This window comes from Vigna angularis, chromosome 10 (genome assembly GCF_016808095.1).
Source record: "Vigna angularis cultivar LongXiaoDou No.4 chromosome 10, ASM1680809v1, whole genome shotgun sequence".
Lineage (NCBI taxonomy): Eukaryota > Viridiplantae > Streptophyta > Magnoliopsida > Fabales > Fabaceae > Vigna > Vigna angularis.
The window spans coordinates 3,796,323-3,927,579 of NC_068979.1; the positions used below are offsets into that span (position 1 = coordinate 3,796,323).

At 32.6% G+C, this 131,257-nt stretch overlaps 13 protein-coding genes, 1 long non-coding RNA gene and 1 other non-coding gene across 23 annotated transcripts; 10 read left to right on the top strand and 5 right to left on the bottom strand.

Moving 5' to 3' along the window:
• Window positions 1-351: 351 nt before the first annotated feature.
• Window positions 352-3,496, top strand: LOC108334762 (cationic amino acid transporter 6, chloroplastic; the record flags this gene model as incomplete). Its single annotated transcript, XM_017570700.2, has 5 exons — window positions 352-742; window positions 841-1,063; window positions 1,417-1,747; window positions 1,863-2,091; window positions 2,549-3,496. Coding segments are annotated over 5 exons (1,740 nt in total), but the record flags the coding sequence as incomplete, so codon positions are not given.
• Window positions 3,497-4,165: 669 nt separating this feature from the next.
• LOC108334579 (DNA repair endonuclease UVH1) lies at window positions 4,166-10,043 on the bottom strand. 3 transcript variants are annotated; one of them, XM_017570440.2, is made up of 9 exons: window positions 9,118-10,042; window positions 8,309-8,532; window positions 8,034-8,119; window positions 7,622-7,786; window positions 6,284-7,081; window positions 6,045-6,155; window positions 5,708-5,968; window positions 5,129-5,352; window positions 4,166-4,653 (listed from the first exon to the last, which is right to left on the bottom strand). In XM_017570440.2, exons 1-9 carry the CDS (start codon window positions 9,984-9,986, stop codon window positions 4,443-4,445), a joined length of 2,949 nt encoding a protein of 982 aa, XP_017425929.1. In that variant the 5' UTR covers window positions 9,987-10,042; the 3' UTR covers window positions 4,166-4,442. The 3 variants fall into 3 exon arrangements, 2 of the variants coding, with proteins under 2 accessions (XP_017425929.1, XP_017425928.1); XM_017570439.2 differs by having other exon boundaries at window positions 8,034-8,122; XR_008245761.1 differs by having other exon boundaries at window positions 4,515-4,653; window positions 5,129-5,272; window positions 8,034-8,122; window positions 9,118-10,043.
• A 2,834-nt stretch (window positions 10,044-12,877) lies between these two features.
• On the top strand, window positions 12,878-14,303 carry LOC108335315 (protein TIFY 10B). Its single transcript, XM_017571305.2, has 4 exons — window positions 12,878-13,080; window positions 13,169-13,446; window positions 13,549-13,606; window positions 13,884-14,303. The coding sequence occupies exons 1-4, from the start codon at window positions 12,980-12,982 to the stop codon at window positions 14,029-14,031; spliced, it is 585 nt and encodes a 194-aa protein (XP_017426794.1). The 5' UTR covers window positions 12,878-12,979; the 3' UTR covers window positions 14,032-14,303.
• Window positions 14,304-24,807: 10,504 nt separating this feature from the next.
• On the bottom strand, window positions 24,808-28,957 carry LOC108335852 (uncharacterized). The gene is made up of 5 exons (XM_017572033.2): window positions 28,246-28,957; window positions 27,515-27,622; window positions 26,778-26,822; window positions 25,906-26,043; window positions 24,808-25,276 (listed from the first exon to the last, which is right to left on the bottom strand). Exons 1-5 carry the CDS (start codon window positions 28,621-28,623, stop codon window positions 24,932-24,934), a joined length of 1,014 nt encoding a protein of 337 aa, XP_017427522.1. The 5' UTR covers window positions 28,624-28,957; the 3' UTR covers window positions 24,808-24,931.
• Window positions 28,958-31,181: 2,224 nt separating this feature from the next.
• Window positions 31,182-34,447, bottom strand: LOC108335853 (serine/threonine-protein kinase SRK2A). 4 transcript variants are annotated; one of them, XM_017572036.2, is made up of 10 exons: window positions 34,430-34,447; window positions 33,763-33,923; window positions 33,396-33,470; window positions 33,019-33,120; window positions 32,888-32,941; window positions 32,720-32,812; window positions 32,546-32,638; window positions 32,323-32,427; window positions 32,133-32,231; window positions 31,182-31,674 (listed from the first exon to the last, which is right to left on the bottom strand). In XM_017572036.2, the coding sequence occupies exons 2-10, from the start codon at window positions 33,886-33,888 to the stop codon at window positions 31,411-31,413; spliced, it is 1,011 nt and encodes a 336-aa protein (XP_017427525.1). In that variant the 5' UTR covers window positions 33,889-33,923; window positions 34,430-34,447; the 3' UTR covers window positions 31,182-31,410. The 4 variants fall into 4 exon arrangements, with proteins under 4 accessions (XP_017427525.1, XP_017427524.1, XP_017427523.1 ...); XM_017572035.2 differs by lacking the exon at window positions 34,430-34,447 and adding an exon at window positions 34,143-34,320; XM_017572034.2 differs by lacking the exon at window positions 34,430-34,447 and adding an exon at window positions 34,143-34,320 and having other exon boundaries at window positions 33,763-33,984.
• Window positions 34,448-36,870: 2,423 nt separating this feature from the next.
• On the top strand, window positions 36,871-39,762 carry LOC108335367 (calcineurin B-like protein 1). The gene is made up of 9 exons (XM_017571377.2): window positions 36,871-36,943; window positions 37,623-37,775; window positions 38,056-38,138; window positions 38,521-38,580; window positions 38,829-38,937; window positions 39,034-39,086; window positions 39,199-39,279; window positions 39,408-39,520; window positions 39,620-39,762. Exons 2-9 carry the CDS (start codon window positions 37,703-37,705, stop codon window positions 39,684-39,686), a joined length of 639 nt encoding a protein of 212 aa, XP_017426866.1. The 5' UTR covers window positions 36,871-36,943; window positions 37,623-37,702; the 3' UTR covers window positions 39,687-39,762.
• An 8,741-nt stretch (window positions 39,763-48,503) lies between these two features.
• LOC108334590 (NAD-capped RNA hydrolase DXO1) lies at window positions 48,504-52,956 on the top strand. Its single transcript, XM_017570455.2, has 13 exons — window positions 48,504-48,899; window positions 49,500-49,747; window positions 50,076-50,141; window positions 50,254-50,332; window positions 50,489-50,568; window positions 50,663-50,686; window positions 50,897-51,021; window positions 51,345-51,561; window positions 51,675-51,728; window positions 51,837-51,883; window positions 52,099-52,183; window positions 52,479-52,542; window positions 52,625-52,956. The coding sequence occupies exons 1-13, from the start codon at window positions 48,560-48,562 to the stop codon at window positions 52,726-52,728; spliced, it is 1,533 nt and encodes a 510-aa protein (XP_017425944.1). The 5' UTR covers window positions 48,504-48,559; the 3' UTR covers window positions 52,729-52,956.
• Window positions 52,957-56,077: 3,121 nt separating this feature from the next.
• LOC108335156 (NAD-capped RNA hydrolase DXO1) lies at window positions 56,078-61,529 on the top strand. Of its 2 annotated transcripts, none has more exons than XM_052869763.1 (13): window positions 56,078-56,474; window positions 57,777-58,024; window positions 58,335-58,400; window positions 58,518-58,596; window positions 58,753-58,832; window positions 58,927-58,950; window positions 59,191-59,315; window positions 59,978-60,194; window positions 60,310-60,363; window positions 60,468-60,514; window positions 60,730-60,814; window positions 61,087-61,150; window positions 61,203-61,529. In XM_052869763.1, exons 1-13 carry the CDS (start codon window positions 56,243-56,245, stop codon window positions 61,304-61,306), a joined length of 1,425 nt encoding a protein of 474 aa, XP_052725723.1. In that variant the 5' UTR covers window positions 56,078-56,242; the 3' UTR covers window positions 61,307-61,529. The 2 variants fall into 2 exon arrangements, with proteins under 2 accessions (XP_052725723.1, XP_017426589.1); XM_017571100.2 differs by having other exon boundaries at window positions 56,079-56,474; window positions 61,087-61,116; window positions 61,203-61,528.
• A 4,642-nt stretch (window positions 61,530-66,171) lies between these two features.
• LOC108335975 (casein kinase II subunit beta-1) lies at window positions 66,172-69,410 on the top strand. 3 transcript variants are annotated; one of them, XM_017572227.2, is made up of 6 exons: window positions 66,172-66,650; window positions 66,979-67,197; window positions 67,651-67,760; window positions 67,848-68,013; window positions 68,917-69,073; window positions 69,178-69,410. In XM_017572227.2, exons 1-5 carry the CDS (start codon window positions 66,416-66,418, stop codon window positions 69,045-69,047), a joined length of 861 nt encoding a protein of 286 aa, XP_017427716.1. In that variant the 5' UTR covers window positions 66,172-66,415; the 3' UTR covers window positions 69,048-69,073; window positions 69,178-69,410. The 3 variants fall into 3 exon arrangements, with proteins under 3 accessions (XP_017427716.1, XP_052725724.1, XP_017427717.1); XM_052869764.1 differs by having other exon boundaries at window positions 66,175-66,650; window positions 67,848-68,010; XM_017572228.2 differs by having other exon boundaries at window positions 66,179-66,650; window positions 69,158-69,410.
• Window positions 69,411-71,643: 2,233 nt separating this feature from the next.
• Window positions 71,644-71,716, top strand: TRNAE-CUC (transfer RNA glutamic acid (anticodon CUC)). The gene has a single exon. It is a non-coding gene; the product is annotated as a tRNA-Glu (tRNA).
• A 4,644-nt stretch (window positions 71,717-76,360) lies between these two features.
• Window positions 76,361-78,795, top strand: LOC108335272 (probable serine/threonine-protein kinase PBL19). The gene is made up of 4 exons (XM_017571251.2): window positions 76,361-76,956; window positions 77,442-77,702; window positions 77,816-77,938; window positions 78,161-78,795. Exons 1-4 carry the CDS (start codon window positions 76,627-76,629, stop codon window positions 78,584-78,586), a joined length of 1,140 nt encoding a protein of 379 aa, XP_017426740.1. The 5' UTR covers window positions 76,361-76,626; the 3' UTR covers window positions 78,587-78,795.
• Window positions 78,796-80,379: 1,584 nt separating this feature from the next.
• On the bottom strand, window positions 80,380-83,113 carry LOC108334681 (beta-amylase 3, chloroplastic). The gene is made up of 4 exons (XM_017570587.2): window positions 82,520-83,113; window positions 82,086-82,296; window positions 81,647-81,757; window positions 80,380-81,462 (listed from the first exon to the last, which is right to left on the bottom strand). The coding sequence occupies exons 1-4, from the start codon at window positions 83,071-83,073 to the stop codon at window positions 80,671-80,673; spliced, it is 1,668 nt and encodes a 555-aa protein (XP_017426076.1). The 5' UTR covers window positions 83,074-83,113; the 3' UTR covers window positions 80,380-80,670.
• Window positions 83,114-84,855: 1,742 nt separating this feature from the next.
• Window positions 84,856-87,048, bottom strand: LOC128194338 (uncharacterized). Its single transcript, XR_008245762.1, has 3 exons — window positions 86,909-87,048; window positions 86,681-86,781; window positions 84,856-85,123 (listed from the first exon to the last, which is right to left on the bottom strand). It is a non-coding gene; the product is annotated as an uncharacterized LOC128194338 (long non-coding RNA).
• Window positions 87,049-101,396: 14,348 nt separating this feature from the next.
• LOC108335168 (BOI-related E3 ubiquitin-protein ligase 1) lies at window positions 101,397-103,436 on the top strand. Its single transcript, XM_017571119.2, has 4 exons — window positions 101,397-102,009; window positions 102,123-102,205; window positions 102,307-102,617; window positions 102,698-103,436. Exons 1-4 carry the CDS (start codon window positions 101,960-101,962, stop codon window positions 103,196-103,198), a joined length of 945 nt encoding a protein of 314 aa, XP_017426608.1. The 5' UTR covers window positions 101,397-101,959; the 3' UTR covers window positions 103,199-103,436.
• A 22,079-nt stretch (window positions 103,437-125,515) lies between these two features.
• On the top strand, window positions 125,516-127,088 carry LOC108335219 (FCS-Like Zinc finger 2). Its single transcript, XM_017571185.2, has 2 exons — window positions 125,516-126,045; window positions 126,582-127,088. Exons 1-2 carry the CDS (start codon window positions 125,762-125,764, stop codon window positions 126,763-126,765), a joined length of 468 nt encoding a protein of 155 aa, XP_017426674.1. The 5' UTR covers window positions 125,516-125,761; the 3' UTR covers window positions 126,766-127,088.
• The last annotated feature ends 4,169 nt before the right edge of the window (window positions 127,089-131,257 follow it).

The following is a 131,257-nucleotide window of genomic DNA, read 5'->3' on the forward strand; positions in this document are numbered from 1 at the left end:
GATCTTCAGGACAGTTTGGAGTACTTTGAGTAAAGGACATCAACCCCATACCCGAAACACCTGTAAACCTCCTCTTCCCCCACTTTGGATATGAAAGTATTAATCTACTTTTTGCTATATTTGTACCATTCCATTTACTTCTTAGATAACATGATGAAACCTTTATCCTATTTCATTTTCATTATAAAATACCAAATATGATTCTTATTTCATCCAATTGATTTATCATTCAATTTCTAAAAAGTGAAGAGGATAAGTATGTATACTTTCAAGAAAGCAGGGTTCCCCTCCCAAATGCATATTTAAAACCTTCAAGCCACCCACTGAAGCAAAGAAACTCGGTGCTAATACATATCAATGGCTAACACTGCAACCAATAAGAAGACAACTTTGTCAAGTTATTTCCATTCTCTTTCTCAAACTCCTCAAAGACTGAAAAAGAGAATGCTAGCCACTTGGACCCCTGATCAGGAACTGAACCAAGGGAGACAAAGGTCTGGAGCAGACATGAAAAGGAGTCTCGAGTGGTATGATCTTGTAGCTCTTGGACTTGGTGGAATGCTAGGTGTTGGTATTTTTGTTACAACTGGTTCTGTTGCCCATCATCAATCTGGTCCTTCAGTTTTCATATCCTATATTATAGCTGGATTATCAGCTCTTCTCTCCTCCTTGTGCTACACTGAATTTGCTGTTCAAGTCCCAGTAGCAGGAGGAGCTTTCAGCTATTTAAGATTAACCTTTGGTATAATATAAAGAACCTTTTTATTGAAGTTTTTTCACTTGATTCTCTTCCTTGTCATTGATTGAACTTCCTTGTCTTTTGTGTGGTTGTTGGTGTAGGAGAATTTGTGGGGTATTTTGCTGGGGCAAATATACTAATGGAGTATGTGCTTTCTAATGCTGCTGTATCAAGGAGTTTCACAGAGTATTTGAGCTTTGCATTTGGCCAAAATGATCCAAACGTGTGGAGAGTGAAACTGCATGGATTGCCAAAGGACTATAACATGTTGGATCTCCCAGCTGTTTCTCTTATTATTCTTCTCACTCTCTGCTTGTGCTATAGGTGATTTTTCTCACTTTTTCCTCCACCGTGTCTGCCACTTTTCTCTTGTCACTTTTCTTAGCTTGGTGATCAAGTTTTCCTTACATAAACTACTCAATATTTTAACACGTTATCCTGTCTTGTGAAAGAGATTAACTCCTTTTGTATCTACTTTCTAGTTTTTTCTCTTTAAAGTTCTTTTTCTCAAACAGTTGAGCTGTGACTAGATTTAGTTCCCAGGTAGATATAAATCTCTTTATAAATACTTGAAAATAAAATGTATCAATTAAAATTGACTTGTTCCCTTTTTTTTCTTGATTATTAGAAAATTGCCCAAAGAATATGATTATAAAAGGAGTTTTGGTTGATTGCAGTACCAAGGAAAGTTCCATGTTGAACCTCATCATGACAATCTTCCATGTGATTTTCTTTGGATTCATCATTGTGAGTGGTTATTGCACTGGAAGTGTGAAAAACTTGGTCAGTCCAAAAGGGCTAGCCCCTTTTGGTGTGAGAGGTGTTGTAAACGGAGCAGCTAAAGTCTACTTCAGCTACATAGGCTATGACTCGGCTTCAACATTGGCAGAGGAAATCAAAGATCCTTCTAAGAACCTACCTATTGGAATTGTTGGTTCAGTTCTCATAACCACAGTGCTCTATTGCCTTATGTCTCTATCTTTGTGCATGATGGCTCCTTATAACAAGGTCGGTGTATGAACTCAATCAACAGTTATCTATGTTGCATTGATACACTTACAAGTATAAAAAATGATGGTTTTTGATGAGTGTGATAAGGCAATTATTGGTGTTACTTAAACAGATATCAGATAAATCATCATTTGCATTCGCTTTTGCTAAGATTGGAGGAATGTGGGAGAGCAACCTTGTTGGGGCAGGAGCAAGTTTGGGAATAGTGGCTTCTCTCTTGGTTGCGATGTTAGGCCAGGCTAGATACCTTTGTGTTATAGGAAGAGCACGTTTGGTGCCATCTTGGTTAGCTAAAGTTCATCCTTCTACAGCCACCCCATTGAATGCCACACTCTTTTTGGGTAAACTTCTTTTTATTCTTTATTTCTTCTAATTAATTAATCATTATCCTCTCACTGTACTCCCATTTTTCGAAAAGATTGAACGTCAACAACTTTAATCTGACCTTCTTTTGTTATTGTTAAGGTTATTTCAATGTACTTTCAAAGCAACTTTTTAAGAAAACATACGGAACACTATTTTCATTTGAAAAACGTGAATTCTAAATAGTACTCGAGGTTACGGTAATGACAATTTTGGGCATTATTGTAAGCTTAAGTTGAGTTTAATATAAGGAATTAGTGGTTCGGTTTACACGTATAAAGTTGAAATTATGTTAGAAGAAAATCTTGAAAATGAAAGGAGGAAATGTGGTTTATATAAAAAGCACAGGAATAGGAAAAGGGAAGAAAGAAAGAGCAACAGTTAAAAAAGAAACGTGAAGGAACGCATAATCTTGATTTATTTTGGTTGATGTAGGAGTTTGCACCGCATGTATTGCTCTGTTCACTGATCTTGAAATTATAATGGAGTTGATCAACATAGGCACGCTGGTGGTGTTCTACTTGGTGGCCAATGCTCTGATATACCGTCGATACGTAATCACTGGTCACACCCCTCCTTTCTACACTCTCCTTTTCCTCTTTCTCTTTTCACTCAGTGCTCTGGGCTTCTCCCTTTCGTGGAAATTCAATCAACTATGGTGGGGTCTTCCACTCTTTGGTGGGGTCATGATCACTATCACAGCTTTTTACCACCACCAGGTGCCTCAGTCCCATGCCCAACATGCTGCTACTGATTGGTGTGTGCCATTCATGCCCTGGCCACCTGCCCTCTCCATCTTTCTCAATGTTTTCCTCATTACCACTTTAAAGGTTCTGTCTTTCCAAAGGTTTGCTATGTGGGCATGCTTCATTACCCTCTTCTATCTACTCTATGGTGTTCACTCCACTTACCAAGCGGAAGAGATTGAGATTGCTGCTAATCAAGTCAATTCAAGCTCAACCAACGCACAAACCAATAAGGTGGAAGTTCAAGTGCTATAGTTACTGAAGCTTAGTTTGTGTGGCTTTTAAGTTTAATTTAACTCTTCTCCCTTTTCCCGGCCTTCAAACAACATTAATATCAGTTCAGTTTGTTAAAAAATTACTCTTAAAAATTGCATTGGATTAATCTTCTGTATATATGTAACTGGTGTGATATAGAAAAAAAAAAGAAAGAATCAATTTTCTAAAGAAATGTTGCATATGCCATTTCCTGATTTGATGATAATTATGATATAAAGACGGAAGCTCTTGATAAAATTAACAATAGCATTCCTTAGAAGTGGGGATCAACTCCGAAAAGGATGGGAATGACCAATGGAGGGGACAATATTGTGAGGAGTGCTGAAAGACTTTTTTCATTGTATCTTTTCGGCGGCACAAATCACATATATGGGTGATGGGTCTGTATTTGGGTTAAAACAACTTGGATATGCCAATGCTCAGTGTACACATCCACATCAATGTCACTTTAGCTCCTATGATGCCAAATTGGTCATGCACCGTGGCTAATGAACACTCAACTGTCGCTCTCCGATTTAATATTTAGCCTTTAAAATCTAACATGTTGTGCTTAAACAATTTAAAAAGTAATAATTGAAAGATTAGGTTATACACTGGTTTACTGCTCTGCGACTAGTTCTGTTCAATCAATTTTAAATTTCAATCTATGCCAGGTTAGACTGAAATTTATACTTGAATTCTTTTAAATTGTGTGTCGTACTTTACCAAATGATATCAAAGAATTGAAATAGAATGCATAATAATACCTCCCGTATAAACAGGAAATGTAAAATTAATTCATGTGGATACTATATTAAAATAATGATACATCAAATTACTAGATCACACAAAAGGTTATTTAACTTGTATTTAAGTACGCAAAAGGTCTCAGAAGATTATTAAGTCCGTTACGCACTTCATTACTATGGCATTACCCATGATCTATCTCTAGACTCGTCCCGGATTGACTTCAATATAATTAACTGTTCAAGTGAATAACTTAAAAATTCGATTAAATTAAAGAAGTAGAAAAAACAGAGAAATGGTAATATAAGAGAACAAAACTTAAAACATATACAACATTCCAGACTGAACGAACTCACATAGTGTTAAGTAATAGTATTGAAATATTACAACAGAATGAACCAGGAGAAAGGGAATTTTTTTATCATAAAAATTACAATAGACTTAACCACGGAGGGAAATATTAAATAACTGAATGGCCTACTATGGATTGCCCTCGTAACCAATGATGTAGAATCGAAATAATAGACTACTTGAATAAATTGATAGTACCTTTTTGTACTCATGAATTATTCTAATTAGCCTCACAACAAAGTTGGGTATTTAGCATCTAGAAAGTCTCTAAGAGTCCGAGCAGCTTTATGCCCACCCATTAATTCCGCTAGCCTCTCCACAGGAAGAAGTGCAAGTTCTGCCAAGCTCTTACACCCATCCATTATGGCCCTGTAGTTTGAGTCCGTAACACCTGGAAGTCGTCTTAGAAACTCCATAGCCGATGTATTGTAATTTTCAGCCCTGTGACGGCAGTAAAATATAATATATATTGTGAGGAACAAATTAACAACTGCATAAAAACTCACTAATGATGACGCAAATTGATACCAAAACACTGAATTTGTGCCCTTCCGCTTTCAAATTAATATAGTAATAATGCATAGAGTCTGTGCATATTTATAAGCAAATACAGGAGCAAGTTGAGCCCTGACAATGCTTAGTAGTTAATATCAATTCTAATTGAAGTCAAAATGTGTTATAAATATATGCCCACGAATCTGCGATTAACAATGTCATAAATCCATAGCATTTTACATTTTAGACTTGAAGGCTGGAGGTGCGCCAGCATGCCTTTAAAACTATGGAAGAAAACAACTCGTTAAAGTTTTGTACAGTTACAGCACCTTGCGATCCACTACCTAAGAAACACATGTTTTCACTTAAACCGTTGGAAGCACAAAGTTATTCGAGTTTAAACTATGAAAAAGAAACTTACCTCACATCATTTTCCACAATTCCTTCTTCTGAGGGAACACCCACTCTGATTGCTTTTGTTTCATCTGGCTCGTCTTGATTTGCCTTAAGTGAAGCAAATATTTCAGCAGTAGCATGCAAACTTCGAGACCAGATTATCCGCAGCCTGGGGAAGTGTAAAGCAAGCAGAGATAACTTTGATATAATGCTATTTGGTGTCACATCATCACCAATATCACTAGCAGACTGCAAAATATATCCATCAAAGGTTTAATGCCACTGACAATTTCATAAAAATATTTTATATTGGATTAAGCACTTTAATCAAATCCGAAAAAAAAATACTTTCTATCAGTATGGCCACGCGGTATTAAATGTGAAACCCAGGAATTAATATACATATTTGGACAGAAATATTAATGGCAATCCTTCCCAGAAATGGGCTGCCAGTCTCCCATCCTCATCTACACATGACAGTGCGATTAAATAATACTAACAATACGGGTAGTTTCTCAGACATGGCCACGGCAGGGATAAGGAGGAGAAGAAGTAGAAGTAGAAGATAAGAAGAGAGATAGTACAAGTGTTGCAGTCAACAAACCTGGAATGAAAAGCTCTTATCCTGTGAAAACTCAATCAACAGTACAGGTATTCTGTAATACCGTACCATTGTCTCGACCTGGTGGTATAGACGACCTGATGTGAAGCTCATAAAGAGATCTTGAATACTTTTTCTTTCCACACAAATTAACGGTGATAAGATATAGTCACCAACTTCTAGGGTCACTGGGATGATGCGCATTCCCTTCTGATGAAGAACATTTGGAAGGCTGCTCATGAACTCCCGCATGTCCACAATAACCTGAGATGTTGAAATTCCTAAATTATAAATTCCGTCACGGGTATATGACCATCATGCATAAAAAATTATCACAAACCTGCATTTCTTTATCAGCCTCCTTTCTCCCACCTGCTTTTCTGGTTACTGAGTTTTGAGGAGTATTTAAATCTGATTCTAAAGTAGAATTCAATCCTAAAGAGTGCCCACTCTGATTCACAGCAGAATAAATGCACCATAATAAGAATAAAATAAGGAAAATTGAATCAGTAAAACAATGGACACAAGAAGCAAACAAAAAGAGAAACAAGAGGTAAAGATGAAAATGATCCAACAAACCTGGTCAACTGGAATCATCATCATAGATTTTTGCCTAATCAAAGATTCAAATGCTCCGTTCTCTCTACGTATACTTGCCTCAAACTTCTGAACCTCAGTTGAAGCTTCATAGAAAAGAAAATACACTTTCAACCTTTTTGAGGAATTCTCAGCTTTGTAGACTTCGATTTCCCTGACAAAGGCCATGTCTGGATGGTAAACAATTACTATTGAGGGCTTTAATATATCCAGTATAGGCTGATCACTTTCTAGTGCATAAAAGTGCACTGGTGGAAGTGGCTTCCCAGTTCTTGCTGCAACATTAGGATTAGAATGCTTCCGAAGAACTATGTTTTCCACAGATGTCCCTTCAGAAGAAAATCTACCAGCACTGACAGTATTAGTTTCATCTTCGTTGACTTCATTTTTTGAATCAGACATCCCAATTTTATCACTCACTGATTCCTCTTTATCATTGTTCTGAACTCCCACGCCATCAAGAACAACCGGGACCTTTCTAATCCCCACTTTTCTCTTTCTTTTACCACTTCCCTGTCCACCAATATTAGGCTGTGGAGCATCCTTAGCATTGTCATTTTCAGAAACATTTCTTAGTTTTGAGGCAGCTGCCAAAAGCGCATCATGTTCCTGCTTACTAATGCTGGTGGTTTCTGCATTCTGAGCAGGTGTTATGGGAGTAACTCCATCAAGAATCCCAAAACCTTTGGGTTTGGGATCCTTAGGCTTCTTTTTCTTGTTCACTATGTCACGCAGCTGTACTTTGTTTAGTAAGTACTTCTTCCATTCTTCACGCATGACCTTCACAAATACCAAACAATAAAGAGGATACAAAACTCAGTTTCTTCAAATCTTGTTCATTATCAACCAACAGAAGCTACAGAAGGAAATTTAATCCAGCAAAACCCCATCGTAATTACGAAAACAATGTTCCAAGCTACATACAACATAGACATAACATGCATGATAAAGTAATTTCTAATAGCAACCTATTACAAGAATAACTAAAATCATCGAAACCAACAAAAAATCACATCAAAGATAAATACACCGCGACTGCTTCATTGGTCTTATCTAAGTATTAAAGTCAATAAAAGCTACACAGAGTTGAGTATTATCACGGAAAAAAAATTGATTTAGTTTCCCAACCCACAATATCTTGTAGTAACTTAGTTCTGATTCTGGCTGTATTTGGTAGCGTGCAGTGAATCTAATGAGCTAGCAGATCATAAATTTTATTGCTATACCTCTTAAACAATGTGAAGAACAAAGTTCAAATATGGACATTCAGATTACACTTTATAAGACAACCTATCACAGGACAAGTGGGGAGACAAAAACCTTTTCTGGACTGCCGGTGATGCATTCTTCAAGTTGCAAGCATGACATTTCATCTTTACATGCCACTAGTACAATGCCATTATCGGTGTCTTCACCTTCAGTGAATATTTCTTCCCCCAACATACCGGCCTTTTGTCTTTCCTCTTCTACTTCCTCAAGAACCTCCTATAAAGGTATAATCAAATCACCCCTCAGTCTAAAATATCAAACAATCATGATTAAATTCACCGTTTTTCTGCTTTTTTTAAAAAAGAAAAAACTCTCTTCAGGGCACTATATGTTGAAGGAACAAGTAGACTTTAAACACATAAATTGAAACAAATGCCAAATTAATGTTTTTCAGTCTCACATATCAAATCTCATAAATTGAACATGACCCAAAGACTTTCTAGAATTGGGACTCACAACTCACACGTAAGACCTTCCACTTTGGTGCTTCTTCCAAGACTTCCTCCAAAACTAAGCCGGAATTCAAAGTAGAGTGCGAAGTACCATCAACTGCTACACAAGCATATTCGAAATAAAATTAAGCTGACATAAATGCCATGCCTACACTTGGCATTCGAAATCTCATTTACTCTCTCCCTATATTGTTTACACTAATAATATATTGAACTAATCAACACAACAGATCAACATATATATGCCAGAATAAGAACACCAAACATCATAAAAATAATATCTTACCTTCTTCAATGTCTTTTCCATCACCCTTACTTTTTCTCTTTTTGTTCTTGACACCCTTACTCAACTCATTAAATTTCAAGCCATCTGATCTCACAAGATGAAAAACACGCTTCTTTGCATAATCAAATATCTTATAGCTTGCCTCTGCGAATATCCAAACAGAGCGAAAACTCTCTGACACTCTCAATGTATCCAGATATTTCAAGTAAGTTACTGCATCATACCTGTCAAGAGGAAGTCGCACAATCAGTCCCTACTACAACAAAGACATTACATTTTTAGATGATTATTTTAAAGCTAAATCCAACAAACTACCAAGGTTAATATATGAGAAACTAATAAAGATACTACATTTCGCAATTAAAATCTCACATGTATATACCCAAAAATCAAGGCATTTTATTCTCACAACTATAAACATACACCTACTTTTTCTTCCATCTCCTATCAACCATATTTTCTTCCTATCTCTTTTCTCATCACATCACTTGTTGCATCTGCCAGCCTCCCCTTTTCTTTTCTTTTTTTCTTTCCATTTCTCACTTCCTTTTACATTGAAGCAACCCCAACATGAGATGCAAATACTCGTAGGAGTAAATAGTTTATGTGATTTATAAGCTGTCATCCAGTTAAAATTTGCCATGTATAATAATTTTCTTGACTTTTAGAAAAACTAGTTTATAAATCATATCATCCATATTTCTGATTAACTGAAAGTGTAAATTATACTGACGATGATTGGAAATTAAACTCTTATCATAACGCTACTATTATAGCTTATTAAAGTCCAAAAACATGCAAGGAAAGACCTGACTAGATAATCCAACAGTTTCCTCAATGTCTTAAGGTCTGAGACAAGCTGCTTGGTCTTCTTCCCTAAAGTGTGCCAAATTGGATCCAACTGTCGCCTCACAATCTCATCAAAAGACTTAAACAACCCATTTTCCACCGTCAAATCCTCCACGTCGACCTTGTTCGTCTTCCTCATCTCTTTCAAACAAGCATCCATGACCTCAATAATGGCCTTCTGAATCCCCACCATGTACTTGCTCATCGGCACCCTTATGTCCACCACCTCTGGCGGGCCACTCTCCAACTCCTGCGACACGTAAACCTGAAACCGCGGCCACAGGTGAAGCTTCCGCACGTGCAGACACTTCATCGTCCGCTCCGCCTTCGCGAACCCCGACACCATCGCGTGCGGCTTATCGGAGAACGCGCGCACATACGCGCTGCGGTTGAGCGAACGGAAAATGCGAACAATGAATGCTTCGGTGGAGGTCTCGGAGAGCGAGTGCGCGTTAAGGAGGAGGATCCCGGCGATTTTGGAGGTCGGTAACTTGTTGGTCAAGAGGTCGACGATTAGGATGCGCGGCGTGATGAAGAATGCATTGCCGGAGGAGTAGAGCGCGTGGCGGTGGTGCGCGGGGAGGTCGGCGGTGACTTCGGCGGGGATTTGGTTGAATTGTGGGTTTAGGGTTTTGAGGTGGAAGGTGATTTTGGATTTGAGTGAAGTGGAGGAAGGAGAGAGAAGAAGGAGCGTTCCCTCGGATGAGGAGTGTAGAATAAGGAGAGACGAGACGAGTTTAGAGAGAGAGAGGCCGGACGAGAGAACCACGAGACCGCCATTGGAATCTTCTAGAAGCTCTGTGATGATGTGTTCGTGAAATTGAACCATCGATTGCAGAGAAGGTTTGCGCGCCAGGAAGTTCAACTCTCAACCGTCTCTTTTCTCACCAATCAACCGCCTACAAGTAACGACACTGAGAATGTTAATTTGGGCTAACCCGGCCTATTAATTTCGGGCTTTTACTTCCTGCATTCTAAAACTTTCTTTGCATACCCCCTCAAGTTTTCAAGATGATATTTTACTCTTTATAAAAGTACTTCTGAGTTATATATTTCAGAGATTTTCTTGAACAAAATTTTCAGAACAAGATTTTCAAAACAGAATTTAAAAAATAAAATTAAAATAAAATTTTCAGAACAAAATTAAAAAAAAAAACTTGGAATAAATGTTTTGAAATGTTTGGAACAAGTTCTCTAGATCACTATTAAACGAAAGATGTTTTACAAAGAGTTGTCCATAATATATGAAATAAATTTAAAAAAAAAATTTCCTAAAGAAGTTTTTTTATTTCGACATTTTTTTGTCTTCATGCAACATTTTCCCTCTCTTCTTCAACATTCTTCTTCTCTTTTCTTTGTCTGTAGCAGCAGTGCGACAATACAGTGACGGCGGTCAAAGCGATGATATGGTGCGATGTGGTGTAGAGGTGAAGGATGGTCTTTTCCTAATATTATATAGGTGCATATAGTAATTATGGAGTGTAAGAAGTAATAAACTTAATTCAGATATTTAGTTGGCCCAATTTATATAGGCCCATAACATATCCTTGCGGTTTCATTTCTCATCTGGCTGATACTTTCTACACCTCAATTTATTTCTTCCTATACCTCCCTAATTTTGGAAATTCCTCTTTTACCCCTTAGTCAAAGTAAAAACCCTCCGTCAAAGTTTTTTTTCTATTCCATCTTTCACCAAAAACTCTACCTCATATTCTCCATTCTCTTGAAACCATCAAACTCCACCACCTCCTTTTAGGATTAAAAAGACAAAAGAATGAATTGATGACATGATAAAAGTACAAATAAGTATTAACTGAAAAAATATTAATTTTAAGATAAAAGGCGTGCTTTCTTTGTCGGCCTTAATCATAGTGCTGCGACCTCAGCTATGTCTAATTTTATATGGCTTGCATCTTCATCCAAATATTCAATCAAACTCTTTCTAAAGTTTATTTTCATCAGACCCACTTAAAGTATCTTCTCATCTCTCCTGATGTAACTCACTATCACAATAAATTAGGTTAAATTGGACTTAATTATATTTTATATAACTTCTGGAATATTTAATATTGATTACCTATAAAAATTCCATTGTATTCATCTTGAGAATTTATTTATTTGATCTTCCTTGTATCTTTTCTTTTTCAACTCTCAGGTCAATTCTTTTTTTCATTTTCAATTACTCATTTAATTTTTTATATAAAAAAAAGTGATTAGAGAATTTGAGATAAAGTAAAAAGAAATAAAAATTACATTATCTCATTGATAATAAAATTAAATGATAAAAAATCACACAATAAAATAACTAATTTAAAGTTACGAATTAGAGGTTAATTACACATAAAACAAATTATTTTTTATTTTTTACTCACCTAATGTTTCGATATATATATATATAGATTGAACTTGTAATTAGTATCTAACACTAAATATTATCGATTTTGGAATTATTTGTCGTTGTTTGAGTATTCATGTTACATTTTTTAAACTAATAAGTGTTGGGTCGAGTCTTCTATTTTGATCAAATGTGCAAAAGATATTTAGATGTTCGAGTTAATAAATAACGAATTAGTATAATATTAATTTAATGATGCTTGTGTCTAATATCTATATTTAGAAATCATACCTTAAAATTTTATAATAATTATTATGAATATTTATTTATTTTTAATCTAATCACAATATAATCATACATTTTGTTAATATGATATTTTTTAACCATTTAGTAACGTCGTTCAGATACACAAGTTATATGTCTAGGAGGTTGATTGAAAGTAATATAATAATCTAAAATGATTGACCAGAATAATCAATATATAATCAATCTTAGAATTAACTGTTTAATTTATGATTCACCATTCCAACGGACGAACATACGGTAAATCTATCATTAAATTTTAGCCCCAAACTTTTGTACTACCCATGGCATGTTCGGAACTAATCTTCGTTAAACATATCAAACTTTAGTTAAAAGAACATTAACTCTAATGTTTTATTTGTGAATCCCGTACACAATTTTCTGAATACGAACTCTCCGACAAAATCGTCTAGCAGAGCAAAATTACAAAAAATAGATTAAAGTCTTTTCTTCTTTTCTTTTACATTTTGCAAACTTTTTAATGATTACATTTTCAACTAGTTTTTTTTTGGAAGGATAACGATACTTTTGATAAAAAAAAATTTATAATATTTTAACACATTTATACGTATAATTAATTTATATTATTGTTTATAATTATTATTATTGACTGTGAAGTAACTTTAAATCAATTACAAAATTATATAATATTTAAAATATCATCAAAAAATATTATCAAAAAATATTATCAAAATATTATTATCAAAATATCGTCATCTATTTTAAGCACACGGTATATTTGGTAAGATTAAGGGGTTAAGCAACGTGCGAGGAGCTGAAAAAGCACGTGAAAAACAACAGCATATTGGGAGGAAAGAAGGGTTTTTCGGGTATTTCAAAGAGACGCAAATAACACGTTGTGGAATTTTCAAAGGAAAAGAAAACAGACATCAAATAAATGACGAACCAAACGATGTACCATGCAAGTTGACCTGACGACACCCCATGACCTGTCTCTATTGCACCAGATGCATGCAGCTGTCCTTCAAAAGCTAAACCACAAAAATAAACACAAAATTACACCCATGTATTCCTCGTGCCTAAATTCCACCACCCCTTTATAAATTAAAGAATCAAGATAAGGTTCACTCTCATCACAAATTAAGTATTATCTGCTTCTTCACCCTCTCACACCTACCTTCTCCATTGAAAACTCAAGATTTAATACCACTCTGTATCTCAAGATGGATCCATGGAACCTTTCATCTTCCAAGTTTCTCTCTAAACAACTTCCTTACCCTTCTCATCTCTACGCAGAAGAGATTCCCAACATGGGAAATTCCAGGTACCATTCTTTTGCTTCTTCAATTCATGACTCTATGGCTGCTTTTGATTGAGTAATTGATGTGTATGATTTTCCATCATGTGTGCAGTGGTTTGATCAAGGATCTCAGAGGTTCGCAGTTGACAATCTTCTATGATGGCCAAGTTGTTGTCTTTGATGATATTCAAGCTGACAAAGCCAAGGATATCATATCTTTTGCCAACACAGGAATGTCCCAAAACCAGAACGGCTATGCTTGCTCGTATCCTGCTGCAATTTCTGCTACTTCCAGCAGACCGTTTCCTTTTCTTATGAATATCATCCCTACCACTGCCAACAATTCGGTTCAGGAGCACCCTCAAACACCGTCTAAATCTGTTATATGCGGTAACTTTCTTTTAATCTCTGTTTTTTTTTTTTCTGACATGGGTGATTTTTGTGTCGGTTTATGTGTTTCTGATCCTTTGCTTTGTGCTTCTTTTTATTCAGATCTACCTTTGGCTAGAAAAGCTTCACTTCATCGGTTCTTGGAGAAAAGAAAGGATAGGTAAGTGGGCTGAGTCACAGAAATTAATCCTTCAACATAAGTAGAGCCTTCAATTTTGTTTGAAATGGGTTTTAATCTTTACATTTTAAAACAGGCTTACTGGTATTTGTATATTCTAAGATGTGGTAAATTTAGTGTGGGTTAAAATGGTGAATTTTAAAACAGCAGCAAATTTTGATCAAATCTTGGGGCGAAAAACAGATTTTTATCTCTTCTTTTTAAAGAAAAACAGCGAAATTTTCGATCAATTGATTTACATATCATTAATGTTTTGCAGAATTGCTGCCAGAGCACCATATCAAACAAGCAATCACATGGAAGCCCTTAGTAAGCCAGGTGAATCCACGCCATGGCTCACCTTGGCATCTAAATCGCTACAAGACGAATCTGATTCTGATAGCAGCTCCAGCTTTGTGTTATTTTAAGTGCTTTTCTTGGACAACCTGAAGAAGATTTCACTATCATACTGCCATGGATACGGGCCTCGTGAAAAAGAGGACTTCATGGGTTTTCTATAAGCTTAGCCAAGAGTTATAAGGGCTTCTCTGTAGCCCTGTGCTGATTTTTTGGAAGCCTATGATCAATGTTGTTGCTCATGGCTACTATTATCGTAATTAAAAGTTTAATTTTAGACAAGAACTGTAAATTGAATTGGGATAGCATAGTTTTGGTATAATATTGAATTCAATTCTTCTCAGTTCTCATTGTCACATATATTGTATCTAAGGATTATCTATCTCTTTATGAGCATAATCAGTTTGTTATAGTTCAATTGGTTTCCTACAAGTATGTAAGCTACATGAAATCACATCCCATCTTTTCAGTATATATTTTACTTTTCCGCTCAGACTCTTGCACATCTTCTCTCAAATTATCTTAGTTCCTGCCATGAAACAGAAAATGAGGTGTAGTGAGCTGCAATACGAACAACAGTCGAAAAAATGAAATTTGAAATAGTATGTGTGCATTTATCATTTAACGTCACGATATCATCATTGTTCTTCCTAAGATTTCTTCCAGCGATATAAAAGCTTTCCATTCCCTCTTTTATAGCTGTTTCGGATGTGTAGAGCTGTGTTGTTCCAAACCTCCCAATTTCTCCTGCGATCTTGTCTCAGTGGCAGATCCTCTTCTCGAGCTTCGACTCTCCTCTTGATCCGGAGGGGTGGAGACCTACAAAAGATTCTCCGATGCCAAAGTCAGTTTCAGAGCAATGGCTTTTCTCAGGGAATAGTAATAAATGTGCATTCAATGTAACCTATCTACCACTCACCGTGAACCTGTATTTATAGTTTTCGCTATGGGCTTGGGATTAGTGAAAAGTTAATCACCGCCCAACAGCCCAATAGCTTCTAATTTCAACTTACCTCTAAACCAGGTTAATTTACTTAAGCCACAATGATTGGTGATTTGGCCGGTCAGTGTGATATGGGCGTCCGCCCAAGTGATACAGGCGTCCGCCTTACCAAAGGATGACTCGGGCACAAAATTGGGCGGACGACCTTCTGCGCGGGCGTCCGGCACTTCCTGGTACCAGACGTTTCGTCTCTCAGCATTTTCCTGTAGAACACTTTTTGTGAGTGTAGAGTGCGGGGCTGTCCCGTGGTGATGGGACTCCATGTGAGTTCTTCAAAGTTTCTCTTACAAACAGAGGTTCTGCCCATTTGGGCGGACGGGCCCTTATCCCTTTGGGCGTCGTGGGCACCGAGACGGGCGGACGGTCTTATTCTTGGGCGTCCTTATGTACGACGTCCGGCACTTGCTAGTGTAGGAGAGTTTATACGGAGTCTAGGTTCAATCCGTATCTATTTGGGCGGACGGCCTTTCTCATGGGCGTCCTTTGTACGGCGCCCGGCACTCCCTGGTACACAAGCCCCCCAAGTCCTAGTGCACATAGTGAACGTAGGATTTTGGATACGGCGTGCGTTGGGTCAAGAACCCGCAATTGGGCTTTATCCAGTGGGCTTTTTGAGTTTGGATTTTAGGCGGGAAAACACGTGGCGCGTTCCCATTGACGGAAGGTGAAGCGTCGCCAAATCCGGAGCGTTGGTCGTGCTAAATCTAGACGGCCAGGATACACTCAACGGTTACTAACTTTTTCCTATAAATAGCGGATTAGACGAGGTCATTTTCACTTATCTTCATTACTCAAGAGTTCAAGATTCTTTTTCCCTCAGGTAATAAATGGCATCTGTATCCATTGAGTCAGGTTCTGGGTCGTCGGGCGGAGTCCGGGAGGGGTCGGCGCGGGGCGACAGCAGTGATTCTCTTAGCTCAGTTTCTTCTCATTTTTTGGAGGAGGCGGTTGGGTCTTCCGGGGCGGACCCTGAGTCACCGGTCTCGACGGACGACCGGATCTTCCACGGCGTGCCTCTATTCCTGCTCAAAGGCGGTGTTCGTGTAGTCGGGTCCCCCTTCGAGCCGGACGGTCAAGGGGCGGTGGTGTCTGAGTTGGCTCCCCCTGTTCCTAGCCGATATGCTTCCTGCTATGCTTTCCGCAAGGAGTTAGAATGGAGGGTCCGCCATACCCATATTGTCCGGGATGTGGAAGACTCGAGGTTAATTCGTGTCGGGGTGACTTTGTTAAACGAAAGGGTCTTTCATGATGGGCGGTCTAGTCCGTATGATTTCTTCTTCATGTACATGACCTTCTTCACCCATCTTTTTATCCGGGTGCCTTTTACTAAGTTTCAAACGGCCGTTCTTCGGGAAGTTAATGTGGCTCCCACGCAGCTGCACCCCAATTCATGGGCGGCCGTGCAGGCGTTTCTGGCGATGTGTTTAGCTGTAGGTGTCACTCCCACCATCCCGGTCTTCTTTTATTATTTCGAAGTCCGCCCTTCTTCTTCTGGCGGTTGGGTATCTTTTACGTCGGTGCGGGACAGGACCCTTTTCTGCCCCTTCTCTGATTCCTTCAAAAATTTTAAGCAACATTACTTTAAAGTAATCATTGACAAAGCCGGCCTCCACGAATTTTCTGATGGTGAAGGGAGGCCGCTGTTCCCATTCTATTGGACGAGAGATCCTCGACGAATAAGGGCGACTTCTATAGGGGCCTTGACAGCACCCGACCTAGAGGCCGTACGCACCACTAACACCCTCCCCCGCCGGATCTCCGCCCGTCACTTGGTCGAATGCCTTAGTCTCGAGGATTGTGGACCAAAGGCGTTCGGTATGGTCTTGTCACATTGGGTGTGTTTGTTTTTCGCATACTGACGTTAATTTTTCTGAATTTTTTTGTTTTTTGCAGAACTAATGACGACCCCGGGCCCCCGCAAATCCAACTTCTTCGCCATCAGGAAAAAGTCTGGGGCTAGCTCGTCGACCGCCCGGCCGACTAGTGTTCCAAATGTGCCCCCTCCTCCTCCTTCGGGCGGCCGCCAGACGACTGTTCGTGTAACTCCTAAGGTAGGAGTCTCCCCTGCTGACAAGACTGGGGGTTCCAACATCAAGGTGCCGCCTCCCAATCCTCAACCAGAATTGGTGGCCGTCCATGTGGACCCATTGTCTGAGGCGGCCACTGTTTCTGCTGATCCCTTAAAGCGCAAGAGGAAAGATCCCGCTGCGGAGGGGCGTAGAGACAAGGAGGGCTCGTCGTCTCGTTCAGCTTCGAAGAAGGCCCGGAAGGGCAAAGACAAGGAGAAAGATCGGGGGAAGGCCCCGGCCGTCCCTCTACTGGGCGGCATTTTTAGCCCCGCCTTTAGCATGAGCGACCGGGCTAAGTTTCACATGAGCTCCTCCCAACGGGCGCTCATCGAGCCTCTTTCTGAGTTGGAACTGACTAATGCTATGCTGGAGATGTCTACCCGGACGTCCGCCTTGGCCTGGTATCTTAGGGAGTTCGCTGACCGCCCCGGAGTGGCGGAGGTTCGTGCCGAACTCGATATAGAGAAGAAAAACTCGGCCTCCCTTCAGCAGACCTTGGAAGAGATGGTCCTTAACCAAGATGAATATGACAAGAAGATCGAGCAGTTGGAAGCCGATCTAGAGAAGACCAGGAGGGAGGCCACCGAAGGTTTGGCAGCCGCCCGGGGCGAACAGGAGCGCTTGGCGGAGGAAGGTCGCCAGCTGAAGGCGGAGGTAGCCCGCCTAAAAGAGGCCGAATCGGATCGTGCCAAGGCTAATGAGGAGCTCACTCTTGAAGTTGCTAAGGCCAAGGAGCAAATTGCTGAGTTGGAGTCGACAATCTTGTTTGAACATGAGGAAGGCTTCAACAAAGCCCTTCGTCAAGTAACTCTACTGGCGGGCGTCCCGGATCCGTTTTCTCTTGGCGTGGATATAGAGAAGGACGTTTTCGACGGCGTCCTAGTGGATCTGAATGCCGCCGAGGAAGACGAGCCGACTGTGGAGGCCGCTGCCGGGGGAAACAATTAGGATTTCCTTTTCTTTTGATTTTTTGATGTGTATCATTTGGCCGTCCGTCTAGCGTCTCGAATTGCCCAGATGTTGGCCGGGCGGTCTTTTTGTAAATCTGGGCGCCTTTTAGCGCGAATGATTAATACACAGTTATCTTTTCTAATTTTGCATGTCTCTTTTTATGCGCCTTTACTCTTATCAAGTTTTAATAATGGTCCGGCCAGGGTGGGGATTGCCCTTACTTTTCCCGGGCGGACGTTAACGCTTTAGCTTTTGGATTTTTAGCCTTTCGCTCCATTACTCAAACGAATTGGGAGTGGTCCCCGTAGGAACCCTTCCTCACCGGTCTGATCTTAATGGGACGGTCGGTCCCTAGTTTCCTTGCCCGGCCAAGCTGAGAGTTGTTCTCGTTGGAACATTCTTTCACCAACTTGGTCTTACTGGGACAGACGGTCCTTTGCTCTCTTACCCGGCCAAGCTGAGAGTTGTTCTCGTTGGAACACTCTTTTTCACCAGCTTGGTCTTACTGGGATGGACGGTCCTTCGCTTTCTTGCCCGGCCAAGCTGAGAGTTGTTCTCGTTGGAACACTCTTTCTTGATTAGATGTCTACAAAATGAAGTTAGCTTCATAGGAGAAAATGGATATCTTGATTCATTAATCGTGGGGGTACATTACATCAAGTCATGGAAATTAACTGAAGTAAAACTTTAAATGTGTGGCGTTCCAAGTGTTGGGGATGGGATGTCCGTCCATGCGTTCCAGCCTGTAGGCCCCGTTTCCTAGGGTCTCCACTATACGGAATGGCCCTTCCCACTTGGCCGCAAACTTCCCATGTGCTGGGTTTCGGCGGGCGTCGCCCGCTTTTCTCCACACTAGATCACCCTCCTGGAAGCTTCTTGGCCGGACCTTGGAGTTGTATTTTCTTTCAACCATGCGCTTGCATGCTTCGGCCCTCAATGCCGCCCGGTCTCGTTGTTCATCTAGGGAATCCAACTCGATTCTCAGCTCTTGGTCGTTGAGGTTCAGGTCTTCGACTTGCCGCCTTAGGGACGGTTCCCCCAGTTCTACCGGTAACATGGCATCAGTACCATAAGTTAGGTTGAAAGGGGTTTCGCCTATGGTTCCATGAGGCGTGCATCTGTACGCCCATAGGACCTCGGGTAGCTCGTCCACCCACGCTCCCTTCTTTTCTCCCAAGCGCCGCTTAAGCTCCGAGACTATGGTCTTATTCATTGCTTCCGCTTGTCCGTTCGTCTGGGGGTGTTCTACCGAGCTAGTGACGTGCTTAATCCCCAACCCTTTGAAGAATTCGGCCAGTTTCTTGTCAATAAACTGCCGGCCGTTATCTGTGATGATCGATCGAGGGAGGCTGAAGCGACATATCAATTTCCAGCAGAACTTCTGAACTTGGGCGGCCGTGATGGTTGCCAGTGGTTCGGCCTCTACCCATTTGGTAAAGTAATCCACCGCTACCAAGAGGAATTTCTTTTGTGCATGTCCTACCGGGAACGGTCCTACGATGTCCATACCCCATTGGGCGAACGACCACGGGGATAACATTGAGTTGGAGGGCGTGCGGCGGTAGGTGGGAGTTGTTGGAATGCTCTTGGCAGCGAACGCATCTTTGGACGAACGCCCTTGTGTCCGCTTCCACAGTAGGCCAGTAATATCCGGCTCTCAGTAGCCGGGCTTTTAGCGTTCGCCAACCTGTGTGAAGGCCGCAAATACCATTATGGAGCTCGTCCATAACGTAATGGGCCTCTGCCTCTCCCAAGCATTTAAGGAGAGGGGAGGAGAATCCTCTGCGATATAGGTCGTCCCCCACCACAAGATACCGGGCGACCTTCTTGGCTTCGCTCGGTCCTACCGTCCGCCCTTCATCTTGGCGAGTCATGATTTCTCTGATTTCTGTTCGCCAATCCTTTCCCCCGTCGGATACCGCCGAACATTCTACTGAAGGCTGAAGTAGAACCTGCCGCACGACAGTAATTAACTGTCCCTTTTCTTTTCCCGAACTAAGCTTAGACAGTACGTCCGCCCTCGTGTTTTGTTCCCTGGGAATGTGCTGTATGTCCACTTTATCGAACGCTTTTGCGAGGTCCGTTGCTCGTTGGAAATATCGCAATAAACGTTCCTCTCGGACTTGGAAGTTGCCATTCATTTGACCCACCACCAGCTCTGAGTCCGTCCGGCAGGTGATTCTTCTTGCTCCCATGTCTTTTGCCAGCTCGAGGCCGGCCACCAGGGCCTCATACTCGGCCTGATATTTGGATACCTTGAACTTGAAGATCAAGGAATGTTCCAGCAAGAATCCGTTGGGGCCCTCGAGCACGATGCCGGCCCCGCTGATCGATCGTCCGGACGCTCCATCCACATACAAGCTCCACTCGTCCTGGCCGGACGGTGGTAACTCGGCCGCGAAATCTGCTAAGTGTTGGCCTTTGACCGATCCTCTCGGCTCATACCGTAAACCGAACTCTGAAAGCTCAACCGCCCAGGCCACCATCCGTCCGGCTAAGTCCGGCTTCCTGAGGATCTTGGAGATAGGGAAATCGGTCCTGACTATCACCTGATGGCTTTGGAAGTAAGGGCGAAGCCTTCGGGAGGCGTGCAACAAAGCTAAGGCCACCTTCTCTACCCGTTGGTATCGGGTTTCGGCGTCTAGGAGCGTGCGACTCACAAAATAAATTAACCTCGGCTGAGGCCGTTCTTGCATTAGCACGGCACTAATGGCCGTCTCTGACACTCCGAGGAAAATACGCAGATCTCCTCCAGGGACCGGGCGGTTCATGACCGGTGGGTTAACAAGGATGCTTTTTACGTCCTGAAACGCTCGTTCGCATTCGTCGTCCCAAGGCGGGCCGACCCCTTTTTTCAATTTTCGCAGGACCGGCCTCATCCTATCCGCCAGGTTGGGGATAAAGCGGGACAAAGCGGTGAGGCGTCCGACCAGTCTTTGGATTTCCTTAAGGGTGGTCGGACTTTGCATTTGTAGTATCGCTTCACACTTGTCCGGGTTGGCCTCGATCCCCCTGGACGTCAACATGAAGCCCAAGAACTTTCCGGCAGCTACCCCGAATGTACATTTGGCGGGGTTTAAGCGCATGCCGAACTTCCTCACTTGTCGAAACACCTCCTCAAGGTCTCTAAGGTGCCCATCTCCATCCGCGGACCGGACTACCATGTCGTCCACATATACGTCCATGCACCGGCCTATTTGTTCCCGGAAAATCCTGTCCATTAAGCGCTGGTACGTCGCCCCGACATTCTTCAGGCCGAATGGCATGACCTCATAACAGAAGTTGGACTTCTCCGTTATGAATTTCGTCTTCTCGACGTCCGGCCCATACATGGGTATCTGGTTGTATCCGGAGTAGGCATCCAAAAAGCTTAATACTCGATGCCCAGAAGCGCCGTCCACCAGGGCGTCTATACTGGGTAGGGGGTGCGAATCTTTCGGGCAGGCTTTGTTCAGGTCCGTGTAGTCAGTGCACATGCGCCATTTTCCACTAGCCTTTTTCACCATAACCACGTTAGCTAGCCACGTGGTGTACGTGACTTCCCGAACAAAACCAGCTTTCTTCAGCTTCCCCACTTCCTCCTCCACAGCTTGTCGTTTCTCCTCGCCCATTCTTCGCTTTTTCTGGGCGACTGGGCGGGCGTTTTGGAAAAGCGAGAGCTTATGGCACATCGCTGCGGGATGGATGCCCGGCATATCAGCTGCCGTCCACGCAAATAGATCCCGGTTCTTCCATAGGAGTGCCCTCAGCTCCTTTTCCACCTCAGGGTTCAGCTCCCTGGCGATGAGGGTGGTCTGAGCGGGCTCCCTTCCTATCAAGATAGGTTGGGTTTCTCCAATAGGCTTCAGACGGTCCTCGGTATTCGTCCTTGGGTCGAGGTCTGCCATGGCCACCTCAGAGCCGGCCGCCCGCCTCTTTACAGGTCGAACGTGCAGCTTCAACCCCGCCGCGTAGCATTCCCGGGCCGTCTTCTGGTCCGCCCGGACCGTGCAAACAGTTCCCTTTCCGGAGGGGTACTTCATCGTGAGGTGAGGGGTAGAGACAATTGCCCCAAACGCGTTTAGGCACGGCCTTCCGAGCAGTACGTTGTACGACGTGTTAGCCTCTATCAGCAGATACCGGACCCTCTTCTCTTCGCTAGAACGTCCGGTTCCCAACCTTGTTCTCAACTCTACGTACCCCCTAGTGTCTACCCTTTCTCCTGCAAAGCCTACTATCTGCCCATCATAAGGAACGATGAGGTCCTCTGAGATATCCATCTGCAGGAAGGTCTTCCAGTAGAGGATGTTGACCGAACTTCCCTGGTCCACTAGAACTTTGCTGATTCCGTACCGCGCTATCTCTGCCGTTATGACCATTGGGTCGTCCTGGTCAGGATCAGGGGCGTGAAAGTCTTCATCCGAAAAGGTGATGGGCGGCATGGAGCGGCGTGGCTTGTCCACTAAATGCACGGACTGGAGGGCTCGAACATGGCGTTTACGGGCGGAGGAGGACGATCCTCCCCCCGCGAATCCTCCAAAAATAGTGTTGATATGTCCTCTCAAGGGGCGTTCCCGGCTGCGGCTTCGACTTCGGCTCGGTCGCCTCTCTGAGCGGGGTCGCTCCGCTCTCGCGCTCCTCGGCTTATCTTTTCGGTACGCCGACCTCTGAGCAGGCCGATCGGTTGATTGCGGCGGGCGCTCATCACGGACGTATTTCTTAAGCTTTCCTGCCCGGATGAGCTCCTCTATTTTATCCCTAAGGGTCCAACACTCCTCGGTGGTATGACCCATATTTTTATGGTATGCACAGTGCTTGCTCCAATCAGCATTCTTCGGAGTCGGGTGCTCTTCCCGCTCCGGTATCAATTCTGCACTCAGGGCCTCTCGGAGAATTTTCTCCCTCGAGGCGTTTAGAGGTGTATACTGTGGGAAGCGAGGTCCCTTTCTCTGCTCTCTGGGCCTAGGACCAGACGTTTTTCCCGTCGACGAGCCGGGCTTATTACCGTCCGTCCTTGCTTCCCTGGCTTCTTGATTTTCTTTTTTGTAGGAGAGCTTCATCTCCTCCACCCTTATCTCATCTGCCGCTCGTTCCCTCAACTCTTCCATTGTTTTGGGCGCTCGTCTGCAGACGCTATCCTTAAACGGCCTCGGCTTTAGAGCCGGCAGGATATAGTGAAGGGCGAGCTTTGGCGTCAGGCTTTTCACGCGCCGGACGGTCTTTTAATACCTGTCCATAAACGTCCGTAGCGCTTCATCCTTCCCCTGCTTGAGGGTCATTAATTCGAATACGGTCAAGTCTTGGGTACCACTGGCCGCGAATTGTTTAATGAATAGCTGCTTTAACCCGGTAAAGTTTTCTATTGAATTAGGGGGCAGGGTATTGAACCATTCTAATGCTTCGTCCTCCAATGAGAGCGAGAACGCTCGGCACCAAATGGCATCATTGCTCGTTCGGAACGCCATTGCGTTCGAGAACGTCTGGATATGGGACGCAGGATCCGTTGTCCCGCTATACATTTTGAACTGCGGAGCCACAAATTGCTCCGAGATTTGGACATTCATTATGTTCTGGGTGAATGGAAGCAATAAGGCGGATGAAGGCTCCGACTTGACTACCATCCGCCCGTCCTCGGCAGCGCTCTCCGCATGCACCGATTTAGCCTTGCTTCCTTCTGCTTCAGATCCGGTGGGCCTCCAAGTCCTATCACACTCGGTATCTGGGGGCGGGCGCTCTCCCGCCACCTCCTTTCCTTTATCCTTTACTCGCTCTCCCCCGTCTATCCGTCCAACCTCCCGGGCTATCCGGGCTTCGCAGTCGGCCTTTACGGCCGCCATCTCGTCCTCGTGGCGCTGCTGCATCTCGTCCATTTTCTGCTGCAATGCGCGAATCATCTCAACGGGGTCGTCCATGCTCATGTTTCTCGTGGTCACCATTGGGTTTTTGAAATCACACGGCCCCACGGTGGGCGCCAAATGTTTCGGATGTGTAGAGCTGTGCTGTTCCAAACCTCCCAATTTCTCCTGCGATCTTGTCTCAGTGGCGGATCCTCTTCTCGAGCTTCGACTCTCCTCTTGATCCGGAGGGGTGGAGACCTACAAAAGATTCTCCGATGCCAAAGTCAGTTTCAGAGCAATGGCTTTTCTCAGGGAATAGTAATAAATGTGCATTCAATGTAACCTATCTACCACTCACCGTGAACCTGTATTTATAGTTTTCGCTATGGGCTTGGGATTAGTGAAAAGTTAATCACCGCCCAACAGCCCAATAGCTTCTAATTTCAACTTACCTCTAAACCAGGTTAATTTACTTAAGCCACAATGATTGGTGATTTGGCCGGTCAGTGTGATATGGGCGTCCGCCCAAGTGATACAGGCGTCCGCCTTACCAAAGGATGACTCGGGCACAAAATTGGGCGGACGGCCTTCTGCGCGGGCGTCCGGCACTTCCTGGTACCAGACGTTTCGTCTCTCAGCATTTTCCTGTAGAACACTTTTTGTGAGTGTAGAGTGCGGGGCTGTCCCGTGGTGATGGGACTCCATGTGAGTTCTTCAAAGTTTCTCTTACAAACAGAGATTCTGCCCATTTGGGCGGACGGGCCCTTATCCCTTTGGGCGTCGTGGGCACCGAGACGGGCAGACGGTCTTATTCTTGGGCGTCCTTATGTACGACGCCCGGCACTTGCTAGTGTAGGAGAGTTTATACGGAGTCTAGGTTCAATCCGTATCTATTTGGGCGGACGGCCTTTCTCATGGGCGTCCTTTGTACGGCGCCCGACACTCCCTGGTACAATAGCCTTTCTCAAATTAAAATTTCATTACCTTACATTACAGCGACCAATGATCTAAAAAAAGGAGTAATAATGATAAGATGAAGAAAAAGTTTAGACAGAACAAAAGTTAATGCAAACTTTAACTATAAGCTTTGGAACAAAAAAGAATTGCAATCTACATTGATGCACAGCTTGTTTCAAATTTCATCTACGTGGCTTTTCTGGATTCTACGGACCAACAGAGGAACAGGATTTTTCAAAACCGTCACGTTGACATTGTTCCACACATCAGCTATTGTGGGGAGTGTAGAGATTTTCTCTGCAATATGCATGTCTTCTGGAAGAACAGAACCAAATACAGTGTATTCATGTTTCCACTCTGAATGATCAGCAAGGCTAACGAAGAATTCAGGACCAGAACCAATCCAAGCAACAGAACCCCTTCTAAGGGTTGGACAATCTTCCACAGGAAGTTTATTGAAAGCTGTGCCTTGTGCTTCTAGTGTCCCTTGAATTAATGCATAAGGTGGACCAAAGCCAGCCTGCAAATGAGGACCATAACCATTAATTGTTACTGCAATCCAACATTACGAACATTATTGCTTGCACTTACAACGGTACTCTGAACATGCAAAATCTTTCTCTCCTTGGGAATAACAGGTCAATGGCCTCAGATTGACACGGTAATCTTTTCTAACCTCATTTTTGTTTGGAAAAAAAAAAGTTAAAAACAAGTCTTTCAATATGAATTGAAAAGTTTACATAAAGTTTGGGTCTTTGAAAATACAATGTATTTTAATTTAATCCTTAAAAATTGTAAAAAATATGTGCAATAGGAACTCGCATATTCTGGAATGTCAAAGGTTCACTTCTAGAAGTTGTGGTCAGCAAAGTGGCTTAATTCTTCATTATGGGTAGTTCAGCTTTTTAGGCACAGTTTCTCACGTAATAAATGTGCTTTTAAGTTTCTAGTAAGTAGCGAGGGGTTCAAAATATACAATTTTGTTAATTTGTAGAAACTAGAAACTAAAGAAAAATTTGTCAATGCTTGAGAATAAGATTTTAATGCAGAAATTCATAGCAAAATTTGCAGATGACTGCATATTGAAGTAGATGTGTGTGTGTGTGCATCCAATCATCCATCAGATTCAGATGGGAAAATCAGTCTTACATTTTCTATATGGTTTCCTTCTGAATCCCATGATTGACCTCGGCTCTCTGCACGGTAAAATTGGCAGCCAGCACAATGGTGCAAAGACAACAATTCCAGAATGTAGGCAACGGAGTGTGGAGCACAGTCAGGTAAAAGCTGCAGTGAATAAAGAATTTCCTTCAGTTAATAAACATATTCCTCACTCGTGACTAGGCAATTTCAAAATACAATACAACAGGGATTCTTAGAGTAAGCTGAATCAAGATCCAATCAAGATACATGATGTATTAACAGAAAAATAAGATGCAATAAGAAGAGTTAACATCAAGGATTGACAGAATGTCAAGAAGCATGAGCATCCCGTTTCATAGTCAATGAACTCTGTGTAATTATTAATATCAACAAATACAGATAATTTTCCGACTTTACTAGAAATACTCCATCTAGTTTATCATGTATTAAAATGGTGAGCTTCTCCATAATTATCCAGCAAAGGTCCAGCAACTGATCTATCATATTTTCTTAAACAAGGAAGTACGAGCCACACAAAGAATTATCATAACCAACAAAACTACAACACTGATGAATTTCCTCAGTGCATATTTCTCATGAACATTTGTATTCAAATAATAGTCTCACGGTCAGCTATTTAAACTAGACATAAAATTAGTGGTTCCCAGGACAAGGACATCCAACAAACATAGAAAGTACACAGATGCAGTAAGGACCCTGACCAAGTACAGGGTGCTTCCATTTGTCACTGGAACTCTTTTTTCTTACCCATGTGCTTCTATATGTAATATACAAATACTAACTTTACACACATGTCAATAGTTCAACTGCAATATCAAAGCATTTGTATTTTAGATGTCAAGAGAAGAAGCACTTACTTTAATATGAAGAGTTCCATGTTCAGTTTCCAGTCCAATAATACCCTGAGAATAGATGAATTAGAAAGAACACGGATAATAAGATAACCCATCAGAAGTTGATAAAGTTCCAAATATGTGATACATCAAAATAGGGGTGGGAGAGATATAACTATGTACGCCAAGAGAAGACACCATTTTACTGCATATGTAATTAACCAAAGATTCAACTAATCACATAACAGTTGTCCAGTAAGACATTTCTACAAAAGGTGAGTGTGTCAAGTCAAAACACTCTAACATAAATAGCAGTTGCTCATGTGAACAACATGGTAGGTGGCTACTACCGTATCTCCCCATTCCTAGTTTCCAATGTACTACCACTATCTATTGCCCATTTCCTGAACCTGTCTCTCTAGTCAACCTGACCTAACTGCTTCAATCAGATCCATATTGTACACATCACAACACAGAATCTACTAAATTATTCAAGTAGAAAAGAATGGGGAAAAAAACTTAATAGACACAACAGAAAAACATGCATTTTGGAGATAGTTAGCACATATAAGAAAACACTAGACAATTTTGTTTCGGGTACAGGATGAATTTCTGAGCCATCTGAAAGAGAATATCAAATCACACGCCAGTTCAATGTAAACACTTCACCAACACAATGTTCATCAAATTGAATTTGCAGATAAACTGACAAACAACATTTTAATAAAGATAACAATGGAAAAACCAAACTTCTCTCTTACCTCTCCTTTCCCAAAAATAAGACCAGAAGTCCAACCAACCACTTCCCCTGGAGGCACTCCTTCTTGCCGTTCAGGTGCCAAGCTGTCCTTCTGTTTCTTCAACCAACACTGAACCAACAAAATCGAATGCTATTATGCTATGACTTCCAAGTCTCGTGTCAGAGTTTTGATCAAAAGAATAATAACTTTTAAAGAAGCCCTCCATTTTTTATGCATATGAAAGTTATGCAGTCATGAAAACGGTGCACTCTAACTTCTACGAAAGCTATGAAAGCTATGCAACTCTAGGTGACAAGGAAATTTTAACTTGTAGAAAAATTCAATACATTTTACTTGTTATTTTCTTCTCTCATAAATAGTAATAAAGGAGTTTGCCTAAATAGAACCCAAAGTTCCAAGTCAACTCTAAACAGCAAGAATGAATCCAAAAATATCAACAAAAATGGGAGATCTTCATAAGCTAAGGCAACTGCAAAAATAGCAAACCTGGTCTATCTAACTCCAGAAGTAATTTTAGAATAAGCATATATTAAATAAATTTCTTCATAAAATAAAAACTAACGTATATCTAAGTTAAAAATCATTTTCTATAAAAGTTAACACAAAAAAATTCTACAAACGAACTTCTGGTAATTCAATTTACCAGAAAAAAGGATTTTCTTTTCTTTTTATTTCCTTCTCCCAAAAAGGTTTACAGAGAATGTTATCTAATCACACACTAAGTAACTTACCTCACCGAACTTGGATCCACAGGCCTTACGATCCCCACAAAAGACCCAAGTATCACAGAGACAAGGTCCATCTTTTCCTGAACACATTGATTTGCACGCGTTGCAGCATCCTTCAGAATTGTTGAACTTAAACTCAGAACCCCACTTCACAGCTGAACCCCAAAGCTCCAAATTCTCAATCCCCCTACAGCACCCTCCCTCATTCTGCACCGCCATACCCTCATCAACCAGCCTCCCAAAGTCTGAAACTCTGCTTCTGCCATTTGCGACCACCGCAGAGAGAAGCGCGTAGACCAAACCGCCCGAAGCCAAACACACGAAGAGGAGTATCAAACGGTGAGCGAGAACAGAGTTTAGTCCATTGCTCCTCCGACCCATTGGAGAGCTTAGCAGGAAAAGGATAAACTTGTAAGCAATTGAGTCAGGAAAATACCAAGACCGAGACCGTTGACCTTGAAATGAAAGTGGGAAACAACAGTGAAAGTGCAAATGAAATCGAAGAGAGAAGGATCATATCACGTCGTGGCGATTCAAAAGCATAGAATGGAAGAAAAGGTGAAAAGAATTTTGAATTGGACGCTCTGGGTTCAGAGTTCAGATCGATGGCATTTTGTCGATTTTTTTGGTCCCAAACGAGTCTTTGACAATGTTACAAGAACGTGTTGTTTTGTTTCTTTGGTTTGATTTCGATTCGATGCTGATACCAAACATTAAAGTAAAACAGAAAGTGCTGAAATAATTGAGCTCCGTTATTCCAAATTGTTATAATATAATGAAATATAATAAAATGAAGGTTTAACTAAGTTTTTGTCAGTTGAATAGTATAACTCATAATAATGAACCATTAAAGTTTTTGTGTGTAAATTCTACTAATATATAAAGTTTTTGTCAGTTGAATAGTATAACTCATAATATTTTATAGTCCATATGTTCAATTTATTAAATAATGAAAATAAAAAATACATATAAATGAGACAAATCATCCTTTTAAAAGTTATAAAACAATATATTTTACTAATATATAATTCGTTCAATGAGTATTAGGTTCGATCTTTTAAAATAAAATTGTAACTTCAAATTTTGTAAATGAAAAAAAAATGTGGTTGAAAAATAATACTTCACCAAAAGCAGTCAATCACATGGGAAGACTAAAACATCAACTAAAATCAGTAAATTCAATTTTCCAATAACAAAGTTAAATCAAAATATTCACAAATTTATTTTAAATTTTCTTCCTAAATTGCATTTAGAATGAACTTTTTTCTTAAAAATAATGCTTGCTAAATATTAAATTGATACTTAAAAACAATTACTTAGATAATAATTTAGTTAATCCAACTTTTAAATTTGATGAACCGTTGTCATAAAGTAATGTGGTTGAATAATTATTTTCACTAAAAAGTGAACATATTTGGATAGATCTCTTTGTGAAGTGTGATCATTTGTCTCTTTGTATACGAATTGAACTTGAGATGTAGATTGTAATAAGGGTCTCACACAACATTAAATGAAAAATTTGCAAATTACGTTGTGACACCTAAGTTATAGTAGATGAAAAAGAATTAGTACAAAGTAAATATTAATATTGAAAGTGACTTGAAAAGTATTTTCTTTTTGTAACCACCATATCATATAGGTTTTTGTGACCTTATTTTAATGAGAGTTAGAATGTTAAGTTGTATATATTTGGATTGTACTGCTAATAAATATACTAGAGTTAATAGACATTATCGTTGGATTTTATCTATTGTAATAACAAAATAACTAACTATTTGAATGTATACAATAATAATAAATTATAAAATATTTTATATATGGATATAGGTGCAATAGTTCCTATAGATTAAAATCTAAAAACAATATAAATCAAATTACGATGAAAGTTTAATTATAGTAGGGTGAAAGAACTTTTTAAGATATCATGACATTATTTTTTTTTTAATGTATATGTTTTTCTTATATATGTCACTACTTTTTTTTACTGGATTTCTAACATTTTTTTTCAAATACGAGTTGAGTTTTTTCTTCTATTTTTATTAGAACAAGATATATTTGTTTCTTTTATTTATTTTAACGTTTGTTTTATCTCAACTAATGTTGGGTCTTATCATAGGATATACTTATTTTCATACGAGTCAAAAATTAGGATAAATTATTAATTCTGATATTATTATTGAAAGTTTTTTTAGTAACATAGTTTAAAAAGATTTACTATTTATGAGTTATGAGTTGTTAAAAATAAATCATGACAACACTTCAACACAAAACTTTAATGCTCAATATTTATATATCTTTCATTTATTTAATTTACAGTTAGATTTCTAACAAGTTGACCTTATAACTTCCTTAATAATGTCATTTATGAATAATTATTGTTAGGAATGACAATAAGACGAGAGATGTAGATTTGACTTTCAACATTATTTTCAAAATATAAATTCCTCTTTATACTCAATGGAAATAAGTTTTTTTTAATCTTATTCTCACTTTTATTAGAAAATGAATACACCTTTAAGTAATTATTCTAAATATTAACTAAATAATTTTTTATAAAAAACAAATATCATAACAAATAAAATAATATAATATCAAGTATTCAATGTAAAAAAGATATATACTTTTTTACAATATAGAATATCGAAAAAGGAATAATAGTGATATAAATATAAAATAGAAGTATAAAATAACTGGATAAATATGAAATAATTAGTAAAAATATTGAATGGATGTTTTATAAATAAATTACAAAAGTAAAGATGAAAGAAATGTTAATATAACTTCTTTTATCTTTTAATTAATTAATGTAATATTTTGCTTCATATTATGTTATATAAATTATTGTGATTAAGTAATATAAGAAATAACACACACACACACACATATATATATATATATTGAAATAAAATTACTAATTACTTGAATATATAAATCATCACTAGTTATAAAATAATAATTTGTTTATAAGATAATTAAATGAATATATAAGTAGATATGAAAACAAGATCATTACACAAAACTTGTTTTTCAATTTGGTGTTTTTAGAAAGTGTGAACTTCTATTGGAAGTGATAAAATTGTTCCAAACCCAACCTATATACCTCACACACGAAGAAGGCATAGTAAATTTGGTAAAAAAAAATTATATATATGCTCAACCATAAATTACTCAAGGACTAGATTTGGCAAAGTGGTCTTCAACTTCCTCGTTAGCCTCATCAACATGTACAACGTTCGACGATCCTGTCGAAGTTTGCTCACGAGTGTGAATTTTTGTCCTTGCTTCTTCTATGATCTGCATTATTTCTTCCACACTCTGGCTTGGTTGGTCCTTTTGTGTTTCCTCGTAACCCCTTCTTTCAGCCTCGATTATCTCCCTCGGCAAGTTCTTCCTAAACCAAAGGTGTTGTTTTATCTCTGACATGGTGATCCTCTTTCAACAAGGATGAAAATAATACAAATCATTAATACACTTCAATTATTACAAATCAAATCACTTGAACACACATGGAAAAAGATTAGTCACAAACAAAATGGAGAAATGTTTTATATCAACCATATATTGATAACTTGCAAACATGTTTTCATGACAATTATAAATTTAAGTATGAATTTAATCAAGTACATTATGGTATGTAGTAAAGTGTTAGAAACTTAAGACAAACTAAATGATGGGTCTTTCAAGAAATATTCCTAAGTAGAAATATTCCTAAGTATCTCTTTTTTTATTTCTACTTAATGTGATACGTTACATTTGAATCCTCAACACTAAACTATAGACATATGATGTTTAGGAATACTTAATCATTCTAATTACAAGTATTTAGCCTCTGTCTGCACATAATCATTTGTAGTTTTGTATATATGACAGTACTAATGATAGTTACGTACCTTGGCAGGATTTGCAACAAAAATAGAAGAGATAAGATGTCTGCACTCCTTAGAAACACGAACGTAGTCGGGTATGGCGTATTGAACACTCATAATTCTCTGCCAACGAGAGAATCAGAGTTTAATCTTGCTGCTATAGATCAAAGGTATTAATCATAAAGGATCTCTTTTAAGTCAAGTAAGAGTTCACCCCAATACTCTTTCTGAAATTCTTAGGATCTTCTGGATCTTCAAATGGGTATGCTCCAACTAACATCACATAAAGAGTCACACCACACGACCAAACATCTGCAATCTACAGAATTCCCAATTTGAGACCGAATTAAGCATGTTTTCACATTGTCATGAACTGTTAACTTGATGTGATACAGCAAGCTTCACTTTGCAAAACTATTAAGCGAATTTCACAATACCTTTCCATCATATTCCTTTCGTGACAAAACTTCTGGAGCAATGTATGCAGGAGTTCCAACCGTTGACTTAGGCTGAGAGTGCAGCAAAGCAGACTGCATTTGAATATTAAATTGATTAGGGAATTCAACAGACAAATATATGAAAAAGGTTCACTTTGGTGAGATGTTACAGACCTTGGAGAAACCAAAGTCACAAATTTTAAGTCTAGGAGCTGGATTTCCGTCAAGTAGAGTGTTTTCCAATTTCAGATCTCTATGACATATTTGCTGCAGCAGGATACATTATATGATATTACACAAAGGCTTTAAATGAACATCAAAATTTTCTGAATGCCTACATACCATGGAATGACAATAGCTAACTCCAGATATCAGTTGCTGGAAGAAAAATCTTGCCTGCGATAAAGGGAATTCATCAAAACCATCACTTGTACTTACAGAGGACACTACACACACACAACCAAGTGATCAACCTCATCTTCACTCAATCGACCAGCATTGCATATCCTCTCGAAGAGTTCACCTCCAGCAGCATACTCCAAGACAATAGCTAAATGAGTATGGGTCAGAAATACCTGCAGAAAAAATCTGACTTCCAGAATGAGTATAGAACTTCAGAGAGCTCTCAATAGATTCTATAATGAGTTACACCTGTATTTCTTTATGAGCCAATAACATCAATGAACTACACAGTTTTGTTTTGTTTATATTCTAAAGTCAAGTCTGAAGCAGAAGTAGAGGCAGTGTTTGTATGAAAGCTGTAAGAGCAAAACATTCGTACAACTATCACATAACTTTAAAAAAAAAATCCTACTCAAGGAACAGCTTGAGAACGGAAACAAACTCTTACCTCTTTGAACCTAATAATATTCGGATGCCTTAGAGATCGGTGGTTTACTATCTCCCTTTGGACATTCGCATCAATCTGAAACGCCAAACATAACTTACTCAGAGGAATGTAAGATGAGAACGAATTTGGGAAAAAAATTCAGAAAACAAAAAATGTGAGGTTGATCCAAGGATAAGGAGGATAAGGTGAGATGAGCTAGTTATTTTGAAACAGTGGTCATGAACAAAATTGATAAATATCTTTCTGACACAATGAGATCCGAAAAGCGTCAAGGCAGAATGCAAAGCAGAAGAGAAATCTGAATAAGTCAAATTGAGATTCCTCAAGGAAAAACTGAATCATCAAATGTTTGATAAAATTTCATGACCTTTTTTCCTCTTTCTATGTATTTGATAGCAACAAGTTCCCCTGTCTTCTTGTCTTTGGCCAACCTTGCCACTCCAAAGTTCCCCGAACCAAGCTCCTTCAGAGTCTCGTATCGTTCTTCTTCCATATCCACTCTCACCAAAGCCTCAAATCAGACCAAACCTTTTCACAATAGAAAACCCAAATAAGGAAATGGATATGGCTTTATATACTCTTTATCACCCTACATTAAAAGTCCAATGAGGCCAAATATAATAAACAGTTACACAAGGAAAACAAAGAAGACTAAATAAAATCGAAAGGCAAGAGGGAAAGAAGCATGTGCAAATCAATGGAGGCAGGTAAGCGGAAAATAGTTAAAACTCAATAAAAAGAACTCACCGTAATTACTTGTTCTTCAACTGTAAAAGCAATTTATGTTCATTATTTTTAGGTATAAATTCTTAGTTCTGAGTACCAAGTCCGGTGCTGAGGTTTGATCAAAACAGTGTAAAAGACAAGGACATATTCAAGAGGCAAAAGTAAAGTTTACTCCAAAGAAATTAGTCGCTGCTAGCAAGCTAACTGTCCATTACGACATCCTCGTTCACACCAAAGACAAGGAGTGGCATTTATATGTGATTGTTACATAAATAGATGGACAAGAAGATAGGGGATTCATTACATACCAAAATTTGTTAATCATTGGTAACTGATAATGATGATCACTCCAATCCAACCAACATACATGTCGTGAGAAAAAACCAAAAAAAAAGAAGATTTTTAAGTGTAGATGGTAGTATGAGCCATACCCAAAAGAAAATGAGAATGGGTTGTCGGATAAAAAATATAGATGAGAGAAATATAAATTAGGTGTGAAACATAATCCTGTAAGGTTTATCAAGTTATATTAACATAACATTTTAAACATTAAGTGCATAGGTTAAAGACTTTAATTTAAAATTAATGGGTTACCAAATTTGTAAACAAACTGAACAACTTAATTGTTATGTATTGTTAATATAAAAATTTGCATTGTTCTTTTAAAAGGTATCTTAGTATTCTAAAAATTAATCTTTAATTTTATTTTATGAATCTTTTCAAGTCAGAAAGAAAAAACTATAATAATTGAAGCGAATACGATATTTTTCTTAATTTGTAAAGAGAGAAAAAAAGAATAATGTTAAAATATAAAATAAAGAAAAAGAAAATATTTAAGCGTGCGTACGCTGGAATGGAGGGCATGATAAGGTTGCTTTCGCTTTGAAATTTGGAGAATAACGTTCCCGCGGCACTGGGTCCCACCTGATTAAGCTTTCTTCTACTTATTATTTTTTTATAACATTGACGTTTTTATTTTATTTTATTTTAAAGTCAATGCGAACACACCATAAATGGATTCATCTCCGCCGTTAAATTTGTTGTAACGTGTTTATCTGAACGACCCACAAAGCAACTCCAGTTATAACAGTTGGTTTTTTCACATCCATCACGAATAAAAAGAGTATAAATATTAAACAAACACACACACATATATATATATATATATATATTTGAATTCATTTAAACTCCGAAAAAATATCTCAGATAATTTTATTTTCTTTTTGAGAATAGTTCCAATGAGAATTCCCTTTTAATCCATGTGTACGAAAACATATTAAAATAATTATTGGTAAGTACTTCAAAAGAGATTAATATATAAAAAAATCTTAGGCTTCACCTCACCGGTGGGTTGGTGAGCCATCAATTCAAATTAGAATTTTGAAAAATAAAGAAGAATCAGTCTTCGTCTAACTCAACGCATGGCTCACGGTATTCCGTTTTTGAATTTTTTAATGTTAACATAAATTTGTTCTCTTACTACTATTTAAGGTCTTAGTATTTTTTTAGTTATTTATAATTTTGGATCATATTCTTTAATTATCTTCAATTTCTAGTTAATTTTTTTTAAATAGGAATGTGTTGAGGAAAAAAAGAGAGGCGCTACTTTAGTACTACGAATAATACTAAATAACTTATGAAAAATCAATTTTTATAGTTAAACAAAAGCTACTATCAAAAGTTAAAAGAAAGACCGCACGCATACTTTACATATTCGGAAACTGAAAACACCATTTTGTCCAACAGTTATTATTTTTACAAATTATTTCAAGAAATTAACGAAAAAGTAATATTAATATATATTTAGTAACACTCTACCATACCACATAGCAAAGAAATAAATTAGGTATACCAATAAAGTATAAAAGTACGAAATTTTTTGCATAAAAGTATACAAAAATTTTGCATAAAAGTATACAAAGTACGAGAATTGTGAAAGCTATATATTACTGGGAATTTAAGCGTGAGCCTAAGTCTCACATTCGATAGAAATGAAAAAATAAAACACTATATAAAGATGAAAGACCCATTAACCCATTACCTTAAGGTTTTGAGTAGAGAGTAATCTTAATCCCTTATATGATTGAGAGTAGATCTCAAGGGTATTGTATCTCTTTAGTGAAACTTCTCGTTGATAGACCCAACTTTATTCCTACGTAGGATAGTTAAAAATTAAATTTATGATTTAAAAAAAATCTTAATGTAAGAAGTGAGTCTAACAACCATGCCTATTAATTAATAAACATGATTGATTTATATATAACCATTTCATAACTGTTTTTTTATGTGGACACATTTTCTTACTCATTTTACTTGTTTTAATATAAATCTTTTTCATTATCTTAAGTTTTAAATTTATAATTATTTTTTAAATTTAATTAATTACTTGCAATAAACAAAATTATTTATAATAAAATTATACAAATTATCTTATCCATTCAAAAATTATGATAAAAAATATTTTTTTTATTATCATATATAATAATAGAACTGAATACAGACACATTTCTTACACTACTTTTAAATAATGAAATATGAATTTTTTTTGTTGGATTTTACAATTAATGTGTTAAGTTATTGTATAGTTGTCTAGTTTGTTTTTAAGATTATGTAATTGGTTATGATTTGTCTTAAATGGTTTTGGTTGGCCATTGCCAACCTTACTTAGGTTGAGGACAATAATGGCACCAACACCCCTTCTATAAATCTCACTCTTAGATTTCACTTTCTTCTCTTTATATTCTATTAGTAATATTGTACCAATGGCCACATATTTAGTTAAAACATCAAACGCCAATTTTGGTGGCCAAGTTTTCAAGCTGGTGAGTCTTTTCTCCCATGTCATTCTTGCACGACACTATGTCCCAAAATTCGTGTTCTTTCATGACACATGAAATGTTTTATCGAGATTATTATGTTTTGCTTAGGGTTTCACGTTCATTGGTATTAGGTTTTTGTGCGTGCATGACGAGAATGTCTCAAAATTTAACGGATCTTATTTTGTTTCCGTTTGACAATTGCATCATCTGTTTACTGGGTTTTATATAAATTAGCATGTGTTTCCTTGTTTGATGTATGAGTTAGCGATACGATTCTGGTTATGGAATGCTTAATTTATACAATATTATTGATCAAATCTGTGAAATTGTTGTTTTTATGAGTTTGTTACATCTGCGCGTTTTTTTCTTCCAGAACGAGAAACCTATAACATGTTAGTGATTGATCGTTCATACTTTCTCGTAAATGTCCATGTTGTCTTGATAAGCCAATGCTCAAAATCATCTTTTTTTCCTGCAATGTTTTTCTTTTTTAACAAACAATCCAGAAATTGTCGTTTATAACGTACACTTAGCCATGTTTTTGTGTGATCAAATATCATGTGATGCTTAATCTATTTTGATCTGCTCCATACAATGTTAATTGACGTAATAATGTTGATTTATTATTGACTATTTTCTTCTTGTGATGTTTGAATCTGGGTTTGCAATTGGAAATTTCAAGATGTTTTAGCAACATATTCAACTAAAGCTCGAACACATACTCTAGTACGTGTTCAGTTGCTTATAATATTCCCTTCATAAATGGGTTGTTTCCACTCCAAAGTTAGGGAGATTCCCATGGAAGATCCGTTTGCTCTTGCGTCAGAGACAGCTTGTAAGTTTTTGTTTTTTTTTTTTCTAATGATCAATATTACAAAATTATGATTCTTCCACAATTGTAACATTGTTATTTGAGACGTTGTTATCAAGACAAAACCAAACCTTATTTATGGGAAAATAAATTGATGGTGTTACTGCACATGTCATGTAGATCAAAACAAAATAAAGTGACCGTGAGATGCATTTTTTTTTCAATTGTTTAACCTATATTTCACACACATATATATAGACACTCTTATAGATTTAACTTATTTGTTAATTTTTTGGTTTCCCAGTTAGTGTTAGTGATGTTGAAGCACTATATGAGCTGTTTAAGAACATTAGCAGGTCAGTCACCGATGATGGTCTAATAAGCAAGGTAACACATAAAACCTTTATTCTTTTTACAACATGTTGATAGTCCCACGTTGACTAGATACAAGGTCAATTTATAGTTTATAAGTGAGTGTAAACATTATCTTATAAGTTGATTTTATGGGTTTGAATTAAGCTTAAAATTCATTCCTAACACAACAACTGTGTTATTACTGTTTGAATATTTTCTTTAGTAATGACACTATATTTTTCAAAATAAAGAGAATTATTTGATTCTATCTTTCTTAACTGACTCACTTTAAAAGAAATTCAATATACAAAACATACTTTACATCTTAATTAATAACTCACTATATACATACATACATATATATATTTGTTACATTATAGTGGGTCTGACAATGAGAATAAGTATTCTTTTGCAGGAGGAATTTCAACTGGCAATTTTTAATAATAAGAAGAAGGAAAACCTCTTTACGAGTCGGGTACTTTACAATATTTGTTTTTTTTTAAAATATTTGTTCCATTATAGTTAATATTGTTTGCAAATTCACCACATATCTTTAAATAAATGTTTTGTAATACAAGTAGTGTAATTTTATTTTATTTTTGGAAAATATTTTGTACTATAATTCAGAACTCATAATAGCTAATCCTTCTAATTACTATTAGATTCATTTAATTAAATGGATAACTTATAATTACTTCTCTTAACAATTTTTTCAACATGCAGATCTTTGATTTGTTTGATGTCAAAAAGAAAGGAGTGATTGACTTTGGTGATTTCGTTAGAGCACTCAATGTTTTTCACCCATCTGCACCAATGGAAGTCAAAATAGACTGTAAATAAGTTGAATCAAAACCTATTTAATTAATCTTAATCTTTTGGTTTATCCTTAAAGCAACTGATATAATTTTTCCTGTGAGTTTTCTTGCAGTTTCGTTTAAGCTGTACGATTTAGATAACACAGGATTCATAGAGCGTCATGAGGTATAAGATGCTAATAATTTTCTGCCATGCATTCTTTATATAAATGAAATTAATTTCAATCTAAATGTTCTTAATTATATACATAATTTATCTATGCTATGATTTTTGGCAGGTCAAGCAAATGATAAATGCACTTCTATGTGAAGCGGAAATTAAGTTGTCAGAGGAAACGATAGAAACAATTATTAACAAGGTGAGTTTAACGTTTGTTAAAAACGCTTAAGCTTTCGTATTACTTCTATTAATACCCTCTTAATCTTTCATTACCTATGTCAAAATTAAAAAAATTAAAATGTTCTGACATTTTATTTTTATGAGCAGACTTTCATGGATGCTGACCCTAATCAAGATGGGAAAATAGACAAATATGAGTGGAAAAACTTCGTTTATGAAAACCCTTCATTGTTGAAAGTTATGACGTTACCCTACTTGAGGTATGTTGAAATAACTTTTTTATTAAAAAAATTTCAATCACTTTTGTTTAAAAATTGTAATTATTATTTTTTAATTCGTGAATTATGAAAATAATGCAGGGACGTGACAACTGCTTTTCCAAGTTTTGTGTTTCATTCAAAGGTGGAGGATGAAATTGCAGAATGAGGGCTTATTGTGGTTCAATAATTACTTAGTAGTGCGTTGACTTTAACTTACTTATTTTGGTTGTTGTTTTCTTTTTGTCTCTCTCAAAATAATGAATTTAGACTACTCTAATTTTTTATATTATTTTCAATAAATTGCAATCAATAATAAAATATATATATATAGAAAATATATTGCTAATTAACACCAAATTTTATTTTATTTAAACTGGTTGCATGCCAAAAAAAAAGTGGAAAAATGAAGTTAAGACAGGTAAATATAAAAAAGATGCTGACAAAAAGATAAAATTCACTGGCTGTCGAAAACTGGTAAATTTATTGATTTTTACAATAAACACTTTACTTTTATGATAAAAGCAAAATACATTTTGAAAAATATATTTTTAAGGAAACTCACTAACCCATTTTGAAACAATTTTTGGCTAGTTTTATCTAATTGTTCAGATTTTGCTTTTTGTTGTTTTAATGTATTGGACACAAGACCGATTTCACCAAATATCTTATTCAATGATCGTATAATTCTCAACCTGATGTTTTAAAATCAAAAGGTGATATTATGTTGACTGTAGTTTTAAAATTATATAAAAAAAATTAATAATGTTATTACGTTGTTTTATTCATTTCACCAGGTAACTTTTTTTCTTACTTTTTATAATTATTTTTAGGAATTGATTTCCTTTTATTTTCTTTTTCTTCGTGCTTTAAAGATATTTTGGAATAATCTATATTTCACTCTTTCTTCCCTTTTAAGTTTTTGTCTTATGTAAATAAGAAATGTATTTATTGTTCGAGTGGCGAACTAAAATACTAAAGTAACAATTTGTTCTACAAATTAAGAGAACATAATACTAAGTGATATTAGTATTACTCAAAAAACATATGTTTCATTGTTTACAATTTGTTATTCAAATAACAGTAAAATGCATTCTATATTTTTTTTTAGTTGTATTGATTAGGCAAACATATTTCCATTAAACAATATGATATGATTTTAATGGTATTTTCAATTATAATTCATATATAATTGTATTTTATATGGTATACCTTGTTTTTACTATTGAAGGTCGATTAAGCATTGCAAACTAATAAATGTGAGTGGTAATTATTGAAATAGTTGTAATATATAATTTTATATTTAAATTTGTACTTATAACTTTAATTATATCATGAAAACACAGTGAAAAAATGACATATTTTAAAGAGAATGGGCCACATCAGAAAATAATAGGCCCAATGGCCTTTAACCCAAAACGCATCTTAATAAAACAAAACGCAAGAAGACTTTAGTTGTAGACTGAAAGTTGCCTCGAAATCAGAAGGTAGTGAGTGAGAGCGCAGAGAGCTTCGAGGGAGAAGGGGAAAGTTCTAGGGCTTCACGGAAACCCTCTACCGAAGCAAGGTGACACCTTCACCGGAGGCAAGGAAGAAGACCAGAAGGGCACTGGTAACAGGTTAGTGAACAAACTCCTAGCTTGATTTAGGAAAAGGAAAACTGATGTTATTATTTGAATGAGTGTGTAAAAATTACAATTGTTTGTGTGAGGGAAAACTCTATTTATAGAGTTCAAGAAGGAATGGAATAAAAAACAGAAAACAGAAAACAGAAGAAAACTAAACCTAACAGGATCACTGTATTCAAAAACAGTAATCCGTTATATCTGTAATATTTAATAGCCTCCCCTCAAGCTGGATGGTGTATAGTTGCCAGTCCAAGCTTGGGAACGATAGATCCGAACCGAACACGGTGAGGAAACTTGGTAAATATGTCTGCTAGTTGTTCATCTGAGCGAATGGGGAGAAGATGTAGAAGGTTAGCTTGCACCTTTTCACGAACAACATGGCAATCAAGCTCTATATGCTTGGTTCTTTCGTGAAAGCTCTGATTATGAGCTATATGTCTGGCTGATTTGTTGTCACAGTATAGAGCTGGAATTCCAGCTTCCTTAACCTGTAAGTCCTCTAATAGATAGTGAATCCATTGTAGCTCGCAAGTAGTGGCTGCCAGAGCACGATATTCAGCCTCAGTGGAGGACCTGGAGACAGTGCTCTGTTTTTTTGATTTCCAAGAGATGAGTGATGATCCAAGGAAGACACAGAAACCTGTAGTGGACCTCCTAGTATTTGGACAAGTTGCCCAATCTGAATCACTGAAGGCCTTTAACTGTATGGGAGAGTCAGCTGGAAAGAATAATCCTTCTGAGGGTTTAGACTTTATGTACCTAAGGACATGTTGAATAGCCCGATAATGGTAGTCAGTAGGAGATTGTATAAATTGGCTTAGCAAATTAATGGAGAAACACAAATCAGGTCTAGTGTTAGTGAGATAAAGCAACTTCCCTATCAATCTTCGATAAGAGGTTGGATCCTTCAAATAGCTGTCATTTCTGTATAGAGTACTCGTGTCACTCAAAAAAGGGGTTGAACAGGGCTTGCAACTCAGCATTCCTGTCTCTTCAAGTATGTCTAAGGCATATTTTCTTTGAGACAAATGAATTCCTTTCTTGGACCTTGCCACCTCCAGCCCTAGGAAATATTTAAGTTCTCCTAGATCCTTTACTTGGAATCTGTTATGCAAAAGACTTTTTATGTGACTGATCTCTGTCATGGAATTCCCTGCTAATATGATATCATCAACATAAACAAGTAAGGCTGTGAAACCAGTAGGTGTGCCTTTGATAAAGAGAGAGTGATCACTTTTTGACTGTATATAGCTAACAGAGGTGAGGAAACTGGACAATTTTTCAAACCACTGCCTACTAGCCTGTTTTAGACCATATAGTGACTTAGTTAGTCTGCAGACTTGGCCTTCTTTATGAACATTAAGACCAGGGGGTGGCTCCATGTAGACTTCCTCATTTAGGTCTCCATGAAGGAATGCATTATTCACATCTAATTGATGTAAAAACCAGTTTTTAGAGGCTGCCAGTGCAATGAGTAATCTAACGGTAGTTAGCTTGGCAACAGGAGAGAATGTGTCCAAATAATCTATCCCTTCTTGCTGGGTGTAACCCTTAGCAACTAGGCGGGCCTTGTATCTTTCTATGGTGCCATTAGCCCTATATTTTATCTTGTAAACCCATCTGCATCCAATTGCAGTCTTCCCTTGAGGAAGCTGTGTTAGAAACCATGTGTTGTTGTCCTGCAAGGCTTTAATTTCCTTGCGCATTGCCTCTGCCCATTCACTCACCCCTTTGGCCTCATTGTAAGAGTGAGGCTCACTGTTAGCAGTGATAGCCATGGTATATCTTGAGTGTTTTTCTGTCAAAGAATCACAACATAACATATCAGAAATGGGGTAAGGGGTTTTGAACTTATTTTTCACAGACAAGGATTGATTAACCTGGTGAATGTAGTCATCTAGATATCCTGGAGGCTTTCTGATCCTATCAGATCTCCTATAGCCATGATCCCCTTCACTGTTATTGACTTCATTATCAATCCTATTCTCTTCAACAATATCATGCTGTATCTCTTCTTCTGCACACCTTTCATCATTATTGGAGGCAGAACTGCCTAGGGAATCATCGAAAAAGGTGATTCTGTTAGCTTCTTCATCATTCACACTTGGGTTGTTCTGCTGATGCTTCCAAGGGAAAATGTCTTCATAAAAAACAACATTCCTACTTATAAAAAGTTCTCTAGTGTTGATGTCAAGGACAATATAACCCTTGACTCCACTTTTGTATCCAAGGAAAATCCCTTTCCTTGCTCTAGGATCAAGTTTGCTTCTGCCAGCTTCAAGGGTGGAAGCAAAACAGAGACATCCAAAAGTCTTTAAGTCTAAATAAGTGGGGGGAACATTATAGATACGATCATAAGGGGTTTTACTGTTAAGAATAGGAGTAGGCAATCTATTTATGAGATAGACAGCATGGCTCACAGCATAGGACCAATAGGTATTAGGGATGTTTGATTGAAACATAAGACTACGGGTTACATTTAGAATGTGTTGGTGCTTACGTTCAACAACAGAGTTTTGCTCAGGGGTCTCCACACAACTAGTTTGATGGCTAATACCATGCAAGTTATATAAATTGACACAGTTGAACTCGGGTCCATTATCAGTTCTAACAATCTTAATTATTTTACCAAACTGATTCTTAATTTTAATAATAAAATTCTGTAATAAGTCTCTAGTCTGGCCCTTGTTGTTCATCAAAAATATCCATGTATGTCGGCTATAATCATCAACAATAGTAAGAAAATATTTATGCCCATGAACTGAAGGAACAGAAAAAGGACCCCATATATCACAGTGAATCATTTCAAAACATTCAGTAGATAAGGAATTGCTTATGGGGAAAGGCAATTTATGTTGTTTAGCATAGTGGCAAACATCACAAACAGTATCATTATTCATTTGGACATAGGGAAATTGTTCACAAATCTGTTTGACAGTCTTGTGTCCAGGATGGCCTAGTCTATAGTGCCATAGATTTACATCAACATGTTTAAAAGAAAGGACAGATCCTAGAACAAGGCATTGGTCAGGATTCTGAAAAGTTTGTAGGTAGTAAAGACCCTTGTAAGAGTTAGCACACCCAATCATCCTCAATGTAGAGTTCTCCCTTATCTGACAAAACTCAAAAGAAAAAATTAGGCTACAATTCAAGTCTCTTATAAGACTTTGAACAGAAATTAAATTGAAAGAAAAATCAGGGATATAGAGCACATTAAAGATAACAAAGTCTTCAGAAAATTGAACAGTTCCTGCATGTTTGGCAGTAATAACAGAATTATTAGGCAATTTAACAGTAATGGGTTTAATCTTATAGAAGGTGACAAAATTCCCTTTCTCATGGGTTACATGATCAATGGCCCCAGTATCAATAATCCAAGAAAGAGTACCTGGTTTATCCTCCTTATCATTCCTCTGCATTTGATTGATCTTATGTGTAGGCTCATCAGCTTTCTCAATCATTTTTAGAAGTTTTTCAATTTGCTCTGGGGTGAGTTTGTTAAAAGCAGTGCTGGTGTCTCCCTGACGTGTATTCTCTGATCCAGAACTGCTTTGGCAGACATTAGTAGAGTTCCAGCCATTGTTTTTCTCTTGATTGCTATCATTCTTTTTGTACCAAGGTGGAAAACCATGCTTGGAGTAGCACTCATCCACAGTGTGATTCATCTTGTTGCAGTAAGAACACTGTTTTCCGTAATTAGGATTCTTTCCTCTCCCTCTTCCCAGACTATACGACCCAGCACCACGACCTTGATTTTTCCAGGTCTGGTCTGTTTTCCAACTGCTGTTCTTGTTAGTAACATTGGCTATGACTCTACTGGTTTCAGTAGAGTGATTATGGCTTGCAGTGCCAGATTCAGACCTTTCTTGTCTTTCTTGTTGCATAATGAGGGAGAAAACACGATTGATGTTTGGCAAAGGTTCCATCAACAAAATCTGGGTCCTGACAGTATTATAGGTATCATTTAACCCTTTTAAAAAACATATAACATGCTCTACTTCTCTATATTTTAGAGAAGTTCTTGAGAGTTCACAGCTGCAAGGGATTTCACAGGTGCAGTTGGGTATGGGCCGAAGGGATTCCAGTTCTTCCCAGATGATTTTTAAGTCAGTAAAGAATTGATTAACAGTTCTTTCCCCTTGTTTGATTGAATGAATGTCTTGGAGAAGGTCAGAGATTTTAAAATAGTCACCTTTAGAGAATCTCTCCTTTAGCTCATCCCATAATTCTTTGGCTTCTTCAACATATATTACACTTTCTGCAATTTCTGGAGAAAGTGTTTTTACAATCCATGAAAGTACCATCATGTTGCATCTTTCCCATGCGTCAAACAAGGCTTCAGTTTTCTTGGGTTTCTTGATAGACCCATCAATGAATTTGATTTTATTTTTGGATAGAAGTGCTCTTCTCATGCTTCTGCTCCAAGAAGAGTAATTATTCTCACCCAGTACTTGAGAGATGAGGGTTAATCCTGGATTCTCCCCTGGGTGTAGGTAGAAAGGACTGGAAGGCTGGTCTGTAGTATCCATGGTAAAAAAAAACAAGAAACAATGCAAGAAACTAAGCAAGAATCATTAAAGAACGAAATCTGGGCAGCGGAAGTGAGTTTCTGCTCTTGATACCATAAAGAGAATGGGCCACATCAGAAAATAATAGGCCCAATGGCCTTTAACCCAAAACGCATCTTAATAAAACAAAACGCAAGAAGACTTTAGTTGTAGACTGAAAGTTGTCTCGAAATCAGAAGGTAGTGAGTGAGAGCGCAGAGAGCTTCGAGGGAGAAGGGGAAAGTTCTAGGGCTTCACGGAAACCCTCTACCGAAGCAAGGTGACACCTTCACCGGAGGCAAGGAAGAAGACCAGAAGGGCACTGGTAACAGGTTAGTGAACAAACTCCTAGCTTGATTTAGGAAAAGGAAAACTGATGTTATTATTTGAATGAGTGTGTAAAAATTACAATTGTTTGTGTGAGGGAAAACTCTATTTATAGAGTTCAAGAAGGAATGGAATAAAAAACAGAAAACAGAAAACAGAAGAAAACTAAACCTAACAGGATCACTGTATTCAAAAACAGTAATCCGTTATATCTGTAATATTTAATATATTTGTACACGATTTTTTCTTGAATATCTGTAAAAGTTATTCTAATTTCATTTATGATAATAAGATACATTAAATATAAATAAGGGTGTAGTAAATGATAAAAATATCTTAGAGTCACCTGTATCAGGTTTGACCGCAGTTTGTATTTATTCAGAAAAAGAATTCATTGAAATACTATAAAAAGAACATTTTTAAAGATATCATTATTTATTAATTATTATTGCATTTATTATTTAATACATATCTAACTTGTAAAAGTGTTTCTATACACATGATCTTACTTATCTAACAGATTTCGATCAAGAAGAAACTTTTAACATGTATATTTTATTTGAACAAATATAATTTTAATATACAATTATATAATTCGTTTATTACATTTATATATGGAGTTTATGAACTTTTAATAAGAAAAAAAATTCTAATATTATATTTTAATGAGGTAATGATAAAATGATATATTTTGTGTTTCACTTGCTTTAAATGTTATTTAAGTTATAGTAATATACTTGTTATGTATGTTCTGATTTGTATGGTAATTATGTCTTATTATAAACATGAACAGATAACGATAATAATAACCAAAATACTGACTTAAACATTACATTATAGTTTTCTAATGTTTTTATATAGTTTATAATAAAGGTATCTTATGATTTTTTTTAATTATTTTATTTAAAATAAGTTATACTCTGTCCGTTTCTATCATCCATTATATAATGTAGTTTTTTTTAATAAGAAACTATTTAGTATCTATTAAAGTATTTATGATATAAAAACATGAAATAAATTTTATTATCTCAACCTTTTGAAATAATTATGGAATTTCTCAATGTCGCTTTTTTTTTTAATTTCACATTATTAATAAGCACTCTGTTTTTTTATTTCAGGTCAATTGGATTTAAGTGTATTTCTTTACTTTCTTCTTAGTTTGTGAAGTTTGAAAGCCAACGTTTTTGTTGAACTGGTTTTCAGTGACATAATTAATAGACTTTCTATGTTTTCTATATTATACCTTTTTCTGTTTTTACATCATAATCAATTAAATACATATAATATAAAATTACTCTAAGATTAAGATCATGAATTATAAATTTTTAATTAATGTTAAATTTCGAGAATAATAATTAAATAGATAAATAAACATTTCAAAGTTATAACAGTGATCAATTTAAGTAACCATACATCAGTTAACAATTTAAAACTATTAGTTTCATTAAAATCCTCTTAGATTATGTGGATATTATAAATAACTATTGATGGAATGCTGTTTAATTTGTTGAACAAGTGTTTGAACTCAAACAAACTTAATTACTCAAAAACAAAAATCTACAGTAGAGAAGAAAACTACCAAATATGTCATTCATTCCAACTCTTATAAAATTACACGCACCACAAATTCTGATTGAATAATTTCATAATCAATTATTACTGGTTTTATTTTATTGATAATTCTCAATTGTCCCTGTGTAAATATTGGATAGGAAATTGCTTTTGTCACTTTCATAATTACTTTTATGCATCTTTTAATAACGCAAATTATTTTTTAAAAATTTCAAATTTCACAAATAAAATTTTTATTCTAAATTATATAAAATTAAGGATTAATTTTTTTTTAATTTTAAGTAAAATTAAAACTAGTTCATTTTTAAAAAAGTTATCCAATTTAGTTTTTTAATTTTATAAATATGTAACCAAATTTTAATAAGTTTATTTGATGTTTGAAATATAATTTTTTTAATGTAAATTCAAAAATATATTTGAAACATCAAATAAATTTAACAATTTAATTAAAAAATTAAATAACTAAGTTCTAAAGATTAAATTAATCAAAAATTTTAAAAAAAAATTAATTACAATTTTTACTTAAATTGAAAAAAACATATTTAATCCTAAAATTAACAATCATATTCTAAATTTTATATGCATATTTTTAGTTGTATAATTCAGAATATTTATAGATTTAAAAATATAATTTAGATTATATAGTTTAAAATAAACTTTTAGAATTTAGAAGATACATTTTAGGAATGTAACTCAGAGATGTAATATATTTATGGATAAGAAAATACATTCTGGAATATGTTTTCAAATTTTATAATTAAAAAAACTAAAGGGGCAATTTGTAATTTTAAGATGATGGGTGCAAAAAGCAATTACTGCAACGGAGTTGTAAGCTGTGGCCCAAATAAAGCAAAAAGCAATTACTGCGACGGAGTTGTAAGCTGTGGCCCAAATAAAAGAGAGAAAAACTAGAAATGAAGAATGCTTGATGAGCATTGCATCCCACTGAAACGCGAAAAGCGTGCTCAATGGATTTCACGGAGAAGGACCTATTCGGCGAAGATTCCGACAATGACAATGGGTCCCACTCCTCCCCCGCTTCCACTTCCTCCTCCACCGCCGCTTCCTCTTCCTCAGCCTCGTCGTCTTCGGCCTCTTCCTCGAAATCCAGCGAGGGCGCCGCGGACTCCTCCTCCGCCAGCGGCAGCGGTAGCAGCGGAGCCGAAGATGACGAGGAGAATGGAGACGTCGTAGACAGCACTAAGGACGGCGACGATCACCCTCACGACTATGAAGACAAAGATCTGTTCGACTCCGATAACGAAGATTACTGTAAAACCCTCGCCAAAAGTCCTTATCCTATTCCTGGTAAATTCTCTTTCTCTCTTTTCGGTTGAAGCATGCGCTGAACAATTGTTTTGCTACTTTTTCGTGATTTATGGATTGGATAATTAATTAGTGAGTGCTAGTCTTGTTGCTCCGTGTGAACGAATCATGATATGCGATCATGAATTACTATACCTGATAGGAAAAAACATAGCATGTATTACTTGTAAAAGAATCTATTATAGTGAAAATTCGGGTCGCTTATGTGGTTCGGGCACGTATAGAGAAAAGGAGTAGAAAAATATGGAGTGAATGAGGCGTAGGACAATCCTATTACTAGAGGTTGAGGGAGACCGAGAAAAATTATGAGCGATATCATTAGGGATGATTTAGAGGTTAATGTTTGTGTGTAAATCTGAAATGATTCACTATAAATCATTGTTTGTGGTTTGACTTTCTAGTCAGCCCTACTTAATATAAAAAGGTTTGATTGCTTGTTGCCAGGAATTTTAGGTATTCGTTCCATAATGGTGCTTCTGTTTTTCTGCAGAAGTTAAAAATGTTGATGAATTAAAAAAAAAATATCATTGTTGATTTTATTTCTTAATTCGTTTTATGGCAAGATGTGATTTTCTCTGGCAGTATTGCCTGCCACCCGCAATGCAAATAACCAGGGTAGAGGGGGGTTTGGCCGTGGTCGTTGGCAGCAAGGGTATCAAAATGATAGAGGAGCTGGCCTTCTTCCTCGACCTGGACCTTATCCTCAGAGGCAGAATTTTGGATACGGAAATAGGTTTCAGAATGGTCGCCATGATGAGCGCTTTGTCTCTGAGTTGAAGCTTTCAAAAAGTGAAGAAACTCTGTCAAGAAAGTGCATTGCTTTTCAGGAGGTAGGGGAATCCTATTTTCCTATATTTAACTGCTGCTACATCAAGCAATTGATTGTTCAATTTGCTTTGAGAATTTGAGAAATTACCACGAAGATAGAATTTTATGTGTCAATATTAAACTTTACTTATTATGTTTAAACTGGTGAGTCAAGGAAAATAAATTATTGGTTGTATTTTAGAAACAAATTACTCTGATTTAAACATTGAAGCTACTTTTTTTTACCTGTGGTGGTTTCTTGACTCATCGGTTTAGTGTTATGTTATAAATTGCCTTTTTGGATTTATCAGTTCTGATTACGGCATTATGATTTCTTGATTATTCTGGTAGCCTTGTGAAGTTGCCTGCTATAGTCGTGTAGAAGGCGGAGAAGTACACTTCGATGACCGTAGTTTGGTGAGCTGTTTGATATCTTCAATTAATTTATTGCTTTTTGTTTCGTTCTCTTTACAATACTTTGTCATGGTATTATGCTCATTTAAGTGCTTTCTTTTTCCTGTTTATTTAGAGACTTTTTAAGCGCCATATTACTGAGGATGTTGGAGCTGATTTGAATGAAGGTTATGATACATTCATTCCCAAAAAAGGCACGTGATCTGTCTATTAATCTAATCTTCTGGTTTGTGAATTTAGTTGGATTATGGAATGCTACTACTTGGACGATTTGTGCACGAGAAACAATGTCCAGTTGTACACCACTATTTATGTTACCAATACTTTTGTTCTGTTAATTTGTAAAGCAGACATAGGCTCAGAGGGCTTTGGTGATCTTCTTGCTTGCATTAGAGACAAAAATATTCCTCTTCAAAACATTCATTTTGTGGTAAGATATGTATTATGACCTATATTTTGAAAACATTTTATATTACTAAACTAATTTCTGATCATTGGGCATCACTCTTGTTTTATCTTTGCAGACATTCCGTAACAATCTTAACAAGGTAATTTATACATTTTGAATTGGTTTGCTTTTTGGTCAGAATCTTCTCTGATCTTTGATTTTTAGAAAACTCTAACCCAATTCGTGATAACCTTAGTTGAACATTTTTTTGGTATCGCCTTGGGTTTTCTCAAGCTCACGATGTCAGACACAAATTCTGGTTGTGGTACTGTGATTGCCGCATATTAACCAATTACTTTTGTCCCAGCAGATACTGGCAACAGCTTATATCCGTCATGAGCCTTGGGAAATGGGAGTGCACAAAAGGAATGGGGTTGTCTATCTTGATGTGCATAAGCTACCAGAAAGACCGCAAAGTGATTTAGATCGTAGGAGGTAGGCTCACCTACCTTTGAATTTCTTGATTCTTGGATCTGTAAATATTTGATATAATCAACAGAGCGGCAATCAAGGCAGATTATTTGGGTATGTTGACTGTGCTAAAGAGCAGTAATCAATATAGTAGATGTTAGGGAAAATGAAAAGAATTTTGCTAATAATGCCTTATATTGTAATTAATGCCATATATTGTAAAAAAATATGATGTGTTGCTTTCTACTGCTCAAGCTTTAACTAATATACAAATTAAAAATTTTCTCCCCCATTTTTTTTTTGATTTTATTGAGATAAGCCTTAAACTTAATGAGTTTGGAAATTAGATGTTATGTAGGATATTGTTTTGAGAGCCTCGCCACTGAAGATCCTAGAAGAGCAGATGGAGAAGGGATACATCATGTTGATGCCAATGTTGAATTCTGTTCTGTGATTAAGACAAAATTAGGAGCTCACCGCATCTTAATGGGTGCTGAGATGGATTGCTGTGATTCAACTAATGACGGAAAGAGATTCTATGTGGAGTTGAAGACTAGTTGTGAGGTTCATATAGTTCTGGCTGTCTTGTGTTATATTTCAATTTTGGCTCTTATTTTTCTTTTCTAATAACACATTTATGTTGGCTTAATAATGAGACTGTCATTTTTATGATCCAGTTGAATTATCATACTGAGGAAAGATTTGAGAGAGAAAAACTGTTGAAGTTTTGGGTAAATTTCCTATATTTTATGATCCAGTTGAATTATCATTTGTTTTTCATCTCCATGTGTTCCCTTTTCAATTTTTATGATATATTCAACATGACTCTGTGCTTGCAGATCCAGTCATTTCTGGCGGGTGTTCCATATATTGTCATAGGATTTAGGTAACTGTTGTTTCTGCTTCATATCATTACAAAATCTTTGATTTTCTTCAACATGGTGTGGGAAAGTTACTCAATTCAACTAGGTTTGGAGACATTGATTTCTGCTCATTTTAACGTTCTGTTCTTACATCTGGCATGCATGACAACTGAAAACTCATACTGCTAGTGGTTTCTACTTTAGTGTGTTTATATTGTTTATTTTCACTGTGTTACAGGGACGATGCAGGTCGTCTTGTTCGGACAGAAAGACTTAGAACCAAAGATATAACTCAGAGAGTAAAAATGAAGAACTACTGGCAGGTATAACTGCTGTAGGGTGAAAGGTGGCTAATCTTTTATGTGGCTTGATACTGCATCGTTAGTTAATTAAAACTGCAGTAAGCACACCCTGTGGGTCATGGAGAACGCTCCAGATGTTATTTCCTTCTCTCACATCAATGATAAAAAGTACATACTTATAAGTGCAATTAATCGTTGCATAGCTAATTAAGGATCGTTCAATATCATCTTAGGAGGATAAAATCACATTTATATCTGTAAGTTCTGAAGTGTGATCACTTTGCTTTTCATGATAATTAACAAAATCTGTTGGCAGGGAGGAGTCTGCTTGGCTTTTGCAGATGAGGTATTATGCTGGCTCTATGGAACAGTAAAAGAAGGTGAGTAGTATACGCGCTCTCTGTTTTTGTTTTGTTGAAGTAGTGACCGATTGCTTTTATTTCGTGTGTATTTTTGTTTCAGATGAAGATTACATTTTGCAATTTGCTCCACCTTTCAACCGTCTGGAGCTTCTGCAAGCCCAGTCCTGCCCAGATGTAATTGCAAGTCATTTGGAGCTGTTGTGAAAATTTTGAGACCTTAGCTGTTATCTTTTAAACAATCCGGTACGCGAAGTAAGGGGAATCAACTCTGGTGTTTTCCCGGCAACTTTGATCATTTCACGAACCGTTTTAGTATATAGGGTTACCCTCTGTGAGTGCTGACAATTGCATTCACAATTTTATAGAATTTTGCTGAAATATTGTGTATGGCCTTGCTTAGTTAGAATATAGTTTTTCATTTTACTGTTCTCAGCTTTGTGCTCTTCCGTTTTCTAAACTTGTCGGAAAAAACGTTCGCTTAAGTTTTCTTTTAAGAGCTAACATTAGAAAACACTAACTACATAGACAACACATTTATATAATTCAGCATACAAATATATTCTGAATTATATAACTTAAAATATTTATTTTTATTTTGTATTTTGGAATATAATTTTTTTTGAAAAAACAGGTTGAAATTATGAAAATCCAAGAAGAAATGGTCATTATTGCCACTCAGCTGAATTTAAATTCTTCCAAATCTCCTTTCATTGGAAAACACTAAGTTTTGAATCACGGTAGAAGAAATCACATTTAGACTAAGTGATTAACTTGCAACCTTGTGTAATTACAAAGACCTTTTGCTTTATTAATGTTTCTTAGAAACATAATTGGAACACATTCTTGCAACTTCGATCGATGATTTGATATCCTAAACATTTGATATCATTCAAGAATTCTAATGTAAACCACCCAGCTTGAATTTGTTGGTCCTCAACTTATTGGCAATGTGTGTTTGAACTTAAATAAGTAATTTTCTTGTCATTTATCAAAGACAACATTGAATCATTAACCTACTCTACAGATTAAATCATTAGACATAGAATTGTTCCATTAATAAAAAATTTAGAGACACCATATTCATCACAAATTCAGATACAAAAATTGGACTAATGATAGTAAAGTTGATTCACTAATTTGAATTAGAAGATTTGTTTGTATTTCACAAATTCAGGATAGAAAAATTGGACTAGTGATAGTAAAGATGATTCACTAATTTGAATTAGAAGATTTGTTTGTATTTCAAGAATGCCTTCATCACTTTCATTTAAATTCATATTTTCATCTCCAATTTTTAATATCCAATTAGTAAATTCTTTGATATCTGATGTAGTTTCGTCTGTGTGACAGCATTTAATTTCATGTTCTTAGAAAGTTTGATGACTTTGCAATATTTCTATAACTCATAATAGTTTATTATTGATTTGATGACATCATATTTAGCTCCTTTTTTTACCACGGGTAAAATTTATTAAAATCTTCTAAAACAATCACTTTACCCCAAAAATGTTTATCTTTGTTTGAATCATCAATATTTTTCATAATGTCCCTCAATGTTCTATCAAATTCTCTAAAGCATAGTTTATTCATTATGGATATCTAATCCCATACAATCAATTTTGTTTCTATCAGGAGTTTAGCACGAAGACTACCTTGAGTGCTGTTCCAAGTTTATTCCTAATTTATCAAGATTGGAATGCAAAATCTATAATGTGTTGTTTTCTCATTAGGAAGTAATAAGTATGCAGTCTCACTCGAAGCTACATTTAAATCAATCATTCTCTTGCATCTCACAAGAGTTGAGTATTCACCACATGAAAGTTTTACCTTTTTCACCATATCATACCCAAAAAAGAATCCTCCTTTTTGTGAAACATTGTTTCAAAAATGTTTTCATATGCTTAAATATTCCTATTAGGTAGAAACTAGGCCACCCTTATCATCGAATCTAATGAATAAAAACACCATTTTACCCTAATTCAGTCTTAATATCCGTGTGAGATATAATGTGACTTTTTATTTCTTTTTCAAAACTTCTTTTAGCAAAATTTTTTTATCATTAGACTTGGTGTTTTTATTATCTAATTTTATTTAAAGAGGAAAGGCATGATCTACTTCAAGGGCGTTGCTCCCTCCACTATGGTAAAATTTTGTTCTAAATTTCTAAAAAAAATATTTATATATGTGTGTTTTTTTTACATTTAATATCTATAATTTTTAACATTATATTATGTTTTAACTTACCGACATGTTTGACTCAAATAACTTGAATAAAGTATTTAATTTATTAGATAAATAATATAAAAATATTATTAAATACTTAAAATATAAAAGAAAAGTTATTTGTTAAAGATTTGGTATTTATTTAGTTCTTTCGTCATTATAAAGTTAGTATATAATAATAATAATAATATATTATTTACTATTAATATTATTATGTTTATTATTTTGTATTTGAATCTAACCTTTAAGTTTATAAAATGAAAGTGGTAAAAGTACTAATATTGAAGTTTCCTCTCAATTTTATATTTTGTAATATATCACAAGTTTAAATGTAAGCCATGTGAATGCTCCATTAATGTAGAGAGAGAAAGAGAAAGATAATGCTCCATTAATGTAGAGAGAGAAAGAGAAATATAATGCTCCATTAATGCAGAGAGAGAAAGAGAAAGATTGTTAAGGATAGTGGGGAGGTGTAGGATATTTTTGAAATAAAAGAAAATAGTGGGGAGATGTAGAGTATTTTTGGAATAAAAGAAAATAGTGGAGAGGTGCAGAAGTACTTGGGGTGGTGGAGGGAGCAACACTCCTACTTCAATTTAGCAAAATAATATAATTTAAATTTTATTTATTTATTTATGTTTTATGATTATTATGATAAAAAGAAAATACCTTCAAGAATGAAAAATATCTTGCCCAAAAGAAAATCATTAAATCTAGAAAAGAAAATTATTTGGAAGGAATAGAAATGAATCGAAACAGGAAATCATTGTTTGAGTCTCAAAATTTAAAATTGCATCCCTCTCCTTGAAACTTAACCTCAAAACTCTAGCTTCCTGCAACACTAGCCACGGTGTCGTAATGTTGTTATAATTAAGTGACAATTGTATTGAATTGAATCAAATTAAATCACAGAGAGAAAGTGATAACATACATTCTATCCATGACCTAAACACATTCCAGAAGAGTTAGAGTTGTTTTGAAAAATGAAACAAAATACTTTCTCTAGGACCATCATAAAATAAATCTAAACCTAGTATAATATTCCTTTTTAGATGTTATATTAAGAATTAAGTAATGTATGATTTATAAATTTGATAGAAGGTGTCCCATTATAGGACACAATGAATGACCACATGACAAACTCTTGCTAAAAAAGTTTTCTTAGAAAGGTAATGATAATGTATAATTTTCTAAGTGAATAAACTTTTACTAAAATGAATTGCATGACACTCTAAAAATAAAGAAACCAAAGGGTTTGCATGGGACTCTAAAAGTAAAGAATTTGAAGGGTTTTGGTCTACTTTGTGTAAAATCAATTTGAGAATTTAAAACGTTATACTGTCAAAATATTTGAACAATCGTGTCTTATTCCAAGACAGCAACGTCTCATGAGCTCCCTCTAATCATCCTTATTAGCTCCCTAACTTCGTCTTCTTTTTGGCTCAAAACCTTGCTTGAGGAGGACGAATTCTGGAAGACAGCACAGGCGTTCGTTATGTACAGAGAGCGAGGAGTGGGATCTAAATCGGAGGTAGCTTCCGCTGATCAGAAGCAAATCAACGACGTCCTCGATGAACTGCTCGAACGATTCTCGCCGTCCACATCCAGAGCCGCCGGCATCAACGGCAAAGACCGCTCATCCTCCTCTTCCCTCTTAGCCGCCGCCAAGGACTCCCGCTGCGCCTCCGTCACCGCCCCTATCTCCAAGAATTCCAACGCATCTGACGGTTCGAGGTTTCTTCTTTTCTCTTACCATCTGATTTCTTTTCGATGCCAATCTCGCCAACCGAATCCCAATCCTTTTCGGAGCCGGCCGTATCTTTACACAGACTTTTATGGTTATGTTAATACGCTCTTTGTAGGACTCCTGACTTAGTTTTTACTGTTTTTTTATTGCTCGAATAGCGTAGAGAAATAGTTCCGGTAGGGTAAAACACGGTAATTTTAATTGGTCGAAAAGTTTAGAGAGGTAAAGTTGACGTAGAGTGAATATTGAGCTGAACTTGGTGAATATTTAGTTGACTTAGAGTATTATTAAGAAAAATGTTTAAACATCGTATGGTCCTTTGTTCCTCTTTGTTTTCTTTTATTAAATTTTATGTCATAATTTAAATCTTATTTCCACTCAATAAAATAATCAATCTTAATATATTTATTGTTCGCCACATCATCCATAGTTAACATTCTTATCAATAAATAAATACTATTTTTATTTTATATTTAAAATTCTTCAATAAATATGAAAATCATTCCAAAATTTAAACCTAAGAAAAATATAGAATGAATGAGACGGAAAATTCTATTTCTAGAGCTTAAGAGAGACAAAAAAAGTTATGAGCCAAATCATATTTTATCACTAATTTAAGATACATTATAATATAAAAAATAATTTTTTGTATTAAAGAAAAGAAATATAAAAAAAGTGATAGTATGAAATAAATTTAAAACTTTTTTATATATATAGTCCTAATGTGAAAATGTTTGAGAGGGAGAAATGGTGTCTGGGGAGTGAGGGTTTGAGGATGGAGGTGAGAAGGAAGCAGAGGAGCGAAAAGGTGAAAGGTAATCAGTAGTTGGAGAGAAGAAGAAATATCGAGCGTTACGTGAATTTGATAATTTAAAATATATCATCTATTTAATTTTAACGTACAATGCCATACCATCAAAATAAAAAATGCAGCTCAACTACGGAGTAAACACTTATAAAGTTAGGATAAAATTAACTTATTTTTATAAAAGAATATGATCGAATTAAGAGAATTTAAAAAATGAGGACTGAGATTATCATACGGACTAACAGATGGTTTAAACCTATATTATAAATATTTTTGGTCGTTTGACTTTTCTAGTCAGTCCTACTTAATATAAAAAAGGTTTGATTGTTTGTTGCCAGCAAATTTAGGTATTCGTCCCACAACGGTGCTTCTGTTTTTTCGCAGAAGTTAAACATGTTGAAGAGTTAAAGAAAATATCATTGTTGATTTTATTTCTTAATTCCTTTTATGGCAATATGTGATTTTCTCTGGCAGTATTGCCTGCCACCCGCAATGCAAATAACCAGGGTAGATGGGGGTTTGGCCGCGGTCGTTGGCAGCAAAATTATCAAAATGATAGAGGAGCCGACCTTCTTCCTCGACCTGGACGTTATCCTCCGAGGCACAATTTTGGATACGGAAATAGGTTTCAGAATGGTCGCCATGATGAGCGCTTTGTCTCTGAGTTGAAGCTTTCAAAGAGTGAAGAAACTCTTTCAAGAAAGTGCATTGCTTTTCCGGTGGTAGGGGAATCCTATTTTCCTATATTTAACTGCTGCTACATGCAATTGATTGTTCAATTTGCTTTGAGAATTTGAGAAATTACCACGAATATAGAATTTTATGTTTCAATATTAAACTTCACTTATTATGTTTAAACTGGTGAGTCAGGGTATTGGTTGTATTGTAGAAACAAATTACTCTGATTATTGAAGCTACTGTTTTTTTACCTGTGGTGGTTTCTTGACTCATTGGTATAGTGTAATGTTATAAATTGCCTTTTTGGATTTGTGTTCTGATTACGGCATTATGTTTTCTTCATTATTTTGGTAGCCTTGTGAAATTGCCTGCTATAGTCGTGTAGAAGGCGGAGAAGTGTACTTCGATGATCGTAGCTTGGTAAGCTGTTTGATATCTTCAATTATTTTATTGCTTTTTGTTTCGTGCTCTTTGCAATACTTTGTCATGGTTTTATCTTATGCTCATTTAAGTGCTTTCTTTTTCCTGTTTATTTAGAGACTTTTTAAGCGCCATATTACTGAGGATGTTGGAGCTGATTTGAATGAAGGTTATGACACATTCATTCCCAAAAAAGGCACGTAATCTGTCTATTAATCTAATCTTCTGGTTTGTGAATTTAGTTGGATTATGGAATGCTACTACTTGGACGATTTGTGCACGAGAAACAACGTCCAGTTGTACACCACTATTTATGTTACCAATACTTTTGTTCTGTTAATTTGTAAAGCAGACATGGGCTCAGAGGGCTTTGGTGATCTTCTTGCTTGCATTAGGGACAAAAATATCCCTCTTCAAGACATTCATTTTGTGGTAAGATATGTATTATGATCTATATTTTGAAAACATTTTATGTTACTAAATTAATTTCTGATCATTGTACATCACTCTTGTTTCATCTATGCAGACATTCCGTAACAATCTTAACAAGGTAAGTTATACATTTTGAATTGGTTTGCTTTCTAGTCAGAATCTTCTCTGATCTTTGATTTTTTTAAAACTCTAACCCAATTAGTGATAACCTTTGTTGTTAAATTTACTTGCAACGGACAAACATATGAACATTTTTTTGGTATTGCCTTGGGTTTTCTCAACCTCACCAAGTCAGACACAAATTCCGGTTGTGGTACTGTGATTGCCGCATATTAACCAATTACTTTTGTCCCAGCAGATACTGGCAACAGCTTATATCCGTCATGAGCCTTGGGAAATGGGAGTGCACAAAAGGAATGGGGTTGTCTATCTTGATGTGCATAAGTTACCAGAAAGACCGCAAAGTGATTTAGATCGTAGGAGGTAGGCTCACCTACCTTTGAATTTATTGATTCTTAGATCTGTAAATATTTGATATAATCAACAAAGCAGCAATCAAGGCTGTAAATATTTGATATTTGGGTATGTTGACTGTGTTGAGATAAACTTAAATTTTAGAATTTTATTAATAATTCTGTTTAAATTTTATTTTATTAGTTTTGGGTTGAATAATATTTGATTTGATTTTGATATAGATATAGGTAGTTTTGATTTTCCATTTATTTATTTAGGAAAGTATTATTTTATTTTATTGATATAAGATAGAGATAGATTAATGATATAAGATAGAGATAGATTAAGTAGATTTTAAAGGTTGCAGCTATTTATTTGTACTTGTCCCAAGACCCTATTTGCACCTATTTAAAGGTTGCCAAAGTTCAACGAAAAGTAATCTCAATGAATTGAAAAGTGTTATTATTTATGTGGTTCACATTTTTCTTAACAGGTGCTAAAGAGCAGTAAAAAAGAGTAGATGTTAGGGAAAACGAAAAGAATTTTGTTAATAATGCCTTACATTGTAAAAAATATGATTTGTTGCTTTTTACTGCTCTAGCTTTAACTAGTATACAAATTAAAAATTTTCTCCCCCATTTTCGCTTTGATTTATTGGGATAAGCCTTAGACTTAATGCGTTTGGCAATTAGATGTTATGTAGGATATTGTTTTGAAAGCCTCGCCACTGAAGATCCTAGAAGAGCAGACGGAGAAGGGATACATCATGTTGATGCCAATGTTGAATTCTGTTCTGTGATTAAGACAAAATTAGGAGCTCATCGCATCTTAAGGGGTGCTGAGATCGATTGCTGTGATTCGACTAATGACGGAAAGAGATTCTATGTGGAGTTAAAGACTAGTTGTGAGGTTCATATAGTTCTGGCTGTCTTGTGTTATATTTCAATTTTAGCTCTTATTTTTCTTTTCTAATAAAACATTTCTCTTTGCTTAATAATATGGGAATGTCATTTTTATGATCCAGTTGAATTATCATACTGAGGAAAGATTCGAGAGAAAAAAACTGTTGAAGTTTTGGGTACATTTCCTATATTTTGAAACCAATTCATTTGTTTTTCATCTCCACGTGTTCCATTTTCAATTTTTATGATATATTCAACAAGACTCTGTTTGTGCTTGCAGATTCAGTCATTTCTGGCAGGTGTTCCATATATTGTCATAGGATTTAGGTAACTGTTGTTTCTGCTTCATACCATTATAAAATCTTTGATTTTCTCCAACATTGTGTGGGAAAGTTACTCAATTCAACTAGGTTTGGAGAGATTGATTTCTGCTTATTTTAACGTTTTGTTCTTACATCTTGCATGCATGACAACTGAAAACTCATACTGCTAGTGTTTTCTACATTAGTGTGTTTATATTGTTTATTTTAAATGTGGTACAGGGACGATGCAGGTCGTCTTGTTCGGACAGAAAGAATTGGAACCAAAGATATAACTCAGAGAGTAGAAATGAAGAACTACTGGCAGGTATAACTGCTATAGGATGCAAGGGGGCTAATATTTTATGTGGCTTGATACTGCATCGTTAGTTAATTAAAACTGCAGTAAGAACACCCTGTCGGTCATGGAGAGCGCTCCAGTTGTTATTTCCTTCTCTCACATCAATGATAAAAATTACATTCTTATACGTGCAATTAATCGTTGCATAGCTAATTAAGGAGGATTAAATCATTTATATCTGTAAGTTCTGAAGTGTATTCACTTTCCTTTTCATCATAATTAATAAAATCTGTTGGCAGGGAGGAGTCTGCTTGGCTTTTGCAGATGAGGTATTAGGCTGGCTCTATGGAACAGTAAAAGAAGGTGAATAGTAATGGCCAACTGCTTTTATTTCGTGTGTATTTTTGGTTTTCAGGTGAAGATTACATTTTGAAGTTTGCTCGACCTTTCAACCGTCTGGAGCTTCTGCGGGCCCAGTCCTGCCCAGATGTAATTACTAGTCATTTGGAGCTGTTGTGAAAATTTTAAGAGCTTAGCAACTTTGATCATTTCACGAACCTTTTTAGTATATAGGGTTACCCTCTGAGTGCTGACAATTGCATTCACAACTTTATAGAATTTTGCTGAAATATTGTGTTTGACCTTGCTTAGTTGGATTATAGTTTTTCATTTTATTGTTCCCAGCTTTGTACTCTTCCATTATCTAAACTTATAGGAAAAAACGTTCGCTTTAAGTTTACTTTTAAGAGCTAGATATTGGAGAACGCTAACTGCATAGACAACGTACATTTGTATAATTCAGCATACAAATATAATCTGAATTATATAACTTAAAATATATTTTTATTTTGTATTTAGAAATATACTATCTGAAATATAAAAAAATTATATTTTACATTATATATTTTGGAAAATTTTGTGAAAATACATGATGAAATTTTGAAAACCTAAGAAGAAATGGCCATTATTGCCACTCAGCTGAATCTAATATTCTTCCAGATCCACTTTTACGGAATGGACATAGAGGCGACGTAAGTTTCCATCAAGAAGACAGATTTATGCACCATATAGAGTTTGATTGAGGAATATTTATAGAAAATTTAGTGTTTTATGACGACAAAATATAGCGTTTAGCGTTTAGTGTTATTATTTTGTTGTTAATTGGGCGGTGTTTTATCAATCTTGAGTATGATTTTTTTTTTAACTTTACCAAATTTCGAAAGTCCTATTAAAAGTGTAAATTCTAATTAATATTAGTAAAAAATAATTATGATGAGCGTAAATTAAAAAAAAAATCTAGTTGTTATCAATTAAGAAAAACAGGTATAAAATTTAATATGTTTGAATTTTTTAAAAGATGTAAACATATTAATGAAATGGCAGCTGAATTGCTATAAAAGTTTTGAAATGCCAGGTTACAGAATTTCATTAGAATTTCTTTCTCAAAGTGATATGTTATGTTGTTCTTCCATATTCAGGACTTTAATCTCTCTCTATATATTTATATTGTTAATTTCTCTTCAAGTTTTTTAATCCTCGCAAATTTGAAAGTTTTGAAAGTGATTTTAATTAGGATTGGACATGATTAACTAAATTATACTAAACTATGATTATCTATACTATTTTGCACTATAAAAACTAAACTACTTTTTATAAAAACTGAATTATACTTATTTGTAGTTCAGTTCAAAAAATCTGAACTTCTTTTATTAACAGTGTAGTTAACTACTTCAAACTATATACTTTATTTTACTTTTCCTTGTTTAATTGTTTTGCTCTTCTTCTATTTTCAGCAACACAAACATAAGATTTAAATTTTATTAATTTTGTTTTCTATGACGACATGAGACAATTTTTTTTACGTCACTTATATATATATATATATAGATAAATAAATAAATGTTCTTTTTCAAGTCTCTTAAAAAGTTAACTATTATTATAATAATTATTAAAATAAAATGATATTATTAAATTTATAATAAAATTTTATTATATTGTAATTATATTTCAAAAACTGGTAATTATTTTTATAACTTAATAAAATTAACTATAATTGTAAAAATAAAAAGATAAAAGTACTTATGTAAATAATTATAAAATATAATATTATATATATATATATATGAGAATTCAGAAAAAAGTGAGAAGAGAAGAAAGATGAGAGTTTTATATTAAACTAGATAATTGTCAAAATAAAAATATTTTGAATAACGCAAAACAGAGATAAACAGAGATATTTTTTAGAGATTAAGTTTTTAATCTATATAAAATAATATATAAACAAATTTATATTATTAAATTAAACTATATTTAATATGAGAATCAAATTTTAGACATTTATATCTTTAAATTAATAATAAATAGTAATGATAAATAATTATAGTTATTAATTTAATTTTAATAATATGATAAAATAGTACCAATAATATTTCATTAATTTTTTTAATTTTTTTTTTATAATTATTTACTAATTCTAATTATATAGATTTATAATTTATTTTTTTTAAATGCTGTGATGTTATTGAATATTAATTTATTTGTTTGTAATTATTAAAAAAAAAATCAAATTGAACTAATTCTTTTAACTCTATTGATGATTAGCCATTGACAGTTGTACTAGTGCAAAACCACATTTATTTATTAGAAAGCATAAAGAATGAGATAGTGAAGGGAAAAGGTTGCAGACATAACTATGTTTCCTTTAAGTTTAAAATAGTACAGTACAGTTTAAAAGAAAAAAAATTAGTTTAGTTCAGTTTAATTGAACTTATTTTTAGTTCAATTCAATTTAAACAAATTAGTTTTTGGTTTAATATAATTTTTAAGAGTACAGTGCAGTACAATTCATTTTACCCACCCTTAATTTTAATATACATTTATTTAACTATGTAATGTCAACTAGTTTGTTTTTAGATCCCTCGAATACAGATAAACCAAAAAACAATATTATATTTTAATAATAAAATTATATAATTATCATTCATGTATGTCAAAATTATAATATAGATAAAAGTGTCAAATATCAATGTTTATAAGAATTAAATTAGTTCGTAATTTTTGCATTATTTTAAAATTTTATATTTATATAAGAAGGATTTTGTTCATTATAAATGCTTATATCAAAAGTTTTCATCTACAATTAACCTACAAAGTAGTAATTTTGATAAACAATCTTATAATAGAAACAAAACTTAAATTATGAAGAATGTGTATATCTTTTTGTATTGTAAATGTTGTGAGTTTGATATTTTTAAAGAGTTTCAAATAGATAATATTTTTAGTTGTTGTACATACATTTTTATCTATCTCTAAAATTAGAATTTTCAATTATTTTTTTTGTTTTTATTCTGCAAACAACAATATATTGAACTTGAGAGGTAAAATCCTTATGAATTATCTTTGCAAAACAAAATGATATCGAGAATTGTTTCTTTTTTCAAAATTTAAAATGCAATCCAAAATTAAAAAACACTAAATTTTGGATTACAAGCACATTTAAAAGTTTAGGTTAAGATAAACAAGTATTTTTCAAAGCTTTATCATTTGACATCAACAATTCTTGAATTGGAATAAGACAAAAGTTTTCAAGTTCAGATCCTCAATTTGAAGATCTACACAAATAATGGTGTTAAATAATATAATTTAGAATGATATAATTAATTATATCATTCTAGTTTGAACGTTGTGTTCATAATCAACAAAGCAACAATTAATCTTCTAAGTTCATTTTCAGAAGCAAATTCACTTGCTTATTTGATTTCATCAATGAATTTCTTATTATTTGTCAATAATCCGAAAACATTACAAGCTTCTTTATATATTTCAAAATTTTGTTCACTAATTGTCTTGATGCTATTGTAATCAATACAATCCTTTTGAAGGAATAAAATTAAGTTTACTAATAATGTACCATTGCTTCCTGGGTTTCCATTGTTTTTGTTTCTTAGTTCGAAATTAAGAATAAATCAATTTATTCCTTCCTAATCACTTTTATTTGCCTCAAATCATGTTAAAAACATAATGTTTTTTTTTTAATTGTTGAAGATTATATCTATCTATCTATGTATTGTTAATTTCTGCAGAACGTCAGAAGGTTTTGTAAATGATTTTATAATTCATTTATTTAATTATGTAATATAAAATATCATTTTAATAGTCCCCTGAACTGGGATACTTCAGTCCAATAATGTGAATATGAAAAATTCAGAATTTTTTCATTAATGTACTCGAGCAACGATTACAAGCAAAATCATTTTCTTATATACGTAAGCCATTGGTTAATAGCAAGGCTTACTAATTTCTTTTGAAAAGATTACAATGACAAAAACTAATAAAAATCCATAGATATTCATATAAAATAAAATAAATTTATATCTTATTTTTTTAATTTTCCTAGGAAGGTGCTAAGGTAAGCGAAAATTGATTACAAAAATTCATCACTGTCTACCTTAACTCTTAAAAGAGGTATTTTGTTTTTTTCTTATATTTTGGCTTCTGTGTGTGTTTAGAAAAAAACAAAATATCCTGAACAAGAGAGAAAAATAAATAAATAAAAAATATATAAAGACAACTGGGTGGTGTCTTGTTGAGACCTTAGGAGACATGGAATGAAAGTTTGATGAAACCAATAAGAAGAGTAGTTTGGATGAAAAAACAACAATGGAACAGCTAAATCAGTGTTCATCAAAGTTAAAATTTTCCTTCATGCTAAAGCTGGCGCTATGTCACTAATATCCCATTTGCAACTTTATCATATTCAAAATACATGCACATATTTCATATATTATTTAAATGAATTATTATTTTGTTTTTTAATTAAATAATAAAATAGAGAATTAAAACTAAAGACTTATTACCGTTTTAGAATATAAGATATTATCTTTGATGAATCTGTTTGACTTAAAATAATCGAATGCGACTATGCGGCAGAGCAAAGGTCTCGTTTAATTGAAATTACTTTTTTACACAAAATAAAATACATAAAGAAAAAAAACAGAAAATGCAAAAAATGCATTTGTATAAAATACTAATACAGTCTTAAATTATGAAGTAAATAACAAAATAAGTTACAATTTGAAATTTGCTTAAATATTCTTATTTGGTAGAAACTAATTGTCGAATCTAATGAAAAAAAAAACAACATTTTACCCTAATTCAGTTTTAACATCAGTGTGAGATATAATGTGAACTTTTTTTTTCTTATCAAAACTTTTTTTAGCGAAATAATTTAATCATTAGACTGTGTTTTTAACTTATCTAATTTTATTTTGAGAGGAAATAATTTTATTTTTGAACTTTTTATTTATTGATTTTTTAGGATTATTATGATAAAAAGAAAATAGCTTGAAGAATGAAAAATATCTTGCCCGAAAGAAAAGCACTAAATGTAGAAAAGAAAAAAAGAAAAATATTTGGAAGGAATAGAAACGAACCGAAACGGGGAATCATTGTTTGCGTCTGTAAATTGAAAATTGCATCCCTCTCCCTGAAACTCAACCTCAAAACCCTAGCTTCCTGCAACACGAGCCACTACGGCGTCGTTTCAGTAACGTTGTTATGATTGGGTGACAATCGTACCGAACAGAATCAAATCGAATCGCGGAGAGGAAGACAGCACCGGCGTTCGTTATGTACAGAGAGCGAGGAGTGGGATCCAAATCGGAGGTAACTTCCGCTGATCGGAAGCGAATCAACGACGTCCTCGATAAACAGCTCGAACGATCCTCGCCGTCCACATCCAGAGCCGCCGGCATCAACGGCAAGGACCGCTCGTCCTCCTCTTCTCTCTTAGCCGCCGCCGCCAAGGACTCCCGCTCCGCCTCCGTCACCGCCCCTATCTCCAAGAATTCCAATGCTTCTGACGGTTCGAGATTTCTCCTTTTCTCTTACGATCTGATCTCTTTTCGATGCCAATCTCGCCAACCGAATCCTAATCCTTTTCGGAGCTGGCCGTATCTTTACACGGACTTAGGGTTATGTTAATAAGCGTTTTGTAGAACTCCTGACTTTGTTTTTACTGTTTTTTATTGCTCGAATAGTGTAGAGACGCTGAATTAGATTCCGGTAGGGTTTTTGAGACGTGGAAGGGGGTAAAACACGGTGATATTAATTGGAGGAAAAGTTTAGAGAGGTAAAGTTCACGTAGAGTGAATATTGAGCTGACTTTGTTTTACATGCTTTATTGGATGCAGAAGAGTCTGAAACAGACAGCGAGGAGTCTGATGTTAGCGGTTCCGATGGAGATGACACGTCTTGGATCTCGTGGTTCTGCAATTTGAGAGGAAACGAGTTCTTTTGCGAGGTTGATGACGATTACATCCAGGACGACTTCAACCTGTGCGGATTAAGCAGTCAAGTGCCTTACTACGATTATGCTCTGGATTTGATTTTGGATGTTGAGTCCTCCCATGGTAAGCTTATGGTTATATGCTTTAAACTTTTCAAGTGCAAAATATCACTCTTTCTGTTTTGCTTGTGAAACTATGCAATGCATGCTAACTCCTTGTGATTTAAATTGTGCACTTGCATGTCTGCAGTGTGGATTATGTATTTGATCATTTTTGTACTTCGGCCCTGTTTTGGATAAATTTCTCAATGAACACTTGAGAAGAAATAAGAAGGTAAAATGAATAAGCTTCTTTCATGTGTTAAAATTAGCTTATGCATAACTTAATTTATAAATATTTTCTTATTTAGCTTCTCCAGAAGCTGATTTTAATTTATGCATAAGTTAATTTTAACTTATGAGAAAAGCTTGATTCATTTTATGTTTCAATCTCCTTCTCTTATAAGTGCTTATTAAGAAGTTTATGCAAACAGGACCGAATGTTTGAAATCTAAATTGGGTTGGTGGGATTGTGTAGGTGACATGTTTACCGAGGAACAAAATGAGTTAATTGAATCAGCAGCCGAGATGCTATATGGTCTGATTCATGCCCGGTATATACTGACAAGCAAAGGAATGGCTGCAATGGTTAGACCTCTCTGTCACTAATTTCTCTCTTAATGTAATCTTCTTTAGTTAAGGTTTGTAGTGTTGATGATATTGGAATTTCCACAGCTGGACAAGTACAAGAACTATGATTTTGGCAGATGCCCTAGAGTTTACTGCTCTGGACAACCTTGCATTCCAGTTGGTCAGTCAGACATCCCTAGATCCAGTACTGTGAAAATATACTGCCCTAGGTGTGAAGACATTTACTATCCTCGCTCCAAGTATCAAGGCAGTATCCTTGGCCCTATTATATTATTGAACTTGTGTGGGTTTTAGTTTATTATGCATCCACATCTCTCTGGAAGTAACGCTCATGCATCTTTTCTCTTGGTTTTCACTGGAAATACATATATTGATCTTTCTAGGGTCTAGTTTTTGCATGTAGATCATAAACTACATTCTAATTAAGGTCAAATACCTATAAGAGCAAGGTTTGGGATTCTTGTTACTTATTCTGAAAAGATGACTCTCAATTGAATACATTGCTAATCTACGCAATACTAAGCTGGTCTATAATGGAATTGAGTTTTAACTTTAAAAGATGACAAGTGATACTAGATATCTTGAAAGTGTTTGGTGAACGTCTGGAAACACTGTTTTGTTTTCTTTTTTTGAGAATATATGTCTCTATACAGGGAGGGACCAGGTTCATCCTTGAGTAACTTCATGAGAATAACTCCTTATTGTAACCATTCATTTTCTTTAGATCTAGTGATTCTAATGAATAATTAATATTCACCGTTAGATTTCCAAAAATAAACAGTGAAAATGGGGAGTAACTTTCTTGGGAGTAAATTGTTCCCTCCCCTGTCTCTCTATATATCTCTCTCTCTCTCTATGTGTGTGTGTTATATTCTGCAATTTTACTTCCAGCTGTCTAGTGGCTGTATATCTCTAGGCGTAAGGACAGTTTAGGGACCATTGGACCTTTTGAAAAAATGTTATTTATCGTAATCATTGAAATCCTAGAAGTTTCCAGGATAAAATCTGCAGAACAAGATAATTAAATCCTGAAATATGTGAATTTAACTAAGATTGCTTGTCTTTTATTCTCTATATATTTTGCAACTTATAATTGTGGCTTATTTAAATGGTGGTACACTATCCTGTTCTCAAATCCTTAATTCTATTTTAGACATTGACGGAGCTTATTTTGGAACTACATTTCCTCACCTGTTCCTCATGACTTATGGACAACTAAAACCACAGAAACCATCACAGAGCTATGTTCCAAGAGTTTTTGGCTTCAAACTTCACAAGCCTTGAAGCTGAAATTTTAAGCTTCCATTAAAGTAAGAGTTTACCTTCTTAAAGTCTTTCATAGTAGTTTTGTGCCATGCTGCTTATCATAAGCTTTCAGAATCAGTAAAATCTAGAGCTTCTGTTTTTGCTTTAGGAGCATGTTGTAAAGAGAATTGCAGACGACCTGTCATGCAAATGCTGGTTTCAATTTCAGCTTGGAATTCAGTGAGCTTCAAGTTCCATGAACAAGTGCTTAGGTACTTCAATGCACTCTTAAGTGCTTATTGCAAATTGTATTCTTGCGGTTAGTTTCACTTAAAGTTGTTTATGATTGTGTCAGATTACAGATACCCAACTATTTTATATTATTTTATTCCATTTGCTCTCTCCCACGTTTACGAAGCTTTCAAAATTTGTGGATTGGACCTCAATGGGTTCACACGTTTAAGTCTTTTATTTAATTTAATTGCTATAATGTTTAGTGGGTCCGCCTAAGACGTGATAATGATCATGGCTATGTTTTGGTAGATGTTGGAAAAGTATTTTTGGAAATTTCAACCAAATTGTTTTATTTCATATGCAAAATTAAATACGGAAAATTGGTTTCTGGAGTAAAAAACACTCTTGAATTCTTCCATCATTATTTCGAACGTGCTTTGTACCTACATACAATATGAAATGCTGTATATGGATAATTTGAGCATGCATAATTCAAAACTCTATGTATGGGTGAAATAAAAGACTGACATGTCAGTTAGTTGGACCAAACCAAAGGATATTAGCTGAACAGACAGCACATTTTAACTTTTTTTTTTTACTTTATTTTACTGAATCCATCCAAAACCTGGGTACTCACCATCCCCACCCACTCTGTCAACGATGCTTCATGCTACCCCTTAGCTTCCAGTCCAACATGCACAACCATGGTTTATTACTGTCAATTTTTACTTCAATTAGTCTCAAGTTCAAGGATTAGTTGTAAAATTTAGATTATGAGAATGTTTAGGTGAAAAGTTTGAACGACTTTTATTAATGTACTGTATGGAAAAGGTTTTATTTTTTGAAGATAACTTCTAAAAGCATTTCTAGCTAGTATCAAGCATAGCATGAATCTGGAAGACCTTGGCTGGATCATGGATTTGGGATAATTGGGGCATGGTATGTGAGTGAAAAAGGGTTAAGTTTTTTTCGGCTTAGAAAATTCACCAAATTTAGTTTCTACTAGTAACATTTTTAGTAGTTTAAGAGGTACATGACCTAGCGAAAATTGATGAAAATGGTCATACTTTAACTTAGTTACTACTCTTGTTTACATGGTTAACGGCTGTCAGTTAGAAATCACTCAATTTTTTTATTTAAAATTTTTTATGATCACAACCAAGAATTTCAAAAATGAAAAACGCAGGTCAAGTCTGACCAAATCTTCAAGTTTATTAATTATTTATATTTTTGTTGTTGTGATTAACGACTATCACATGGAATTCAACTGTAGCTTTAAGTGGAGCAAGTTTGTTTCATATTTACAGAATTTTGTTGACCATAACGATGGATGGTTTTAGATGCAGGAACCCCATCCGTGCGCTTCATGGACAGATTCTTATTTTCGTAGTTTGTTGTAACAATAACAATGGACTTGGATAATTAACAACTTTTTTACCAAATCTTCAAGTTTGTTTAGTCATTAATTTATATTTTTTAATAGTTATAAAAAAGGGCACAAAAACTTGCGTGAGAGAAAAGGAGATTAGAGAGAAGAAGAAAAAACAAGTAAAATAGTATAAAGTCCGTGAAAGCAGAGTTTTTGCATATCCGAGGAATTTCATAAGTCTTGGATATCTGTCATTCTTGTTTTACTTTTAGCTGTAACTTTTGAAACAGTTTTTAACGAAAAAGGGTGGGGTGGTGAACATGTGGAAGCTGTACTTTAGGCTTTTATTTCGTATTATTTTCATCACAGGAACCGTACATTAGTCTAAAAAGTAGTATTTTATTTCAAAATTTCATGTTAACACATACATTATTTTTGTTATTAGTAATATTAATAATAATTTAGTATTTCATTTAAAGGTGTCTAAATAGATTTAAGCTTATGAGTTAATCAGATTTAGTATAAATTTGACCGAAGTTGAATTGATTTTTTTTAATATAGACAAATTGAACCTAAGCTTACTTAACTCTGAGTTAGATGAGTTTATGTAATTAGTTTGTAATCCCTCAACAAAAAAATTTATAATTTATTTTGTCATATTATTTAATATATAGTTGATACTTTGATTTTTTTTAAGACTAGTATATTATTTGAATATTTAATTTGTTTTTTTTATTTAATTATATAGGTTAACACTTATGATAAATACAAAACAGTTGTCTCACCAAAAAGAAAAGTTAGTCTAATTTACTTGTTTTTAACTTGCGTAACTCCCTCTCTCATTTCTAATTCTATTTGTGAAAAAAAAAATTGAAATTAAAAGGTTTTATATAACTTTACTCAATAAAATAATTTTTTTCCTGAAAAATTTGTGATGGTGATCTCACACAATCCCTAATTTATACCTTTTTTTTAACTTTTTCCGAAACAAAATTAATTTTATCAAATAAAATCCATACATAATATCAAAAATCCGTTGTAGTCTAGTTGGTTAGGATACTCGGCTCTCACCCGAGAGACCTGGGTTCAAGTCCCGGCAACGGAATAAATTGTTTTCCTCTTTTGAGTATTTAATTCAAAATCACTTTTGTTTCTTAGTAAAATTAAAATAGGTCAGATTTATAAATTTAGAAGTTTATGTTATTTATCATTTGATAAAATTAACTACAATATAATATTTATTTTTTGTTTAATATTTCGTTACAAAATAAATTTCGTTTTTTTTATTTCTAAATAAATATTAGTATTAAGAAATATCATCAAACCACTAAATATTATGAGAGTACCGAGAAATGACTATCTTCGTCAGTACCTTGGACTAATTTCCTATTTTTAAGTTGTTATTTCATAATTTGTTATTGCTCTTTTGAAAAAAGGGCACAATGTATGCCATCTTCTACCTATAAGCATCCGAAAAAAAGAAAAAAAAAAACATGTGATTTGTAAGACACCCTATAGAAGTCTGAAAAGCTATGGTGTCTAGTAAGTAGCTCTTGTCTCTTGCTGAGTTGTTTTCTTCCAATGAAAATGCTTGAAGAGGCTATATTTGCCTTTGATTTGCTTCAGGAATTTGTACTACCAAATCATCATTTTTTTTTTTCAATTTAAATGATTATTACATTGATTTTTTTATATGATTTGTATTATATATATATATATATATATATATATAAATATATGTATATATATATATGGGGATGTAATGAAATACAATATTATACGTTTTTCTTATTTAATCTGGATTAAAGTTTAAAAAAAATAAACAAAATACTAGCATGTGATTCTTATTGTTAAAGATAATTTTATCATTCTTATTAATCGAGATATGTATTTGTCACTAGTTAATAGAACTTTCCATATTAGTTAATAATCACTGTTAGAAAATATTATATTAGTATCAAAATTTAATTTAAAAAAATGGTTAATGAAATCAAATTTATTAATAAATTTTAAGATTCTAATTACTAACGGAAATATTAATTTGTCTGTAATTTATAATTTTTATTAGTGATAGAAATTTTTGTTTATAATCTTTTGTCAATAAAACAAATTTCAGAGTTTTCATTTTATTTTCAACCTGGTCATGAGAAAATTCGTTGATAATCTATTGGTAATTATTTTTTTTATTTGTCGATACTTAAATTTTTTGAAATTCATTACTAGATCTATTAATAATTATCTTTTGAAAATTAGTCAATAAATCTATAATTGTAAATTTGTTAATAATCTCATTGTTAAATGTGTTGATATAATCAGGGTTAATTTCTCGCTAAATTTAATTAAATATTTATTATAAATTAAATTGATATAAAAGAGAAGAAGAAGAAAAAAGAAACAACAATAACAGTAATGACACGTACAACAGTGGACATTGAGGAAAAAAAATAAGGAACTTTGATAAGAAAAAAATATTTATTATTAATAATTTTGTTTTCCTGATAATTTTTTTTATTATGAATGAACTTTGATGCTTATTAATATCAAATTTTCTTATATAAATAGACTATTTGAATAGGAAATAATTTATTATAAAAAAATGGTGAATGTTATAGTTTGAACATGTTCTTAATTTTCAAACATGTCAACTCCAAGACTAAGTCACGGTACAGTCAAGAATATTGCACATCTTTAAACAATATTAGTTGCGGGACAATAAATATAATTTTACAGTAATTATTTCAATAATATCTAAACATAATTTTAATACTTCACTCTAACTTTTTACATTTGTGTGAATTTTATTTTCAACTTTCAATTACTTCAACTTTATTATATGAATTTTAAAGTATAAATATTTGATCTTTCTTTTAATTCCATATACATAATTAATATTATTACGGGGCAGTGGTTAATATGAGGTAATTTTTAGTCTAAAATATACAGAATTATAAATTATTTATTTTATAATTGTTTTATTTTTTGCATTTTTTTAATTTTTACTGTTAAGCTTTCAGTTTTTTTTTTCATAAATTTTATCATCTAAAATTCAAAATCATATAAGTTTTACGTTTATATAAATTGGATGTCTATTTATTAACAACGTGATGTCAATACACATACTTGATAAAAATATTTCACACTTGATTAAAAAGTTAATGTAATACCTCTATTCAATATAAAACAATTTGTTTAAATTATTGATATTTATTATCACAAATGAGTTTAGTATTTTAAGACCTTGATTTGCTTAATTATATTCATATTAAAAGTTCTACCTAACCTATGTTTTCATATTTATTTGGTTGACATGCATTTCACACCAAAATACTAATATATTTATAAAATCCTATATAATAAGGCAAAATGATAAATATATAAATAATTAAAATATTTTAAATAATAAATAAAATAATAATCATTAATGTTGATTATGATAACTTGAATTATATTTTATCAAGAAAGTTTTTTGTCATACAGTCAACATATTTCAAATAGTTAAGTAAACATATTAGATTAAAAGACGTGTTAAAAGTCTGTGAATAAAATATTATAATGTAGTACTTTAAATATACAAATTAAATTTTTTTAAAGATTTTATTTATGTCATAAAAATTGGATTTAATGAATGATTAGTTAGTTATCATGTGAAAATGAATTACTATAAAAGTATAAATTATGAAAATATTTTTAGAAGTTCATTAAAATATATATTATTTTGCAACATTAGTTTTATCCAAAAGTAATACAAATATTTAATTTGAATTTCTCGTATTTAATTATTTGAAAATTATTCTATCATTTAAAAAATATAATAAATAACATAAAATTATTTTGGGCCCATAAAGTACACGGTACAAAAACTACTACCACACAAAATAGTGTCTAAAAGTTATCACTTAAAAGAATTTGTAGTTAAAATGTTATGAGATTTTATATCTTTAATAAAATGTCACTTTATCCTCCACTTTTTTCTAGTTTCAATTTTTATAATTTTTCTTTAATTTATTTTCTTTTTAATAATATTTAAATCTTTAACAATAAGGTTAAATATGCTTTTAATTCCTCAACTATTAATCAATTTTATTTTTCTTCCCATTTTAAATTTTTCGTTCTCCAAAACAAATGCCATTAAAATTAGGCTGAATTGACTAACAGTATGCCATATTATTTTTTCTTTTTTTGACATTAAGTCAATCTTTCCTGCTTCTCTCCCTCCGTCTCCTTTCTTTTCTGCTATGGCTATATCATAATTTGTGGTGGTGGACAAGGAGGGAGTTGTGCGGCTGCGACGTCGACAAGAGGTTTAGTGAACAAGAAGAGTGGAAGAAGTTCGACGTCAAATGCAAGGAAGAAGATGAAGGGAGAGAGAGGGAGATAAGCAAGGAAATATTGACTTAGCATTAAAAAAGAAAAAATGATGTGGCACACCGTTAGCCAACTTAGCCTAATTTTAACAGCGTTGGTTTTGGAGGACGAAAATTTATAGTTTTCCTTGCTAACAAGGATCAAAGTGTACCAAAGTTTAAAAGAGGAACGAAAAATAAAATCGCTTAATAGTTGAACAACTAAAAGAATATTTAACCCTTAATAATATCATATTTACGTGAGTTATGAACGATGACCTATTATTTTTTTGTTAATTTTTTATGTGAATGATTAATAGACATTTTTTGTGAATTTTTGATGTGAATGATTAATAGACATTGCCGTAAAAAAATCAAATTAAATAACAATTATAAAAATTAGAATTACTTTAAATATAAAAAAATTAAAAATCACTTTAAATAAAATTGATGAAAATAAAAAAAAATATTAAACCTTAATAAAATAACATTATTATCATCAGAGAACCCTGTTAACGATTTAACATCTACTTGATAAAAAGATAAAAGTATTTAATTATGAAGTTCAGATAGTTAATGGAAGGTTGAAAATAAAATGAATGAAAAAGCAAGAAAAGTGTTAGCAAATAAAGTAAAAAATAGTAAAATTTGAAAGAAAGGAAGAGAGCAAGAAATAAGTAAGAATGAAGAATGTGGAACCCCATGTTTGAACTTGGAAGCTCCAACGTTGTTCATAATGATATACTGATTTTTATTGTTTATAAGTTCGCTGGTTGTTGAAGACGCCACAGTCTCTTCCAACTTTGAAAGTCTTAGTACAGTCAATTCAACTCTTCTCATAAAATAATAATAATTATTATTATTATATAAACGTGTACCCACTTCACCTTCTAAGTCTCCACTCCTATCTTTATCATTATCATTACTTTTTTCACTTCTTTTTAAATTCATATCAATGAAACTCATTTTCTCTTTTCCTATCTTTCACTCAAAGTTCACTGATGTAGCTTTAGCTTTACCATGCTTTTTGTTTCATATTGTTGGTTTTCTACACAGATTCCTTAAAATAAAGGAACAACTACCTTTTGGCTAATAAAATCTCTAATGTTTCATTCATTCATTCACACATCCTTATCAGCACCAAATCTAAAAGTTTTTTTTTTTTTTTTGTTTTAAGAGGTTTAACTTTGTTGGTGTATAATTTGTTTATCTTTACTACAAATTTAATAATTCATCTTTAACAGAAGTTTTTTTTTTCTTTTTATCTTTTCATCACTCTTCAAAATGTAAATTTTAAACAATCTTTGACTGAAAATATACTCCAAATAAAATTGCAATCAACTTTGTTTTACTTTGACCCTGAATCGGACTATAGATGTCCCATAACATAACCATCAAATCAAACATAACCTTTTAACTGTTAATGTTATGTTTCTGTGTATCAGACGCGGATTTTCACGCGGTTTTCCTCTCAATTCCCTTCTTCTTATTGTTCAATTTCCTCTGCTACACGGAACAAACCCGTTTCAATTTTTTCTCTTTCTCCATTTCATTCGTTTTCGCATTTTTCAAACATAATTTGCTTCATCTGTTTTCATTTTCTCTTGAACGAACCCTCTGTCTTTCTATACTCTGTTCTGCTGAGAATTTTAGTAACTTGGATGATTAGAAAATGAACTGTTTGTTCTTCAAAAAGAAATCAAAATCCCACCCAGAACTCCCAAAGGGACGGAAGAAGAAAAGCCAGGTTGTGAATGGAGCACCGAAGTCCCCAAGCTCGGTACCATCGCCGAGGAGCATAAAAGAATTGTACAGAGAGAAGGAACAGAGTTACAGAATTTTCAGTTTAAAAGAGCTTATAGATGCAACAAATGGTTTCAATAGCATGCTGAAGATTGGAGAAGGTGGTTTTGGAAAAGTATATAGAGGAACCATCAGTCCTAAAGATGGAGCTTCTCCAATTGTAGTCGCAATAAAAAAACTTAACGCGCATGGCTTACAGGTATATATATACCCAAACACACCCTTCTTCAGTACCTTTGTTTTTCAATTCTCAATCTAAAAAATATGTGGTTTTTATGACTGTTATCTGCTCCGGTGATTCTATGTCCCTTCTTTTTGTTTATATTAGAATTGTTGAAAGATAATGGACTATTGCAAGCGTGATACAATGTATACAAGATACAACGATTTTAATCGGTGTAGGTGGTTCTTTTACGAAAATCATTTATGTGAAAGGCAAATTCAGATTCTGAAAAACCTAAATGAGAAAACTTCTATTAATCATGGATGAGTTGATTTTGATGTGAGGAAAAACTTCTTTTCATGGCTGTTAGGAACTGCTTTCAATGGAAAACGAGTTTGCAGAGTGTCAGTCAAATGTGTTATGCTGTCTCTGAATTGTGTCAACACTTGAGTACTACTTTAAAGATATACTTGGTTTGGTTTCTCATGTTTGTGTTATTTTTTATATTGTATTCTGTAAAGGGACACAAAGAATGGCTTGCAGAAGTTCAATTTCTGAGCGTTGCTAACCACCCTAATTTGGTTAAGCTTCTGGGATACTGCTCAATAGACAGTAAAAGAGGAATCCAACGGTTGTTGGTATATGAGTTCATGTCTAACAGGAGTCTGGAAGATCATCTTTTCAGTGTTTCTTTACCTCCTTTGCCTTGGCCAACAAGATTGCAGATCATGCTCGGTGCTGCTCAAGGATTGTATTATCTCCACAACGGATTGGAGATTCAGGTACATTGTAGTTGAGACATGTTTCACATTTGTAATCTTGTCTGAATTGAACATCGTAGGTGTTCTAATTGATTATAATAATCTTGTCTTGTTTTAATGTTTTGTATTGGAAGGTGATCTACCGCGATTTCAAATCTTCAAACGTGTTGCTGGACAAGCAATTTCATCCCAAACTTTCAGATTTTGGTCTTGCAAGAGAGGGTCCAACAGGTGACAAGACTCATGTATCTACTGCGGTAAGTTGAACTCCTATAGTTTTTCATTGGTATTCAATCATGATTACTTCCAAAAATAAATCTGAACTATGAGACTTTCCAAACCCATCCATCATTTGCAATGAAAATGTAATCATAATTACTTATCATATATGCAAATATCAGTAACTATAACAGATTCTGGTGTTGGCAATTAAGCAGCACTGAATAAAAACCAGACTGATGATTCTGAAAACTTATCAGGTAGTGGGGACACAGGGATATGCTGCCCCAGAGTACGTTCAGACGGGTCATCTGAAAGTTCAGAGTGATATTTGGAGTTTTGGTGTGGTGCTTTATGAGATCCTCACAGGGAGACGTGCATTGAATAGAAACCGTCCAATAGGAGAACAAAAGCTTGTAGAATGGGTTAAACATTACCCTGCCAACAGTAGCAGGTTCAGCACCATCATCGACCGACGTCTCAATAACCAATACTCTCTTGCTGCAGCTCGGAAAGTAGCCAACTTGGCAGATTGCTGCTTGAAGAAGAATCCTGAAGACAGACCCTCCATGAGTCAGATAGTGGAAACCTTGAACCAAGCATTGCAGGATTCACAAACCCAAAACACTTCACCTAATAACACTCCTATATCCACACCATCCAGATTGGTCTCAACTGCTAAATAAATGATTATTTTTTTAGTTTCTATAAAACTGCAGTAGGATCTTTTGTGTCAGCGAATCTGTCCTTAAAATCTCTTCGAGATACAAGAGATTCAACAGGTTAAAGTCTCTTAAGTCATTTTGTTTTGCCTGAAATGTACCATTGAAAATATCTGTCACTAATTGTATATTTCCATCCTCCTCATTTAGATTGTATATTTTCGAGTTTCTTACGTCTGTGTTTCTTCTTCTCCCGTAAATGTGAGTCTAAGTCCCAAGTCCCATATTAGGAATCCAACAGATTGATCGGTAATGTGTCGTGTCAATGAAATTATTGTCGGAAAAGTTTGAAACAATTTCCAAAATTCTCAAATGTCTAGTTAGTGCGATTTAATCCAATATAGTATACAAATAAGGTTTCATTTCATAGAAGAAAAAACAAAAATAACTCAATCATTACGCGATTATTCAATATAACCCATGATTTATTTAATCTAACAGAGAAAAATCGTCTTTATCTACTTTTTAAGTTTAAAATGATATTAGTTACTAAATATTTTATTTTTAAATTTGTTTTCCTTCATTCTTAAATAGCATACATTTACAATAATTAAAAGAACATAACCATTGAGCCCAAATTAATAAATATAATATAAATGATGATATAATGTACGTTGCTTACTTATTTAATGAGTTGACTTTTAATTTAGTTAATGTCACAATTTCATTCTACTCAATGATTTTGTCAAAATAAATATCTAATTGTAATTAAAGAATAATAATTGTCAGAATACTCCTGACACGGTATCTACCATTTTTCTTTACAAAAGTACGAGTGACAAAGAAATTTGGAGGATTTGATATAAAGTTCAAAGCCTTAATAAATGGGGGAGTTTCTTTGTCCAACTCAAACTTATTGTCAACATTAAAAGCATCATTTTCTTCTGTTTAAAGTTCTTTATAGGTTGTATAATTTGAACTTAAAAAAAATACTGCAATACACGGTTCAAAATAGTAATTTGGAAGTTAATCTTGATTTTTTTAATTGTACATTTAAAAATAAATATTCATATAGTTAAATAAAAATCACAAAAATACATATAAGTATAAACTAAAATTTGAAAAGATTAATTATAAAATAATTAATTTATAAAATTAAAAATAATATTTATTTATTTATTGTTGATAGCATTACATAAAAATACAAAGATTATAAAAACACATATATTAAAAGATAATTAATTTTAATATAGTTTTATATTTCCCTATAATTTTTATTTATTTTTTAATATTTATTTCATAAGGAAGAAAAGAAACATTAATATTATTATTATAATAATAATAATTATTATTATTATATATTTTGCAATGATCTTAATCTCTCCTTGCATGAGGGTTATAACCCTATATATGTTATTTTCTATTAATGATTTGAGATATGGTTGCTTTTGTTTGAAAAGGTTAGTCTTCTACAATCCGATACTTTGTAAAAAAAAATTATCAACCCATATTAATGTATAATAAATATTATAACATTTATTTTTCCTAATTGAACATAAATACTATTCAGAACAAAATCTTATTAAAAGAACTATTTTAGTTTCATCATGATTAGTTCACTGTAACAAGAAAGTGTAGAAGAGATTTATCTTGATGCAAAAACATTTGCCCAACTAAGTAGTGTTTCTCTTTTAAACTTATTATTTTTTCTGCTAATATTTATTGTTCGTTTTTTCCTTTACCCAGCAAGTATATTATTCTTCTGTTCTTGCTTAAAGATTAGACGCTAGGAACTGAATGCTGAAATGCCACCGGAATAATCAAACGAGAAGGAAAAATCTTTCCTTTCTCTTATTGAAAAGTTTGAACATATTACAAGAGTGGAACAAACGACTTCAAGCGAACTACATAAGATGGGTTTGTTGGAATTATCAGCACAACATTCACTGGATTTTGAAGTGAAATGAAACAATATTTCACTAACAATCTAAGGAATTTGGCTATAATATATGCCATTTTCCTTGCGTATAGCAATCATAATTCTACATCCTTTTCACTTGTATAAAAAACTATGATGCTTTGAATTTAACTACATAGTATACATGTGTTCACACGAGAGCAACATCCTGAGCCTGCTCTTGCTGCTTCTTAAATCCTGTGATGTGTCCAACGTAAAGATGAGTGCCGCAGGTATCAGAAAGTGGAAGGCTTTGTCTCCTACCACCCTCTGACATGCTTTTCACAAACTCCACAAATTGCCTCCAATTGTCTCCCTCGAACAACTTCTTATTCATTCTGAGAAAAGTAAATGCAGACAATCCAGAACCAGAGTCACTTGTTGCCAAAACTTGAGAAAATGCAGCTGCATCGTATCTCTCAAGAGCATTCTCCCCAGCAAGTTCTGCTCCTGCTCTTCTGGTTGCCATCTTCACTTGATGAACCAAGCCCTCTGGGGAGCTACTAGCATGCTCAGGTTGCTCTTTGTCCCTCATTTCCATGCAGGTGAAGTTAAACACTGCACCATGCTTTGCCAGCATTTCTGCTATTGGTAGGTACCCATCATGAAACCGAGTGTTGTAGTAGCCTGCTGTTAGTTCTGCTGCATGTGACCTTGCCTTGTAGTGCCAATGAATTCCAGCAACTTTGGCAGATAATTTCACCCCACGCGAGTTGAATATGCCTTTGGCTGATGCAAGGATTCTCTCACCGTGTTCAACAAGTTTGGTGGAGTACCAATCAAGGAAGAATTGTCCGTATTCTGAGTTCCATGTTCCTTCCCTGCGAAAAAATCCAGTTTCCTCAGGAAAATTGTTGTACTGGCCCGAGTCATGGGGTCCACTTCTTCCCCAATCTTTCTTCCCAATGGCCTCAGCTGATGCTTCCAATGAAGCTCTCATATACTGCATGACAAACAAGTCATTTTAGTAAAGCCAACGAGAAAAGGAGGATATTTTGTAATTTGTCACATTTGAGATGCCATTATTATCACAAAGCCAGAGATTTAGGAGTCTAATTGTTATGTAACATTGACATGCTTCTTCAGCTTCATTGAAGCAAAATCTTATGCATTTCATTTATCCATACCTTGTCGTAGCACTGGAATTCTCCAATGCCAGGAAACCTCCAAGTTCCATTGCTTTCAGGATAAGATGGATATCTTAGCTCCCCACAAGGACCCATCCCCACTTGAATTTCCTGCAAATGAATTTAGTCTCAGTACTTCATATCTGAAACAAATTCCTCAGTTCCTAGTTTATCATCAATTTATAAGTGCTTTCCCTCCATTCCCCTTCAAACTAGTCTTCTAAATTTATGAACACGGTTGAAAATTTAAGGGTGAGTAAAGAACTAATTCTAGTTACATGATTTAATATTACTACTCACTCATCGTCTATGTGTGGTTGTTGATGTATTCAATGCAGTTAAAAAGCTTACTGTTATCCCAAAGTTTTAGCCATTTTTCTTTCATACTCTGACCACAAATTAACCCCCAAATTGAAGCAAAAATGGGTGTGGTGCTTACAATGATAACACTGCCCAAATAGTCTCTGAATCTGTCACGGAAGCTCCTCATGTAATCAGAGTACACTTGAATGGGTGTCCTTCCCCGAAGAACAGGCATTGAATCACAGCCCAAGGATATGTATTCAGGATTCCTCCTCCCTGATCTGTCTGTGTAAACCAGTTCAGGGTTCTTGCTGATTTCTTCCAGCACCCACGGAGGCAGAGGAATGCTACAAAATTAGAATCAAAATCAATCCTTTTTTTATTTGCCCTTTCATTATAAGAAGTACAAAACAATGTTAATAACTTTTATGTTGTATACAACAAATTTCACGATGAACAAAAATCAATCTCACAACAATTTATTACCCAAATCTCTGTTATCAACAAATCTAAACACAGGAGCAGTACAAACACATTGAAATAGGTTAAAATGAGTAGTGTGTGATATACCTGCAGGAGTCTCCGACATTTCCACCACATTGATGGAAAGACATGACAACCTGAAGCTTCAAGCCATGCCTTTGAACCATTTGCACAAGTTCAGCATATCCTTCCCAGTTATACTTCAAGGGTTCTTCTCTTTCCACCAAACCCCACCAAGCATCCACCATCACTCCTTCAACTCCTGCACTCTTCAAAGCCATCAAACTAGCATTCATCGCTCTCGGCTTATTCAAAGTCCCCCCCATTGTTACAGTGTCCAATGGCAGCATCACAAACACCGGCACTCTCATCGCATCATTATGACTATGACCAACCAACGGCGCGTGAAGCTTCTCTCTTTTCTCGTTTTTCATCGTCACTTGGGCGTTGAAGTTGTTGCTGTTGTTGTCTCCTGTGACATGTGTTTGTTGCATGGAACTCTTGGTTCGGAGACGGAAAGATCGGTTTACTTTTGTTTTTCCGAGGTAAGAAACTTTTGTGGAAACGTCTTCTTTGGGTTTTGGGAGTCTGGTTTCTTTCTGGTTGACGAGGGAAACCGAAGAACGAAGCGTTAGAGCCATTTTTGTGTGTCTGTGTTTGTTAGAAAGGGAGAAAACAATATAGGATTGGTTGCAGTGTTAAGGTGGTTTATTTATGTATCAAAGAAAACGACCCTCTGGTGAATCGAAATTGACAGCATTGGTAGGTCCCATATCGAAAAGTGGAAAAGTGCAAAAAATCAACACTTACTTGGCTGTGTATGGCACGTGCTTACGTGTTCCCACCTCTACCATTCTTATCCAACCAAATTGGGAAAGATTTAAACGTGCATCTACCTGTAGTAGATTTGCGTTGTAGAAGTAAAACAAATGTTATGAAAAAAAAAATAATAATTAGATAAGGAAAGTAATAACCATATCTCGTGTATATAAATGAGGTAAAATCTTCACCTCAAATTTCCTCACTTTTAAAACAAAAATAAGTCTCATGCAAACATATATACAATATAACACAATGCGTTATTCAGAGTACATAAACCAACTTCAAACTATATAAAATAATAATAATAATAATTAAGCTTGTTATTTCTAACTTCTAAGAACTTAATTGTTTGGAATTATACAAGTTGTTAAATTGACAGTAAAAGTTAGATTATATAACTTAATAAGTTGTTTGAAATATGTTAATGAAGTATTAAAATCGAATACTACTTTATTTGCAATTGACATAGATTGATATATATATATATATATATATATATATTAAAGAGTCAGACAAATTTCATTCAAGATCTCTTCAATTTCACCATCTTCACTAACCTCTCTAATTTCATCATCTACATATGTTGAATCATCATCTGTAAAAAAAACCTTCTAGGCCAATTACCAATTCCTTCGGATGTCATTATGCTTGTGAAAATTAGATAAAATTATATACGACAAAAATTATAAAATGAAAACTCATTATAAAATCATTTTTTGTAAGAAATTGTTTAACAACGAGTGTTTCTTATTTTTTCCAAGCCAATTACCAATTCCTTTGATGTCATTATGCTTGTGAAAATTGGATAAAATTAGATAAGACAAAAATTATAAAATGAAAACTCATTATAAAATCATTTTTTGTAAGAAAGTGTTTAACAACGAGTATTTCTGATTTTTTCCAAGTCAATTATCAATTCCTGTATGCTTGTGAAAATTGGATAAAATTAGATAAGACAAAAATTATAAAATGAAAACTCATTATAAAATCATTTTTTGTAAGATTGTTTAACGGTAAGTGTTTCTGATTTTTTCAATTGGGGTTACAGTAGGGATGATAGAGAAAAAGTTGGAGTGAGAGAGATGAAAGAGAAAGGGTTGAGAGGAACGAGAGAGGTGAGTAAGGGTTTGAGTTTTTTTTTTTTAATTTTGAGAATGAAAATTATTAAAATACCCTTAACCTTAAAACTTAGAATCCATGATATATAAGGGTATTTTTGTCTACTAAAACCCGGTACATATTGCTAAAATGTACCAACTGAAAAACAGGCGTACGCGCATTAGCAAACCCCATACTTAAATATCAAAATTTAAATAACATATGAATGGTAAATATTTAATTAGAGATAGCAATAATACTGTTATTTCCATTCTTATACTTTTCAAACACATAAATTAATTGATCCAATAAGAAAAATTATTTGGTATCATAAATATACATCACAATTGTTTTGTTTGATAGGTGTTATTTTATCTCACATGGAAAATACATAATTTTAGGATTAAATATGGTTATAATTTTTAAATTTCGATGTAAAATTAAAGATTGTTTATGTAACATCCCAAAAATATAGCTATAAACTATATTTAAGGGTCCTTACATTCACAATAAAATAGAACAGTTACAGAAAATAAAACTAACTTACAGTTATCCTAAAATAAACATAAATTAAAACTTTACAGAAACCTAAACTAATACAAATCATAAAAGCAGTCGGTCATACAAGAGGTGTATCAATCGAACGGTCCTACAAGCAATGCATTACACCGAACGGTCCTATACTAAGTGCAAAATCAAATACAAGACCGAACGGTCTTACTCTAGCATCCTTTCCTACTAGCGCCTGCTCCAGAGAAACTTCTGCACCTTCTGCTCACACCCATAGGGTGTTCATTGCAAGGACAAGGACGACCGAACAGACCACATGACAAGATAAGAAAATAAGGGTAAGTTAGTGTAATTTAATTAACTATGTAAGCATACAATTCATACCAACATATCAACAATCATACATCTACCAAATTCATGTAAATATCTTATAACCGACCACTTTTACTCTGATTGTCCGGACTGTATGAATTATGTAGCTATGACGTTCTTGCACTCGTGGAAAGGTAATCTGGAAAATCATCAGAATTACCATAGCTGGAAACCCAAGCCGCCACACGAGGTTAGCCCTTCATCCCTCACTGTAGCTGGAAACCCAAGTCTACACATGAGTTTAGTCCGATAGCTTGAACCTCAAGCTATACGCAACCAGGCCTCCTGCTATTCTCACCACATGCGCCACCATTCTCTACTTGAGAATCGGTGACCATTAGAATGTCAGGATGAACGACAGCTTAGTCTAACCATATTCATACTTTACAATTCCATAACCATTTCTGAGATATTCCTCCTTAGAACACTCGATCATATCCATATAATACAAATCACATCATACTTCTTTATATTCATACTATTTCATTCATATCACATTTTAAATACTATACTTCTTTAACAACATATTTCCTCATCCATAACATCTAAAAATAACTTCAAACCGAACATTAAAATAACATCACCATTGAGCACGACTGACTCGGACATATCAACACTGATTGAATAATAGCGACTATTAGTAGACCATACCGAACACTATTATCTTAGACTAATCACTATAGGCTTAGGCCGAACACTTAGGGCTTATGCCGAACGTTATAACCCGGCTAAACACTTTAGTTGAACTAAATATTGTGAGACAGAACATTTTCTCATTATTCAAAGACTATAACCGAACTGTATTTACTAGACAGAATCCAAAGAATTGATTGAATACTATAGAACATCTAAAATTGGACATAATCAAATACTAAAGCTTGTAATCAAAATCTAAGAGCTTAAACCGAATACTACGAGCTTAGACCGAACACTCTTAGTTTCAATTTCAGTTACATAATTTTGGTAATATGATGAGACCGAGTTCTTAGTGCATCACCGAGCACTACTGAAACCGAGTGCTGGCATCTGGCCGAGCACTACCGAGACCGAGTGCTGGCATCTGACCGAGCACTACCAAGATCAAGCGGTCACTAACAGTTACAGTATATGACAGACCGAGCGGTTATTAACTGAGAATCCACAATAGCAGAACTCAGTTAAGAATGAGCACTAGAGAAAAGTCGAACGGTCAATTAAAGACCTTCAGCAAACTACAAAATTTTGCAGAATAACTGTAGAATTATGATCACCACCAAACCTTACCAATTTCACTCGGCCACTAAACCATAATCATACAAAAACTCCAAACCTCATGAACATAGCATATAACAGTCCACACCCAAAATCACCGAACATCAAACAATTCAATTTCACATACATGCAACATCATCAAACAACAATTTCATACATCAAAACTAAGTAATTAAATTAGCTAGCTTCCCTTACCTCTTAACTGGACCGAACAACTCTACCACTTCGAAAATTTGCTCCTAATATCAGAAAATCTCAAGAACCTACAGTTCGCCAATTTGCGGTAACGGACCAACCTAAAATACCAGAAAAAGTGATTAGAAATAAGAAGAAGAAGCTGATGAACACATGCAATCAGAAATGTGGCTTGCATGTGTCAGAAAGTTTCAGAATCCTACAAGAACCCCAGAGATTTGGACTTACCCGTTCTAAATGAGACGTTGATCGGTGAAAATTGGAGTTCTTGATACCAAGAGTGATTAAGTGTGGTCAGATGATTGAAAAGATGAACTGAGATGAAGAGTTTCTAGAGGGAAGGAGGAGAAAAGAAGAGAGAGAAAATTTCTGAGAGAAAGAGTGGTATTAGAAAATGGAATCAATATTTACATATTTCATTATATAATAATATTATTTTATTACAAAAATATTCTGCTCCATTATTCTCACGCACCTGCACACTTCAAACCTTAATAATTTCTCAGTTTCTACATTTGTCTCTTCTTTCCCCTTGTCATTTTCAGGATTTGGTTTATGTTTAGGGTTTAATATAGTTTAATTCACATACATTAAAAACAAATATAACTATGTTAAATTATTTTAATGTATTAAACATGTTTAAGATGTTTAAATTATTTACATTATTTTAATAAATTTCAGTTTAAATATTGGTCTAAAATATTTTTTTACAAGTTTAAAAAAAAATAATGTCATTAGTTTAAAATAATTATATCTATTTATTTTTTAAATTTAAAGATAAAAATATCTTAAAATTTGAAACATAAAAAAATTTTAATTTAAAATTTAAATATATAAACTAAAAACGCCTTTTAACTCGTACTTTTATACACATCCAAAGAGTTTAGTTTCCCATCTTCGCAAAATTTCAAAAGCATCTTACTTCGATTTGATTTTCATGTAAACAATATAAAAAATGTATATAAAAAATCATGAAAATTAATAATAAAACTTTATATATACATATAGATAAGTAAACAATCTTTTTAAATTACCCAGCCAAATTATTCAAGATTTAATAAAACAATCAATACCACATCGATCATTTTATTAAATCTGAAAAAAGAAACCAAGGTTAACTTTCGAGTTCAATATAGAACAACAGCAAAATTTAGATACGACTTTTTAATAATTAGGACAAAAAAAACTTTGAATTTAAAGCTGCGTAACTAAAAACTACTTTATTTTCTCAGAGTGAACTAATGACTTTATGTATAACTTATATATTTTAATAAATATATTTTAATTTACTCATTTCTATTAAACTTTAAAAAATGAACTATTTAACCATATGGTACTTAAAGAGAGAGCATATTAATTTTAATAAATTAGGGGTTTTGGATATATTTAGGATTTTCTGGCTTGTATTGTAAATTAGTGATGAAAATATCTCTTTTATACAATAATTCAAACATTATTTTTTATATATAATAATTTGAATATTCACTTGGTTCTTATTTTATTTGAACAAGATAAGAAAGGCTGAAAGTCTATTCTGGAAAGATAAATGTGTGGTTTGGCGAAAGTCTTTGCTTTCATTAGTCTTCCGTCTGCCAGATTTTGATCAATTCAATTCCAAAAATAACACTGTTCAACTTTTCACACCAAGCCCTCTCTATTTTCTAAGTTAACAAAATAAAAATCAATTAATTATGTTTGTTTGATGGGAAGATTGTACCATCTCAACAAATTGAGGAGTGACATTAGATTGAGATCAACTTAATTATTAAATGGAAAGTTTTAGTAGAAAATATTATTAATAATATAAAAGGCATTTTAACTCAATTAATTTTATATGTTTTTATAATTTCATTTGTAATACAAATCATGTAATTCTGAAACTTTATATGATCATATTTATCCAATAGAGTCTTGTTTTTTCCTTTTTGTCAAAAAAGAAATATTTATCTCTTCCCCGTTATGAAAGAAATAGACTCATTTATTTCTGTACCCTATAATTTCAACTTCCACCTACATGGAGTGGTCAAATAACCAATTTGCATTATATTTTCCATATTTTTTTCTTATTTTTTCTACAATAATCGTGTACCCTATTTATAAGTTTGTGAAGAGAGATTCATTTTCTACCCTAATTTTAACTCGTAATTCTTTTAACGGGCTTGGTTAAAGCCTATAAATCCTTATCTATGAATATTCCTCCAATCCAGTATTTTCTTTATTAGAGATCATCTAATTAAAAAATACATTATATTTTTTTATTTTGCATCACGAGATATACAATTCAAAATACAAAATTTTATTATATAAATCATGAAATTTAAAATATATTTTATAATTTATAAGGTATAATTCATAATACCAATTTATATTTGAATTTGTACATTTTAAAATACAAAAGTATTAATGTAAAATATTCTAGATTGAAATAAAAAAGTATTAATGTCCAATATTCTAATCCGTAATGTTTCAATATTACACATTGGGAGCTGCTACTGAAAATCCAAAATCATAAAATAAATTTGCAAATTTTAAATTTATGATATGCAAGTTGAAATTATGGGATACAGGAAGGAATGCTCAAGATACACCATACCAAATGGGATCATATACAATGGGCTGGGCCTTGATTTTCTGCAACACGTAGGTCTTTGCTCCCTACACCCCGCAATTTGATTTCCAAATCCCTCGTAAATTTCAATATATTCATTCTATGTTTTATATATTCACTATATCATTTATATATATATAAAAGGGGACATGAAAAAGGAAAATAATAAATGAATGGCATTAATTACGTAATTAGCGTTAGTATTTAAATATAATTCATTGATCTTATCATTCTAATAAGAAGTTTTGTTTTTTCTTTTTGAAATATTTTTTGTACACAGATTCTGTTGCGTCTTCTTATGTCGTATAGTTCATTAAATCTACGTCATCATAAATAAACAGGCAGTTAAAATTATGGTTTTGATAATTATTCATTTGATCAATTTTTTTCATAAATTATGGTTCTTAACAAAGCTAAGCATAATACTAATCAATATTCAATAGTCATATGTGCGTGTCAAATGTCATGGATAACGAGAGTTTGCATGCAAATCTCATCAAACAGTGGGTGGTGAATTATTTAGGTAAAATGTTTTGAAGGATTTCGGGAGATATTTGCCTGTTTTTTAACCACTAATGAAAAATATTTTGTTTAATAAATTGAAAATTAGTAACGAGTCTATTTTATTTTTTAGTGTAAAAAGTGTAGAAAAATATAAAAATAAATTTAATGATGAAACTAGATTAAGATAGGGTTTTTATTTTTTTTTAATAATTGATATTATTATTATTATTTATTTTTAATCTTTTATTGATATTTTTATTATTATTTTTTAATGATCAAGGTGTATATTTAATAAATTGAGAAATAGAAATATTTGATTTTTATTTATAAAAGTATTGTGTAAATAAGTAAAAGTTATTGACAATCGAAAATATTTTAACAAAACTCGTTTGTTAACAAATTTCAAGCTCAGTTCAATTCGAACAAAGCATAGATCTTATAAATAGGAGAATTGCATAAGTTAAAATGACACATCATTAAGAGATAGGAAATCAACTCTAATAGAAATATGAAATAGACTTGTTTTAAAGTTGGGAAACATTGTTCATTATTTTCTTTTAGCCCTTGTTCAGTTGAATGGATTTGGGGGAGAATGATTGAATGAGTTTGGAAGGATTTGAAGGTAAATTTTTTGTTATTTATTTGAGTGGATTTTGGAAGTAAGTGAGAGTAGATTTGGAAGTAATTTTTTTAATGTGTCACATCAATCAAATTCTACACTAATTCTCACAAACTTTACTTTCAAATTCACTCTCACTTACCTCCAAAATCCACTCAAATAAACAACAAAAAATTTATCTTCAAATCCTCTCAAATTCATTCAATCACTCTCTCTCAAGTCCATTCAAGTGAATAGGGGCTTAGTGTTCAAAAAGTATAAAAGTAACTAACTCTCAGGTTTACGAGATTGAACATAATGTAAGTTAACTCTTCGTAATTTCTATTACTCAATGTATCTTTTTTCCATCATTCTTGTGTTTTATTCTTGTTTTTAACTGTATAATTATTGTTTACATATTTAGTAGTACATGCTAGTTGAAAGATAATTTAGAAAATCTGATTAGGATAAAACACCTAATAAATTTTACATAAATGTGAAACAATTATATAACATTTGAATGTTGAACTTAATGTAAATTTATAATACAAATTATTAAGACATTAATGTTTTTATGATTAAAGGTTTACATTTATTGTTAAAATATTAAAACTTGGCTATAATCAAAATTATCTCATGTTTAGATTAAAAATTTCTTATATGAATTTAACTCATCTCTCATTAGTTATCTTTGTCCAAATAAATTTTCTCTTAAAAGTTTTATCAATTATTTATTTGACTTGTTATTTTCATTAATATAATAAAAAAACCTATATTAACTTTTCTAAAAAAAATTAAAAATATACAAAATAATAAAATCATAATACTACTATCAACAAGCTTACCTAATTAAGCATTTGTATGTAATTTTGGACCAACTTCGTTATTTAGATGCCAAACTTTTAGAATGTTAGAAGGGATATGTTTATCTTTTTTTACCTAAGCCAACCATTTATTGTGGATTGCAATCCAAATGAGTTTAAAAGTCACACGCATTGTTAAATTTAAGCATATATCCTCTCAATATCTTAAATCCTTAAATAGTTACTACCAACACAATCTTATAACCAAATATCAATAATCATTACCAGGAGACTTCATTTTGGTCAGTACAAGTTTTGAAAACATTTAATTAACACACGTTAACCCATTCCAAAAGGGATTCAAATCACAAATACTATATGCCAACACTTTTCTATTTTACAAGACTCGCCACAATTAATAGAATCTTCTTTGTTTTTAAAAGGTGCCAAGAAAAAATTAGAAAATGTTTATTATAAAAATTCTATTAATATTTCAATAATCTCACATTATTTAAAAGTTTTAAAAATACAATCCTGACAAAAATTTTAAAGTTGAGAATATCTTTCAAATATGTTTTGATAGAAAAAAAAATTAAGCAATACTTTTTCTATTATTATTTTCTCCACCAAGTCTAGAGTAGATGAAAATAACTGCTTGCTTTTTTTAGTAGTAAAATTGTAATTGAGTTCATATTTTCCACAGATATTTTTTTATTTTCTGTTAAACATTATAAATATTCTAATATTAAATATGTTATAATTATTTTTAATATATTTCAAAACATCAAAGAATAAATCAGTATACTTTGAAAAAAAAAGTCAGAAAACATAAATTCTTGTAAATGCAATGATGAATTAATACATCACGCATACACTGATTTTTGAACATATTATACTTATGATGGAAATTTACCAAACAAAAATTGCTTAAATAGTTGTGCACACGTTCAATGGCGGATTTTTGTTGTGGATTTGGTGAAGGCTTCATCCCATGCTAGCTTTATCTACCTTCCCCCACCTACCAATATATTTTTTGTTGTCATATATCGACTTCATTATGTTTTCTTTCTATTTACAACCTTCAATCTATAATTGTGGTTCATTTATATCTTCTAATTTTTCAAATTAAGTAGTTTTGCTTCACTAGTTAGTGACTTGAAATCATAATAAAAAAATAACAATGAATAAATAACTACAAACAATGTTTAAAAAAGTCTTAAGTACATAACCCAAACATAAGTTGGGTTATACCAAGCTCTGTGCTGGCATAAGTTGACCACTATATTATGAAATCGATTAATGTAATGAAAAGAAAACGATACATTAATAATAAAGTTGTTAATAAAGGAATATCGATTTTAATGCACATCCTCCTTCCCTTGCACTTACATTACATAATTAACTTTACATATATATTTTTTTAATTTTTTGGGATGAGATGTTACGTATTTTTTTAGGACCATCATTTCCTTCCAAATCAGGTTTGCATTCAAACCGTTGAGATTCAAATATTACTACTCATAATTTTAAATTTAGTTTCTGTCTCAACCATATTAACCGAGCTTATTTTGTTCAACGACAATCATATTCTAATCATAATTATGAACAAATAGAATATATTTATCAACATTTCCGTCACTGCTGATGAAATTGTAATCATAATTCCAACAAATTACAATTTTAAAAAACTTTGATATTGAACTATCGGTTTCTCTTATCTAAAGCATGAATCATAATTAATTAAAGAAAGACAAACCAAACACGAAAAGGAGACAACTTTGCTTAAAAACAATATAATTGAACCTCTTAAGTACAGAGTATAGCGTTGCAAGAAGGGAAGGAAAAGTGAATGTACATGCACACGCTTCGATTCACAATTATAGTTAATGGAGTACTTTCAAAGCTTGAACTATTTTATCAAGAATATTTGAAATTCAAGAAATTAAATAAGATTTACATAAATTTATGTATTGAAATGATCTTTTGTGTCATATTTACACTATTAACAATCTAAAGCAATTGCGATTCTATGAGAATAGAGATTAGTCGTCGAATATTATGAGTGGAATGATTATTTTTGAAAGAATGATTTTGTTTTTGTTGCTATGTATAAAGTGAATTTGATACTTAGTCATGGAATCCCAAGTCACATGTTATGAATTGTCTTTTGTGACTTACCGTCTTGGGAGTGAAAAAATATATTTGAAATTGACCTTTTTTTTAATTATTATTATATTATTCAACTTCAAGACACTTTATTATTTATTATTTTTTTTAAATGATTTCAAACATGGAAAAACTAAAAATTTCCACAAAGTTTTAGTTTTCTGATCCTTTAATTCCCAAATTAAAAGGAATAACAAGGAATGGCGTGTGTGATTTGAGTAATAGTAGTTGAAATTGGAATGGAAGTTTAGCATAGATAAGACAGAAGAAGCAAGAGAAAATGCATGAAAGAAAAGAAAATTAGAAGCAAAACACCGACAAGAAAATTGTCATGGGATTTTCATATGATATGTAGTTTCCTAAGGTTGGAAAAACAGTACTTGAAACAAAACAAAATGACGCTAATATTTATACGTTTTCATGTTACGTGTTGGAGGCTGGAAGGAGCCAGCTACCCAATAAGTTATGGAATTATTCCAACACCAAAAGTTGTGAAAATCGTAAGGCAGATGCTCTCTTTCTTTCGTTCTTTGCCATGTTTTCATTACGTACGTTTTTTTTTTCTATTCTATACTTTATCTTATACAACATTCTTTTTATGTAAAATTTCACCAGAGTATAAAATAATAAGAAATATGTTTTCTTTTATATATATAATTCCATCATATCCGATAAAATCAATACTAGCATATATATTGTCAGACCCCATTAAAACACACTCAAAACCTCAAGTAGTGGGATCCATGTGCTAAGAAATGAGTGAGCGTCTCAGTTAGTGGAGAATAGGTGGCTGCAAAGGAGTGACTGTTCGTTTTGGGCAACGACAGTATTTAAGGCAAAATTTCAAATGTCGTGCCACTTCTCTGCATGTCTTTCTTCTTCCCCACCCTGCTGAAACCATTTTCTCCTTCTCTCTCTAAAAACTCCTCCTTCTCTCTAAGAGGTTTTAACCATTTCTTCTTCTGATCACCTCTCAGGCACCGTCTGAACACTCTCGGAGTCGAGGGCGTTCGTTTGAACCGATCAGTTTTGGATTCTGGACTGGTAAGTTCATCTATCTCATCCGAGTGGTTTTTCTGTACATACAAACTCAGTTTTCGGTTACATGAGTTCCTTAACCCATTTCTGAACGCCTTCTTGGTCTTTCATTTGGTTAGTTTCGTAAATCGTGATCGTAGTCTTCTAAGAGATTGGTGGTGAGCTATTATGTTCAAATTGTGAACGTTCGGTCACGCTTAGAGGTAAGGGAAGCTTATATAATTTGATTTAAATTCTTGTGTGAACGTTGGCATGTTTGCATGATACGTTGTTTGATTATTTGATGAATATGAGATATGTGTGTACTGCTTGTTTGGACGTGTGGATGGATGAATGATGCATGTGGTGAATTGAGTTGAGATAGGGATTGATCGTCAACTGTAGTATTCTGAGTAAAGGTGGTAATCTGGTCGAGCGTCCGTCTATATTAGGTTCTCTTATACAAGGAATTACGGTAATAACGAGTGCGTTATAATATTAGAATGTAAATATGAGTGATCAGCCTAAGTGTAGTTCTCCTTTAGACTTCCTGAACAGTTTAGTTAACGTGTCATATACTACTTAAGGTCGTAGACGTTATCGTTCTTTTCATTCAGAATAAGTGGTGACTCAATTGTGTGTATATATATATTCATTCGTTTTCTGTGAGTTTATTAGCGATCGGTCTTGGACCAATCTTTGAGTTTCAGTAGCGCTCGTTCCTGATAAGCACTTGGTCTTGGACCAATGCTCGTTCAAATGTGTTTGATTTCTACAGGGCTCGGTCTTAAACCAAGTGCTGGGTCTTGTTTTCTGTAATATAGTATTTATTGTGCTTAGAATCAGAGTCTTTATTCAAACTAGATAGCGTTCGTTAATTCATAGTTTCTCATCACTATTATTATTTAGTATAAGTCAGTGTTGGTCTTTAAAAGGTGTTCGGCCTAGAGTCTTAGTACTCGGCCTAGGCTTTGTGGCGCCCGGTTTGAACTCTTAGGAGTTTGTTTATTAAAGTAGATGAGTAGTGGTCAGTCTGATTAGTTTCTAAGAAGCGTTATTCCAGTCGTACTTGGGCTATGATAAGAGCGTCTGACCTTATTTCATTTGAATGTATGGATGATTAAGTATGAGGAAAAATTGAGATGTGATGTGTATGAAATAGTTGATTATAAACGAGTATTCCAGGGAGAAATATCTCAGAAAGTGGTTATTGATTGGTAAAGTATGAATGTGGGCAAAACTTAGCGGGCGTTCATCCTGATATTCCATGATTACTCGTTCTCATGTAGAGAGGAGTAAGTCACGTGTGGAAATGGCAGGAGGTCCTAGTTCATAAGGTTAACTTGGATGGAACGGATCAACCTCGGGTGGCAGCTGTTGAAGGTATCCCAGTTACTACATCACCCGGGTGCACGAGCGTCGTAGCTACACAGGATTCATACAGTCCGGACAGTCAGAGTCATGTGGTCGTTATTTGCATGCATGGATGTATGAATTATGATGTGGTCATTGTTGGTTTTGTTATGAATGTTGTATGTTGAGATTGAATAAATTAAATTACATAAGCTTACCCTGTTTATTATTTTTGTCTGTGTTGTGCGCCCTGTCGTTGTCCTGTTGCAATGATCATCCGTGTGGATGTGAGCAGAAGGAGAAGAGCTGCTGGAAGAAGTATTGGAAGACGCGGTAGAAGTGAAGACCGAACCTTAGGGACGTTCGGTCTGTTATTAGCTTTATATGTTGTAAGACTGTTCGGTATAATTTATTTTGTACACCGTTCAGTCTAGTAGTAGCTAGCGTACGTTTTTAAATTCTCTGTTATTATGTAAGGTCGTTCGGTCATAATAGTATCTCGTTCTGTGTAGAACTGATCTGTATTATTGTTAATATGCGATGATTCTTGGTTTTACATATATCTAAATTTTTACTAAACTGAAAACATATATTTTTAAAAGGTGGAGCTAAATTAGAAAATAAATTTTTGACTGCTATTGTTGAATTCATTTTTCTTATTATCTACAACTCCTTCTAAAGATTTTATCTCATTAATAACTGCGCATTAAACAACACCAAGGATTTGTGACTCACGCACGGATCATTTCTTTTTTCTACTCAATGATAATTTTCTGAAATTCGTAATCATAAATACTTTTATCATTGAAAAAGAAATATTTCAATACAGATCGGATTTGATTTCTCAAAAGTTGTACATGTGAATTGTTTGAATTCATATTTGCCCCATAAAAATATAAAATAAAGTTGAGTTAATTGGTTTGTGAATACAAAATATAATTTTTAACATCATAAACACGTTATAAAATTAAGGAATTATGGACTAAAACCAACATATAGTTTAATCACATTTTTCTAAACATATAGTATTGAGTTTATATTAATAAGAGCTTAGTAAGTCTTGCATTTATCTGTGTAAAAGTTTTTAAAAGCTTATTGGTAGGTCAGAATTATTCACCTTGTTGCTAAATCGATTCATGATTTTAATGATAAATTTTTTTTAGTAAGACTTATTATTATATGCTTTTTTTTCCGTAACCTATTATTATTATCATCCAAACTCTTTATTTTTGGAATGAAGAGCATTTTTGTACAGCAGTAGCCAACACGTATAAGAATAGTAAAAAAATAAAAAAGCACAAAGATAGACAGTGAAAATACAAGGACTAAATATACAAAGAATAATATGTACGTTAGAATATGAATAGCATATTTTATGTTTATTTCAATATATATATATCATTTACCTTATGTTTCGGTAACATTTGTCCGAGGGTCGGTCGTCCTTCCTTGTTATGCTCCGATCGGTCAACTCTTCAAGTAATCCTTCCTGATTGGTGGTTGACCTACAGAAGACACTCTGACGCTCAAGTCAGATAGTCTATATTTTATTAGGATAGAAGATGATTGTACCTGGACATCAGTTGTCTACTTATAAGGCTTGTGAGAGCCACGTCCATTGATTAACCATAGAGCGTAAGATAATCTGACCTATTAATACATGTTTAATGACAATCAATTTCGATCGGTATACTTCATATAGTACACCTTGCAATCATATAAAAATAACATTCTCCGTGTAAACGCTATGTAGAAATAATTTATTTTGTTGTGAATTCTAGGGTTTTTGGTTCATAAAAAATTCAAGATATTTGCCCCCGAAAGCAAGAGAAAAACACAAGACATACATGTTTGAAGTTGTGTTTGGGAGAGAAAAGTCTAATACGTAGGATTGAATAAATGTGAAAAAAAAAAACTTTAAATGTATGTTATTTATTTTATTGGAACTAAGTAATAAGTCACCTTATAAATCCTGATTTTTGAAAAAAAATATAAATTTAAAAGAATATGAAACTTTGGACCAAGTCTTGAAACTCTTTCTAGTCTATAGATAGATTTAAGCGAATTAATACAGTTATATTGAAGTGTTATCTTTCAACAATAACGCGTTAATATAACTGCTTCTAGAATTTGTTTCTTTAGTCTCTAATCTCTTTCATTCTATCACTTTTTCATTTGTTAATTGAAAATATTAAACAAATTATCAATAGTAAAAAAACAAATTATATTGTAATATAAAATATATGTCTAATATTTTTAATATAATTTTTTTGTTAAAAATATAAAATATAGGCTTTTTTGTTTTATCGATATATGATGATGAAAATGTTGGAGCACCTTGAAAATAACACCTAGTTAAATTAAGAATGGGAAAGTTTGGCAGAGATGTTTGTAGTGTTTTTGAAAGTGAAGAATAAAAGTTAAATAAGGTGAGTTGGAAAGTGGAAAAGAGAAGATATATGGTTTGGTATGGTTGAACTTTGAAAGGCAATAGCAGCTTCTCTTGTTTGCATCCAAAGTGAGAATAATGCCAATTATCACCACAGTCATTCCAAACAATGCCAGCCCATGCCATGCCTTTTTTTCATTATAATTATCAATCTCATTACTAAATAAATAAGTATATAAATTTATGCATATATGCTTGCTAGCTAGCTACAACCGAAGCAAACCAACCCCATCAGAATTGAGAAGATGGAGCTCCCTAATAGTGAAATAAATGGTTGGGTTGGCATCATAGGAAACCTTTCATAGCAGTAGAAGTCGTTTTCTCTTGTGCGTCTTCGCCCTAAATTATGTTCCTACTTTCTATGCATCACATTATTTGTTTGTTCACCAAGAGACATTGAAAACTCCACAAAATCAATTTTAGATTTTCAATCTTTTTCCACCTTCTCCACATCCTTATCTCTTTGCATTTATATACCCTTACTCACCTCACTCGCTGTTTTCAACAAAATCCTTTTATAAATGCTCAATATAAAGATTACACCATACACATAATTATCACTTAGCTTAATCAATTATGAACCAAATGCTTAATAACTTTTTCAATTCTATACAAAATATTAATGGATCGATCGGTCGATCTATTAACAAAATTAATACCAAAAAATAATTACATGAAATTCTAAATCAAATCATTATTGATTTGACATTACTTAAACTAGTACTAATAAAAAATTCATCATAAAATCTAAAAATATATATTTAATATCTAAATAGTTAGTTACTCTTTTACTACGCTTATATTACTAAAATATTCAAATAAATATTGATTTTAGTGTTAAAATACTTTCTTTTACATACAATACTTTAACTTAATCAAATGGTAAAAATAAGACTAAAAACAAAATCTTAATCTCAACTTAAAATTTAAAAATTTTGTACACACACACACACACACACATATATATATATATATATATATATATATATATATATATATATATATATATATATATATATATATATATATATATATATATATATATATATATGCAGTCAAACATTGTGGGGGAATTGCCTATATTTAAGTGAAATTTGAAAAGCTAAAGTAGTAGACCTTAGCAACAAGAGAGAAATAAAAAAATAAAAATTGTTTTTCTACAGCAGTTCCCAGAAGTGCTTTTTGATTTGCCTTCTTCTCCTTCTTCCTTGTCAATTTCTCTGTGGACACCGCACCACGTCCTCTGAGGCATTGCCATTATCATGATCGAAAATGGAAGCCACAGAGCTTGTTTTGGCTGCCAATAACATTATCATCATCCAGAGGGAAAACCACTGTACCTACTAACTCATACGTAGCCACATAAATTATAACATCACCGACCTTCTCCATTTTCTATGCTGACAACGTCATTAATATCCCCGTACCTATTTTATCCTCTCTTTTTCAACATATCTTCTTTCAATTTAAATATATAAATATTTTTTTCATGTTTTTTAATTTAGTTTTAATATTAAATGATATATCAATGATGAATATAATTAGTTTATTATGAATTTTTTATAAAATAAATTTACTTATTATGATTTTTTATTCTTATAATTTAATTTATCTATTGAAAAATATTCTAGCTTGTAGTCTCTTCCTTTTTAACGGCAGCATTTTGAAATTTTTTTCGTATTTTTTCATATTTTTTAAATTAAAAATAACATTACTTTTTCAGCGATCTTATTTTTATTTTTTCCTTTGATATTTAATTAATTTACATATATATACTTAATATTTTTTTATCAATAACAGATATTGATTTTGTGACAGTAAGATAAATACTAATTAACCTTAATTAGTTTAGCATTAGAAGAAAAAAATGTTATTCACAAAACATATTCATCTGAGGGAAATTTATATTGTCATATTTAATATTAATTTATTTTTGTGATCTTTGATTTTATGAATTATTTATTTTAACACCCAGAAAAGTAGAGTTACTTCCTTGAACTGTTTTTTATTTCCTTAAAGTAATCTTTTTAAAAACAGGAAAATTATATCGTATGAAGACTTAACTGTTAACAAATACAAATATCAATTGAATAGTACATAGATGAAAATGATGAACGGTTAACTGCATTGTGATATTTTTTAAAGGATGGCACAACTTTCAAATTGTAATGTTTGAAATCGTCACACGTGAAATCTTCTTAAATGGAATAAAATTAACATTGAAAAAGTTAATCAAGACTAAATAATTGTAGTATTTTTATTTCAAACAATTTTTTTTTCTCCTGTCTTTTAAATCAATTTTGCTATTAGGTATGACCTCACATAAAACTTAATAAATATATCATCAAATAAATTTATGTGCATGTTTGATCAGCACTAGCTTTTTATTTATTTATATCTACTTATCTTATTTTTATATTTAGTGATGATCAACTCGGATACTTAAAACAAATTTAGCTGTTAGAAGACTTATCTTTCTATTTGTAAATATGAATTTCATACTGATTATTTATATTTAAATAAGTCCAGTGATATTAATTTAACGAGGCACCATTGAAATATAAAAAGTAAATATATTTAATGAGCGAAAATTAACTTAGTTGAATAAGAAACAAAGAGAATCTTGATATATATTAAAGACAAGGAAGAGGAGTTTTTTCATTGGAATGTAGCAAAAAATGTTACAGAGAATGTGATTTGATGAAAGAAAATTACAAGACTAAAGTTATTTCTCTGCTGTTCACACAACATCAAACATACATGCACATCAAAATCATAAAATCAATTGTTTTACTACTATTTTTCAACCAATTATATATATCTCCAGTATTGTTTAAAACTTGTTAATAAATATTTTATAAAAAAGTATTAACATAACAATAAATACTAAATCCTCTCCAAGCATTGCAAGGAGATGCCATTTTAGAATGAGTATATATCAAGTAAGAAATCTTACAGATAAATAAGAAATAATGGTCTTAAAAGATATGATAATTAGTGAATTAATATATAAAGAATAATAAAGATATCCATAAAAATGTAACAGCATGTTCTATAATTGAAAGATATGTTGTTTGGAAGGAGCGTGTGTGGCATATATTTTGAAAAGTTCCGACACGTCTGAAAATGAAATAATAAAGAAAAAGGAGTAATGAATAGTTTAGCTTAAGCATATAGTTATTTTATGAAGAAAGTGGAAGGGTATGAAGAAAGGAAAGGTGAAAAGAATTGCAGAGGCAGAATGGTGGAATGGTATCAGTGGTGTTATTATTAGTAAATATTGTGATGAAAGGTTAATTATTGTTGATGAGGATTTGGTGAAATAAAAAAAGGGACTAAATTAGGGAAAGTAATAATAGGAAAGGGGAGACTAGGTGTGAAGAAAAGGCAAGTAAACATAAACTGGAGGCGAGGAAGGGAAGCAAAGAAATAAGGTGTTTATTTGTTGGACTCATTCGCTTCAAACGCATCTATCGCTTCCCCACCTCTTTCTACTACCACTCTCTGAAGATGGTGCTGCTTCTGCTGTTGCCTTTGCTGGCCCTTTTCTCAAGAGATACCGTTTCTTCCATTCTCTTTTGATTCCTTCTCATCTCCTTTCATTTTTTTTTTATATATATTTTTGCTTTTGGTCCATCCTCTTATTGAACACTCCGCCTTATAGGCCTTCCCGTCTTTATTTCTCTCATTTTTCTTCTGTGTTTCTCATTATTATTGCTTTCTCCTCTCTCTCTCTCTTACTTCTGCATTTCCCTTCACCTTCACATTCTCTCAAACCATCATGGCTGTTCAAGCTCAATATCCCTCCAATGTACTCTTTCTAAACTGCAGGTTTGCATCTTCTTTCCCATTTCAATTTTTCCATCCTTCCACCTTCTTTTCTTTTGCACATGACAATCATTCTTTTCTCATTACTGTTATTAACATTCATGTATTTGGAACAGCGGAAAAGAACCACCACATGACTATTCTTTGGCAGGGGAACTCCTTGATCATAATCAATCTCCTATGTTATTCAATAACGGAGGTACTTTTTTTATTTTTCCTCTGTTCTGTGCAACACTTATGCATGTAGTTGTTCTTATTAAACTATTGAAGAATCACCTATTTGAATGATTCATGAAACAGGTAGTAATTCTCGAAAGAGAGGAAGAGAAACAGCAGCAGCAGCAGCTAAGGCCATTGCGCCAAACCTTGTCAATTCCTTCTCTTTACAATCACAATCACAATCTCCACAGTTCGTAGACCTCACTCAACTTCATAATCAAAATGTAGTCTCCACAGGGCTGGGCTTATCCTTTGGTGACCAACAATTACATCAGCAGCAACAGCAAAATCATGGGTGTCACTCCTCTTCTTTTCTATCTCTATTACCCGATGGTTTGACCTTGCAAATCAAACAACAACACCATGAAATCGACCAATTCCTTCAAGTCCAGGTACCTTTACATGCTTGTGCTGTTAACAATGGAGGTGGTGATTAAAAAAATGTTATTTTATCAATATTGTTAATTTAAAGGGCGAGCAATTGCGACGGGCATTGACGGAGAAGAGAAAGAGACATTATCGGACACTGCTAAGGGTAACGGAGGAATCGGTGTTGCCGCGGCTGAGGGAGAAGGAGGCAGAGGTGGAGAAAGCGACTAGACGCAACGCGGAACTGGAGGCACGCGCGGCACAGCTTGGCGTGGAGACGCAGCTTTGGCAGGCCAAGGCGAAGGCGCAGGAAGCAACTGCGGCATCGTTGCAGGCGCAGCTGCAGCAGGCCATGATGAGCGGCGAAGACGGCGGCGGAGGAGGGCTGTCATGTGCCGGGGGCGAGGCGGAGGATGCCGAGTCAGCATGTGTTGACCCGGGGCGAGTTGGTCCGAAATGCAGAGGTTGCGCAAAACGGGTGGCTTCTGTGGTGGTTTTGCCGTGTCGACACCTGTGCATCTGCGCTCAGTGCAACACGCATTTTCGGGCGTGTCCAGTTTGCCTCACGGTTAAAAATTCAACCGTTCAAGTCTATCTTTCTTAATTTCAGTACCAATTCACATGCCTCTCCCAACAAAACACACCCAAATCAATATCTCCTTAAACAATAATAGTAATAATTATAAGAAAAAAAAATCAAATATTTTATTTATTTTTTCTCTCACTCTCTCTCTAGTTACTATCTTTTTAATGAATCCAAGGGGATTTTTTTCTTTGTTGTTGTACATGATTGAAAAGAGAATTAAGAATTGGGTGACTCATTTTTGTTTTCTTTTTTAAAATTATTAACCCTCCTTGAATTTTATATTTCTTCAATAGAGCAGTCAATTTAATTGCCTAGGTGATGTCTTTCCAAATTCAGAGTGTCTATGTGCTGTTGTCTCCATTTAAATGTCAGAATCTTGCACAATTAGAAAAAGTTTCGTTAATTTGACACCATGACACGAATAGGATGCTAACTAATTGCACCAGCATTTTTTTTTTCTTGGGGAGCGTTGAGGTGTGATAATTGAAATTTGGTTTGGTTTGAAGAGTGAAGAACACTTTCAGGTTCCAAGCACTACATTACAAGGGCACACAAATTTAATTGAATTATGGGATATGGTTTTTGGTTGTGGGAAGGGAACGAATTGATTTCTGAACGGTCTCAAATGGCTGTCCACATTTCATGGACTCCACTGTCTGGTGGAAAGAGTACAGTGCACACCAAATATATATATATTTTTTTTTTCACTTTAAACCTATGAATTTTCATTTTTCATCTCTCAATTTATAGTTTATGTTTAAATTCTTTATATGTAGATCTTTTCATTTTCAAGACTAAATCAATTTTTTTTCCTTGAAATACACATTGTTTTACTAAAACTATTTTTATTTCAACTCTTCCACCTTCTCCTGCACAACCACTCTGAAATTTGGAATCGCCACATGGGATAGATACGACCACTTTCTTGTCATGATCTCTGCCAACCATTTTCTTAACTTTAAATGCAAACTTTTTTTTTTATAACATTGTTACTTGGTATTGTTAAAGAGGTTTTACCCTGACAGTGCAAATTGTACTTTCTAGCTCTGCAATTGGTTAAGATCAAAAGTTAATTAGTCTGTACAAAGTTTTTTTTTTTTTTAATTTAATCAGTGAAATAACATCCCTCTTTTTTAAATTTAGATTTTTCATTTTTGTCAACAGTACAATAATTGTATGAAATATCTCTTCGTTGCATATTAGCCAAAAAAAAGAGAGGAAAAGTTGAACATGAAAAGGAAATGGCAGAACTGATAGAGTAAGAGACGTGATATTTTAAGATTTGGTTCTTACAAAATAAATGGTTTACTTTGAAGAGAAAAGTATGTAATTTCAAAAAATCAAACTTACTTTCCAACAGTTTAATTTAACGGTCATAAAGCTAACACCAGTATTCCCTTGTCGTTTAGTGCACAAACTGGGCATTTATCGATATATTAACTTCAGCAGAAAAGCCCAAAACACGACATAAAAAGGCCCATGTGAGTTGGGAGTACTTGTCCAGAAAACACTGACCCCATCATAACATAATTCTTCTCAAATCTCTTTTCAAAAATATGTTATCTTTTTTAACACTTAAAAAATGCAGTAAATGTAATGGTTCATGATTCCTCACACAAATTGATTTCAGTAACCCTTGATTTAAAATATCTTTAAGTCTCTTTATTGTCTTTTGCAGTATATAATATGACTAATCCCTGCTTCTTCTTTTTTTTCTTCTACCTAAATCCAACCTTTCAATTAAAGTAGGTTAAAGTGGTGCACACATTAGCACGGAGACTGGTAAGTCATTATTACAAACAGTGGCAGTTCAAGTGATTTTCATGAAATTTCTCTTTCATTTTTCATGCCTCCATCCTCTTTTTAGCATAGATTATTCAAATTTACTATTATCCAAGCATTCATGTAGTTCAAAGTCAATAGGAAAATGACAAACAATCCTCAGTTTCAACTTCCAAGATTTGAAAAAAAAGAAATACAATCTTAAAAATTAAATTAGCATCATTGCTAAATGTAAAAGAAAAAAAAATACTATTCGGCCAAACAAGAGAATTTGGACAAGCCTCGGCATCTCATTTGATGTGAAGTCGTGTATTAAAAACTACTATTATCATTATTTTAAATAAAGGTGGACAAACACACAAGTTTGAAAGCTTCTCATTTCAAAAATCTTAGTCTTCAAGATGCTGATTTAGTATTGTGTAATTAATTAGGAAAGATATGGAAAACAAATTGAAAAGAAATTGTTAGCCAAACAGAGAAGAGAAGAGGGTAGGTGCGTTAAATAGAATAGAATCTAAATTCAATACGTGTTCAAAAACATATTGGCTCTTAGGTCTATGTATCTATCCATGGAGCAAGTATTTTGTTTTGCTATTATATGATGATAATACCGAGTGGTTATGGCACTGACTCGTATGGATACTACACAGACACCATTATCAGATTATCACCACATGTGATCACGCTCCACTTTGTCCACGATCCTCCCTCAAATTAATTATCATTTTTCTCAATTATTGCTGCCCAGATATCATATTATTATAAATCTTTTCAGTATCATTCATACAAAATTAAATAGACTAACTTCAACGGATGACAAATTTTGACAGAAAGGTTAAAATTTCTTGTCCTAGATATGTTTAATGTGCCAATTCACCAGTGATATTTTTTTATCAAACATGTGGTGTGCAACCCGGGAGAAGAAACTAGGCAATTTAATTGCATTGAAACGGAAGAAGGGAAAAAGATTACATCAAGATGGTTTGGTTTCCGTCAGAGTACGTAACATGTAAAATTGTTTGTTGTGAGTGAAAGGTTTACATATCAAATACGTTTGCGCTGTCATGAATACGTGGATGGATGCAATGTCATATTCTTACCATTTCATTCAAGAAGATCATGATTTGCTTTTGTAAAATTTAATTGGTGTCATCCATATTGATGATTGCATTCAAATTAATCTTAACCAATGAACCTTATTGAAGCCTTGTCAGATTTTTCCTGTGAGTGAATAAATAAATGGCACAGTTTTGTATGATTCAGAAAGTGGGGTATAGATGATAACAAGAAAAATATGATATTCATAAAATAAACTATTTCAATAAGGTAAGCTCTTCACGAGGAGGACTATGCTTAATTAAAGAAATTAAAGTATTATTGATGTTGATTCATGGCCCTCTAATTGAAAATGTTTGTTTTTATACATTTAAAAATATCATTTCACTTAACAGTATATGTTATAGTAATCTATAAAAAGTTTATCATTAACTCGTGACAAAGTCTTTTATATACAAAACCACAGATTGAAAAAAAAAATTGCATCTAAAATGTTCATTCTAATGAGAAAAATATCACTGGGAGTAATCAAACTTAAATATATGAATAAAGAAAAAGATATTTATGTCTTATAGAGGTAAAAAAAACACTGTTTTGTGTTTATTTACATTGCATAAAATACAGATAAATTACTTTTGAGTAAAAATATGAAATATTAAATGTTTTCCATTTTTATTTCATAAAGCGCCGAAGCATGTAATGAAATGAAAAAGACTAAAAGTAAAAATTTCATATATGACAAAAAAAACATTTGCAAATAAAAACCAAACTCCTAAAAGAATCAAATCCATCTAAATTCCATATAAGGTTAGCTAAATAAATTTATTAAAAAGGAAGGAGAGAGTTTATGAAATTCGATTGAATTGAATGTTGACTAATCTATTTAGGTTACCATGTACTTCTTATCTTAATCTCTTTTTTTTAATTTTATTTTAGGGTTTAGGGTATTTATTTTATAAACTAAAAATACGCCTATAAGTCTTAATTGGTCTTTAAAAGCCGATATTAATAATGATTTATATTATACTTTGTTAGGTATAATATTTTTTTAAGATATAGAGTGTGACATTTACTTAAATAACATTTTTAATAATTTAAAGTTTGAAAATAAAGTTAAACTTTATGTGTTTAATAAAATAGATTGGATCTATTAATTATTTTAACTAAATTTTTTTAATTTTAAATTAAATAAAAATTAAATTTACTTTGTTAATTAAATTAAATCTTAATAATCTAATAGATCTAACTTAAGATATATACTACTTGATATAGTCGGATCCAAGACAAAAAGAGCTTAATTACATAAATGTTTTATTCACTTTTGTTATAGAAAGTTTTTAATTAAGTTATGAATAATAATACTTTTGATAATATTTAAGTTATGAATAATAATACTTTGATAATATTAAAATATTATTAAAAAAATGTTGTCTAAAATATGATTAAATCCTCCGATTCACACTAAAACTAAATTCATGACTGTAATTTTCTAAAACAACTTTGCAACTTATTTTTTTGGTCTCACACCGACATTTTATGCTTTGTCTCATCAGTCATCATCTCTGGTCCCCAATGTTACTGTGCTAGATGGTCACCCCAACATCATTTTCGACCTTACTAAGAAGAGTCTTATAGATTTTATTAAAAGTATTCACTAATATAAGTTGATATAATATAAGGAAGATCTTAAAATTTTAATTTTATATAAGATTCTAAATTTAAAAAGTAAAAAATTAATATTAATACAATATCAGTAGAATATAATATTTAAATAGTTTTTAATAGTAATAATTAAATTAGATTAATTTTTTTAAGTTTTAAAATGTATTAAAAAAATAAAAAAAATTAGAAACATTTGAGTCTTACTTAATCTAATCAGTAAATAAAATTTGCAAAAAGTACTTAAAAATAACATTATAGTATGATGAAACTTGTTTAAAGTGTAAAAGCTTATAAACATTTCTTATAATAATTTACTTTTAAAAGTATCGCAGGCATCATAGTTACAAAATAGTATTAGAAATATCACGAACTGCATAATCAAAACTGATAATACAAACTTACACACCAGTAACCACTTTATTCATCACCTACGGACAAAAAAAATCTTCATACAGCAAATAAAAGATAGTAATAATTATTATTTATAGGAATATAAATTTGAATGAATATATATATATATATATATATATATATATATATATATATAATGCAATAAAATTTATCAGGAACAAATAAAAACAATTTTTTTCTCACCATGGGAGAAAACTATTAGTATATTAATATTAGTATAATATAATATATAGCTCACATTAATAAATTAATAAGAATTATAAAGTTTCTAACAATTTTTTTAATTCAAAATAACTATAAACATTTATATTATAAAATTATTTACAGGTGGAAATGTGTATTAGATGAAGGGTTTCAAAATTTTGGTTGGAAAGTAATTATTTTCTAGTCTGGTATAGTTTTTTTGGATCATAAAACATGTATGGCTTAAGCTATGAGAAAGACAATTTGGAAATATGTAGTTGAGTATTAAAAGTTAAGTTGAACATCATTTTAGACAATTTATAAATATATACCTCATGTCCTCACTTTAAATACCAAGTGGATGATTAAATGTGTAGTGTTATGGTAAGAACATAATATTGGAGGCTTGAGAGATAATATTGGAGGCTTGAGAGATATGCTTTCATATAGTAAGTCTTATGTCGGGATGATTTTGGATTTGCATTATAATATTTTATGAGTAGTTGAACTCTCGCGTATCAAGAGGTTAGATGTAATCAATTCTAATTTATTGTACTTCTATTTTTTGGGTATTTATTTATAATTTCATTCAATTTATTTGTGAATTAGTTTGTAATTATTGGTAGATGAACTAATCACTCGTCTTATTTCGCTGGCTTGAGATTGAGTGGGAATTGCTTCCATGTTATGATCCAACTAATTTCCATCATGCTTTTAGATGTTAGGAATGAATTTAAGGTTCTAACTGGTTATAAAGCCCTAATCTTAATTCAAGTGATACATTCAAGCAATCACTAATGAATCATACTGAAATTCAATGATTTTAGGTTCTAAATGTCAAAAATATACCTAAAGTTACATTTAAAGAGCACACATAGGATAGTGAACGATTTGCTTAACTACATAAACAAGACAATAATGATATAGTGGAAGGCAATGAGATGAAATTCACTAATAGCCTTTACTCAATATAATATATATTATTGTCAATGTTTTCCACATACAATAACCTTAATATGCTTGTGAATCCCTATGGATACCATAACCTCAATTTGGTTATACTAATAACTGATTTGGTATATTTATGTCATAAAATTGAATAAATCCTTTAAAATTTGATATCTTATGTTGTAGATTTTGGGGCTCAACCCTATGATATAAAATCTCAACCCAAGTTTACCTCTATCAGAGTACAAGATTTTACTCATAATTGATTTTTGTTCCATCATCTCTCCATTATTTTCATTTTACTACATGGTATGTCTAAGAATTCTATCTACCTTTTCTCCATCTTTTATGATGTGCAATTCAACTTCTCTCCGTAATGTTTGGATTTGTGCTTGTTTTATCCTTGTAAAACCCTTATACTTTTGTTTCATAGAAACCTAAATTGCCTTGAATGTTCCTTTATCAACAATAGTCTCCAAAATTTCTCTATCAATAGATTGAAATAAAAAAAATTTAACTTTTAAGTTTTTAAGTTTGACCTCCTAAAGAGCTCTGTTTTGCATCTCACCATTGAGTTTGATGCTAAGCACAAATGTAGGTATATTACCAAACTTCACAACTCCTTACTCTAAAGGAAATTTTCCATTATCATTAACAAAAATCATAGTGGTCATCAAACTTTGAAATAGATGGTTGCATGTGAAAAATGTTTTTGCACTAGATTAATTGTGAAATTGTGCTAAATGATATATAGAAACACACCTCTCTCTTGATAGGTTTTCAAGTTTATTGCGAAACTCTTATACCAATTATTAAAAACTAGATCTCTAAAAATTTTAGAATATAAAAAAAAAAACTAAATATTCACTTTTATTCAAAAATAAAAAATATACGACTATTTAAAGTCGGTACATCAAAATAAATAACTGCAAAAGATCATCCATGTAATTAACTTATAACTTATTCTTCCTAAATAATAAGAATATCAGCAACATATAGAACAATAAACCAAAATAAAACCGCAAACCTAACATTTTGAACACTCTAAATTAAAGTTATCATTACATTATAAAGTTTTTCTGGAACAATTTAAGATACATGTTTTGACATTCGATTAAAAACTAAAATTTAGATTCATAGATCAAACATTTTGAAATACGTTTTAAATTGTTTCGAAAATTACTTTGGCAAGCGTTAGTCACTAAAAAAAAGGCATTTAACAATATTTTTTTCACCACTTTGAAATATGGATGACAAAGGGGTTAAAACCTAAGGACTGGTCTCTTAATCCCGCAAAATTAAAGAGTTTGATTGAAATTTTTAACCTAATAATCTGCTTTATCTCACTTAAATTGGTGGGCCAAAAGTAGAAAGGAACCGACTCACTTCTTAATCCTTTTTTTTAATTGAAAACTTAAATTTTAAATTATTATTTTATATTACATTATTTTAAATATATATATATATATATATATATATTAGTATTATAACTTAAATCATTAATACTTACAAATCAAAATTTAATTATTAGTTATAATAAAATAATTTAATATATAAATATAATAATAATTTTAATTATTCTATTAAAGACATTAATTAAACAACTAAAAACTCCACAATTGCATGTATTTGTGTATTTTAAATTATATAACTCAAAAAGGTAAATTTAATATTTTGAAATATATAATTTAAAATTTATTTTTATTTTTTATTTTGAAATATAATTTTAAAATATGTTTTTTATTTTATATTTTGAAATATATAATTTAAAATATAATTTTCTATTTCAAATTGTATAATATATTTTGGATTATATTTTTTATCTTATGTTTTAGAATGTGTGGATTTTTTATTTTATATTTTAGAACCGAAATATAAAAAGTTATATTTCAAATTATAGGAATACAAAAAATTATTATGGAGGTACGGGAAGAAATGGCCATTCACGTAACGTACATCACCCTTCCACCACATAGCATAGAGTTTTTCAAATGATAAGAAGATGGAAGGTGACACGGTTCTCACCTAAAAACGAGACAACACAAACATGATATTTTGAAGTATGGAGGTGCATATGGAAATCAATGTAAAAGTCTGGTAATTACTTGCTATGTGCTTGGGCTTTTTTTCTTCCTGCACTCTACACTTTTCCTCGTACACCTTCATACTTTTATTTTAATTTTGCCTTTTCTTTAACACACATGAAATTGTCAACATATTTTCTAGAGTATACATTATTGTGATTTTTTGCCCTAATATCCCTTACTAAAATTTGTAAAAATTATGCTTATTTTGCATAATTTCGAAATGTATATTTAAAAATGTCTTTTCTCACAGAGACATTTAGTCCGGAGATGAAATGTATAATTCAATATAAGCTTGATGTAGAACATCTTTTGTTACTTTATTTGTCATATGGAATTTTGTCCTTTTTTTTAACATGTCAAAAATAGTGAAATGTCGTCATGAGACAAAAATATTATTTCTTTTCAAATGTTTAGTGTGAAATTATGTAAATGATCTTTAATTTATATAATTACTAAACATATACTTCGGAATATCTTCAACTAGTATTTTGGATTATCAACATGATAATTGATCTTATGGTGGGATGCATAATCATGGATAAGTTTAGTACTGTTTTGGATTATGCATCTTATAAATTCACTCACTCTCTTATTTGTTATATGAAAAGCTTCTGAATACATTTTGAATATTTTTTAGAATGTATCGAGAATTTAAAAATATTATTTTTGTGTATCAAAAAATACTTATGAAGTGTATGAAGAAAACTGAAGTTTGGTGGAACACCATTTAAGAACATTTAAATGTATTAAAAGTTTAGTTGTTTTTTTTTTAAAAAACAAAACAACTTTAAAAAGAAAGAACAAACATTTTCTTAAAATTTGTATTTATTAAGTTATTTTAAAATAAAAATTGAAAAAAAGATTAAAACTCTCACAATATTTTGCATCGAAAATAATTTTTTACGTACGATGAATTAATCATGTGAATGTCTCGGAGAAAGTGGGTATCTAACTTGAGATATCTGAATCTGATAAATCTTTGGTCATAAATTAACTTGTATATAAGATATTTCACTCCACCTTCGATCCAAAATAAGACAATGATGGCTTTTTTTTTCCTTCCACACTGATCATTATACCATTTTTAATAAATGTAAAATTCTTGATTCCACACTTTAATATTTACGAAAAAAAGTTATTTTTTTCATCCCTATATATATATATATATATATATATATATATATATATATATATATATATATATATATATATATATATATATATTCACCACATTTTATTTAAAAAAAATGTTTTAACTTAAATTTTTTGACAACACTTTGATATAGTATATTTTAATTTATTATTTATTTATTTTTCTGTTAACATATTTTAAATTCAATAAAAAAATGTTATATGCTATATAAAATATTGTCAAAAAATTTATGTTAATATATTATTATTCTTCTACATACAAAATTTGAAATAATGGATGTGTCCACCGATGAGTAAGTAACTTATGAATTTATAAATAAAAAATTGAAAATAACTCCTTCCACTGAACAAACAAAAGGGAAAATTTATCAACAAAGGTTTGTATATGATTCAGATAGAGATAAATAATTATTCAACCTAACATTTTACTAACTATATAAATCTTATTTGTAACTTTTTAAGGACAAATACACTGTGACGTGGAGAGCTAAAATAAATTAACTTGACTATTTATTTAGTCATAATATGATGAGTTAAAAATAAATAAAGACTAATTTCCGACTTGCTAATTTTACTTATAACTCAATGTAAAATATTTTTTTAATAATTTTTTTTAACAATTGTTTATGTGATAATTCATTATTTGTTTATTTGAAATATACAAATCAATAAAATAGTAACACAATCTAATCTTAAAAAATTATTAAAAAAAATTGTTAACATATTATTACCCTACTCTATACGTCATGGCACTACATAACATAACCGCAACCACTCTAAAACAATCTTCAATGTATGAAAGCATACCGTCGACTCAAACTTTTGACAAACATTCTTAAAGTGTTAACAAGAAGTACAAGGGAAACCAAGAAAAAGAAGAAGGGAAAAATAAACAAATCATTCTTCGTCAATATCACAAGACAACCACAAAAAAAATCTCAAACACTACCAAAACAAGGTTGCTAGCTATCATACTCCACTACCAACTTTACGACACCATATGCAATGCTATCAAAGGAAAAAAAAAAAGAAGGACCTAAAAGCTTTACATTCTTTAAACACAAACCCAACTAATAAATGTTTGAGAAAGATCTTCAATTATATAAAAGGAACAAAGAAGGACCTAAAAGCAGAACATTCATTAAACACAAACCCAACTAATAAATGATCGAGAAAGATATTAAATAGTCTAAATATCTCATATTGAATAAACAGAATTTAAATAAAAAATCATAAATTTATTATTTTAAAGCTTTGAATTGAAAATTATGTTAAATCTTTTACTTAAACTCAACTTAATTCAGGTTGTTATTGTGTTTTTCAAATAAATCTTTTATCAAACATCCCTTTAAAAATGAATCTTAAGTTTTTATTCATATTTCATTATATTCAATAAGAAAAACTTTATTTATATTAACACTATTACTTTCATCAGAGAAATTACATATTCTCAGTCAGGAGGACCGAAGACATCAATGACAATTTAATTCTATAGAAATTATCTTGCAAATTGGATTCACTGAACATGTATGTATTGAAGTTGAAGAGTGCATGGATGAACAAGATTAGGGTTGTCTCCTTGAAGAACTCTCACGCTACATGGATAATTAAATAATGAAAGAACTATTTTTGATAGGTTAGATTTAACTCATTTCCAACTTATTTTAACTCACAAATTAATCCAACAAAGTTCAAGTTATTATATATTAAAAAATATATATTTATATATTTTCAGTACCACAAATACTTTTTTATATTTTCATATCTAGGACCAGTTTTGGATTTTCTTTCTCTATATGCATTAGCTTTGCGACATTTCATTATTATGTTTGCGACCTAGGAACAACTTTGTGCCCATGGCTTTCTCCTCAATTTGAAAATGGTTTTGGGATCCAATTCTATAGAATAGTAATAGTTGAAGCTGTCAGCCATATATGCAGTGAACAAACACAATAAAATACAATGTAAAGTGTACTAAGACATGACGGAAAGCGGATACTCATTAGCTTTAATTGTTTTGCCTTTAACCGTTAATGATCTTTTAGTGCTATTAACTTTATAATAAATAATTATTCTACATTAACTCATTCAGTGCCGCTCTTTAATCATTGCAGAATCTAACAAGATATTTTAATATAAGAAAGTTTTATTAATGCAGAATCTATACATACATTTAAAACCGTTCTTCATACATTAATCATTTTTAAACTTTTCATTAAAAAACCTGTGAGAAAAATGTTATTAATAGATTTTTAAAGCATTTCCTAATACATTTAAGCATTACTTTCTATAACAATTTTTTTCCCAATTTATAAACCATATAACCTTAAAATTAACCCATCTAGTTTTTATATCCGTCTTCCTTTACTTCTAGCAGTGTGAAGAAGAATCCGATCGATTTAAATCTTCTTCATCTTTTATCCTCCTTTTGTTTTGTCTTGATCCGTGATGTAAACTCCATTAATTCCCAAAAATGAAATATCACTCTAGAGTTTGTTCCAACACATGTTGCATCAATAATTGAGTACGAGAAGAAACTATGAACAGTATGCACTCTCCTAGAATGTTCACCGACCCAGGTGAATGGACTAAATGTAGTAGCATCTTTACAAAGTAGCTTTAGCTTTTCCATTTTTGTTGTTGTCTGCATTTTTTTATATTATAAGTATTTATAACATTCAAGAAACATGTTTCATCTAAATCAACTTATTTACTAGTTGTTCTCGGTACTGATCATACAATAAAATAAAATTAGATTTAATTAAATTCACTTTTATTTTATTTTTTCACCACTATAGTCACCTGTGTTTTATAAGTTTACCCGTATTTGATTTCATATATTTTAAGTTAAATCCTTAGATCAAATTCTAAAATAGCCTAAGAGTATATCTTAAATCTATTGATCTGTTTAGTTTACATGGATAGTAGGCTCGGTTAAAGAATTTTGAAGAGATATCTTAATTTTAACCATATTCACTCGTGTTAGTGGTTTCAAAAAAATAAGTTTGAATAGTCTTCATCTTTCAACCTAAACTTTGTGGATTAAAAATTAATTTTAAAACCTTGATTTTAAGATAATATGAGAGAAAAGTTTAGTAATTATTGTTGAGTCTGTCTCCCAATTTTACAGTGATATACTTAACCTCACCTTACAATATATATATATATATATATATATATATATATATATATATATATATATATATATATATATATATATATATATATATATATATATATATATTTGCTTTTTATTGCCAGCAGAGTATAGATATTTGCTTTAAAATGAACCACTAAAATTAAGAAAGCAATAGTCCCTTGATTTTTCAAAACTGATTTTTATCATCAATCAAGATATTCAGAAGACTGCAAAAATATTTTAAAAAAAAAATATTTCGTTAGTTATCCAAATTATATGCTTAGAAATACAAATTGTTTTAACAAAATTAAAAACAAAATAACTTAAATTAGATCACATATTTTAAAATGATTTTAGAAAACGATGATTTAATTGAGACAAAGTTTAAATATCTGATTAAGATTTTTAAATAAACATCAGAACTAAATGAAGAATTTAAACAATGGGTGGAAAGATTTGATTTGTAAAATTAAAATAAAACTGAAAAGGTTTGAAAAGTAAAATTGAAAAATAAAGGTAACTTATTTATGAGTACATCATACAAATATCATACAAATGATACCTATCCTTTCTTCATTCAGAGTCAACACAAAAACATAAGGCAAGGTAAGAACTTAAAATTGAAAGTTTGGAAAGGTCAAGAAAAATGAAGGGGCGTAAGAGGCTGTGAAACAAGCTAGTCAAGGAGTGAATGATGAGGGTAGAAAAGTGTTGTGCGTAGCACAGGATTATAACCAGTTTCATAGTTTCTGATTTGTGAATCAGTTACGTGTGACGATTGGAGCCACGTGGCGGGAAATGAATAGTGATGTGCGGCAGGATGGGCACGTGGTACACACGTGTTGAAAGTGAGAGCGGTGAAGGATGTGTGTGGAAGGGTGAGAGGGGAACACTGAACAGTGGTCTTTGGGAAAAGCGGGTGTGTTGAGTTGATGACTCCATTGGGCATATAATAATGGTAAAAACAAATCCCGAAAAGGGCATAGAAACAATTTAAAAAGGGGCCACGCCATCATATGATTACGCTGTCAGTGTTGGTGGGCCCGGAAGCCTTCGATGTTAGCGAAATGGGACCCACTTTGATTTATGGAAGGAAACGACGAAAGAATCTATAGAAAAGCATTAGTGACGTTGGAGAAACTCAACAGAGAAAACGCGGAACCCTGGGTTTTGGTTTTCGTTTAAGGGTTTTAAGAGTTTGGTGGTTTTCCATTCCAAACTCTTCCTCATGGCGCGTGCCTTTCACTGCTTCTCTGTCCTCTTTGTAAATTTGCCAATTTCACCATTATTTACACACAACCTGAAAAAAAAATGCAGTTAGTTACATGTGGACGCATTGACATTGTCGAAGAAAGTTTAACTTCAACATTGCCGCTCTGTATAGCTGTTAGAAGAAGACATTCATTGATATTTTAAGAATTCTTTAATAATTACTATCACTTTCGTGTAATGAAGATAGAAAAAATAAACTTCATGTCTTTGGTATACTTAGGTCTTGTCTAAATATAAAGAATGAAAATAAAAAAAAGTAATTATATTTTATTAAATTATTTGATTGATTGATTAATTAAAGTATTAAGTTAATTATAAGTTATTATAAATTATATTTTATGTAAAATTTATTATTATCTTCTATATATTAATTTTTCATTGCAACGTTAAATCGTGATAATTTTTAAAGGATTAAATGTGTTTATAATTTTTAAATTTTAACACAAAATTAAATTAATTCATAATATTTTTATTTAAATTTTAGAAGTAAATGGATATAATAAATTTAATTGACTAATTAAATTTTGACAACCATATATTATTTGAAAAGGGAATTATTTATTGAAAGTTTTAAAACTTTAGTTACTATTGTAATAAAATAAAATTTTTAAACTGTATTTAATTTTAAATGTTTTCTTCCAGTCAAAGGAAGAGGCTCAAGCTCCCAAAACATATGAAATTTGTTAATGGTCAACCGTGCTAGGCGGGATTTAAATATGGTAGGTTTAGTTTTTGGAAAGTATCATAAAATTAAAAACAAAAATAATTGATATGTTTAAAATAGTGGGAAATTGAAATTATTGATTGCTCTGGGTGACCGTTAATGTCAATTGTTGAATTATGTGAAACTTGGAAAAAGTCAGGAACAATTAAATGTGTTTTCGTAAGTTAGAGAAAAACAAGTCAACTTTAGGCATGGGTTAAGTAATCGCCCCATTATATGTTTTACTTACAATATGTGGTTTTTAATTTGTGAAAAATATTAAATTATTTTATATCAATAGTCTGATGTTTTATCGTAATAAAATTTTTAATTTAAAAAGGTTAAATTCTCACTTTTTCGGGTCAAATTTAAGATACAAATATTTTCAACATATCATATTTTTAATGTTTTTAGTTGTATTTTTTATCAGCCTTTTTAATGTTTTTATAATAAACCAAATTTAGAAAGTAAACATTATACATATAAACTAACTAAAATCCTTTTTAATGTTTAACAGTGCAAAATAACCTTAAATTCCTTTCAACGGAAGAGTATGAATACATTCTTATTTTTTAATTCGATGCAAAGAGTATTGATCATTCTCGTACATGTGAGGAAACAGTTATATATAAATAAAGTTGTATGCAGTTAGAGAAATAAATCTATGAAGAGTCGTGTGTACATGACAACTTAAAAGAATAGGTAAAGTCTTATTCATGTATGTAACCTCTACATTGTCAAGTATTGTCTGCAATTAGATAAATAAAGCTGCAAATTAGACTTTACGTAAATAAATTTAACTTGTATATTAAGAAAAACTAAAGTCTAATATGTTATGCTAGAACGTCCCAAAATATATAAAAAATCATATATAATAAAGACGTTATCATTGCATAATATAAGAAAGCAGTCAAGAGTAATTAAGAATTACGATCATCCTTAAAATAGCGTGGAACTGAAAACTAGAGTATTAGAGTTTCTCTCTCAAATTTATAGAGAATTTAAAATTTTAAACATACAAAAGTTCTTCAAAGCTAGCAAATAAAAGCTAGCGAATCTAAGCTGCAGCGCTGCCATCCCCATCAAGAACTGTTTTTAAAGTATCCTCCTTGCCATCTGCTCCCACCCAAGTGGGTGATCATCGCACATACCCAAACACAAACACAAACAAGTAGGGGTGAGCTAGACATAAAAAGCATGTTATTCAACCTTACACGACATGCAAAAATAATTCAAACATGGTAAAATGACATCACATGACTTGTTACTTTATAAATCGACTCGTCCGGACTAGAATGATAGTCGAGCTATGGCGGGTCTTGCACTCGTGGTGGCTTATGAAACTTGGGCTCCCCCACCCTACCACACTCACGAGGTTAGTCCGTTATCACTCACCCTGGGCCATACTGGAAGCACCCAAGACTAGGACCTCCTGCTACTCCTCACCACATGGTTCAATCCTCTCTACGTGAGAAGAAAGACCATTGGAGTTTCAGGATGACCCCCAAGACTGAGCTCCTACTTTCATTCTAAACACTACCAGGGCACCACCATGTATCCTCTCCTTGAGGATCATGGAATTACGTCCATGAACCATACTGTCACTTTGAAACTTAACCCAAGACATGAATAATCGGATACCATCATATTATCACAGTGAATCCAACATATCTCATGCATTCACATACTTCCCACATAACTCACATCATTATAGTTCACAACCATGTTCAGATGCATAAATTTAAATCCAATAAAATCCAATCATCGCAGAAATCATACAAACTGAATATATCACAAAATAAATTAACAATACTAAAATATCACCATAAATGGTCACCGGAGAAGAATCAAATGTTTGACGAATCAAACTCACCATAAACGCCAGTACATATGACTAGTCACAACTTACTGGATTATACCAGGGCTGCTCTATGATCAGGGATGTACCAACTCCGGTTTTTAAGATTCCTCTATCCTACCATCACAATTATAATTCATAATTCCATATATACCACAATAACATAAATTCATCAGACATTTCCATTCCAACAAAATATATTGCACATTAATTTAACAGTACATAATCTGTTCAATAGGATTTAAGTTAAAAACTTGTCGAGTAGACTTCCAGGAAAGAGAGGTGCGTCACAATGGACAACTTAAGTACCAAGTCTTTCCTTAACCAAAGTGTTCCTCAACTAGTTTTTAACAAATTTCTTATTTACAGATTCAAAACAGCAGCATATAATATTAACACCGAATTTCAACATAGATAGACATACAGTAAGCATTAACAGTATTCACACAGAATTTCAAGACATGAATAGTAATAAAACAATATTAAATCATAATATAAAAGCATAGAAATGTTAACTCCCCAACCTCTATTCCAGACTCCTCTTGCTCCGAATGATTTTCTCACTAGAAGTTGTTCCCTGAAAACTCTTCAGAATCTCTACAACCAAAATTTCTTCCTAACTCTTTCTTCTCTAAATTTCAAGATTTCTCTCTTGATTCTTCCTCTCTTTGTGCAAAATAGCCTCCCCCTTCATGGCTATTTATAGTCCAAAAATTTTACTATTCATCAATTTTTTTAATATTATTTTAATATTATTTTATTATATTAATTTCTTAATCACCACTTACTTAATGGATTCATAATGGATTCCTTAATAATGTCTTCAAATCTGATCCTAATTCCTTCCATGCTAAGGAATTCTTATCCTTTCATTTTTTTTTACTATTCACTTTTTACTATTCACTATTCATTTTTTTCTATTCAATTTTCTTAAAAAATCCTAAATAAGTTATCAAAATTTGAACCTCTCCTTCTAAATTACTATAACTTTATATCCAAAATTTACATTTTTCCATCCATTAAAATTATTATTACTAATAAAAATTTTCTGCTATAAATATTTTTCATGAGTCTTACAACTATAAGTTTTTTAAAAATATTATTTAATATTTTATTATAAAGGTTTCTGAAGTAGTATTCATTAATTGCATTGGTTATATTACTACGTTTTAGCAATGCATTAATCCCTAAAACGATAATGCACGACTCAAAACCAGGTTGTAGTAAGAGAGAGACTCGTATAATTATTTATCAACATATCACTCAAACATTAGATATGACATTAGTATGTATTGTGATTTAAGGGTGGTGTTAGACGCTTAAATATAATTAAGGTAATTGATGAAATTACTCTAAGGACTTACAAAACACAGGATTTTGGTTATAATTAATATTAGTTTTTTCCCCTAATATAATAATAATATAGAATTGTAAAAGTTTTCAATAGTTTTTTTTTTTTAATTTTAATAAGGTGTCAAACTCATTATGTATTCAATCAAGCTCATATATGTGTTATTCAAGACTTGTGTGGCTGGCTGAGGTTTTCTCATGATAGTCAAGTTCTCCTTGTTATTAGTCGAGCTCTCCATGCTCTAGTCGAGATTTTGTATAGATGGTCGAGCTTCCCTTCTAGTGTCCAAACTCTCCATGAGACCAACAGAGTTATCCTTAATGAAATCGAACTCTTTTTTGTTTGGTTGAATTATCCTATTGTTAACTGAGCTCAAAGCCAACCTATCGGGCTCCTGTGACAAGTTGTCAAGCTCTTAGGATTAGTTGCCAGACTCCTCAAATGAGTTGTCGAGTTCCAAGGCCAACCTATCACGCTCATGTGACAAATTGTCAAGCTCCTGGGATGAAGTACTAGACTCCTCGAATGAGTTGTCGAGCTCTTGGGATGAGTGTTGAGTTGCTACTCGTTAGGTTGTCAGACTTCGTTCACAATTAGGCTGTCAAGTTCATCATTTCAGTAGAGCTGTCGAGCTCTTCCGGGTCCCAACTGCTAGGTTCTGTTCACAAATTGGGTTGTCAACTTCTTCTTTCAAACCAGGCTTGTCGAGTTCTCATCATAGTTAAGTTCTCATCATAGTTGAGCTTCCAAGTTCGTCCTTCCAGTCGAGCTACTGAGATCTTCTTACAGGATCAGGCTTTCGAGTCTAATATATCGACCAGGTTGTTGATATATTCCTCAAAGACGTCGGTCTCCTTCAAGAACATTATTTTTTATATTTTTCACATGGTTTAAACGTGAAACACATTTTATAAACACTTGACATCTGATCCATGAGTCACGAATGATGATCAAGATGATAGTTTATGTTTGTAGGAGCATGGAAACACTATAAATGCAGTGCTCAACCTTTGTAGAAAGGACTTTTGAATGTCGAGTGTTATTTTGTTGAAAGCAATCCAGAGTCACTCTTTTTCGAAAGTCACCAGCCAGAGAAGTATTTTATGACTCTTATAGCCCCCTTCCGTAACTAGGTTTAACCTTCTTAGGTTTTTTTTCTCCATTTTTCTTTCATTTTCATCACACTAAACCCTTTTTCCTATCTTTCATTTTGTTGCATCCAATTCAACGAGTATCATGACCAACCGTGTGTCTTCAAGTGGCATCAAGGTCGTCATTACCAACATTGAACCTCATCTTCTTCAATGCTTACGCATTAATATGACTTTATTCTAATTCATGTGCCTATGAGCTTGGAGACGAAGTCATCCCCACGGTCTTAAACACATGAACTTGACACATGTTTTTAAGAACATGAATGATAGGTTGGATGCTCAAATTATCAAAGGAGGACCCATAAAAGATGACGATTTTGGGTTGTGTTTCATTCAAGTCGTGAAGATATTACTTAAGCGAGATGGTTGAATCTTTGTTTATATTTTGAAGATGTCGCTTAAACAAGAGATACTCACTTAAGTGACAACATGATAAAACATGATGATTTCATTAATGTTATGACATACTTTACGTTGTTTACTCATGTGGTTATTTCGTCAAATATATGATATATAAAAAAGAGTGTGATATGTTATATGTGTTCAAGATATTTATGTATATATTAATGTTGAGTTGAGATTAATGATTAGTATACAATAATTTTTTAGTAATTCTTGTGGTAGATCCTATTAAATTACTTATATACATGTGTATTAAATTATTTATACGTATGTGTGGTTCTAACTTTTATTTATATATATTAGTTTGAATATGATAGTCTTAATTGGACAATTTCATGGTACTTCATCGCTGATGTAGTGATACTTAAGGAGGTGTCAAACATCGTGGGATGATGACAAATTTGAAAATCACATTAAGAGATTTCTCAACTTTATTATTGTTAAATCAATTAAACCTACAAGTGGTATGAAGTTAAAAAAAAAACACTTAGTAATAAATGTGCCATGTCACTCTGACACATCAAGGAGATACACTAAGGTTAAATAAATTTAACATATGACATTTAATAATTATTATTTGTCATGATTTTAACAATTTTATAAAAAAATTACAATTAGTCTAGATATAAAGTTTAACTCAATATAAATTTATCTATATTCATATACATTATATCCATACGAATCATGAATAACGATTACTAGTCATGTCAAAATGGGTTAGAATTCGCAGGTCAAACTAGTTTACCACGAGTTTGAGTCAGGTTGGGTTCGAAAAAAATGTTAGTTTTTATACGAGTCAATTTTCAACCTGGTACACTTAGAATCCGACTCACCCGGGTTGAATCTGTGGCAAGTCGGGTTAGTTCACCAACCCATATAATTTAATTTAATTATTTATTACTTTGTGTTTCAATATTATTAATTAACACTTTTTTTTATCGTGTTGTAAATGAAGATAAAAAAAGATGTTTCAAAAGAGAAAAATATTATGAATTTATCCATTCAAGACTCTAATATTATAAATATTATAAATGAAGCACAAAAATGATCAATTTTAGAAATTTATTTATTCACTTTTTATGTTTACTTTTGGATTACATTTCGATTGTCGGGTATTTTTTTTATTTTGAATTATAAGTTTAACGTTATTTTAAACTGAAATTTTTTAAATTGGAATTACAAAGGAAAATTGAAAATTTTTTACTTGAAAAAAATGTAATTAAGTGAATTAGAGAGTCAATCTATTTAACTCACTAACCAGTGGTGGGCTGAGTGAGATTAGATTTTTTTCGACTCATTAATAAATGAATCGGATTAAATTGATTCACTAATTAATTTGTGATCAGTTTTGATAACACTAAATATTATAAATGATAATGAAAAGATGATGTATAATGACGATAATATTTAAATTTGTATTTTTTTACATTATCCTACTTTTATATACGTTAATTGTATTTAAAAGTGACGGACTTTTAATAAATATTTTAGGATTGTCATAATCTTTATATAAATGTATATAACTTTTGAAAGTTCCAAAATATAAAATATTTTTAAATTAAAAAGATAATTTAAATTTTATATATTAATTTATATAGATATACAAAATTGAGGAGTTCAGGGTCTCTTTCTGTAACATGAAAGTCCGCTGCTGCCTAACACAAAAACATATCCCACATAAGTGGCGGTAGAAGCAAATTTTTTTAGATGATGTAATAATTTTGTTTAATTAATTTTTTATTATGTATAATAGTTTCGAAACTTGTAATCCTAATATATATATATATATATATATATATATATATATATATATATATATATATATATATATAATGTATGTAAATATGATAAATATAATTATACATATATAATTTACTTATTCCTCTAACATGAAAGTATTTGTGTATGGTGTTACATTTTAATTTATAAAGACATCAAATATAAAATTGTGATGTATGTATTAACTTTTATCGTATTTAAATAAGTAAACTTATTTATATATATAACTTAGATGGACTCTTAAAACCTGAAGTTTAACTTTTTGTTTTATTAAATATATAACACCGAGTTCAGTTTTAATCGAATATAATAACAGAACTTTGATAATTATCTAACTTAAACATCACTTTCTCCTATTCAATCTATCAAATATAAAACTAACAATAGATTGAATCAATATAAATATGAACAAATACAAATTCTGTAAATGAATATCTCACTATTCAGAAAATTATAAATTAAGTAAAACGTGTCAAGAAACTGGTATTCCTAAGCAAATTGAAGAATAAATATGTAGCAAATTTTTTATTAATATGAAAGATAATTTTGTAAAAATAATATAAAATATTAAAAAATTATTGAATTAATTTACCTAATTTAAGAAGATGTGAACAAATAAAAAAGTCTTTGAAAAGAGAGAAAGGAGAAAGTATTAACTACGCCTTCATGTATAATTGAGCTTGAAATTCAATGAGCACGGAAGGCCAGAGGCGGGTAGCCCGTGGTCCCATTAATTAACTCTTGAGAAAACCAGAGTAAGAAAGCAGGACATGGTCACATATAAAAGGTCTCTGTCCTTTTCTTTATTTATGGTTTTAAGAGTTTGGTACAGTATTCTTAATTTTGTACTTATTTGTTATTAATATATTTTAATACAAATATTTTAATTTTTAAAAAATAAAATAAACTAAAGTTTGATAACCAAATACATAAATAATTATACACAATTATTTTAAATTTAATTAGAAAGCTCCAAATCTTAAAATATATGACAATTCATTGAACTATAAAAAATATATATATATATATTATTTATTTATTTATTTATTTTTGAGAGTTACCGTTACTCTTACGCGCAGTGCGTGAGTTTGGGCCCTAGAACTTACTTACACCCCACCACAATTTGGCAAGCAAGAGGAGTGGGACATGTGAGGTTTGGTCCAAACTGGGTCCCATCACTTCTCACACAGCGCAAACTAACTGTTAAAGATCTTCCCTATTTTCACTTCAAACCCTCACGTTTTATTCAAATTACAAAAATGCCACAACATGTACAAGCACAGTTCCATTTCTTACACATTCAATGGCATGCCTGTAATTTTGGGTGCCCCTCAAATTAATTAATAATAAGAATAATCAAACTTTTTAAAAGCTAGATGCAGGTATTTGAGCCAATGGATGCACACAGAGGGATTAGTTTTTGCAATTGCAAGTTATAACCTGCCTCTCCTTATTATTGCCCTCTCGTTTCCGCATTCAACGACCAGAACAAAAAAACTTTCACCTACCACTTTATAAAACCCTTCTCTTCTCCTTTTCCCAATCACTCTCTGTTCATTGTGTTCCTTCGTTCCTTCCACAAACCAAACCCAGGGAAACACTTTTCCTTTCGGTTTCCTAAGAGAAACAGTGAAAACAAACCATGGCCGGTTCTTCCAAGAGACATTGTTTCTCCGAAGAGGACGGTTGGATTTCTTCCACGGACTATTCTGGGCACAACTACTCCCATCACAGCCAACATGGTTTTGTTTCTAGAACATTGGGTTTTGGCACTTTCTACAACAGAGGTTTCAGGAACCCCTCTATTCTTTCCCCAAGATCTGGGAGATTTTATGATGCCAGATTCGAAGATCACCGACCCCACTTTCTTCAAGCTTGTTTTCTTTGCAAGAAGCCACTCGGGGATCGAGACATCTTCATGTACAGGTTCAATTTACAGAATTCATCTTCTTGCACCATCGATTAGTAATATACATATTACATTCCTCAATCCGTACCCTTTTAGAGAAATTAGATTTAAATTAGATTCCTTCGGGCTTCCAGTTTTTATTATGATTCTTAATATAAATCTTTCTTTCTCCATCCCTTTATTTTTTAGATTGTTACATGTATTTGTTCTCAACAGTCTGTTGTTATGGTTAATTGAGTGATATGCAATTGCAGTGTCATGAATTTATGGGAAATTGAAAATCTTGATATGTATGTCGGTAGGTAACGTCTAGGTCTTGAAACGTGTGATGCTGGGATATCTTAATAATTTATATTTTTGTTAAAATTTGTACCCAAGAGGGTTGTTTCTTGTCAGGATCTAACAAAAGTGAAGGTTTTTCCTTTTTTTTCTTCAATGGTGTTGCTTAGGTTTGATTTCGATTTTGTAATTTAATTTTGGTTTCCATTTGAATGTGAATGTTATTGGATCTCTCTGGCATGGCTCTGACGGGTGGGAATTGTTTGTACTGCAGAGGGGACACGCCTTTTTGTAGCGAAGAGTGTAGACAAGAGCAAATAGAGAGAGACGAAGCGAAGGAGAAGAATAAGAACATTTCTTCTATGAAGGCTTTGAGAAAAAAGGAGCAAAGAAAATCTGTCTCCCCAAACAAGGCCCATAATTACTCGTTTCGTGCAGGGACGGTTGCTGCCGCTTAGATGAAACTTGTATTGTAATAGAATACAAAGAAAGAAAAGAAAAAAAAACAGTTAAACCGCTTCAGCGTTGTCTAAGAAGAAAGGAAAAGAAAAAACAATGAAGAGAAGGAAAGTAGAAGTGAAGTTTTTCTTTCCATGAAGAAGGGTCAAGAGAGAAGAGATCCTCCTCTGAAAGGTTTTTTTGTTCATGAAGCTGTATATGGTAATACGCATAGAGAAGCTAGTTGCGTGTTGGATCCTCTCTCCCCAATGACTCATTTTTCAGGATTCTTGTTATTTTTTAAAATATCACATATATATAAAAAGGTATTAGTTATATAGTATTTTATGTGATGTGGTGGTTGCAAACAGTTTCGAAGTTTTAACGAAGAAACTTAACTGCTACTACATGTATTTCTTTAACTTGTTACAGTGTTTTCACCTTTTTAAGTGAACATTAAATATGAATCCAAGAAGGGAGACTTTTATTTACTGTGCTGTGGCCGTGGCCTGCGAAGAAATTGGGATAGTGGAAGTTTGAGGTCTGAAACACACTACCATGTTATTCATACTTTACGGAAGAAACAAATAAACTGTTGAAAAAGAAAAAACCCTTCTACGGACCTATCATTTCGTTTAGTTATTAACTAATAATTAGTTTTTAATAATTTTGTCTATGTAACTTTAGTTCATGTTTTTAAAAATCATTGATTTTAAGTTCATTTATTGATATATAGAAAATTTCAAAGTTCTCTTTCCTATTTATTAGTTTTCACAACCCTCCTCCCTCTTCTTTTCGACGAACCTCCTTTTTCTTCTCATTATTTTGTCATCGATATATATATATATATATATATATATATATATATATATATATATATAGAGAGAGAGAGAGAGAGATAGAGAGAGAGAGAGATCACTTCTACTTTTTTGTTGTTCACAAGCATTTTGCTATTTTTAGATAGTCTCTGAAATGGTTGGTATAATGCGCTATTTTAGCTTTTATTACTGGTGATCATTGGTGTATATGTCGTATAGTTTTCGCCATTACAACTATTTTTATACGGGAAATTAGTTTCTTTTATATTAAAATTGGTTTCGCCAATGAAAGTAGAAAAAATATGGAGGAAAAAATCATTCATAATTTTTTTTCTCTAAAATTAAGTTTGATTTTTAAAAATATGTAAAAAAATTAAATGATGTAAAATATGAAAATTAATAAATGCGAATTAAAAACTAAAATGGAAACGGTATAAAAGCAAACATGTTCGACTTTTTTTTGGTATACAAGTGTGACTTATTTTTTGTAAATTTCTTCTCGCTTAAGTCTCTTAAGACTTTTATTATGGATGACAATACGGCTAGTTTCAATACCTCGCAAGGAAAAATACTAGACAAATTAAGTATTTTAGTCTCACATAACTCATAACTCGCATAGAAAAATACTAGACAGATTAACTATTTTAGTTCAGTACAAGCACCACAAGTTTTATGTTTCTTTCAAGTAGCTAATTTACGTTTTTTTTTAATTTCATAAAAATAGCTCATTTATCTGTATTAAGTATAGGATGACAAAAATACTCACATGAGTTTTCATGATAAAATTTAATAATCATAGATATTTATTATTTTGAAGTAATGAATATTTTATTATCTGTTTATAAACGGGATGTGTGATACAAGTATCAAATTATCGTTTTATTATTTACAAAATATTAAAATTAAAATTTAATTTATATTTTATTAAGTTAAATTTTATTAATATTAAAATTAATTTATTTTTTATTAAGTTAAATTTAATTAAAATTAATTTTTAATTCATATTATATTATATTTTTTTGTTGTATTTTTAGTTAAATTTTATTTTAAAAATTATAAAATATTTTTTAAATATTAATGGGTATCCATGGATATCCGTGAATATTATAAAACATGTAGATATTTTTTAAATGAGTATTCAATACGTAACAAGACATGTTAATGATTGTTTTTTTTTTGTTGTCGATTGGATAGTAGATAAACACTATTCGTGTTCAATCCGCGTTGTTGCCAATGACATGCTTGGCCGGTCAGGAGGAGTGGCGTTGATCCTGTTCGGGGTAGAGGCAGATGGCTGCCGCAATGAAGAGAGAACCCCAAGCTTTCCCTATTCTTAGATGGGAAAAGAAACCCTGGCTGCCATATCGACATTTCTTGCACATCATCCATAATCAGTTTAACGTTATCAAATTTTAACGTCGTTAAACGGATAGAACTGAAGTCATGCATTTTTCATAACATAGCGATCTAATGTCTTCATTTTTAAAATCGGTTACTAAACAAAAATTCTCTTCGAGACGAAGTAAGCATTTAAGTTTTAAATCTACTTAAAAGTTATTTCTATTTTTGATAAACTTGAACTTAAAAATTATAAATTATAAAACTACAAATATTTTTTATTTTAAGAAATGAATTTATAGAAATTAGTATTTCTACTCATTTAAACAATTAAAAAAAATTATTAAAATTCTTATATGGCTCACGAACCAATTTTCAAATCTGTATGTCACGTATAAGAAAAGTTAAAATTGGTCAGACCGGATCATATTATCATTCCTAACTTTTACTTATGATTCAACTATTAATGAATTTCAAGAATTTAAAAAAAGAATGACAACTTTTTAAATGTGTATACTTTTTATGATCATTGTTATATTAAATAATGTATTTATTTTTATTATATATATATATAAAGATAATTTTCTTTTCTTGATGTACACGGTTATTTTCCAATTTTATGCTTTAATTTTTTTATATTAAAATAATTATTTTATCAATTTTAATCTTGTAAGTAAATTAAATCATTTTATTCTATTTTTGTTTTTTAAACTTAATTATTTTTATTATAAAATTACTTACAAAATAAATTAAAATTGTTTACAATAAATTTATAAAAAAATATTTATATTTTTATCATAATAATACTAATTTTATTATCATAAAAAAATTGTAACACATGTGTTTTTAATAGTTACGATCAATATATGTCACTGTGTACAATTATTTGTCAACTTCATAATGTAGAAAACAAATTCAAATAAAACAAAATAAAGGGTAATAAAACAGTTTAAGATAATTTTTGTTAGATTAATTGATAAACTAAAACAGGTATAGTAATTTCAATAGAACGAGTATAATGATCATAATAAATATAAAAAAAATACGAAAATCATGCCATTTAGAATTAACCTAAGAGTTTAGAAAATAGTGTTTTACATGTGAGAGTATATTTTAAATAACAAGTTGGTTATTTTAATGTTAAAAATTTAAAATATAAATATAATTTATATAAACGATTTTTATTATCTAAAATTATATCACCTCTTTAAACTTTTATTTAGTTTTTTATTATCTCTAAGAATTATAACTTCTTATTTATTTGTTTAAATATTAAAGAACACCTGAGTAGTCCTTTAGGTGAGGTTTTCAAATATAGTCAATCAGTTTTTATTACAGAGTAAGTGGGTTTATATTTTTTTCTTTGCTTTGCACGTTTTTATGTGCATGTAAGTGATTCTAGTTTACATGTGATGTTTGAGTCTTCTATAAAACTTTCTATTGATCAGTAGTCTTAATAGTGTGTTACGATCATGTTTCTATTGTTTGTATGAGCAAATAGAGTGTCTTGTGCTCATGGAGATGTTTTAGGATCCTTGAGCTTTTTGGTCATTTGTCATGTAAGAGACTTTAGATGTTTTAGTGTATGTGAATGAGATATTGTTGATTGAATTTGGTTTGTTGAATCTGATTTACTTTTATGCTGAATTCTATGGTATGTTTGATTGCTTGAAACGAGTGTTAGTTGTGCTAGACTGTGGTGATTAAGAAAATTGAGGAATTGACCATTTGATCAAGTTGGTGTTCATTATGACATTAAGAACTAATTTTGAACTAAACATCGTGTTAGGAATGCCGATTTAATCATATGAACATGTCATTTGTTTCCCAAATCACATGTTTTAAATGGAAATTTTTTTATATGACATTGAGCGAGATTGTTGTAGCTTTCAGTGCTAGCTTGAAATTTTAAGTTTGGAAGCATTTTAGTTGCAACTTGCTAAGCACAACTTTTTTCCACTTAGCAACCATTTTTGCGAATGATGTGAGGCTGACCGGTGGCAAGACACTTTTGAGTGCCACTCTCCGTTACAAGTCTGGAATAATTTTATGTTCAGCTTGCTGAGTGACATAAATGTCTCGTTGAGCGGGCTATTTTGTAAGAAGAATGACATTGAGTGCCATTTCATATTCCATGTTTTTGGTTAATTTTTTGTTGTTGTTTGGTATTGATTTGTATATTTTTTATGTTGTTGGTGAGTACAATGACCATATGAATATATATATATATATATATATAACAATTATTGATATGTTGATGATTGATTTATTTATTAAGAGAAATTTTAAGGAGAAATAATATGTCTTGGTGACTATTTAGTGTATGCTTGACATATGAGAGTTCAAAAGAAGGTAT

Excerpts from the sequence above, each read along its gene's own strand:
- LOC108335272 (XM_017571251.2), top strand. The coding sequence starts at position 76,627 with ATGAACTGTTTGTTCTTCAAAAAGAAATCAAAATCCCACCCAGAACTC. Across the intron at positions 77,703-77,815 it reads ACAACGGATTGGAGATTCAG|GTGATCTACCGCGATTTCAA; the intron begins GTACATTGTAGT and ends TTGTATTGGAAG. Across the intron at positions 77,939-78,160 it reads AGACTCATGTATCTACTGCG|GTAGTGGGGACACAGGGATA; the intron begins GTAAGTTGAACT and ends AAAACTTATCAG.
- LOC108335219 (XM_017571185.2), top strand. The coding sequence starts at position 125,762 with ATGGCCGGTTCTTCCAAGAGACATTGTTTCTCCGAAGAGGACGGTTGG. Across the intron at positions 126,046-126,581 it reads CGAGACATCTTCATGTACAG|AGGGGACACGCCTTTTTGTA; the intron begins GTTCAATTTACA and ends TTTGTACTGCAG.
- LOC108335852 (XM_017572033.2), bottom strand. The coding sequence starts at position 28,623 with ATGGGTCGGAGGAGCAATGGACTAAACTCTGTTCTCGCTCACCGTTTG. Across the intron at positions 26,823-27,514 it reads TTATTTTTGGGAAAGGAGAG|GGTATTATTGGACTGGAAAC; the intron begins GTAAGAGAGAAG and ends ATCTATTCTCAG. Across the intron at positions 25,277-25,905 it reads AAGGAAACCATATAGAAAAT|GCTGGCTTTGGTCCACCTTA; the intron begins GTAAGACTGATT and ends CCTCATTTGCAG.
- LOC108335975 (XM_017572227.2), top strand. The coding sequence starts at position 66,416 with ATGTACAGAGAGCGAGGAGTGGGATCCAAATCGGAGGTAACTTCCGCT. Across the intron at positions 67,761-67,847 it reads GCAAAGGAATGGCTGCAATG|CTGGACAAGTACAAGAACTA; the intron begins GTTAGACCTCTC and ends GAATTTCCACAG. Across the intron at positions 68,014-68,916 it reads TCGCTCCAAGTATCAAGGCA|ACATTGACGGAGCTTATTTT; the intron begins GTATCCTTGGCC and ends ATTCTATTTTAG.
- LOC108335367 (XM_017571377.2), top strand. The coding sequence starts at position 37,703 with ATGGGTTGTTTCCACTCCAAAGTTAGGGAGATTCCCATGGAAGATCCG. Across the intron at positions 38,139-38,520 it reads ATGATGGTCTAATAAGCAAG|GAGGAATTTCAACTGGCAAT; the intron begins GTAACACATAAA and ends ATTCTTTTGCAG. Across the intron at positions 39,521-39,619 it reads ATGACGTTACCCTACTTGAG|GGACGTGACAACTGCTTTTC; the intron begins GTATGTTGAAAT and ends AAAATAATGCAG.
- LOC108334681 (XM_017570587.2), bottom strand. The coding sequence starts at position 83,073 with ATGGCTCTAACGCTTCGTTCTTCGGTTTCCCTCGTCAACCAGAAAGAA. Across the intron at positions 81,758-82,085 it reads ATTTGGGCAGTGTTATCATT|GAAATTCAAGTGGGGATGGG; the intron begins GTAAGCACCACA and ends ATTCATTTGCAG. Across the intron at positions 81,463-81,646 it reads AATTCCAGTGCTACGACAAG|TATATGAGAGCTTCATTGGA; the intron begins GTATGGATAAAT and ends TTTGTCATGCAG.
- LOC108335315 (XM_017571305.2), top strand. The coding sequence starts at position 12,980 with ATGGATCCATGGAACCTTTCATCTTCCAAGTTTCTCTCTAAACAACTT. Across the intron at positions 13,081-13,168 it reads CCCAACATGGGAAATTCCAG|TGGTTTGATCAAGGATCTCA; the intron begins GTACCATTCTTT and ends TCATGTGTGCAG. Across the intron at positions 13,447-13,548 it reads GTCTAAATCTGTTATATGCG|ATCTACCTTTGGCTAGAAAA; the intron begins GTAACTTTCTTT and ends CTTTTTATTCAG.
- LOC108335853 (XM_017572036.2), bottom strand. The coding sequence starts at position 33,888 with ATGGAAGAAGAACGATACGAGACTCTGAAGGAGCTTGGTTCGGGGAAC. Across the intron at positions 32,232-32,322 it reads ATTTCAGAAAGAGTATTGGG|AGAATTATGAGTGTTCAATA; the intron begins GTGAACTCTTAC and ends TCTCGTTGGCAG. Across the intron at positions 31,675-32,132 it reads TTGTTGCAAATCCTGCCAAG|AGGATCACCATGTCAGAGAT; the intron begins GTACGTAACTAT and ends CCTTGTTGAAAG.
- LOC108335168 (XM_017571119.2), top strand. The coding sequence starts at position 101,960 with ATGGCTGTTCAAGCTCAATATCCCTCCAATGTACTCTTTCTAAACTGC. Across the intron at positions 102,010-102,122 it reads GTACTCTTTCTAAACTGCAG|CGGAAAAGAACCACCACATG; the intron begins GTTTGCATCTTC and ends TATTTGGAACAG. Across the intron at positions 102,206-102,306 it reads TATGTTATTCAATAACGGAG|GTAGTAATTCTCGAAAGAGA; the intron begins GTACTTTTTTTA and ends TTCATGAAACAG.
- LOC108334579 (XM_017570439.2), bottom strand. The coding sequence starts at position 9,986 with ATGGTTCAATTTCACGAACACATCATCACAGAGCTTCTAGAAGATTCC. Across the intron at positions 7,787-8,033 it reads CAAAGTGGAAGGTCTTACGT|GAGGTTCTTGAGGAAGTAGA; the intron begins GTGAGTTGTGAG and ends ATACCTTTATAG. Across the intron at positions 6,156-6,283 it reads TGATGATTCCAGTTGACCAG|AGTGGGCACTCTTTAGGATT; the intron begins GTTTGTTGGATC and ends GCTGTGAATCAG.
- LOC108334590 (XM_017570455.2), top strand. The coding sequence starts at position 48,560 with ATGGATTTCACGGAGAAGGACCTATTCGGCGAAGATTCCGACAATGAC. Across the intron at positions 50,142-50,253 it reads ACTTCGATGACCGTAGTTTG|AGACTTTTTAAGCGCCATAT; the intron begins GTGAGCTGTTTG and ends CTGTTTATTTAG. Across the intron at positions 50,569-50,662 it reads TTCAAAACATTCATTTTGTG|ACATTCCGTAACAATCTTAA; the intron begins GTAAGATATGTA and ends TTATCTTTGCAG.
- LOC108335156 (XM_052869763.1), top strand. The coding sequence starts at position 56,243 with ATGTACAGAGAGCGAGGAGTGGGATCTAAATCGGAGGTAGCTTCCGCT. Across the intron at positions 58,597-58,752 it reads CACATTCATTCCCAAAAAAG|ACATGGGCTCAGAGGGCTTT; the intron begins GCACGTAATCTG and ends TTTGTAAAGCAG. Across the intron at positions 59,316-59,977 it reads AGTGATTTAGATCGTAGGAG|ATGTTATGTAGGATATTGTT; the intron begins GTAGGCTCACCT and ends TTTGGCAATTAG.